At 37.6% G+C, this 144,179-nt stretch overlaps 1 protein-coding gene across 1 annotated transcript; it reads left to right on the forward strand.

The window, feature by feature from the left end:
- The first annotated feature begins 25,458 nt into the window (after positions 1-25,458).
- On the forward strand, positions 25,459-25,965 carry LOC122031413 (mannose-specific lectin-like). The gene has a single exon (XM_042590532.1). It carries the CDS (start codon positions 25,459-25,461, stop codon positions 25,963-25,965), a length of 507 nt encoding a protein of 168 aa, XP_042446466.1.
- The last annotated feature ends 118,214 nt before the right edge of the window (positions 25,966-144,179 follow it).

The following is a 144,179-nucleotide window of genomic DNA, read 5'->3' on the forward strand; positions in this document are numbered from 1 at the left end:
ATCGTGGGTAGGGTACTGCCCCTAACCCCGCAAGGGAAGATTTTCCGAAACGGCAATGTCTCGCCCAAATCGCTTTGGGACAGCGGGTTTAGGCGCTGTTGGATCGCAAAGGAACTCTCGCGATGGTTAGATCGCGGGTAGGGGCGCTGCCCCTGGCCCGCGATGGATCCGCTCGATTAACTAAACGGACCGCGAAATTTTATTAAAATTTTAAAAATTAATTTTAAAATTATAGAAAATTATGAAAATATATAATTTTGGATTATATATTAAATTTGTGATAGTCATGGCCCAAAGACCCAATTTGATTGGACAATGTGTTGTAATTCATAATACGGTATGCGTGCCGTTATGTGATGTGCGTGCTTGTAATTTTATTTTATTTTCGCGACCTGCGTGTCATGCCTCTCTCTTATAATCTTGTTGTAAATTAGATTTAGACTCGAATGTAACTCGAGTTTCAAATTGTAATGTACAAATTGGAGCAGTGGAGGGTCCACACGAGACGGAGTTCCGAGGCGGGCACGAACAACACAAGGTGGTCAAAGGGAGGAGCTTGGAGAAGCTGTTGACCCTAGGTTGACCATTCGATCTTCTCATTGGCTTGAGAAGATCGTAGTAGGGCCATGACTAAATCACAAATAAATTAATTAATTAATTGTTATGTATTTGATGCATGTTTAATAATTAATTAATTAATTAGTGCCTTAACGATTAGATTAGATCTAAGTCGTGCACATGATGCACCCTTGCGATTAGATTAGATCTAAGTCGTGCACAAGATGCATCCTTCTCAATTAGATTATATCTAGATCGAACCAACTCTAAAATGCCTAGCCGTGCCGTGATACCTATCACTACCTCGATCACATGTATTGTTGAATCTACCAAAGCAGAGCAATACATATTATCTTGGTAGGGTACGGAGGGACAATCTTGGTCCCGCCTATCAACGCATGGGTGAATACAAACTCGATTAGATTGAGTATTCATAGTTACTCGGTTGGATCGAGTTAACTATAGGCATTTTTCCAATAGTTGGAAAGATAGGTCAAAATCACATCTATATTAACTCTCGGGCGTATTAGCCAAAGCTAACTTGAGTTTTAATATAAATGCGGATTTTATTCTATAAACAAGAGTTACATAGAGATGTAATTGGTAATCGTTACCTACCGATCATACTAAGCCTTGGGCGTATTAGCCAAAGCTAACTCAAGGGTTAGTATGATGTGGATCTTGTCCCACAAGAATTATAAAGTTCAGTGGGAGCATCATTTAATTAAAGGCCTAATTAAATGTTTTAAAGAATATGATATTTATTTCTGCAAATTTTCTGTTGTAGATAACCATGACGTCGAACACGAATTCCTTCTCCTGCGATCTGTCCTTGAGAAGGACAAGCACAACGGACTGGTGCAGGAACTTGAGAATAGTTCTCACCCGGGAGCGTAACTGTACGTCGCTGGAGCAGCCCATTCCGAGGCTCCTCCCGCCAATGCCCCATGAGTCGACAAAGATGCTTACAAGAAGCATCAAGACGACCATTAGATGTGTCATGTCTAATGCTCATGAACTCAGAGCTTCGTAAGCAACATGAGTTGATGGGCGCTTTTGATATGGTTGAGCATCTTCGCCAACTATATCGAGGACAAGCGAGGCATGAGAGATTTGAGATCTCAAGGCACTGTTTCAATGCAAGATGTCGGACGGGGCTCTGTAGGTCCTTATGTACTCAAGATGATTGGGTACATAGAGAACCTACAAGGCCTGCTTGGCCAAGAGCTGGCCACCGACTTGATCTTGCAGTCCTTGCCGGATAGCTATAGTCAATTCGTTCTCAACTATAACATGAGCGAGATTGATAAGCCACTGCCCGAGTTACTTAGTACTGATGAGATTAACCTTAAGAAGGTTAAGCCCATTCGATGGTCCCAAAGCATAAGGGCAAGGGCAAGCCCAAAGGTAAGGAAAGTCCCAAACCAAGGGCAAAGGCAAGGCACCGAAGCCTAAAGGAGGGTCGGATGCTACCGCTCACTGGTCCGATCCAACCTGGAAGAGGACCGCAAGGTATACTTGGAGGATCTTAAGAAGCGGCAGTGAGACTTCCACTTCAGGTATATATGTTATAGAAGTCAATCTATCTATTTCTACATCATGGGTATTAGAATCTGGATGTGCTTCTCACATTTGACTCTTGATGAAATGACAGAAATAGCAGAGCATTGGCAAAGGCGAGGTGGACCTACGAGTAGGCAATGGAGCACTCGCTCACGGCTTAGGAACTTATCATATCTATGCCTCAGGCTTGTACTAAATTTAGATGATTGTTGTTATGTGCCTGCTCTTACTAAGAACATAGTTTCAGTTTCTTGTTTAGACAAGAAAAGATACTCTTTTATAATAAAAGACAAATGTTGTTCTATTTATTTAAAAGATATGTTCTATTGTAGTGCACCACTAATAAACGGACTCTATATTCTAGACCTTGAGAGCCCTATCTATAACATTAATACCAAAAGGTTCAAGTCAAATGACATGAACCAAACTTATCTCTGGCACTGTCGCTTAGGTCATATAAATGACAAGTGCTTATCCCAGCTCCATAAGGATGGTTTGCTGGACTCATTTGATTTTGAATCATATGAGATATGTGAGTCATGCCTACGAGGCAAGATGACCAAGACTCCCTTTAGTGGGCACAGCGAGAGAGCGACTGATTTGTTAGGACTCATACATAGTGATGTATGTGGCCCTTTCAATGTCGCTGCTAGAGGCGGTTATAGATACTTCATCACATTTACTGATGACTTCAGTAGATATGGTTATGTGTATTGATGACACATAAGTCAATCCTTTGAAAAGTTCAAAGAATTCAAGAATGGAACTAGCTTGGCAAGAGTATTAAGATACTTGATCGATCGAGGTGGAGAATACCTTAGCCATGAGTTTCGTGACTACTTAGCCGAGTGTGGGATTTTATCTCAACTCACTCCTCCGGAACACCACAGGAATGGTGTATCCGAAAGGAGGAATCGTATCTTATTAGATATGGTACGATCTATGATGAGTCACACAGATCTTCCGACATATCTATGGGGATATGCTCTAGACACGGCAGCTTTCATACTCAACCGAGTTCCATCAAAGGCCGTGATAAAGACACCATATAGGATATGGATGGGAGAGATGCCCAGTGTCTTTCATGAGGATTTGGGGTTGTGAGGCTTACGTACGACGTCAAGTCTCAGACAAATTAGGACCCAAATCGACAAGTGTTATTTCATTGGATATCCCAAGGAAACTAAGGGATATTACTTCTACATTCCCGTCAACACAAGATAGTTGTGGCAAAGGCTGGGGTCTTTCTAGAAAGGGACTTTGTTTCTAGAAAGACTAGTGGGAGATGTTCGATCTTGAAGAAGTTCAAGATGCGAACAATAGCACTAATGCCTCGATGGAAATTGAACTGGAACCACAAAGTGTTGTGGATGATGTTGTTCCACAAGGAGTTGAGGAACAACAACCGGTTCAAGTAGACATACCTCTTCACAGGTCTGATAGGGTGCGTCGTCACCTGAGAGATATTCATTTCTCTTGTCCGACCATGATGACGTTATGCTCATAGAGGATGAGCCTACCACCTATCGAAGCGTGATGAGACCAGATTCAGATAAATGGCTAGAGGCCATGAGATCCGAAATGGAGTCCATGTACACCAACCAAGTATGGACTTTGGTTGATCCACGAAGGGTAAAACCCATTGGGTGTAAGTGGGTCTTTAAGAGAAAGCGACATGGATGGACTTATCTATAAGGGTCGCTTGGTAGCTAAAGGTTTTAAGCGATTCATGGTATTGACTATGATGAAACCTTTTCTCCGATGCGATGTTTAAGTCTATTCGGATCATGCTTGCTCTTGCACCTACCATGACTATGAGATATGACGAGATGGATGTCAAAAGCTGCGTTTCTGAATGAAACCTACTCGAGGATATGTACATGACACAACTCGAGGGTTTTGTAGATCCACAGCATACTAGCAGAGTATGCAAGTTGTATAGGTCCATTTATGGACTAAAGCAAGCTTCTTGGAGCTGGAATCTTCGATTCGATGATGCAATCAAACAGTTTGGTTTCATCAAGAACGAAGATGAGCCTTGTGTCTACAAGAACGTTGTAGGGGATATAGTTGTCTTCCTCATATTGTATGTGGATGACATACTACTCATTGAGAAGGGCATCCCTATGCTTCAGTCTGTCAAGACCTGGCTAGGGAGTTGCTTCTCAATGAAGGACTTAGGTGAGGCATCCCGTATTCTAGGGATACAGATCTATAGAGATAGATCTAAGAGATTGCTTCGCCTAAGTCAGTACATATATTGACAAGGTACTCCTTCGGTTTGCCATGCAGAACTCCAAGAAGGGATTTCTGCCGATGTCACATGTCTTTCGAAGACTCAAAGTCCCTCTTCTAGAGAGAGAGACCGCATGGATCAGATCCCTTATGCCTCAGCCATAGGATCGATCATGTACGCCATGCTATGTACTCGACCTGATGTCTCGTATGCTTTGAGCATGACGAGCAGATACCAGTCAGATCCAGGTGAAAGTCACTGGATAGCGGTCAAGAATATTCTTAAGTACTTACGAAAGACTAAAGAATATTTCTTGATATATGGAGGCAATGATGAGCTAACTGTAAAGGGTTACAGCGATGCTTCCAGACCGATCGGGATGATTACCGATCGCGATCGTGGTTCGTATTTTGCATTAATGGTGATGTGTCACCGGAAGAGTTCGAGCGAGGTGATCGTTGATTTTACAAATGTAGGTATATTATTCGCATCGAGGCAAGGAGGGATCCAAGTTCACTTGAACTTGGGGTGGTTTCTAACATCCGACCAGCTTGAGCTCTATTGTGACAACAATGGAGCTATAGCACAGGCGAAGGAACCTCGCTCACACCAGCGGACCAAGCATATACTACGGCGCTTCCATCTCATTCGAGAGATTATCGATAGAGGAGAAGTGAAGATTTGTAGAGTACCTACAGAGGCTAACATCGCAGATCCCTTGACCAAGGCTTTGGCACAGTGGAAGCATGATGGTCACACTAGGTCTTTAGGCCTTAGAGCCTATACTGATTGGCACTAGTGCTAGTGGGAGATTGTTAGTTAGAGCCCTAGAGCCAATCATTTGATGATTGTATGGACTCATGTATATCATATTCTTTTATATTAATAAAGGCATTTGTTTGGTTATTATACTTATTTATATTTGTGTCAAATAGACTAAGTATAATAGCGTCCTTGGGTAGAAGGTTCATACCTATATCAATCGATTAATTGAATCGATAGTGAGATGATATAGGGAACACTACTCTAAATCATTCCTAGTCGAGTATTAGCATTCAGGGACAATGTTAATACAATAAGACTAGCATGTAGGTCAGCTCGATAACTTGATCTCACAAGTCATGGATATAGAGATATCAAGCTGACACATGGGTATGCATTAGAGAATGTATACTGAATGACCCACCATGAGAAAGTATCATGGATCGTTATATGAGTGTCATATACATTCTCATGTGGCTATTAGTATGACTATTAGTCCTTAGACCTGAAGTCACCATGGATCCCTACATAAGGAGTTATGTACTTTAGTTTCGTCAAACGTCACCCGTAACTGGGTAAAGGCGATTACTGGGTATATAACAAATTATGTGGAGGGATGTGAGTGATGTAGATGGAATCTATCCCTCCCATATGACGGGAGCGACATCAGTATTCTTGATAGAGTGAGACCACTAAGTGCATGGCCATGCCCAAATGAGTCAACATTAGATGTTGAGCTCATTTGATCGAGTGAGTCTACTTGGAGTTCAAGATTTAGATTGATTAGAGGATGACACGGTCTATGCCTCATATTGATCAATCTAGATGTCTAGGATAGAAGGACACTTGTCATTATTTTGTGAGTAGTCACAATTGGTAGTCACAAGGTGATGTCGGATCTCGACATTCTTGTAACTTGGGTAGTAATGATGTGTTGCTAGATACCGCTCATTACTTATGCTCCTAAATGGGTTTAGGGCATTGCCAACGTTACAAGAACCTATAGGGTCACACACTTAGGACAATTAGATGGAGATTAGGTTCATATGATGAACCAAGAGGATTAGATTCATTTAATGAATCAAATTGGATTAAGAGTAATCCTAATTGGGCTAACTTGAGTTCGACTCAAGTTGATTCATGTATTTAATGAGTCTAATTTAGATTATGACTTATTAAATCAATTTAATTTAATGAATTAGATTCATTATATTAAGTTGGCTCGAATCAAATGGTTGGATTAGATCAACCATGGTAGAGATTGAGTCAAGTTTGACTTGACTAGAGAAGGAAGACCAAAGGTCAATTTTGACTTGATCTTTTGCCACCTCATTAGTGAGTTGGCATTAGGTGGACCAATGATGATATTCCACATCATCATGGATGCCACCTCATGGAAGTTACAAAGCCATTTTCTTATTAACTTCACATTAATTGCATTTAATGGGGAGTTACACTAGAGAAGAAAAGTGGCCGGCCACTTTGTGAATGGGTGTGAATTCATTTTCATTCAAGTGTGGTTTTTCTTCCTCCTTCTTCCTCTCAAGCTCTCCCTCTCCCTCTCCTCTTTGCTTGGCCGAATCTCACCAAGGTGCTAGCACACCTTTGTGTGAGGTTTTCTCCACCTACGTGTCCGTGTGGATACTTCTAGAGGACCGACACTTGACGGTCTAGAGATCCGGGAACGCGAAGGGCTTCGCTTCGAAGGTATAACTCTCATCTAGTGTAGATCTAAAGTTTTACAAACTCGTACAAGAAAAGGTTTTTTGAAAAGTTTTTGTTTACAAATCTTTGCACAGATCTACGGCTTTGGGTGACTCGGGGTTTCCGCGACGCGAAAAAGCGGTTTTCGCGGCCCGAAGAACCCAACAGATATGCCATGATTTGATATGCTTAGGTTATGTTTCATGCTATGCTTAAGAACTTGATATGCTACGCTACCTTAAGATGATACTATGATATGCCATGATTAGATATGATTATGTTATGTTTCATGCTATGCTGTAAGAGATAATATGCCATGACTAGTTATGATGTTGCTATGTTGCATGATATGCTTAAAGAGTATGATATGTTATGTCATGACTAGTTGAGATTATGTTATGCTGAGACATTCTTTGATTATGTGATGATTTTTGGTTTTAGTGAGTAGGAAAGGAACTTACTGAGCCATGAGTGCTCATAGCTTACTTTCCTTGTGTTGGGACCTAAGATGGCTAGAGGGGGGTGAATAGCCTCTTTGAAAAACACTAAACACAAATTTCTTCAAGAACTTTGTTAGCACAACGGAATTAGAAAACTAAAACAAGAAAGCACAGCACACTAACTCAGAGATTTACGAGGTTCGGGGATAACTTGCCCCTACTCCTCGGCGTGTCCGTAAGGTGGACGAATCCTCTTGATCTTTCGGTAGATCACACCCCGGAAGCTATCCGGCTAAAGGATTCTCCTTCTCGGTGGAGTAACCTCTCCACAAAGTCTTTAACAGCAGTAAGAAATTAAGCACAAGACTTACAGTAGTGGCTCAAGTGAAATGATCAAAGGAAGCTCACACCACAATCCAAGAACAAGCACCCTGCTTCAATCTTCCAGAGTTTTCTCCACGGTGTTTTCACAAAGAGCACAAAAGCATTGTTGCGAGCCTCCTCTCCACCTTCATATGTCCTCTCGTGAACGGATCTCCATGAACGAAGCGAAATCCCTCGAAATAACCTTGCCAGACCTCACGTGCACGCCAATCACGCTTCTTCCTTGTCGGATTGTCTCGGCTCCACCAATGGCATCCTCGTTTCCACCGTACCTCGAGCTTGAACCTATCGGCCAAGTCAAGTTGATTTCGAACCAAAACGGTACTGCCGATCAGCAGACGACGTTGCTACCAAAAGGTTTGTCCGCATGAGACACGAAAAGCTTTTCGTCTTCTACTAATGATCCTTAATTTGAATTCACCCAACATCAAGTAATCTGTAACCTGTAACTCGAGAAAGCTTGCAGCAGATGGTTAGAAACGAAATAGGTAAAAGCAATTGCGAATCGAAACAATAAGAGAAAGCGCATGCAAAACAAGCCATACTGTAGCAGACCGATCCACGCTTCTATTTATCGTCACCGATCGGTCCGGTGACCGATCAGTGCTTGTCTGATCGGTCCCAAGACCGATCCACCCTTGCGACCGGTATCGAAGCGACTGACGCGTGGGACCGATCGACATCGGACTCGATCGGTCCGTAAGACCGATCATCCACCCGCCGATGCGATGATCTCGATCGGCCCCTATCGACGTCGACATCCAGTGCCTTGAAGTTATCGATCGTCCGGACGATCGGTCCACTCGATGTTCATCTTGAAGTTGCCTGATCGGTCCCGGACCGATCGATACACTCGTTAGCAGCAGTCGATCGGCCGGTCGATCGATCGGACTGGACGGCCTGAATGCCCCCGCGGTGATCAGTCTGCCGTTACATGCGATCGGGCCGGGACCGATCCAAAGCTGAGTCTCGAGTCAAGCTTCCAAGCTTGCTGCCCTCACCCCTGACGGTCCAGAGAGCGAACCCTCTCCGACCATACATGCCAAGCTTCCACACTTGGACTTCCCAATTGCTGGTTTCACTCACAAGGACTTTCCAATTGCCTCGCTTCACTCACGGGACTTTCCAAGCGCCTAACATCGCTTAGGACTTTCCCACTCCGGCTTCACTCACGGGACTTTCCAACCCTAACATCCCGGTTAGGACTTTCCCACTTGGCTTCACTCACCGGGACTTTTCCGTGCCAAGCTCCTCGCTTGGACTTTTCCTAATCAGGTCAATCAGTTAACCAAGTCAACCTTGATTAGTAATTAATCTGAGTTAATTTAATATCTGATTCAAACTTAAATCGGTGTCAACATCAAAACAACATCCAGTCGGATTGTATCAACAATCTCCCCCTTTTTGTTGTTTGACAACACAATTTAAGTTTAGATCAGAAAAACTCTCATATCCATAATTTCAGGGAAATTAAGATCTCCCCCTAAGATGGATATAACTCAGTTACCTTCTCCTCTTTTTTTTATATTGATTCAAAGAGGTCAAATCGTCTCTAAACTTAATTATTCTCTCCCCCTTTGTCAAACACCGAAAAGGTGTAAAATAATGAATAAGACTGACAAGCACCTCCCCCTTTTAACCAATAACGCCTCAATCTTAATCCACATAAAAAAAATACGGTATATGAAAAACAATGGCATATGAAACATCATAAGTGTATCATGAATAGTGAAACATCATAAATAGCATGAATATAAGAAACACAGCTAACATCCAGTTCAGATAAATGTATCAAAGACATAGTATCAACAAAACAATCAAAACATAGAGAATGTCAGCCAACATCCTCATCAAGAGGATCATCCGCAGCATCAGCTGGAAGAGTGGAATCCTGAAGAGGCATGCTGCTGCCTGAGGGTAGCTCGCCCGCGGAGTGCTGAGGAGGTGGATGGCCGGCCATCCATCCTAGAAATGTCTGATGTGTCGCCAACTGCTGTCTCTGTAGAGTATCGAAGCGCTGATCAATCTGGAGGCGCAGGCCATCGAACTCTGCAGCCACCATCTCCTCGTGGCGGTCAAACCGGCTCTCCAGCTCAGCGATCTGCCAGCGCAGATCTGGATCCTCCTCGCCATATGCAGCAGCAGCAGGAGGACGAGCAACCTGTCGTGGAAGTGGTAGCTCACCCAGTGCCCTCCCATCCTTCCACCTAACCGACCCATCCTGACTTAGGATTCCGGACTTGGAAAACGCACGTTTCCCAAGTCGACAATCCTGCCTGACCATCTTCACTATCCTCCCCCTAGAGACGTCAATACCCATGGACTCGAGCCAATCAGTAATTATATGCCCAAAAGGCATATAGATGTTGTCGCCGCTCGGTTCGCTATGGGATATGATAGACATATAGACACTCGACATAATATCAAAATCTAGACGTCGACGTAACCCATAAAGCATCAGATAGTGATATGGTCGAATTTCTGCCAACGGTTTAGAGGTGATAGGTAGAAGACATTGTGTGACAACTTTGAAAAGGATGTAGTCAGGAGCAGAGAGTCTAAGGGCTGCAAATGTAGGAAAGTCGTCATCTAACTCATCTAAACCATCCAGTCTCGGATGACCAAAGAAGTACTCATGGATTGAGTCAGAAGAGACATTAAGAGGATGAGGTACGGGTTCAGGCAAAACAGGATAGATGGAGAACACCGTCCCCGAACACAAACGACAACCTAAATACTCAAAGAAGGCAATTATGTTGAGATCAACGTTTTGCTTAGCCACTCTTGTTCTATAACTACCATCAGGAGTCTGATGAAGGTTGTTATAGAATTCAGATACTAGATCAAAGTTGATGTCCCTTTCTAGAAAAACCAAAGAATCGAGCTTGTAGTAGGCAATGGTTTCTAAAATAGAGGGACAAGATTCCTGCATGAACTTCTTATCAACAGATCGACAAGGGAGTAATTTGAAAGTCCTCTCCTTAAATGATTTTTCAAATTGTTGGTTGGGGAATCTCCCCGAACTAGCCGGTTGAGGTCGGGAGGTAGCAGGAGCTTTGGACTTGGATTTGGATTTCTCGGTTGGTTCCTTAGAGGTACCCTCACCACTAGTGGGTTTCTTCCTAACCATTTGGACAATGGGAAACAAAAAGAGAGCACCGGCCATGGGCAAACCACCAAACACAAACCACAGTCACCGTAAGAAACATGATAACGTGAACTGCCAAAGACAATAACAGTAGAGATTAGAGATCGAGAGATTACCTCGGTGCCATTTTGACCTTCGGCTTTTAGAAGACGATGGGTCAAGAATACGGGAGGAAGAAAAGGGCGTCGGGGCGTCGGTCGGCTAGGGTTGTGAGAAAGAAGAAGATCGAGAAGAGAGGAGGTCAGGAGGATTTAATGAGGGTAGCGCACAGTGTAATCTGATCGGACGGCTGTCCGATCAGAGAATCTTTAACGCTCACAAAAGGTCTGATCGGTCCCCTTGACCGATCAAGAAACCCTCTGATCGGTGCTCGGATCGATCAGGGGCCTTCCTGCGAACCATAGAGAGCTGATCGGTCCTTGGACCGATCAGAGATCGAACAGAGAGGTTGAAGAGGTTGAGACTCTCCTGATCGGTCCCTGGACCGATCAGATGTGAATCGTCGCGTGAGATCCTCCTGATCGGTCCCTGGACCGATCATTTGTGATTGTCGCGTGCCAGAACCTCCTGATCGGTCCCTGGACCGATCAGTGAGCCAACAGAAAGCACGAAGATATCTGGAGGACCCCTGATCGGACTGTGGACCGATCAGAGAGTCTCCTGATCGGTCGTGAGACCGATCAGTGTCTGATAATTCAGATTTCTGATATCTGAATTCGAGCAACTGATTTCGCAGTCGTTTCTCTCGAGAATTCTGAAAATTCAGAACTTCTCAAATTCAGAACACAGAACTTAAACATCTACGAACAAGAACATTTTCTAATTGCAAGCTCTGAAAGTCCTAACATTCTAGGTTTTTTTTTTTATTAAGTTACAAGTTAGTTTCAGACATTTCAGAGTTTCAAAACCTGAAATATCCAACCCTGTCATGTTTAGTTTCAAATTTGTCAAAATATATCCTAAATTACTATTCTTACATTATCAACTCATCTTATCATTAAAGATACCAATCCAAAGTATCAATCAACACATCAATCATGATTAGATAATTTCTAGACAAAAGTCCAACCAAGATTCCTGGTTGGAATATATGAGTAAGATCTAGGAGTCAAATACACATGAATTATGTAATGACCTTCCCCATACTCAATTTATGTCTCTTCAACCTACTTATTCAAGGGATGCATAGTACATTTTGAATAAATTGGTTGTTCCTAGCATCTCACCCCATTTCTAGCAAACAAAAACAATTTGTTAAACCTTATCGTTTGTGTGAGATGTCCCCAAATTGCCCAAATCAGTTTCCCAATTACTCTTGTCATTTTAATAGTCCTTATTGATCATGGTGAAGTTCTAATGACCTAAGGAGCCAAACACATTCCCAACTCCCTCCTTAAATGACTAAATTCATTCTCCGGAAGGGGTTTTGTGAAGATATCGGCTAGGTTTGACTTTGACTCCACATATGTGAGCACAATGTCACCCCTAGCTACGTGATCTCTAATGAAGTGATGACGCACTTCAATGTGCTTGGTCCTAGAATGATGGACTGGATTTTTAGTTAGGTTGATCGTGCTAATGTTGTCACATAGCACTTGTACACCCTTATAAGAAAGTCCATAATCCTCTAGGGTGTGTATCATCCACAACAATTGTGATACACTCTCTCCCATGGCAATATATTCAGCCTCGGTCGTGGAGAGAGCAACACAATGTTGCTTCCGACTTGACCAACTAACTAAACATGAACCTAAAAATTGGCAACCCCCACTCGTACTTTTCCGATCCAATTTGCACCCAGCATAATCGGAGTCGGTATAACCTATCAAGTCAAATGATTCAGTACGAGGGTACCAAAGACCTACTCTAATTGTGCCTTTAAGGTATCTCAGAATTCTCTTAACTGCAATTAAGTGAGATTCCTTGGCACAGACTTGATACCTAGCGCACATGCCCACAGCAAAGAGTATGTCCGGTCGACTAGCTGTGAGATATAGAAGACTACCGATCATGCTTCTATATTGCGTTAGATCAACTGATTTTCCACTCTCATCATTGTCAAGACGAGTGCTCGTCGCCATAGGAGTGGATACTTCCTTAGAATCACTCATTTTGAATTTCTTAAGCATCTCTTGAGTGTATTTTGCTTGATGGACATAAATGCCATCTTTAGTTTGTTTGATTTCTAGTCCAAGGAAGAATGTCAATTCTCCCACAAGACTCATTTCAAACTCACTTTCCATGTGAGTGATAAATTCATTTAAATAGCCCTTGTTATTTGAGCCACAAATTATGTCATCGACATATACTTGGGCTACAAAAATATTTTCACCATCTCGACGAAGAAATAGTGTTGGGTCTATTTGGCCTCTTACAAAACCCTTCTCTAGTAAATATGTTGACAACCTCTCGTACCAAGCTCGTGGTGCTTGTTTAAGCCCATAAAGTGCTTTCTTGAGCTTATATACGTGGTTTGGAGCTTCGGTACTCACAAACCCCGGTGGTTGTTCAACATATACCTCTTCTTTGATGAGACCGTTTAAGAAAGCCGATTTAACGTCCATTTGATAGAGCTTGAAACCTCTATGTGCAGCAAAAGCTAGCATCAAACGAATGGACTCTAATCGTGCCACGGGAGCATAAGTCTCATCATAATCGAGACCTTCGACTTGACTATAGCCCTTGGCTACAAGTCTTGCCTTGTTTCTTACAACTTCTCCCTTTTGATTTAACTTATTTTTGAAGACCCATTTAGTTCCAATAATGGTGGTCTTCTTAGGTCTAGGAACTAAGTCCCACACTTGGCTCCTTTCAAATTGACCTAATTCGTCTTGCATAGCTATGATCCAATCAGGATCGTGCAATGCCTCATCAACTAATTTTGGTTCAATCTCTGAAATCAATGCGACTTCATTAGACTCATTTCTGAAGAATGATCTAGTCCTAACCCCTTGTTGAATGTCTCCCACAATTTGGTCTTGGGGATGACTAGAGGCTATCCTAGATTGCCTTGGAGTTGGCGGTGCCTCATGAGTGGTCTCACTCGGCACAGGCAAGAGATCAGATTGAGCCCTTTCTTGCCTTTGCTCATCATCTTCAGAGTCAACTTCGACTCTTCCAATGTTTTGATCATTCAAACTTAGATTTCTAAGTTCGAATTGAATTTCTCCTACATCCTTGATTGATCATTTGATTTAGGGATTTCTTCAAATGCTACGTCTGAGGACTCTTCAATCAATTTAGTCCTCTCATTGTAGACTCGATAGGCTTTGCTGGTAAGAGAGTACCCGACCAGTATCCCTTGATCAGCCTTAGCCGTGAACTTCCCAAGATGGTCCTTGGTGTTTAAGATAAACACTTTACAACCAAACACCCTAAGATGTTTAATTGTAGGCGGTTTCCCAAACCAAAGTTCATGGGGAGTCTTTCCTAAAAACCTATGTATTAAAACTCGATTTTGCACATAGCAAGCTGTATTCACAGCTTCAGCCCATAAGTAGCTCGGTAGTGAGTACTCATGAAGCATGCTTCGTGCAGCCTCTTGTAGGACTCGGTTCTTTCTCTCCACAACCCCATTTTGCTGTGGGGTCCTTGGAGTAGAGAACTCATGCCTATATCTCTTTTCTTGACAAAACTCTAAAAACCTATGATTTTGAAATTCCCCACCATGATCACTTCTAATGGTTTTAATTGTTGTCGATTTTTCATTTTCAGTTCTTCTACAAAAGGAAATAAAAATATCTATAGTTTGGTCCTTATGTTTCAAGAAGAAAGTCCATGTGTATCTAGTAAAATCATCAACGATTACCAAACAATATCTACTTCCATTCAATGATATTACACTACTGCAATCAAATAGGTCCATGTGCAATAAATCTAAAGCAATAGATGTACTTACATTGCTTTTACCTTTATGGACAGCTTTTGTTTGCTTACCCTTTTGACATGCATCACATAGTTTGGTCTTGTGGAACTTGATGCTTGGTAAGCCTCGCACTAATCCTTGGTTGGCCAACTTCCAGATGTTCTTCATGTTTACATGTGACAATCTTCTATGCCATAACCAAGACTCTTCTTCTTTCGACATGAAACACTTAATCAAAGCATTAGTAGCACTTTTAAATGATACTTGATAAATATTGTCAACCCTTGTGCCTACTAGTACCGTGTCAAGTGTGTCAATGTGTTTAACCAAACATTGACTTGAATGAAATTCAATTGTGTAACCCGTATCACACAATTGACTGACACTTAGGAGATTAAAAGTCATCCCCTTGACTAGAAGAACATTCTTGATGTGGAGACATTCGGATATATGAATGTCTCCAACCCCTATAACCTTAAGACTACCATTATTGCCAAAAGACACATTACCTCTATTTTTATTTTGTATGGTAGAGAATAGTGACTTGTCCCCTGTCATGTGCTTGGAGCATCCACTATCAACAAACCAAGTTGATAGACACTCCCCCTCGACCAATGCCTACAAGACACGAAAGACGGATGTTTTAGGTACCCAAATTCTGGGACCTAATGCATCTACAATGAGAGACTTAGGCACCCATGCCTTAGTCACCTTCTTCCTAGTCTCATGAACCCTAGAAACATGTGTTCTATGAAATTGGGTTCTTGACACTAAAGAAATAAAACTAGACTCCTTAGGTTGGTATCCTAATCCAGCCTTGTTGTAAACCGCCCTTTGGGCATTTAGAATTATGTCTAAGGTCTTAGAGCTGGTTGAGAATTTCTCAAGCATTTTCTTGAGCTTCTCAATTTCACCCTTCAAGGTTTTGTTTTCATCCTCTAGGGCCTCTTGATAAAGGTCATCGACCTCATCTTCCCTAAGGGCCCTTAATTTCTCTATTTCATCTTTTAGCAGTTTAGTTTCTATTTTTGATTTTTTAAGGGAAGTAGACAAATGTGCAATTGTTTTATAACACTTTTCTAAATGGGGAGATGTTACCTCTTCATCATCCGAAGATGATGAAGTCGCGGCTGAAGAGCTTGAGTCCTCACTCTCGGACTCGGACTCCTCTCTTGCCATGAGGGCTAACTGCCATGTACTCTTCTCCCTCTTCTCCTCCTCAGATGAACTTGAAGAAGACTCATCCCATGTAGCTTTTAGAGCCTTCTTCTTCTTGACTCTTTCCTCCTTCTTTTTGGCTCGTTCCTCCTTCCTTTTTAATTTCGGACACTCGCTCCGATAGTGTCCCTTTTTGCTGCACTCATAACATGTAACATTAGTTTTGTCAATATTTTGTTCACTAGGTTTACCTTTCCCTTTGTATCTTCTGCTTCTTCTCATGATTCTTCTCACGAAGTTGGCCATCTCGCTTGATGATGATTCACCTTCATCATCGGACTCAGAGGAGGATGAAGATGAAACAATTTCTTTCTCCTTTTTCTTTTCTTTCTTCCTTCTTCCCTCCTTGCTCTTTTCTTCTGCAACCAAAGCAATACATTTCTCTTTTTGCCCTTTGTTAGCAAATTCATGTAATTCCATTTCACAAAAAAATTCATCTAACTTAACAATGGAAAGATCCTTGGATACCTTGTAGGCATCCACCATGGATGACCACAAGGCATTCCTAGGAAAAGCTTTTAGAGCATACCTTACGAGGTCACGGTTTTCTACTCGTTCATCCACCGAATGGAGACCATTGATGATCTCCTTGAACCTTCCATGTATCTCACTTACAGTTTCATTTTCCTTCATGACAAGGTTCTGTAGTTGGTTTAGGAACAAATCCCTCTTGGCGATCCGAGAGTCTCGAGTCCCTTCTTGGAGCTCGATGAGCTTGTTCCATAGATCCTTCGCACTTGTGAAAGGACCAACCTTGACAAGTTGATCCTTGGCTATCCCACATTGCAAAGTGACAACCGCCTTGGCATCGGCTTGTCCCTTGCGAGTTTGCTCGGTTGACCATCTCGATGAGTCAAGTTCCTTACCTTCTTCGTCCTTTGGAGGTGAGAATCCCTCCTTGACCGAGAACCACATGGAGATATCAGTCTTGAGGTAATACTCCATGCGACTCTTCCAATACTGGAAATCTGCTCCATCGAAGAACGGTGGTCTGTTGGTGCTGAATCCTTCCTTCATGGCCATCTTGTTGCTCCTTGGAATGTTAGTCCAGATGAAGAGCACCAGGCTCTGATACCACTTGTTGGGACCTTAGATGGCTAGAGGGGGGTGAATAGCCTCTTTGAAAAACACTAAACACAAATTTCTTCAAGAACTTTGTTAGCACAGCGGAATTAGAAAACTAAAACAAGAAAGCACAGCACACTAACTCAGAGATTTACGAGGTTCGGGGATAACTTGCCCCTACTCCTCGGCGTGTCCGTAAGGTGGACGAATCCTCTTGATCTTTCGGTAGATCACACCCCGGAAGCTATCCGGCTAAAGGATTCTCCTTCTCGGTGGAGTAACCTCTCCACAAAGTCTTTAACAGCAGTAAGAAATTAAGCACAAGACTTACAGTAGTGGCTCAAGTGAAATGATCAAAGGAAGCTCACAGCCACAATCAGCGAAGAACAAGCACACTGCTTCAATCTTCCAGAGAGTTTTTCTCCACAGTGTTTTTCACAGCAAGAGCACAAAAAGCATTGTTGCGAGAGCCTCTCCTCTCCACCTTCATATGCCTCTCTGCTCTGTAACGGATCTCTGCCAAACCTGCAGCAAATCCCTGCAACCGTCCACGACGTCGCCAATCACGCTTCTTCCTTGTCTGATTGTCTCAGCTCCCACCAATGGCATCCTCGTTTCCACTGGTACCTCTGAGCTTGAACCTATCAGCACAAGTCAAGCTGATTTCGACCAAACGGCTGCCAGCAGATCGCAAACGAGACGTTGCTACCAAAACTGGTTTGTCCGCAGCGAGACACAGCAAAAGCTTTTTCGTCGCCTTCTACTAATGATCCTTAATTTGAATTCACCCAACATCAAGTAATCTGTAACCTGTAACTTCGAGAAAGCTTACAGCAGATGGTTAGAAACGAAATAGGTAAAAGCAATTGCGAATCAGAAACAATAAGAGAAAGCGCATGCAAAACAAGCCATCGTGGATCGGTCGCTGCCGATCCACGCCTATTTATCGTCACCGATCGGTTGCGGTGACCGATCGGTGCTGTTCTGATCGGTCCCAAGACCGATCCACCCCTTCACGCGAATCGGCAGCGAAGCCGATCTGTGGACCGATCAAGACTCAGCCGGATCGGTCCGTAAGACCGATCAAGATCCACCAGAATGCGAGGATCATCCGATCGGTCCGGACGATCATCAGTATCCTCATGTGCTTGATGTTATCGATCGGTCCCGGCGCTATACTGGCATACCCTGTGTTAGAGTTTTGCAGATCGGTGCGGTCCGATCGATCAGCAGGATCGATCAACCGATCGGTGGCCCACCGGACACACTCAGGATCGGCCAGACCGATCCAAAGCCGTGAGTCTCGAGTCAAGCTTCCAAGCTTGCTGCCCTCACCCCTGACGGTCCGAGAGCGTGCTACCGAACCCTCTCCGACCATACATGCCAAGCTTCCACACTTGGACTTCCCAATTGCTGGTTTCACTCACAAGGACTTTCCAATTGCCTCACTCCCAGGGACTTTCCAACTGCCTAACATCCCAGTTAGGACTTTCCCACTGCCTGGCTTCACTCACCAGGACTTTCCAACTGCCTAACATCCCAGTTAGGACTTTCCCACTGCCTGGCTTCACTCACCAGGACTTTCCCGTGCCAAGCTCCTCGCTTGGACTTTTCCCAATCAGGTCAATCAGGTTAACCAAGTCAACCTTGATTAGTAATTAATCTGAGTTAATTTAATATCTGATTCAAACTTAAATCAGTGTCAACATCAAAACAACATCCAGGTCAGACTGTATCAACACCTTGTACCACAGATAAAGGAAAAAGCTGGATGAGCTAAAGGAGCAGCAGGAGAGGCAAGGAGATGTGTGTGGCGGTGGCTAGGCAACCAAATAAGAACCTGCTTTAAGAACTTTTAAGAATTACACTGTGGTTTAGTAAACTGTAGTACTATATGGTTGACTTGATGTTATGTTTTATTTATCTTGTTCTCATGTTATGGAAACCATATTAGTGTAGTCCGGCTTTTATTAAACCAAGAAAAATGATTTTAAGTCTTCCGCTGTAGTATGTACGTAGAGTATCGTAGCCCCGTCCCTTAGGGTTAGCAGGGAGGGCGGGCGTTACACCATGTAAGTCCAGCCGGGTAAAGACCAGGCGGGGTTAACGACACTTGGCCCTATAAAATTGTTAGTATAAGACTGGTCGGACAAAGGCTAGTCAAGCATAAGGCTCTTCATGTACGCTAGGCCAAGTAGACACTAGGCAAACTTGAGGACACTTGGCCTTATAAAACTGTTAGTATTTGACTGGTCGGATAAAGATCAATCGAGCATAAGGATCTTGTTGTATGCCTGGTCGGGTAAAGACTGGATGAGCTTAAGGACACTTATCCTTAAAATACTCTACATATCCGCTCGGTCAGGCATAGGTCGATCAAGTTTAAGTTATCTAATGTCACATTTGATGGTTGCTACTCAGAATATCGTGCTGGTTTCCCTGTACAAAAATTTTGTACAAGTCCCGAACCTTTCCTAACAACCTATTATGTTCTTTAGAAATTAAATTTGGAATCGCAAACAGAACTTAACATTATTGATTCCAAATTCAACTTATCTGTTCTTAGAGGTTTAGACTTGGATCGCAAACGATGCTTAACATTATTAATCCAAATCCACCTATGTTACAAATTTGATTAAATATTTATTTCAGAGATCGACTTCCAGGTTAAACATGGCGAGGCACTAGGCCTTCTTGGGTATGAGATCATCCACCACTTCCTAGACAAAGTCTTTCAACGAAATTCAATATTTAATCTCCTTACAGTAATCCTAGGTTTAACCATTAAGAACAATCGAATCACAAGATCGAAAAATAGAAGAAACACAAAATCGAATCATAAATCCGAAACATAGAATCGTGATGTGCGTAGATTTTATATACTTTTATGCATGTTTTGACGCACATTTACATACTTTGAGCATGCTTAATCTATGCATTTTTGTACTTCCAGCTTTCCTTTTAGCATATTTACTCTTTTTGTTCGGAGATCTGCTTTTGTGCATTTTCTGTACACAGGAGTCGAATTTGGTGATGATTCTGCATTCTTGGACAAAACTTATGAGCAAAGCAAGCGAGAAGGCACCTAGCCGTGTACCAGACATGGCCCTGCATTGGTAGGGAGCTCTGGCCGTGTGGAGTTCAGAGGCCGTGTGGCAGCAACAACAAAGGAACTTGGCCTGGCCGTGTGAACCTCACACGGCCATGCCAAGTTTTGAAGCAAATCAGAGTTCAATCCTTACATGGTCGTGTGGATCTACATGGCCGTGTAAGGTTTCCAAAGACAAAGAAGGCCCTGGCCGTGTGCATCACACGGTCGTGCAGGGTTCCCAGCGCTTAAAAGTGTTCTGGTCGTGTGCACCACACGGTCGTGACAGGTTTCCAGAAGCTGGGGCAGTCCAGGCCGTGTGGATCTACACGACCGTGCTTGGAGGTCTTGATGGGAGTTGTCCACGGCCGTGTACACCACACGACCGTGTATGGATGGTAGAGAGGTGAAAGGCTCTGGCCGTGTGAACCTCACATAGCCATGCCTCGGGGTCGTGTGGCACCCGAAAGCCCGCCTCTATTTAATGCCTCTTTGAAGATTTGAAAGGGGATCTTCTCCCCTTTGGGAGAAAGCAAGATTTGGTGGATTCCTCCCATTCTTGGGAGGATTTTTGGGCGATCTAAAGGGAGATCTTGGCGAATTTGACTCCGGGAGCGAGGATTGGATCCGAAGATGGAGCTATATTATAGATAAGTTTTCTTTCTCTCCTCTTCTTGGATTGGGATTGAAGAAATGCTTGTAATCTTCTTATCTTTGGTTTTCTTTCTTCGTTTTATGAAGTAGATCTTTTTGTTCTAGGATGGAGGGAGTATTTGTGAGATAAATTGATGTAAACTCTTGTGGATTTGTCATTTCTTTGTTTCTATGATGTTGCCTAGTTTGTATTGATTGGATCTTGAATGATTAATTATGATTAGGGCTTAATTCTCATTCTTGATTAATTGTTTGGATATCTTATATACTTTGTAGAGATTAACTCTTACTCGATTTTCCGAGGGATCCACGTGACAAGTGCAAGCCCGTGTAAGGACGTTTGAGGGATAACCTTGAAGGGGAAATGAGAATATTCAAAAGGGTAGGATAGATTTTGTGATTCAATCCTTGTATCTTTATGAGTTAAGAAGATATGAACTTCTATGTTGATATCCGAGGGAAGCATAGTAATAGGTGCAATCCTGTGTAAGGACAACGTAGGTTCATATCTAATTGATCACATTTAGGTACATTTTTCCGTCCTAAGCCGGTTATCTATTGCAAGAGAGAGCCGGCAACCTTCTACAAATATAAGACAATTGAGAAATAAGAATTGGTAAACCATATACATTCAAGAGATCTTACAAAGAAACCAAAACTCCTAGAACCTCCCTTTATCATAACTCAAACCCCAAACTCTTGTTTGTTAATCTTTCATTTTAGATTTGTTTTTTTCATCCTTAGCATTTGAAACCAATTGATTAGTTGTTTAGCTAATTCGCTTTGAGATATTTCTAGTGCTTATTCCAGTCCTTGTGGATACGATAATCTTTTATATTACTTGCGACATTTCCGTACACATGCGGAACGTGACAAATCGTTAGCATCTTGTGTTTGGTATTTCAAAATCCATACAAAAGATAAACTAGTTATGATGCGGAAACTAATAACTAGTTATACCTTTTGTAGCTTATAGACCTCATGATCTTCTGTCGTATTCCTCTTCTTATCTGGGGCGTTGTGTGGGCGACGATCTACCAAGATGAGAATCTACCCAAGCCTCCTTCTTCTCCTTGCAAGTTTCGACCACCAACTATTCTTCGAGGGAAGCTTTCTTTCTCTTCTTCTTCTCCACAAGCAACCGCCCACCAAGATGAAACAAGACCTCCAAGTGCCACCGGCCTCAACAAAAGGAGAAGAGAGAAAGAAGAGAGGAGAGGGCCAGCCACCAAGGAATTAGAAGAGAGAAATAATAGATGTGTGTTATGAGGTGAGGCACCTCTACCCTCTCTTTTATATTTCTTGGTCTTGGCAAATAAGGAAAGTTTTAAACATAATTAAAACTTCCTTATTTTCCTTGCCAATGTCTAAAACGGAAAATTTAATTAAAACTTCCTTTTAATATTTCAATGGCCGCAAACAACGAAAGTTTTAAAAATGAAAATAAAACTTCCTTATTTTTTCCGGTAAGAAATTTTAAAAAATTTCTTCCTTTAAATCCCTTTATGGTTGGAAACTTTTATAAATTAAAATCTTTCTTTTAAAACATGTGGATGGTTACAAAAAAGGAAAATTTTCTAAAAATTAAAATCTTCCTTTTCAACTACAAATAAGGAAAGATATCAAATCTTTCTTTTAATCTTTTGTAAAAAGCTATAAGAGGAAAGATTTAAACTTTAAACTATTTTTTAAAATCATGGCTTCCACATAAGGAAATATTTTAAAAATGAAAATCCCCTTTTAATTTATTGTGGCCGGCCACCTAACCTTGGGCTCCAAGCTAGGGCCGGCCACCACTTGAACCCATCAAGCCTTGGTTTGGCCGGCCCTAGCTTGGGCTCCAAACTAGGCTTGGACAACCACCTTAAGGTGGGTAAGAAGTTGTGTTTGGGTGGGTATAAGACTTTATAAATAAGAGGCTACGACAGGGACCGAGAGGAAAAATTAGTTTTGGTCTCCCAATGAACTTAAGCTTCCCGTGTTCACCCCGAACACCCAACTCGAGTTCATCAATAATAACTCATACCACTAAAAAGTTATTATTGAACTACCACACCAATCATATATTACTATATGGGCTCATTCTTATCATGAGTGTTCTCCCAGTATTTAAGATATCGAATGTCCACTAATTAAATATGTTACTGACAACTCACTTAATTAATATCTAACTCCAAGAGTAATACCACTCAACCTTATTGTCATGTTGGATTAAGTCCACCTGTAGGGTTTACTTTACAATCCTGATGAGTTCCTCTTGGGGACATTATCAACCTAGATTGCTAGGACACAGTTTCCTTCTATAATCAACAACACACACTATAAATAATATTATTTCCCAACTTATCGGGCTTATTGATTTATCGAACTAAATCTCACCCACTGATAAATTAAAGAAATAAATACTAAATATATGTGCTTGTTATTATATTGGGATTAAGAGCACACACATTCATAATAACAGAGGTCTTGTTCTTTTATGCAGTCAGTATAAAAAGAAACTATCTCAAATGGTCCTACTCAATATACTCAGAGTGTACTAGTGTAATTTTATAGTAAAGATAAACTAATACCAAATTACACTACGACTATTCCAATGGTTTGTTCCTATCCATCTTAGTCGTGAGCTACTATTTATAACTTATAAGGAACTGATATCATGATCTTCTGTGTGTGACACCACATACCATGTTATCTACAATATAAATTAATTGAACAACTACACTTAGCATATAAATGTAGACATATGACCAATGTGATTCTTTATTTCAAAATAAATATTTACAAAAAGCTAGACTTTTAGTGTACATTCTAACAATCTCCCACTTATACTAAAAGACTATGATGTCATAAACGCTGCCATACATCTGATTCTCATTTCTTCAACATATCGATCAAAACCTTTCGCCGGAAGGGCCTTAGTAAAAGGATCTGCCAGGTTATCTGCTGATACAATCTTGGTGACAACAACTTCTCCTCGCTTTACGATGTCTCGTATCAGGTGGTACTTGCGCTCTATGTGTTTACTTGCCTTATGGACTCATGATTCCTTCGAGTTTGCTACTGCACCGTTATTACCAATTTATGTTGAAACTTGTTTCGTTGCCAATTTGTCACAAAATGTGCTGGATTGGTGCAAACTTTTGAGACGTTTTTTTTTTGTCACAAATTTTGTAAATATGACAACAAATTTTATATTTTAACACTAATTAGCAACGAATTATGTGATAAAAATTTATTTATTGCTATTTTACAATAATTTATTTTCATTGCTAATTTCGTAGCTAATTGGCTATGAATTTTGTTTTCGTCGTGAAATTCATAACAAATTTGTGACGAATTTTTTTGTCCCAAAAATTCTTCCCTAAATATCTACTTTTTTTAGTGGAAGGAGAACATATTAGCGGTGATAGTACACTAGGATTAGGTCTTGGATATAGCAGCCTTAGGATGCTATGAATCAAGTAAATTTTGATATTGTGTTTATGTTATCGATTCACTTCAAGTTTTTACTGTGCAATCTAATCGACGTGAAAAGAGTTATTCACCCCCTTTGTCTTGTACCGGTCCCAACAATTTTTTTGTGTCATTATAGACGATTGATTTTCATTTTATGGTCGATACGCTCTCGTATGTATTTACTATGCAAACAGTTCAAAAGTAGACACTTCAACTTGTCTCCAATACAATACTACATAAATCAAAATCATCAATTTTCAATAAAATTTGTTGTCTTTTGTTAATAACTTTTTTATATGTGGTATCGATGTGAATGGTTAGAAATATGTTAGTCCCATTTGGACTGATCAGAAAAATATATTGTAGATTGCACAACTTTGTTGCAATAAAATCGGAAAAATATTTGAAAATTTAAGCATGATTATGACTTATTGCCAAACAAATAATGTGGATGAGTTGGCATCAGTTGGAAGGATAAACCTTCCGTGCAAATTAGCTTAATATTTTAAGTGCGTGCTTCAATAATTAGGTTAATATTATAAGTACGTGACTCAATATTTTAAGCAATAATATTCCAATGAACACTATGTTTTAAGATAATACTCCACAGGAGTATACTCAATAGGCTTTTTTTTTTCTATGCACCACATTTAATTCGTGCTTAAACTAAACAATGAAATGACCATATAAATAGTGGTATATATAATAAAAATATTATTTTCTAATATTTGCGCATTACAATTGTAGAGAACCTAAAGTGAAGAGGCATTTATCTGGCTAGTTTGTCCTACTCTACAAATCAATGATACGTTATTTACTTTGTTTATCGCCGACACAACCACTTCATATGAATTTTATTGCAGTGATGGAGATCGCGAGTGTTTTTTAATTTATTCTGATAATTTATAAAAAAATTTCATAAGAACAGACTGGTTAACACAGAAAATATTGGTAAATAAGACTAACTAACTTTATTATATTATAGTGACGGAGACTATTTTTTAGTAATTTCAAATGAAGCAATTTTAATAAATAAATTAAAGGAAAATAATTCTGATAATTATTTAACCAGTGATATATATATATATATATATATATATTACTCAGATCCAAATTAAATGCTTAGATCCGATGATTGTGACTTTGTATGCAATGTTTCTTGATACTGTTTTTTTCCCAATAATTAACATTGTTTTTGAGTTTGAAATCCCATAAATTTACCTTCTCCGCATCTATAAATAGATGGGTCTTGCATGATACTCTGAACAAGCAATTACTTGACTGAAGCGAGTGATATATATCCGTAGCTTAGTCATGGCTGCCCTTGTTATGCTCTCTGCTATCCTCCTCTTCCTGCCTTCCTCCATGGCCAAAAACATTCTCTATGAAGGCGAATCGCTGAAGACCGGCGAATCCCTCACAGAAGGGGTCTATACACTCACCATGCAGACCAACTGCAACCTCGTGCTGTCAGACAACGGCAACGTCTTGTGGTCCACTAATACCGGCGGCAAAGGCACCAACTGCTACCTCAGCGTCCAGACCGACGGCAACGTCGTCATCTACGACAAGGCCGGCAATGTTATTTGGTCGAGCGACACCTGGTCCCGTTGGGGGGGCCCCTACCTCTTTGTCCTGCAGCGCAACCGCAACGTCGTCTTGTACGACTCCAAGTGGGCCACCAACACCTACACCGCCAATTCCGAAGGGTTTGTGGTCGCCAAAAGGGACCACAACGATACTAGCATCATGACGGAGGTGGTCGTGCCGGCTGCGGATGAACCCGCGAACAGAAAGATCGCCATGGCGACTAATAATTAGTTGGCTTCACCACGAACCATGCATGGATCACTTTTAAATAAAATGAATGAGAGACGAGGCATAAATAATTATCTACGTGTGTGATAGCCTCCAGCACCTATGCCTGAACGAGAGGCTAGGTATAAATAATTATTTACGTGTGTGGTAGCCTCCCTCGTTTGTATGTTGTGCCTAGTGTTAAGTAATGTGAGTTGATCGATCACCTTAATTATCTTGTTTTCTGTCACCGCGTGGATGATGCAAAACTGGAACACTACACTGGGGCAATTTCCGACATTAAAGCCATCAATGACAGGATTAAATATTATAGAAAATTATATATAAAAGTATTTATCAGCAATTGATTAACAACAGAAAATAAAATACAAAGTGTTTAACTGCAGTATTCACTACCGTCGTTAGTAATAGTAACGACAGATTTAGATATCGTCGTTAATAGTAAAAACGACGGTCATAAGTACCATTATATCAATGACAATAACGACAGGTAACGATTGTTAAAGCAATAACGACATTTAGAAATACTATCATTATAGGTATTTATTGCATCGTTATAAACTATACCTAATATATTATTTTGAATATGTCAAAATATTAATTATATATAGAAAGAGAATTGATATGCTAAGCGACTTTTCATGCAAGATCGTGAACGAAATCCGATGTACACTGTTTGATGCAGCCAAAATCTAATTTTTTTTTTAATCCCTCTCTCTCTCATCTGTATGCAACAACTTTTCTCTTAAATTAAAATAAACAATGTTTCTATCTCATATGATTGCATACAATAATCACTGTAATGCTGATTTTTAAAAGTGGTGTAGCTGCTACAACGTTGTAGCAGTTACTACACAATAACTGCTACACGTTGTAGCAAGTAATATATAGTAGTTGCTATGTGTAGCAGTTATTGTATAGCTATTGCGTTGTAACAACTATTCTATTATAGCTGCAATAACGTGCAACAGTTATTATGTAGATACTATTTTGTAGCAACTACTGTACCATTGTAGTAGTTACTGTACTATTGTTGGAGCTACTGCACAGTTTGAACAGCTACAATACAATTGTTGATGTATGGACAAGGGCTGAAGATAGGAGAGATTAGTTATCACTTCCGGAAGGCCCAATTACAAGACTACGGGCAAAGCGTTTCAAGGAAGCACTAAATGGGCTAATCAAAAAACATTGGGAGGACTATGAGTAAGGAGAAACCAAGATAATCGCAACTGCTAGTCGTGGCCTAATCCACGTAATCGGGCACAACCATCCATGACTGGCCGCGCTTAACGAAAGAACGCTAATAAGCATGCAAAGCATGAGAATTCGTTCATGCATGAAGACTTAAGTATTTTAGATTGTTTAATGAAGCATGCAACTTGGGACTCTAATTGTGCATGCATTTATTTTGTTTTGGGTTTCTAGATATCTTGCATGAGACATGCAATATTGGGACTCTAATTGTGCATGTACTTATCTTGTATTTTCCTTGTTCACTCCCATTATATAAGGGAGGGACATCTTAGTATGAAGCAACGTAGTTTTTGGTGAGATTGTGTGCTCTCTTAGTTCTTGAAAGAACTTGTTGAACTTATCGAGTCTACACTCGTGGCGTTCAACCCATCGAAACTTATCACCCCTAGGTGTGGCGTTTATTTCCTTCGTAGGCTTGGTTCGTGCCAATTCTTGGTTACGGGTCAAGGCTCACACTCTTGTCGTTTATTTCTTGGGGTTCTATCTACCTTTGTTTCGGGTTCCATCACATTTATTGGTGGGGTTCGTATCATCTGGTATCAGAGCTTTGGTTCAAAGGCAAGTGCAAATCTATCTTTACTTGTTGTTCAGCCAAAAGCAAAAAAAAAAAAATCGTGGGAAAAAAAAAAGAAAAAAAAAGAGCGCAACGAAAAGACAAAAAAAGAAGAAGAAGAAGAAGGAAGCGCAAAAAAAAAACTGCTTGTGTGAATCGAAGTAAATTGTCTTCAACAATTCTTTTCTTATTTTCCTTATTCTCAAACTTCTACTCTTTCATTTTCTCTTAAAATTCTGCCATCATAAGTTTCGGTGGTATCTTTTGAATTGCTACATGATATTCTGATTTGTTCTAGAGTTTGATCAAGAATTGAGAGATATCATCAATTGAGAGCTACCACCCAAACGTGAGTTGAGTGCTTGTGAGGTTTTCTTTCATTTTGCAGCCATGCCCAACAACCAGGAGGATGGGTCAAATGAGGGGGTTAGGACACTTTCGAACTTGCAATTACAAGCATTGATGGGGGAGATGCAGCGGATGATGAGGGCGGAATTAGAATCTATCCATGAGAAGTTGGATCGGGTGGAGGATGGGACACCAAGAAGACATCAACAAAACCGTATTACTAGACCACAACGAAGACATGCCCAAGGGATTGATGTCGAAGAAGATGAAGAGGTTATTGTGGAAGACTTCGATGAGCAAAACTACAATCGGGGCAGGATTGGACATCGAGGAGATAGAAACGGAACTAGAAGAAATAATGATTTAGGAGGGATTAAGATGAAAATTCCAACCTTCCAAGGAAGAAATGACTCAGAAGCTTACTTGGAATGGGAAACTAAGATGGAAATGGTGTTTGACTGTCATGAATTCTCAGAGTTTAAAAAGGTGAAGTTAGCTGCCATTGAATTCACTGATTATGCTATTGTTTGGTGGGATCAAGTGGTGATGACTCGGAGAAGGAATAGAGAGCAACCTGTGTCCACTTGGGAAGAGATGAAAGTGCTCATGAGAAGGAGGTTTGTACCCAACCATTATTATAGAAGCTTATATCAGCGGCTTCAAAGGTTATCTCAAGGCTCCAAAAGTGTGGATGAATATTTCAAGGAGATGGAGTTGTCCATGATCCGAGCTAATATCGATGAAGATCGGGAAGCCACCATGGCCAAGTTTTTACATGGTTTAAACCCAAAAATTGTTGATATTGTTGATTTGCAACATTATGTTGAGTTGTCAGACATGGTCCACCAAGCACAAAAAGTGGAAAAACAACTCAAGAGGAGAGGATTGGCTAGGAGGGGACAACCAATGACTACTCATGGCACATGGCGGACAGCTCCAAGAAAGGAGGAACAACCTCAAAATAAGCCAAAGTTTGAACCCTTCAAGAAGCCCAAACCTACACCATCTACTACTCAAGGTAATCGCGAGCCCATTTCCTCCAAAACTTGTGATATCAAGTGTTTTAAATGTCAAGGGCATGGTCATATGGCTAGTCAATGTGTGAACAAAAGGGTGATGGTAATAAACGCTCACGGTGAACTTGAATCGGAAGATGAGGATGAAATAGTTGAAGAAGTGCCACAAAAAGAGGACAGTGATGATGAACAACATGCTATTATCGGAGACTTATTGGTGGCCCAACGAGTTCTAAATCTACAAGCTAAGGAGGAAGAAGGTAATCAAAGGGAGAATTTGTTTCATACCCGTTGCTTTGTCAATAACAAGGTTTGTAGTGTTATTATTGATAGGGGGAGTTGCACCAATGTGGCAAGTACTGATTTGGTGGAGAAATTATCACTACCAACTCAGAAACATTCACGACCTTATCGACTGCAGTGGCTAAACGATTGCGGAGAAATCAAGGTAACAAAACAAGTCTTGGTAGCAATCTCCATTGGCAAATATGAAGATGAGCTGTTGTATGATGTGGTTCCCATGCATGCATGCCATATATTGTTGGGAAGACCTTGGCAATTCGATCGAAAGGTAACACATGATGGCCTCACAAATAAGTATAGTTTTACTTTGAAAGAGCAACCTATTATTCTTGTACCGTTGACTCCAAGACAAGTTATGGAGGACCAGTTGAGACTACAAAAAGCAAATGAAAAGAAGAAAGAAAAAGAAATTGAGAGAAAAAAAATTGAGAAAAAAGAAGAAGAGGGAAAGAAAAATGAGAGGAAAGAAGATGAGAGGAAAGAGACAAAAGGAGTGGGCAAGGAAAAAAAGGAGAGAGAAAGAAAAATATTTTTTATGAAAAAAAAAGTGAGATTAAGCGAGCTTTGTTTTCAAATCAGCTGCCCCTTATCCTTTTATATAAGGAGGCACTCTTGAGCACTAACGACCTTAACAATTCTTTGCCTAGTGTTATTGTTTCTCTCTTACAGGAATTCAAGGAGGTCTTTCCTAAAGAGGTTCCACATGGTTTACCTCCCATTAGAGGAATTGAGCACCCAATTGACTTCATACCTGGTGCCTCCATTCCGAATCGACCTGCCTATAGAAGCAATTCGGAGGAAGCAAAGGAACTTCAAAGGCAAGTTAATGAATTATTAGAAAAGGGGTATGTTCGAGAAAGCATGAGTCCTTGCGCCGTGCCTGTGTTACTAGTTCCCAAGAAGGACGGAACATGGAGGATGTGTGTAGATTGTCGAGCCATCAACAACATCACGGTAAAGTATCACCATCCAATTCCTAGGATTGATGATATACTTGATGAATTGCATGGTTCTTGTGTGTTCACAAAATTTGATCTTAGGAGTGGATATCATCAGATTAGGATGAAGGAAGGTGATGAATGGAAAACTGGTTTTAAAACTAAGCATGACTTATATGAATGATTAGTAATGTCTTTTGGCTTAACTAATGCTCCTAGCACTTTTATGCGTTTGATGAACCATGTTTTGCGTGCTTTCTTAGGGAAATTTGTAGTTGTGTATTTTGATGATATTTTGATTTTTAGCAGAAGCTTAGAAGAGCCTGTTACACATTTAAGGTTAGTTTTGAGTATGCTAAAAGATGAAAAGCTTTTTGCTAACCTCGATAAATGCACCTTTTGTACGGAGAAAGTCGTGTTTCTTGGTTTTGTTGTTAGTACTAAAGGCGTTGAGATGGATGAGGAAAAGGTGAAAGCAATCCAAGAGTGGCCAACACCGACAACAATTAGCCAAGTGAGGAGTTTCCATGGTTTGGCCATCTTCTATCGACGGTTTGTTCGTGATTTTAGCAATATTGCAGCTCCTCTTACTAAAGTCATCAAGAAAAATGAGTCATTCAAGTGAGGAGAGGAGCAAGAGAGGGCCTTCAACACTTTGAAAGAAAAGCTAAGTTCTGCTCCTTTACTAATCCTACCAGATTTTTCTAAAACATTTGAAATCGAATGTGATGCTTTTGGTGTTGGTATAGGTGCTGTGCTTTTGTAGGAAATGAGACCCATTGCTTATTTCAGTGAGAAGTTGAGTGGAGCCACTCTCAACTATCCCACATATGACAAGGAAATGTATGCTTTGGTGAGAGCATTGGAGACATGGCAACATTACCTATGGCCAAAAGAATTCATGATTCACACATATCATCAATCTCTAAAGCATTTGAAGAGTCAACATAAGTTGAACCGACGCCATGCTAAATGGGTAGAATTCATTGAGACATTTCCTTATGTGATCAAATACAAGCAAGGAAAGGAGAACGTAGTTGCTGATGCACTATCTCGAAAATATGCTTTACTATCCACTTTAGATACGAAGTTACTTGGACTTGAATATATCAAGGATTTATATACTAGCGATACTGAGTTTTCTGAGGTGTTCAAAGCATGCGATAAGGTTGCATTTGGTAAGTTCTATAGGCATGATGGGTTTTTATTTCGTGAAAATAGATTGTGTATGCCTATGTGTTCGTTACGTGAATTATTCACTAGGGAAGCCCATGGTGGTGGATTGATGGGTTATTTTGGTGTTACTAAGACTTTAGGGGTTTTACAGGATCATTTCTTTTGGCCTCATATGAAACGCGACGTGGAAAGAATTTGTGAGAAGTGTATCACTTGCAAACAAGCTAAATCTAAATTGAAACCCCATGGCTTGTATACTCCTTTACCTATACCTAGTGAACCTTGGACTGATATTTCAATGGACTTTGTTTTAGGATTACCCCGGACCAAGAGAGGGAGAGATTCAATTTTTGTTGTGGTAGACAGATTCTCTAAAATGACGCATTTCATTCCATGTCATAAAACCGATGATGCATCGCATATAGCTGAATTATTCTTTAAAGAGGTTATTAGGTTGCATGGCATGCCTAGGACCATTGCCTCTAATAGAGATGCAAAATTTTTGAGTTATTTTTGGAAGACTTTGTGGGGAAAATTAGGAACTAAATTATTGTTCTCTACTACTTGTCACCCCCAAACTGATGGGCAAACTGAAGTGGTCAATCGAACCTTGTCCTTTTTACTTCGTGCGGTCATTAACAAGAATTTGAGAATATGGGAAAATTGTCTACCTCATGTTGAATTTGCTTACAATAGGAGCATACATTCTGCGACTAAATTTTCTCCATTTAAAATTGTTTATGGTTTCAATCCCTTGTCACCATTAGATTTGATTCCTTTAGCTGTAAGTGAGCATATAAACTTAGATGGTAAGCAGAAGACCGAATTCGTAAAGAAGATTCATGAACAAGCACGACTGAATATTGAGAAAAGAACTCAGCAATACATGCAACAAACTAACAAGGGGCGCAAGAAAATTGTGTTTGAACCAGGAGAATGGGTTTGGTTACACCTCCGAAAGGAGCGATTTCCGGACAAACGTCATTCTAAACTTTTACCTCGAGGGGATGTCCCATTTCAAGTATTAGAGCGCATCAATGATAATGCCTACAAACTTGAACTACCAGGTGAGTATGGCGTACATTCTACTTTTAATGTTGCTGACTTATCCCCGTTTGATGCAGGTGATGATTTGAGGACAAATCCTTTTCAAGAAGGGGAGAATGATGTATGCCCAAGGGCTGAAGATAGGAGAGATCAGTTATCACTTCTGGAAGACCCAATTACAAGACTACGGGCAAAGCGTTTCAAGGAAGCACTAAATGGGCTAATAAAAAACATTGGGAGGACTATGAGCAAGGAGAAACCAAGATAATCGTAACTTCTAGTCGTTGCCTAATCCACGTAATCGGGCACAACCATCCATGATTGGCCGCGCTTAACGGAAGAACGCTAATAAACATGCAAAGCATGGGAATTCGTTCATGCATGAAGACCTAAGTATTTTAGATTGTTTAATGAAACATGCAACTTAGGACTCTAATTGTGCATGAATTTATTTTGTTTTGGATTTCTAGATAGCTTGCATGAGGCATGCAACATTGATACTCTAATTGTGCATGTACTTATCTTGTATTTTCCTTGTCCACTCCCATTATATAAGGGAGAGACATCTTAGTATGAAGCAACTTAGTTTTTGGTGAAATTGTGTGCTCTCTTAGTTCTTGAAAGAACTTGCTGAACTTATCGAGTCTACTCTCGTGGTGTTCAACCCATCAAAACTTATCACCCCTAGGTGTGGCGTTTCTTTCCTTCGTAGACTTGGTTCGTGCCAATTCTTGGTTATGGGTCAAGGCTCACACTCTTGTCGTTTAGTTCTTGGGGTTCTATCCACCTTTGTTTCGGGTTCCATCATATTTATTGGTGGGGTTCGTATCAATTGTAGCAGTTACTATATAGTAATTGTTACAAGTTATAGTAACTATTATTGCATAGTAGCTATTGCTACAACTTGTAGCAGTTACTGCACAGTTATAGCAGATACAAGTTGTAGTAGTTACTGCATATATAGTAACTACTACAAGTTGTAGCAGTTATTGCACAGTTGTAGTAGTTACTGTATAGTAATTGCTACAAGTTGTAGCAGCTATTGCATAGTAGCTACTACAACGTTGTTATATCAGTACCACAATGATTGTTGCATAAACTAATAGGAGAGAAGACAAAATTTTATTTTAATTTAAGAAGAAAGAGATAAAAGTTATTACATACAAATGAAAGAGAGATTAAAAAATAGATTTTATCCGCATCAGATAACCCACGTCAGATTTACTTATGGTTATATATATATATATATATATATATATATATATATATATATATATATATATATATATATATAAACATAATATATTAAAAATAAAAACATCATATACTAGCTAGTATATTTTAAGAAGTCACTGCTTGCTCTGCTTTGTTTTTTATAGTTGAATTACGTTGAAAAGAGAAAAACAATTAATTAAAGAAATCGAATAGCACATATAATTTGTAAAATAAAATTAATACAAGGTGGAATCTAATTAACCTTCCAGCATTGATAATATATATAGGAAACATTATTATTGGCTATTGTTTGACATTTTGGAGGAGAATGTTTTTTAAAATTTTAGAGGCCATCTAATACAGAATACGTTAAAATAGTGGATAGTTATTCAAATATAATAAATAATAATTATTTATTGGAACGATATAATAATTATTTATGGTCATCGAAATAGTGTGTCATCCTTTCGATAATAGTTTTATTTTTTTCTTTAATTAATAATTATTGTCACTCACATAACTTTAATAAAAATATTTTAACTATATCATAAATTATTTTATATAAAATCAATTTTAATTTAACTATAATCTGACACATCATGATCTAAAATAGAAAGTCCAATTTAACAAATAATTAAACCTTTTCACTGTTTAGAGCTAGATAAATATTTTAGGACAAGTGGTCATTATAAAAATATCCTAATTTACTAACAAAAAATTCCATCAAAACTATGTCGATATATTTGATTATCGATAGAGTTTTGATGGAATAATATTTATCGGGAAAAGATTTATCAGAAATAGTTTTCCCGATGAAATACAAACTTCCGTCGTTAATATTACTGATGAAATACATATTTCGTCGATAAATTTCAAAAATATTTATCGATAGAAACAGTAATTTTTATCAGTATATACTGCTGGATATACTATTTCAGTAGCTAGTATTTACCAACAGGAATAACTATTGCCATCAGTTAATACCGACGGAAATAGTTATTTTCGTCGTTAATCACCAATGGAAAACATTTTTCCATTGGTGACTACCGACGGAAACAACTATTGGTCCCCGTAGGTATTTTGATATGATCAACCAAGTTGGTTAGGTCCTGCTTTGTTTGATCCATGTGTCTGAGTGTGCAGGATCTTAGGAGCGTAGGAAAGTCGAGCGGAAGACGAAGCTAGCGAGAAGGACGATACGGGAAGGGAACCTATGGGCTCGATGCGTCCGAAGGACGAGAGAGCTGCGCAAGAGTACTCCGGTGGATGAGAAGAACGTGCGCGACATTCGAGGGATGAGAAACCGGACGGAAGCCTGCTCGAGGAGAAGGCCGGAAATTGGGTTCGGGTGAGCCCTATTTTGGTTGACCGGAATCACCCAAAAGAACGAGACTTCGGAAGACGAAACGAAGAAGCATTCAAGCTGGAAAATGCTGCCAGCCAGCTTGGAGGCACCTCCATCAGGCTTGGAGGTGCCTCCAGCTTGAGGGCGCCTTCAACCCCTGTTGAAGGCGCCTCGGACCCGACAGAAATGAACGTTTAGCTATTTGGATAAAGTTTTATCCCCTCTCTCGTAGGAGGCGCCTTGGACCTTGTTGGAGGCGCCTTGGACCCTCGGGATAGACTTTCCAGGAGCTATATAAAGGCCCCTGGAGCTAGGAAAGAAACAACAACTCAAGCAATCAATTCTGTAGTCTTTTCTAACAACTAGTGAGCGTTTTAAGTGTGTAAAATGCTTCTCCGCCTTCAGCAAAGGAGATCTTCTACTGCGCTTTTCTTACTGCCCTCGATTAACAACCCTCTTGGTTGTAACCAGGTTAAATTTCTGTCTCCTTTTATTTCTGCTCTTAATTTTATTATAGTTGCTTTATTTTTGAGTTGAAAAATCCGAGGAGGGTAGTTTTAATTTTTCAGAAGCAATTCACCCCCCTCTTGTCGACCTCCGCTGCACCTACAATTGGTATCAGAGCCAGATCACCTCAGAAGGACTAACCGTCGACTGAAGCACAACGATCAAGACGATGGTCGGAGCGAATATTCATCCCCCGAAGTTCGACGGAGACTTCGCGACGTGGAAACGCCGGATGGAGTTATTCTTTAAAACCGACTTCGATATTTTACTAACTATGAAATATGGTTTTGAAGTTCCGAAAGACAAAGAAGAGCATTAGTGGAGCAACAAGGAGTAGGCCGAGTTTATAGCCAATGGAAAGGCAGAATTCCAACTGCTGAGCGTGCTGCCACCACAAGAGGTAAGTCGAATCGGAAGCTACTCCTCCGTGAAAGACCTCTAGTAAAAATTCCTGGAGCTTCACGAAGGTACCTCGGAAGGCAAGCTAGCGAGGCGCGACATCCTCCGGACCCAATTGACGAACCTCCGGATGAACCAAGGCGAGAAGGTAGCGCAACTCCAAGCGAGGATCAAAGAGATGATCACACAACTAACCAATCTTGGAGAAGAAGTAACGAACCGGGACAAGATCCGATACGCGCTCAACACCTTCCCGAGAACTCAAGAATACACATCCTTAGTAGATGCGTACTACATTTCTAAGGACTTCGAGGTAAGTACTCTAGAAAATCTATTTTTAACTTTTGAACTTCACGAATCTCGAATTGCAGAGACCATTGGAGTAGAAAAGATAAGTCAGAACATTGCTTTGAAGACAAGAGCACATGGTTCTGACTTCGAAGCCTCGATCGACGAAAACGAGGCTGCTTTAATGGTAAGACGATTTAATAAGTTTTTTAAATCTAACAAATTTAGATCGCAGAAGCATGAGCGAAAAAGGAGAATGATTCATTGCTACAACTGCAACGAAGAAGGGCACATCAAGGATGATTGCTCGAAATTGAAGAGCAAGCAGAAAGAAAAGGTCAAGTACAAAAAGCCAGAATCCTCCAAGCACAAGAACCTGAAGGCCACTTCGTCAGATTCGTCGTCTTCTGAATCAAACATCGAAGCCTTCTCGGGGTTAGCGCTAATGGCTAACCATCAGATAGAAGAAGAGTCAAGCTCAAAGATGAGCATAGATGAAGGGGGAGGAACATCATCAGTAGAAAGCGACGATGAATGGGGAGCGTCACCGAGTCAGGTAAGTCAGGTACGCAATCTAACCCCAACTCAATCTTTTCGCTTTATTAAGTCTCTTTCTAAAGACCTATTCAAATTAGAAAAAGAAAATGCTGAATTGAAATTGAAATTAGCAAAAGCATGTCCACTTGAGATGTACGATAATCTAAAATTAGAAAATGATAATCTAAAATTAGAAATTAAGAATTTAAAAACTGATGCATGCTTAAATAGATTTCCAAAATTAAAAGTTAGAATTTATGGAAAATTGAATTGGTACATTAGAAATCATCAGGGTCAACTTAGAAGAGTGCCTAAAAACTATGTACCCTCGAAATTTTTGAATAACCCTGTAGGAAGGAACCTCTATTGGGTTCTGAAATCTGTGCTAAATTAATTTATTTAATTAAAAGCTTATAGTAAGAAAATTAAACTTTGAATTTCTTTATAGAAACTTTGTCTAAGGAAGTGGTTGTTGCTCCAATAACCAAGAAGGCCTAGTGCCTCACCACGACCTGGAAGCCGAAATATTGAAATAAAAATGTTTAATTAACTTTCTGATAAAAGCATTAAAATTAGAATTAAATAATGTTTTGAAAATTTTTGAAACATTTCCTTAGAAATATATTTTTTTAATTATCTAGAAAAATGTCTCTTGAAAGTTTTGCTTAGAAATTTCTTTTTCTAAAAATCAATTTTTTGACTTAGATTTTATTTTAAAAATTCAAACAAATTATTTTAGTTAGAATTCTTTTGTCACTTAGAAATTTTACTTAGATTTTTTTTTAATTCCAAAAAATTTCATGTTACTTAGAAATTCTTTTTTAAATTTCTATTTTTGAAAATTCAATAAATATAGTTTACTTAGACATTTTTCCATCTTATATTAGAAATATTTTTCTAACTTAAAAATTTTTGCTAAAATTTTTTCTGCTACCCCATTTTTGCTGTGATCAAAGGGGGAGAGAAAGGTACAAGTTTAAAGAAGTACATGTTTAGGGGGAGAGAGTTTTTTAAAAAAAACAAAAAAAAATTAATTTCTCTGATTAACTCTTACTTTAGTAGTTGTAATTTGATTTATTGAAAATTGATGCTTAATATGTTAGTTTAGTAATTTTCTTTTAAAATTACTTTTCTGTCTATTTTAACCCTAACTTAAACTTTGGTTAATTTACATCAAAAAGGGGGAGATTGTTGGTCCCCGTAGGTGTTTTGATGTGATCAACCAAGTTGGTTAGGTCCTGCTTTGTTTGATCCCTGTGTCTGAGTGTGAAGGAGCTTAGGAGCGCAGGAAGTCGAGCGGAAGATGCTGCTAGCGAGAAGGACGACACAGGAAGGGAGCCGACGGGCTCGGTGCGTTCGAAGGATGAGAGAGCTGCGGAAGAGTACTCCGGTGGATGAGAAGAACGTGCGCATCATTCGAGGGACGAGAAGCCGGATGGAAGCCTGCTCGAGGAGAAGGCCAGAAATTGGGTTCGGGTGAGCCCTATTTCGGTTGGTCGGAATCACCCAAAAGAACGAGACTTCGGAAGACGAAGCGAAGAAGCATTCAAGATGGAAAATGCTGCCAGCCAGCTTGGAGGCGCCTCTAGCTTGAGGGCGCCTTCAACCCCTGTTGAAGGCGCCTCGGACCCGACAGAAATGAACGTTTAGCTATTTGGATAAAGTTTTATCCCCTCTCTCGTAGGAGGCGCCTTGGACCTTGTTGGAGGCGCCTTGGACCCTCGGGATAGACTTTCTAGGAACTATATAAAGGCCCCTGGAGCTAGGAAAAAAACAACAACTCAAGCAATCAATTCTGTAGTCTTTTCTAACAACTAGTGAGCGTTTTAAGTGTGTAAAAGGCTTCTCCGCCTTCAGCAAAGGAGATCTTCTACTACGCTTTTCTTACTGTCCTGGATTAACAACCCTCTTGATTGTAACCAGGTTAAATTTATGTCTCCTTTTATTTCTGCTCTTAATTTTATTATAGTTGCTTTATTTTTGAGTTGAAAGATTCGAGGAGGGTAGTTTTAATTTTTCAAAGGCAATTCACCCCCCTCTTGCCGGCTTCCGCTGCACCTACAACAACTATTTCCATCGGTGAATATCGACACAGTTACAATAAAAAATAGGGAATACCGTTAGAAACAATGTTTCCGTTGGTAAAAAAATAAATGTTTTTTATTCGAGATCTTCTCTGTATACAATTTACATATCTATATAAAATCATCATAAGTGATGACATTTTATACATACAAAGATCACTTTTTACAATCCATACAAATAATCACATTTTACATACAATCACATTTTACACATCCTACAATTCATACATACAAACAAACACAATTCTAACAATTCATACATCCTAACAAATCATATATCACAAATACAAATAAACTTGTAAAAACAAATAGTCTTGTGGATAGAAACAAATAAAAACAAAGACAATCTAAATAATACACAAACACAATTGATCATGTCTGAAGGCTATGAGATGGTGCATTTTGGCTCTAATGATTGAAGAATAATGAGCTTCTCGAGATTTGAATGAACTCCTCAACGATCGTGCGCACAATTAGATGAGCCAACAAAGCGTTAGTGATATAAGATCGGGATGGGAATCCCTGGCCAGGTTCTCCGACACTCAAGTTAGTCTCCTTTCTTGAAAGTGGAAGAAGAACAATAGCGCACTACTAGAAAACTAGGCTTTTGTGATAAATATTTTAAGACAATGACAAAATTCATCTCAAATACTACGTAATTAAGACAGTAATAATAGATGTCTCAAAATTTTACATGGAGACATTAAATTTAAGACAGTATTTAAGATTTTGTCTCAAATTTAACTAAATAAGACACTTAATAAAGATGATTAAAAATATAATTATGTAAGACATTCAAATAAGATTGTAAAAAAAAATATTTGTCTCAAATTATCTTGATTAAATTTCGTTGGAACGGTCGCAGTATCTATCACGAACTCTATTGTTCTTGGTCCAATATCATTTCATGGAATGGTCGTAGCTTGGATTTATATATATACATTATATAATTATTATACAATAATAACATAGAAAACTATATTTTCAAATTTAACTTAATTAATGAAATTTTATAATTTATAATTTGTGTTTAGGTACTATTGATAATTTATGAATTATGAAAATAAAACATATTAAATATTTAATTTATCACTTAATGATATAATAAAACATATTGATAATTTAAGAATTATGAGGATATGTCTAAACACTAAATAACATAATAATAAGAATAAATAATAAATTTACTATATATATATATATATATATATATAGAGGATGATATTAATTAAAACTAATTAAAATTTAATTTAATTAAATTTATTTAGGAAAATAAAAATAATAAAATTAATAGTTAATATGAAAATAAATTTATATGATTATATAGATTTTTTTTAGATTTTTAAAAATTTAAAATGAATTTTTATTATATTTAATTATATTATATATTTAAATCCGTATATTTTATAAATTAATTTTATTATCAAAACTAAGTTATAAGTTCTAAATTTGTATAAATTTAATTTAATTTAATTTATTTTATTAAAATAAAAATAATATAATTAATAGTTAATAAGAAAATAAATTTATATGATTATATAGAATTTTTTAGATTTTTTTTTTAAATTTAAAATGAATTTTTATTATATTATATATTTAAATCAGTATATGTTAGAAAATTAATTTTATTTATCAAAGCTAAGTTATAAATTCCAAATTTGTATAAATTTAATTAAATTAAATTTATTTAGGAAAATAAAAATAATATAATTATTAGTTAACATGAAAATAAATTTATATGATTATATAGAACTTTTTTGAGTTTTTTAAAATTTTAAAATGAATTTTTATTATATTTTATTATATTATATATTTAAATTAGTATATTTTAGAAAATTGATTTTATTTATAAACTAAGTTATAAGTTGTAAATTTTTATTAAAGTTGTTTTCTAATTTCTCTTCTCTTCTCAACTTCACTTCTCACGAGCCTGAGCCCTAAATCACTTCGTTGCTGCCATCACCCCTGCTGTTGCCGCCGCCGCTTCTGCTGCCGCCGCCGCCGCTTCTGCCGCCGCCGCCGTCGATTTCGCCGCCGCCACCACTTCCACCACTGCTGTCGCTTCTGCCTTCTTCATCTTCTTCTCACCCTGCCGTGCCCGCCTGTGATCTGCCCGATTAGGCTACGCCGGTAAATCAATTTACATGGTATATTTCTTATTGTCTTTGATTTGATTTTAGTAGTATTTTGTTGCGGCGCTGGTTACAAAAATTTCTGGATGCAGTGGCGAAATTAGCCTAATTTTAATTGTGATAAATTACAAGTCAAAAAGAGGAAATTGTTTGTTGGTGATGTTGGGAGTAATAGGAAATTAATCACACCACTCCAAAATTTGACAAGTTTTAGCATGTTGTTCGAGTTTTGCTTCTATTTTGGGTTCTCCGTCCTATTGAAATTAAGATGTTCAATAAAAGATTAATATAATTACTTTTGAGAACCCAACCATTTTAAGATTATTACTTACTATATACCAAACAAAGCAAGCATACTTTTATAAGATTGACTCATACACTCACTTCTATAATCCATTCATAAGGTTTTAGATCTAGTGATGATTTTTTGCATTATAATCGAAGATGGGTGGACAATCCTTTGATGCCATGATGCACATTTAATTTTTTTTACAATTTTGTTTGTAGGCATTGAATACCGACAGTTCTGAAGTTAGAGCTTTATCACATTGGAGAGAACTTGTAGAAAAAGTGTTGTTCTTTTATAAATGATTGTCAAATAGATTATTTTTCATAAATGTATAAATCTGACGAACTACTTTTTCTTTTATAAATGATTATTTTTATCAATAAAATGTTCCTCGATAAACACCAGTGATATTGAAAAAAGTTTGATTAGTTTATATAATTGGAATTAGATGAATATAGCAGTGATCCCTTAACAATGTACATTGAGGCTTGTTGCAAAAATGGGGTTTCAGTTGATGTCGAGGCTACAAATTTAATAGTAAACACATGAATTTATAATTCTTATATTGTTAAGATCTTATCATTATGTTTATTTGTGAAAGATCTATATTTATTGATGTTAATAAACATCTAGGGTCAAATGCAAGATAAATTATTAGCGATACCTGTTGAGGATCAAACACCTAAGTTGAGACAAAAGATTTTCAATAACTTCATAGGAAATGAAAGGCGTGGTTATGTTCGCACTATGGGTTTAGGTCCTAGTCCTTCTGACATGCGTACTCACCCCTTGTCATCCAATGAACATTCAAATGCGTTAATCAAAATGGCACTACAAGAAAAACCCTCATAGACATCGGTTTTCCACCGCTATCTATTACAAAATCGACCGATGTCTATGAAGGCGATGTAAAAGATCTGCCATTTTAGACATCGGGCTATAATCGGTGTAGTATCACTTAACGACACTGTTTCAGCAACGGTGTAAAACCGATGTAATATTAGTTAATGACACCGGTTTTAGTAGGGGTGGAAAACAGATGTAATATCAGTATTGTTTAATGACACGGATTCAATTTCCGAAACAGTGAAAAATCGATATTATACAAACAAGTCAATATCCATGTAACCAACACATAAATATTATTCTTACAACATAAAAAGATAATAGATATTGTACACATCAAATCCGTATCCACAAATTACACAAATATTCTTCTTACAATAGTATCCATAAAATACACAAATATTCTTTTTACAACATCAAAAGGTAATAGATATTGTACACATCAAGGTAGTATCCACAATTTACATTCCATGCAAATGCATCCCTCATCCAAAGTTTTCAAAAATCAAATACCTTTCCTACAGCAAGCCCTTGATCTCAGTATCCAGTTTAATTTGTCTCGTTGACAAGGTCGACAGCCGTGTGGACGAAGTTGAGACAACAAGCTTATCTACATACAAACATTAAATAATATCAGCTGCATTTTGAAGAAAAACAAGAATTAGAAAGAAAGAAAAGACATTACACCAATATGACCTTTTCCAACAATGGCCTCGAGACTCGCAAGTGTGCTGAGAGAGGATGCAAAATCATTTGCCCGAATGTTCCTTCCATCAACAACTCCGGCAACAAGATATTTGCCAGCGGGGAAACTACTAGATTACAAAGTGGAACAAACAATCATAAAGATGTACTTTTTATTATTTATATAAATATCAATTACAAGTGATAGACTCCACTGGATTACACACTTAAAAGATATATTTCACAGATAAAAACTTATAGACTGAAGAGTTTGTGATCTCAAATCCTTCTTTGGTAAAGTGGCTTGCCAAAAAAAATGATATATTTCACCATGCAAGTATATCTCATTTGCTGACCTGGAAAATATAGAAAGTTTTGACATTCTAGGACCAAACAAGTAGATACCTCTATAGATCGATCTTAATGTTAAATTAGCACTAGCACAGTGAGAGCTATTAATTGACCTGACCCCCGCGAAATGTAGAAAGCTAGTAAGAAAATTGAATTTCCCCACAATCACCAAGATATCTCATTTCCAACACATGTTTACTCAAAATAGAATGCAAAGAAATTACTAGTACACAAGCAAAATAATGACACAGTAAACACATTTGATGGATGAAAGTGTGAATCTGACACCTCAGATTTTTCTATCACTCCATTTTAATGATAAGATGCATGGTAAGAAATAGCTAGTTGATTCACTCAAAATCTACGAGAGTCACTTCATGGCTAGAAATTCCACTGGACCAAAACTAAGCAACAATCAACTCCATTACAAAACCACCTTTAACAAGAAAAGTAAATGATTTAACTGAAGGAGATACTCCCCATTTCCTAGGCCTGTCCAAAGGGCATATCTGTTAAGGAGTATATTACATAAAGTGCAAGTTCACAATTTCATAATATGTTAGCAAAGCATTGTGCTGGAATTGTATCAAATCCTGAAGTTCGCATTATTCCCTGAACCCATGTAGCTCCAAGAGGCACCTCAATGGAACTTCTTTTGATATGACCTATCATTTTAAGAGTAAAATAGAGAGACATATGAATCAAAAGAATTGACACTCATTTAGCAACTACTCATGAGCTGAAACTAATATAAACTAAACTTACATTCTAACAATAAAGAGAATGAAAATTGGTGAACAAGTTGTAAAGAATAAATATGTTGGGGGAAAATATGGTAACAACTAACTAATACTAGAAAATAGGTTAGAAGTGTTTGTCATATTACAAATTCCCAGGTATAGTAGCCATGGAGGCTCAGAAGTACAAAGTGCTATCATTTTGTGAAGTGTATGCAATCTTCTTGGGAGAAAAATATGCTTTATTATTAAGTATAAATGAAGCAATTAAAAAGAATAGCTAAAAAACAAGTAAAATTAGATTATAACTAAATTTAGATAGAAATATACCGGAAATATAAAGGTAAACAAATCTATTGGAAGTGACCCAACTTTACATGCAGTAAAAGACCATTCATTAACTATTTGCTCAAAATACCCAATGAAGGGCCAAGCATGTACATCTTTTTCAAAAATAATATGCAAAGCAGTAGCTATCTCATGTGCCCAACTAGAAAGAGGCTATACAATGAGCAAGATTTAGCATAGTCTCAAATGCTGCATCTCTAACAATTGATGAGTGTAGTAATGGGTCAACATATTTCACCTACAGCAGATTGTTTGAGGATGAGAAATAAAATGGCCAAACTAAATCTTTTGTTGCAACAAATGTTTAGCTAGTAACTAAAAAATACAGTTACTAATGACCATTAATTCAATCAATAGATTTTGAAAAAAAAAGTAGGAAGGCAAAAAAAAAAAAGTAAGACATATTCAATGACTTACCCGTGGAGGTAGCTGACCATGAGTAAATATTGGATTAGCAATAGCCATCTGACCGAGAGTCCTAAGCATAACTGGGATATTTTTCTGAATAAGCTTAACCCTATGACAGAGAGTTGTTTCCTACTTTCCTCCTTCGGCAACAATTAACTTAGTATGACAAACAAAATTTGCACTTCATCATTATACCAATAAATAAACTATGAGTCATTCATGAATCATCACCTAAACCCTAAACCGTATTAGGAACTATTCAGATGGATTCAGAAATTCACAAAATCATAAATTACTTGGTCATGAATCGATTTAACAAGAAGGTCAAAAGAAAATACTCACTTAATGATCAAAGCCTTTAAGTTGTATATGTAGCGCGTCTAAGAAGCCCAACACACAAATCCTATAGAAACAACAACAACAAAAAAAGGTAAATTTATAAACCAGAAAACATGGCATATCACTGAAAAGAATTAACATAGACATAAAAGAAACTTGATAGTTCAAGGAATACATAAAACCAACTTAGCAACAAGCAATAACAACTCCTCAATCTAGCAAACAAAAATGATAAAATCAACTCAGGATAGTGTTTGAGGAAATTCATCAAACACATTGCATGCATCAATCAATTAATACTTGCAATCAAGAGATCAAGAAGATGAAATTGTCGAAGATGAGGAAGGACTTTAGTAGCGATGATGGATAAAATAAGGCACACATCACATAGTGGTTGTGCCCTGTCAATACTGAAATGCAGGTCTGAGATTGCCAATTCCATATCCTAATAGTTTGGTCATCACTTGCGCTAACAATCCATGGATGCTCATCATGGAACTGCACAGTGTGAATGTAATCAAGATGACCAAGGAGGGTAAACAAGCACCGATGTGTCTTGTAATTCTAGACCTTAATCTTATAGTCATCTCCTGCAAATACAACATCCTTGTCAGAAATAAGTGTAACCGAATTGGACCCTTGAGATTATTGGAGCAGATCTAAAGCTAGCATGCTTTAAAACATCAAAGAAAAGCAAATACAGCATATTCCAATATCATCGCCAAGAAGATTTGAATCTTTAATTCAAAAAACGTACATTGTTAGCAATTTCATCTAATCTCAGGATCATGAAAGCAAACCAGCCACAATTTGTGAAGGGCGTCGGGAATCTAATCTTAGACTTAACGAGCAAAATAGAATGCAACGCCAGGGTAACTAGATCAAAGAAGGCTGAGCAAGATCTGAACTCGTACTTGATGAACAAAAAGGAATGCAACGCTAGGGAAATAAGATCAGAAGCAGTCTAAGCATTATTAGGACAAGCCAACAATCACCTTCGGATACAAAAAGGGGCTGGGACTTGTGGAAGTGGACGCCGTGTACGGGTCCATCGTGCTCGTCGAAGCGGTCGATGAGAGTGCCCATGCGGTAATCCCATAGCTAGATAACACCACTGTGAAGGCTGGCAAGGACCCAGGGACGTTTGTTGTGGAAGCTCACACCCTTCACCTGGTTGCTCTTCATCTCGAATTTGGTCAGCATATCTGCCAGATCAAATACATACCAGACAAACACAAATCAGAACGGAGGAAGAGGGGGTGCACACTGGAAAACAGATCTAGGGCTCGAATCCGAAGCAGGATCTATAGAAGCTTCTTCTGACCAGAAATTTAAGAACTGGATCTCGATACTAGATCACTGTTGACGTGGATCTGGAGGGGAGATGACAAAATTAAAGGGGTAGCCCGACGACCGGAGACGGACACGGAGACGGAGAGAGGAAGCAAGGACGTCGTGTGTTGATCCTAATCGGGAGAGGAAGGGGCGTCGATCTAAGAAGGGGAAGAGGGAGATGAGGCTGAGAGAGATGGTCGGGCGGCCAGCGGCGAGGAGGAAAGTGGTGGTGGTGTTGCGACGGTATACGGTGGACGGTGCGATATAAGTTTAGATTTGGAGGGAAGAGTGAAGTGTTGTAAATTTCGGCTAAGTATTGGTGGGAAAATTAAATTATTTTATTTTATCATAGTCATCGAGTTTTAAAAATCGCTGTTAAAATCGGTGTCTATTAATGAAAAAAAGGCGCTCATAGACATCGGCTTAAAAAACCGATGTCTATGAGCGAAAATCTGTGCTTATAGACATCGATTTTTCCAAAAACCGGTGTAAAATACTCAAAGACATCGGTTTTTTACTTAAAACCGCTGTTGTTCCACCGATGTCTATGAGGGTTTTTCTTGTAGTATGACTATGGAGAAAGTTGTAGCAGAGTGTATGAAAGTAGTGACTCCTATTCTAAATCAAATGAAATCTCAAATAGATGCAGTTCAATCAAAGTTAGAGAATCATGAATCCCCATTGACTTATCTTCGCATGGAATCTAGTGACTTTAATAATCAAAAGGTATCTTGACTTTATTTAAATAACTAATTTTTTGATGAATTTTGATAGTTTTGTGATACATACACTATTTTTTAGTTAGACTGTAGATAATACTATTTCACATGTACAAGGATTGGGTAACCAACATGTACAAATATCTGAAATTATTCATGTTACTTCATTCTATTCCTCCATCGTTCTTTTTGTGCATGTACAACCTTAACATCTAGTAGTATAATACGTTTTCAGTTAGCTCTTTTTGACTTCTTAATTGTAAAGATTAAAAAAAAAACTCAGTTCAACTTATATTAGATGGTTAACATGTAATACATGTAATATTAATGCTTAGAAATTAGTGTTAATTTTTCAACTTTTAAAGTTTGTTTGGTGTTTTCTAAAATGAAATATGAGCAATCATGCATAATTCTGTCATGCTTCATATTTCCTTTTCTTCCTCCCGTCTTAAATTTTTGTGCATTCCAGGACTAGACTACTTCATGCAAACTTGTTGTAACCTCTGAAAGATGTTGAAATTATAAATGCTCGATTAGATTGTTTGGGTTATTTGCTTTATTTATATACATAGTTACAAGAAATAGGATTACGTATTAGATGAAGAGATTTCTTATTGAAAAGTTTTGTTTATTGATTTTTTTGAACAGTGTATATTATAAATCATCTTTATGATCTCTAATAAGAGTTTTTTTATGTTTAGGATTCTGATGAAGAAGGATTATAGAAGTTATCTCCAGATCACGAGGAATTGTTCTTTAGGCTTTCTCTTGTGTAACTTTCATGAGAATAGTAGTTTTTTTCTTATAAAATTAATGATGAATATGTAGATATTTCTATTATTGGATGAATGTTGGCATGAAACTTATGTACTAACTAGCTTGTAAGTTAAAAAATATTTGAATTTTATAATATGTATATCACTTTTAATTTATAAAGAGAGTTTTTCCTTTTGTTTTGAAATGACAATTCAATTAATCTGATCTAGATTAATTTGTATAGTAAATGTTCTTTTAAGTTTATTAATTTTTGTCACAAATGGTGCATTAACAAATCAAAGCATTAGGGACAGTAATTTACTGTCTTCACTTCTATTTGAGACGACACATTACTATCTCAATTTCGTGTCTCTAGTTTTTTTTCACAAGATAAGACATAACATTTGAGACAAAAAAATAATTGTCTTAAATATTTTTGTGACAATTGAACAACCGTATCATCACCGTCTTAAATAGCATTTGAGACAGTACAACTGTCTCAATATTTTTTTGAGACCCTTGTATTGGGGACGGCTACATTACCGTCTCATCGTCGTCTTAAAAATATTTTGTGACACCAAATTTACAATTTAAGACATATTTTGTTGTGTCTCAAAAAGTATTTTTTCTAGTAGTGGTGAAAGTGTAAGAAAATAGAACTTCAGATGTAAATATTTGCATATCTTGCCAGTGGAGAGGATTCCCCTTTTATACCACCTCACATAACCTCCGCGATCATGAGGTGACCCCCAGCTTGTTAGAGTTTTTTAGGTGATGGAAGAAAGTACAACCTGGGCATCATGCAATAATCCTTTGAGGAATATTTTTTCTACCCCATATGTACATCCTTTGTCGTTTATGATTTGAGCCCTTGATGAAATACCCGATGGAGTGTATCATTGTAACTGATTAATTAATTAAGAAGCTTCAAGGGAATATTCCCCAACCAGTTTGCTCGACTATTCTAATGTTGTCGACTATTTGTCTGCTGAATAAATCTCGATCAATCACTAAGCCAGTCATATATTGAGAATACCTTCTGTTTAATATATCTCGGTGAGTCATTAAGTCGGTCGTGTATTAAGCATACCTTCTATTGAATATATCTCAGCCAGTCATTAAGCTAGTCGTATATTGAGAATACCTTCTGTTGAATATATCTCAACCAATAATTAAGTCGGTCATATATTGAGAATACCTTCTACTGAATATGTCTCGGTCAGTCATTAAGCTAGTCGTATATTGAGAATACCTATTGTTGAATATATCTCGACCTATCATTAAGCTGGTCGTATGCTGAGAGTTTTATAAGACTAAGTACCTTTAATCTAGCTCAGGCTTTACTCGGTCGAGCGCACACAGAAAGCCTTATGTTCAATCGGCCTTCGCTCGATCGATCGTATGCTAAGATTTTAATAAGGCATAGTACCCTTAAGTTCACCCGGGCTTTGCTCAATCGAACAAACACAGGTAGCTTTATGTTCACTCAGCCATCACCCGACCGATCATATGCTAAGTATTTTATAAGGTTGAGTACCCTTAAGTTCGCCCGGGCTTTGCCCGGTTGAGCGCACACAAGTAGCCTTATGTTCTCTCAGTCTTGCCCGATCGATTGTATGCTAAGAGTTTTATAAGGCTAAGTATCCTTAAGTTTACCTGGGCTTTGCTAGTCGAATGCACACAAGAAGCCTTATGTTCGATCGGTCTTCGCCCGACCAATCGTATGCTAAGAGTTTTATAGGCTGAGTACCCTTAAGCTCGCTCGGTCGATCTAACACAGGAAACCTTATGTTCACTGGCCTTCACCTGACTAATCATAGGCTAAGAGTTTTATAAGGTTGAGTACCCTTAAGCTCACCGAGACTTTGCCCGTTCGAGCGCACACAGGAAACCTTATATTCGATCGACTTTCACCTAACCAATCGTATGCTAAGAGTCTTATAAGGCTTAATACCCTTAAGTTCGCCCGGGCTTTGCTTGGTCGAACACACAAAGGCAGCCTTATGTTGGCTCGGGTTTATAATCAGTCGCCCCCATCCGAGCATCCTCCTCAGGAAACACTCAGGCATACTTCCAGGATTTTGATGCGGGGCGATCAACAGAACCATGTAATAAACATTAACCTATCCTAACTTTGACCGCCGCCTCACCTAAACTTTAATATCTATGTCATCTCCTGAACCCGCTCGCCATAACCTGTATCACTAGCCTCACCTTTAGATCTAGTCGAAGGAGATGTAGCAGACTAACTGGACTTAAGTTCTAGTCTCGCTCACTCCTCCATTGTGGCTATAAATGCTACATCTTTTTCAAGACCATCGGAAGTGTAGCCGATTCATTCATCATTTACTCTATCAACCGCGAGAAAGGGGTGGCTTAATTTTTCACAAGAGTTCACTTTCCAATTCTCTCTTTAAAAGAGGATGACCCAACACTCGTAGCTATATATCTTCATCCCCTTTATTTGACTACAATCCATTGTTCATGGCGTCAAACTCCGAGGTTGATGAACTACAACAACTTCATCAGTGGTTGGATCATATGGATCAACTGCTCGCTCAGAAGGAGATAGACCTCGTAGAGGCATTGTAGGAGAAGGACTTTCAATTCGAAGGGAAATTGAAGAATGTTGGGTGGCCGCTAATTCTCGGGTTCGCCCTAAGACAACACTGAAGATAACAACCTATTCGGATATAGAGAACCAGACCCAAGCCATGATCTTTTTAAAAGGGAAATACAAATCTTCCCTATCCCTCGCAATCAAAGAAGTGAAGGTTAAGGATCAGTTGATCATGCAACAGCAATGAAACCTGAAGTTAACCCAAGATGAATTGGCACAAGCTCAGATCATGATTGTGAAAGAAAAGGAGAAAATGAAGCATACAAAACATTGTTACCCTGGGTACCGAGCTCGTGGTGGGAATTAGAAAAGAAGATCACCCTGTTGGAGTAATCCCAATGGTCCATGCGACCATGTGTTTTGGTGTTTGGGCAAAGGGGTTAAGTTAGGTTCATCCTTGTATTTGATATGTGTATATGAGTGTGTAGGTTTGCAGGATACACATATGACTCAGGTTGATGGCTTTGCGTCCGATGAAGGATGGAGCATCCGAGGGACTGTGGACAAGGCAGCAAGGACAAGGACCGAGGGAAGGGACTTCGAGGCATACGCGAAGGATGACATTGGGGTGAGCCGCGGGCTTGGATCCATCTGAGGGACGAGAGACAAAGGAAGTAGACTTGAAAGCTAGAGGTCAAGGTTGCAAGGAAGGGTCAAGTGAGTCGTAAGGGTATGAGTGCATGAGAGATTATACTCAGGGTAAAATTCTAGGTTTAGGGGCTTACTGTAGCAGTTACTATAGTAGCACTGTAGCAATTACTGTAGCAGTATTGTAGCAGTTACTGTAACAGTCGACTGGTATTTTCATCAGTCGACTGGGTAGTCGACTGGGAGTGAACAAAATAATTTTGTTCGTTTGATTAGTGTGAAACAGTCGACTGATGGAAGTATCAGTCGACTGGTATCGAGTTATTGGGTTGTAACGGTTGAATCTCTACAGCGGGCAGTCGACTGATGGGTTTGGCAGTCGACTGGTAAGCGATATTTTCTAACCCATGGCATATATTACCAAGGCTTGGGAGCTTGGTTGAGGTTGATGAAATAGAGATGGTTAACCCCTATTAGTAGTCTACTAGTGCCCTAGCTTCTCAAGAGTTCTTGTGAGAGTTGTGGTGCGGTTTCTCTACCCACAAAGAGCTACGTGAGCTAGCTAGAGGTATTTTGGGGAGTAATCCACCGACGGATAGGGGTTGTCCACCTTACAGATAGCCGTGGAGTAGGAGCTTCATCTTCGAACTACATAAATCAGCATGTCGGTTTGTTTGCTTGTTCTTTCCTTTAGTCTTTAGCTTTCATATTTAGTATTAGATTTCCGCTGCGCAACTAACAAATACGTAGGAAGAGATTATTTGGGGATGCTGTCTATCCAACCCCCTATTGGTTGGTCCTAGGAAGATCGTACCGATTCCACTGTACAAAAATTTTGTACAAGTGTCGAACCTTTCCAAAATAACCTATTGTGTTCTTTAGAAGTTAAATTAGGAATCGCAAACGGAACTTAACATTATTGATTCCAATTTAACTTATCTGTTCTTAATGGTTTAGACTTGGATCGCAAGCGGAACTTAACACTATTAATCCAAATCCACCTATGTTATAAATTTAATTAAATATTAATTTCCAAAATTGGCTTTCAGGACTACATGGTGAGGCACTAGTCCTTCTTGGATATGGGATCATCCACCACCGCCTAAACAAAGCCTTCTAAGGAAAGCTAATATTTAATTTCCTTATATAATTCTAGGTTTAACCAAAAGGAACAATCGAATCACAAATTCGAAAAACAAATAAAAAAACACAAACTCGAATTACAAATTCGAAAAACTAGAATCTAATGCCTCTTGTGTTTGGAATTCTTACAAAGAAAAATAACTAGCATGATGCGGAAAATAATTACTAGTTATACCTTTTCTTTGTATGCTAATAACCTCGAGATCTTCTGCCGTATTCCTCGCCTTCTGACTTGGCGGCAGATGTAGGCTTGATGTCTCTCTCAAGATGAAACCCAAACCTTCTCTGATACCAAAGTGTAATGCCCACCCTCCCACTGCTCAGGAGGGACGGGGTTACTTACAGTCATACGTGCATGCATACATATAAAATCATGGCAGTGGAAACAGTTATTTTTTTTTCTACACTAATCATCATGTTTATCATACTGAACATGTAAACACACTAGTATTCATGCATACAACTTAATTAATACCAACTACTTGAAACATGATTCATGATATCATAAGCATACTAGCATGAAACATGAAGAACATAAGTGCATAACTATCCATACTAGTTCAAGTACTATCAAAGGATAAAGACAACACATGGTTCATATGCAAACTTAGAACATAAAAGCCTAAAGCAGTTTTCTTCCACCGTGCCACTGCCACACACACTCTTGCCCTTCCTGCTGCTCCTCTTAGTATAGCCATTCCTTTCCTTTTTCTACAGTACAAGGAAACATAAAAACTATAAGCCCACAGGCTTAGTAAGTCCCTTTCCTACTCACAAAAACCATGAATCATGCATGAACATAAAGTGGTAACTGTTAGTTAGAGCCCTAGAGCCAATCATTTGATGGTTGTATCATGGACTTATTGTATCATATTCTTATATAAATAAAGGCATTTGTTTTGGTTATTATACTCACTTGTATTGGTGCCAAATAAACTAAGTATAATAGCGTCCTTGAGTAGAAGGTTCTCACCTATATCAATCGGTTAGTTGAACCGATAGTGAGATGATATAGGGAACACTACTCTTAATCATTCCTAGTCGAGTATTAAAATTCAGGGACAATGTTAATGCAATAAGACTAGCATGTAGGTCAACTCGATGACTTGATCTCACAAGTCATGGATATAGAGATATCAAGTTGACACATGAGTTTGCATTGGAGAATGTATACTGAATGACCCGCCATGAGAAAGTATCATGGATCGTTATATGAGTGTCATATACTTTCTCATGTGACTATTAGTATGACTACTAGTCCTTAGACCTGAAGTCACCATGGTTCCTATATGAGTTATGTACTTGGTTTCATCAAACGTCCCGTAACTAGGTGGACTATAAATGGTATGTAGTAATTATGCAGAGGGATGTGAGTGATGTAGATGGGATCTATCCCTCCTATATGATGGGAGCGACATCAATATTCTTGATAGAGTGAGACCACGAAGTGCATGACCATGCCCAAATGAGTCCATATGAGATATTGAGCTCATTTGATCGAGTGAGTCTACTTGGAGTTCAAGATTTAGATTGATTAGAGGATGACACGGTCTATGCCTCACATTGATCAATCTAGATGCCTAGTATAGAAGGGCACTTGTCATATATTGTGTGGAGTCACAATTAGTAGTCACAAGGTGATGTTGGATCTCGACATTCTTGTAACTTGGGTAGTAATGATGTGTTGCTAGATACCGCTCATTACTTATGCTCCTAAATGGGTTTAGGGGCATTACCAACGTTATAAGAACCTATAGGGTCACACACTAAGGACAATTAGATGGAGATTAGGTTCATATGATGAACCAAGAGGATTAGATTCATTTGATGAATCAAATTGGATTAAGAGTGATCCTAATTGGGTTAATTGAGTTGGACTCAAGTTGATTCATGTGTTCAATGAGTCTAATTTAGATTATGACTCATTGAATCAATTTAATTAAATGAATTAGATTCATTATATTAAATTGACTTGAATTAAATGGTTAGATTAGATCAACCATGATAGAGATTAAGTCAAGTTTGACTTGACCTGAGAGGAAGAGGAAGAGTCAAGTTTGACTTGACTTTATGCCACATCATTTGTGACTTGGGATTAAGTGGCCAATGATGAGATGCCACATCATCATGTTTAGCACATGTGTGTGCCACCTCATGGATGTTACAAATCTCTTTAATGACCACACTTAATGCAAAATGGGGGTTACTCTTTTGTGAAAGTGGCCGGCCACTTTTGTGAAGGGAATGAATTCATTTTTTCATTCAAGTGTCATTTACATCTTCTTCTTCCTCAAGTGCTCTCTCTTCTTGCTCTTCCTCTCCTCTCTTGGCCGAACACCATCTAGGTGCTAGCACACCTACTGTTTGGTCTTCTCCACCTAATTAGTTCGTGTGGATACTTCTAGAGAGTTGTCTACTTTGACAACTTGAGATCCGGCATCTCCTTGGACGAGCGGGATACGAAAAGGGCACGCATCGAAGGTATAAAGGGTTTCCTCTTTGTAAATCTAGTGTAGATCTAGATTAGAAACTCGTACTCGTATTTTTTTTGTTTTATTTCTACTTCGCACGGATCCGGTGGCTTGGGGCTTCGGGGTTTCTGCGACGCGAAAAAGCGGTTTTCGCGGCCCGAAAGACCCAACAGTGGTATCAGAGCCATGTGCGAAGTCTTGTACGAGTTTAGTTTGTAGTTTTATGAAAAATGTAGGTTCTGTGATTTTCTGTAAATTTAAGTTTTTAATTGTTTTTATGAGTAATTTTCTCGTAGAAGCGAAGCACAAGTGTTTAGTCACTTGTAGGCTTCGACTACCGAGAAGTTTTCTCCAAAACGGCAAGGTTTCACCCCAAATTCTTTTGGGACAGCGGGCTAAGATTTAAATTTAATTTAACTTTACTTTGAATATTGTCCTAAATCTAATTCTTAAAATTTGATATTTTGATTTCAAGATAAATTTTACGAAAAAATTAGTATTAAAATTACAGAAAATTATAGAAATTACATAATTTAGAATTATGTATAATTTGTGATAGTCATGGCCCAAAAAGACCCAATCTTATTGGATTTGTGTTGTAATTCATATTACGGCCTGCGCGCAGTCATTTGTGTTGTGCGTGTTGTACATTTGATTAGCGAGACGACTCTTCTCTATTATCTATTCATGTTGTAAATGAGTTTAGACTCGAATGTAACTCGAGTTTCAAAATTGTAATGTACAAAATTGGAGCGGTGGAAGGTCCACTCGAGACGGAGTTACGAGGAGGGCGCGAGCAACACAAGGTGGTCAAAGGGAGGAGTTTGAGAAGCTGTTGACCCTAGGTTGACCATCCGATCTTCTCATTGGCTTGAGAAGATCGTAGTAGGGCCATGACTAATCACGAATTAATTTAATTAATTGCTTGTGTATATGTGATGCATGATTAAGTAATTAATTAGTGCCTAACGATTAGATTAGATCTAAGTCGTGCACATGATGCACTCCTCGATTAGATTAGATCTATCGCGTATTTGATACACATCGACGATTAGATTAGATCTAAATCGCGTCAACTCTAATGCCTATCGTGCCGTGATACCTATCACTACCTCGATCACATGTGTTGTTGAATCTGCCAAAGCAGAGCAACACATATTATCTTGGTAGGGTACGGAGGGACAATTTTCATGGGCGAGTACAAACTCAATTAGATTGAGTATTCCTAGTTAACTCGGTTGGATCGAGTATAACTATAGGCATTCTTCCAATGGTTGGAAAGATAGGACATAAATCACATTTATATTAATTCTTGGACGTATTAGCCAAAGCTAACTCAAGTTTTAATATAACTGTGGATAATGATCCTATAAACAAGAGTTGCATAGAAATGTAATTGGTAAATCGTTACCTACCGATCATGGGCGATTAGCCAAAGCTAACTCAAGGGTTAGTATGATGTGGATCTCACATGAATTATAGAATTTAGTGGGAGCATCATTTAGTTAAAGGCCTAATTAAATGATTTAAAGAATATGATATTTATTTTACGCATTTGTTGTATATAACCATGCGAATATGAACACCTCTCTTGTCCTGAGAAGGACAAGCTCAACGGACCCAATTTCCTCACGTACTTGAGGAAGAATAGTTGAGCGCCGTAATCATCGGAGCAGGCCCATTACGGATGCGAGCCTCCTACCAATGCTTAGGTGACAAGATGCTTATAGAAGCTAACTCGAAGATGAACTACTCTTTAGAAGCAACACGATGCTTGTCAGTCTATATGGTTGAATATCTTAAGGATCAAGAGCACATGAGGTTTTGAGATGTGGGGGGTCCATATGTACTCAAAATGATTGGGTAGAAAACCGTTGTATTAGCAGCGGTGTCAGGCCGGCCAACTTGATCTTGCAATCCTGGATATAGCTATACTGATTGGTTCAAAACTACAATATGACAAAATTGACAAGCATGCTAGCAGCTTCGGCTGGTGACAAGACTAAGCCCCACTCTGCTTCGATGGTTCGAACAAAGGGCAAGGGCAAGCAAGCCCAAAAGGAAAGTCCCAAGCCAAGGGCAAAGGCAAGAACCTGAATCCTAAAGGAGGGGTGCCATGAGGATGCTTCTACCGGGGGATGTGAAGAGAAGAGGAAGGCAAGGTGCCTAGAAGATCTTAAGTGAAGTGAGACTTCCACTTCAGGTATATATATTATAAAAGTCAATCTATCTATTTCTTCATCATGGGTATTAGATACCGGATGTGCTTCTCACATTTGTACTAATGTGCAAGCGCTGAGAAATAGCAGGGCATTAGCGAAGGGCGAGGTGGACCTATGATAAAGCCTAAAATCTATATTAAATGTCACAAATAGGCTTATCAAATTAACAAAAGTTAAGGACTCAATTAACTTTAGTAAATCTCGTGTAATATGGAGTCCCAAGTCGAATCTCACAAGGAAACTAATAGTAGAATGTTTGAAATTAGACTAGCATTATTCTCCTTTTGAGGTTTTCTTCTGATAAAATGGGAATGATCAGTTTTGCTTCACATCCTAGATTGCGAATTAAAATGCAACTAATAAATCTGATCTTGATCAGTAATCAAATCCTAACTAAGGAAAAAATAACATAATCTATGACTAAGAAGCTAAAAGGGATATATCAGAAGTGAGATTTCAGAAATGACATGTGCAGCAATTTGATACTAAACTGGAATTGCAGAAATTAAAACTTAAACTATAACAATAAAAGAGAAAATGGAATTGAATTGCAAAAAAGCAATCTAAAGTAACAAAATCAGAACTACACAATTCAGATTTAGAAAACAAGAAGGTTAATAGCAAAATCTAAGAAAGCAATAATGCAGGAATTCATAAATTGCAGGATATGAATCTAAACCATTTCTAATCAAAGAAACAGATGCAACAGAATTTATTGCAGAAACGAAATTGAATGATTCAAAGAAAAGGAATTCAAAAAAATGAAAACAATATCTCATGAAAACAGAATTTGCAGAAACAATAAACTGTAAAATCTAAATCTAAACCATCTCTATCCAAATCTACTCTTCCAACAAGTCTTTCCTTGCCGTCACACAAGGAACCTGAATGAAAAAGGAACTCTCGACCACCAACTCAGTACAATCTCATCCAGCACCAAAGAAATCCTTCCCGGAAAAGATGGAAAAGATTAACACTGCCAAGCTTGAAATTCTGCAGATCTGGGATCTAAATTCTCTGGATCGATGCTCTCTGATGGAGGGCAAGCCACTGTCACTAAGGAAATCCTCCGATGATGGCTGAAACAGAGGAATCGCTCACAGATCTAAGCTCCGGGTGGACAAGTGCCGGCGCGTGCAGACAATCAAATCTTGGAAGCCAACAGATGGGAGCTTCAACGCCAACAAGACTCACCGAAGAGTAAATCTGGAAGAAGATGGGGCGATGTAGCTTCTCATTTAAACAGATCTCAGATTTGAACCGACGGCTGAGATTGATTTGGAGCTAAATCAACGGTGAAAGTTTGCCTAAAATATGATCCGAAGGTGCTGATGTTGATCTAGGGTCTGGATCTACTCTCCTGTAGGTCGGATCGATCAGATCATCACTAGATGGCCCAGATCCGCCCAGTCTTAAATGAACGGTCCAAATTTATTCGGCTGGATCAATGGCTGGATGAACTCAGATCTGGATTAAAACTTCTGAATCTTCATAAATGGCTCCGATCTGCTCCCCATTAAGTTGGATCGGCCAGATCTTCAATGGATGATCCAGATCTCTCCTATTCTTGATGAACGGCCCAAATCAACCCAAAGCTTGATCTTCTCGTTTAAATTCCGATCCGAGCCCAATTTCAGTCCAAATAGATCCTTTGATGCCTACAAAATAAGAGTTAAATATTAGCATCAAATAACACCAAAAATAATATGATTTACAATTAAATCCAAAATCTATGCAATGCACAAAAAATGTAATGTAACCATGATTTAAACTATGAAACCAACATCAAAACCATGCATAAATGAATCAAAATAATATAGTAAAATCATGGTTATCAACCTACGCGTAGGCAATGGAGCACGGGTTGTTGCTATTGCTGTAGGAACTTATCATCTATCTCTGCCCTCTGGGCTTGTATTAAAATTAGATGAATGTTGTTATGTGCCTACATTAACTAAGAACATAATTTCAGTTTCTTGTTTGGACAAGAAAGGCTTCTCTTTTATTATAAAGGACAAATGTTGTTCTATTTATTTAAAAGACATGTTCTATTGTAGTGCGCCTCTGATGAACGGACTCTACATTCTAGACCTTGAAAGCCCTATCTATAACATAAATACCAAGAGGTTCAAGTCAAATGACATGAACCAAACCTATCTCTGGCACTGTCGCTTAGGTCATATAAATGACAAACGCTTATCCCATAAGGATGGTTTTGGACTCATTTGATTTTGAATCTTATGAGACGTGCGAGTCATGCCTACTAGGCAAGATGACCAAGACTCCCTTTAGTGGACACGAGTGAGAGAGCGACTGACTTGTTAGGTCTTATACATAGTGATGTGTGACCCTTTCAATGCTTGCTAGAGGCGGTTATAGGTACTTCATCACATTGATGACTTGAGTAGATATGGTTATGTGTACTTGATGACACATAAGTGAGAATCCTTTGAAAAGTTCAAAGAATTCAGAATTCAAGAACTGTGCGAGCAAGCAGTATTAAGATACATCGATCGGATCGGTGGAGAGTACCTTAGCCATGAGTTTCGTGACTACCTGAGTGTAAGATTCTATTCAACTCACTCCTCCCGGAACACCATGGTGGAATGGTGTATCCGAAAGGAGAACTATTAGATATATGTACGATCTGATGATCACACACGATCTTCCGACATTCCTTTGGGCTGCTCTGACACCGGCTTTTATACTCAACCGAGTTCCATCCAAGGCCGTGATAAAGACACCATATAGGATATGGACTAGGAGAGATGCCGGTGTTTTCATGAGGATTTGGGGTTGTGAGGCTTCGTTCGACGTCAAGTCTCAAGTTAGGACCCAAATCGACAAGTGCTATTTCATTGGATATCCCAAGGAAACTAAAGGGATATTATTCTACATTCCCATCCACAAGGTAGTTGTGGAAAAGGCTGAGTCTTTCTAGAAAGGGACTGAAAGACTAGTGAATACGCTTCGATCTTGAAGAAATTCAAGATGCCAATAACTGAAGCCTCAATGGAAGTAGACCGGACCCAAAGTGTTGTGGATGATGTTGTTCCACGGAGTGAGGAACAACAACTAGTTCAAGACATACCTCTTCGCAGGATGCAGGGCATGCGTCGTCGGCTGAGATACTCATTTCTCTTGTTTGATCATGATGACGTTGTGCTCAGAGGATGAGTCTACCATCGATGAAGGCGTGATGAGACCATTCCGAAATGGTTAGAGGCTGAGATCGAGATGGAATCCATGTACATCAACCAAGTATGGACTTTGGTTGATTCACCAGAGGGGTAAAACCCATTGGGTGTAAGTGGGTCTTTAAGAGAAAGACCGACATGGATGGAATTATCTATAAGAGTCTCTTGGTAAATGTTTCAAGCAGATTCATGGTATTAACTATGATGAAACCTTTCCGTAGCGATGTTTAAGTCCATTTGGATCATGCTTGTTATGCGACACCATGACTATGAGATATGGCGATGGATGTCAAAACCGCGTTTGAATGGAAACCTCGATGTGTATGACACAACCGAGGGTTTTGTAGATCCTGACACACTAGCATAGTATCAACGCATATATTATGACTAGCAAACTTCTCAATGGAATCTTCAATTCGATGATGCAATCAAATAGTTTGGTTTCATCAAAATGAAGATGAGTCTTGTGTCTACAAGAAGGTTGTAGATATTTGTCTTCCTCATATTGTATGTGGATGATATACTACTCATTGGGAAGGACATCCCTTTGCTTGTACATCAAGACTGGTAGTGAGTTGCTTCTCAATGAAGGACTTGGTGAGGCATCCCATTCTAGGGATACATATCCATAGAGATAGATCTAAGAGATTGCTTGGACTAAGTCAGTGTATATTGACAAGGCTTCCTTTTGTCATGCAGAACTCAAGAAGGGATTTCATGCCGATGTCACATAGTGTGAGTCTTTAGAGACTCAAGGTCCCTCTTCTAGAGAGGAGAGAGACCGCATGGATCAGATCCCTTATGCCTCGACACCAGGATCATCTACGTGCTCGCCTCGACGATGTCTCGTATGCTTTAAGCATGCACGATGACGGATCGGATCCGTGTCAAAGTTTGGATGGCGGTCAAAATATTCTTAAGTACTTGAAGGACTAAAGAATATTTCTTGATATATGGAGACAATGATGAGCTAGATGTAAAGGTTCACGGTGATGTGACTTCGGACCAATCGGGATGATTATCGATCGCGATCGAGGGGTCAGTATTTTTCATAAATGGTGGTGCCGTGAGCTAGAAGAGTTGAGATACAATAGGTGATTCTACGACAAAGGTGAAGTACATCTTTCATGCGGCGCGGAAAAGTTGGATCATAGTTCATCACCGAACTTGGGGTGGTTCAGTATCGCTGACTATTGAGCTCTACTCTATTGTGACAACAATGGAGCTATAACGATAAGTAACCTCACACCGCTGACCAAACATATACTACGGCTTCCATCATTGAGAGATTATCGAGGAGGAGATGTGAAGATATGGTGAGGCTAACGCATCATCCTGACCAAGGCTTTGGCACAGAGGAAGCATGATGGTCACACTATGTCATTGGGGCTTAGAGCCTACACTGATTGGCACTAGTGCTAGTGGGAGATTGTTAGTTAGAGCCCTAGGGCCAATCATTTGATGATTGTATTATGGACTTGTTGTATCATATTCTTATATAAATAAAGGCATTTGTTTTGGTTTTTATACTTACTTGTATTGGTGCCAAATAAACTAAGTATAATAGCGTCATTGAGTAGAAGGTTCCTATAAGTTAGAGCCCTAGAGCCAATCATTTGATGATTGTATGGACACATGTATATCATATTCATGTATATATATTAAGGCATTTGGTTTTTGGTTATTATGCTTATTTGTATTAGTGCCAGATAAAATAAGTATAGTAACATCCTAGAGTAGAAGGTTCTTACCTATATCAATCGATTGGTTGAATCGATAGTGAGATGATATAGGAAACACTACTCTAAATCATTCCTCATTTAGTAGTAACATTCAGACAATGTAATAAGACAACAAGTGAGTCAACTCGATGACTTGATCTCACAAGTCATGGATATAGAGATATCAAGTTGACACATGGGTATGCATTAGAGAATGTATCTGAATGACCCACCATGAGAAAGTATCATGGATCGTTATCTGAGTGTCATATCTCATGTGGCTATTAGTATGACTATTAGTCCTTTGACCGAAGTCACCATGGATCCTACATAGGGGTTAACTTTGGTTTGGTCATCCCACCGGGTATATAAAGGCGATTATGTAACATGATGATGATATGTAGATGGGATCTATCCCTTGCGCATAACAGGCAGGGTATTCTTGATAGAGTGAGACCACTAAGTGCATGGCCATGCCCAAATGAGTCAACATGAGATACTTGAGTTCAAGATTTAGATTGATTAGAGGATGACACGGTCATGCCTCATATTGATCAATCTAGATGTCTAGGATAGAAGGACAATGTCACATATTTTGTGGTCTAAGTCACAAGTCAGTTCGACATTCTTGTAACTAGGTAATGATGTGTTGCTAGATACGCTCATTACTTATGCTCCTAAATGGGTTTAGGCATTGCCAACGTTACAAGAACCTATAGGTCACACACTAAGGACAATTAGATGGAGATTTGGTTCATATGATGAACCAAGAGGATTAGATTCATTTGATGAATCATATTGGATTAAGAGTAATCCAAATTGGGCTAATTGAGTTGGACTCAAGTTGATTCATGTATTCAATTAGTCTAATTTAGATTATGACTCATTAAATCAACTTAATTTAATGAATTAGATTCATTATATTAAGTTGGCTTGAATCATATGGTTGGATTAGATCAACCATAGAGAGAGATTTGATCAAGTTTGACTTGATTTGAGAGGAAGAGAAAAAGTCATGTTTGACTTGACTTTTGCCACATCACTAGTGAGTTGGCAAGATGTGGACCAATAGGATTGCTCCACATCATCAATGTGCCACCTCATGGAGGTTAAGCCTCCATAGCATTTAATGTGGCCCCACATTAAATGAGGAGGTTAGCACTTGCCATGTCATTTAGTGAGGTGGAGATGTGGACCAATAGTGTTGATCCACATCATCCTAGAGTGCCACCTCATGGGGTTACAACTCTTAATGGTCTCCACATTAATTGAAATTAATGTGGGGTTACACCTCCTAGAGTGGGCGGCCACTTGATGGCTAAGGGTTGTTTGAATTTCCTCTCATTGATTTCATTCACTCTTCTTCTCCCTTGGGTGCTCTCTCTTCTCCTTCTCCCATTCCTTGGCCGAACACTCCATAGGTGTTAGCACACCTTGTGTTTTGGTCATCTCCTTCTACTTGTGTTTGTGTGGATACATATAGAGGTTGTCTACTTTGACAACTAGAGATCCGGCGACATCTTGGACGAAGAAGGGTGGACAAGCGGTAAGATCTTAACTTTATCTTAAGTGTAGATCTAAAGTTTTACAAACATACAGAAAAAGGTTTTCGAAAAATTTTGTTTATGAATCTTCCACGAGATCCATGGCTTTGGGTGACTCGGCCGCGCGTAAAAAGCTGACTTCCCGGCGTGAAAAGGCCGCGGCGAACCCACGTGGTATCGAGCCACGTGCAAAGACTTGAGTTCGTTTGTATTTTTATGAAAATATACCTTCTGTGATTTTCTGTAAAATTGAGTTTTAGAGTTTTATGAGTAATTTTTCCGTGAAGAAGCGCAGCTGATGTCTCAGAGGCTTCGGAATGCTACCGAAGTTTTTCAACGGTTTTGCCCCAAATCCGTTTGGGACAGTGGGGTCGGGTGCCATTAGATATCGCGAGCAACTCACAATTGTTAGATCATGGGTAGGGCATTGCCCTAACCCATAAGGATTGCTTGCGATGTTGCATCGCTAAAGCGCATGGCCAGAAGATTTTTCCGAACGGCAATGTCTCCACCCAATTTTGGGACAGCGGGTTTAGGCGCTGAGGAACTCGCGATGGTTAGATCGCGGGTGGGGCGCTGCCCTGGCCCCGCAAGGGATCATTATAGCAGAAAGCGCTAAGCTAGGACAAATTTTACTCATAAAAATTGTTAAAATTATTTTTAAAATTACAGAAAATTATGAAAAATATATAATTTTGAATTATATATTAATTTGTGATAGTCATGCCAAAATACCCAATAAGATTGATTTGTGTTGTAATTCATAATACGGCTGCGTGAGTCGATGATTGTGTGTTTGTATTTTTTTTTTTCACGGAGTTGCCTTTCTCTTTCTCTTATTCTGGTTGTAAATTAGATTTAGACTCGAATGTAACTCAAGTTTCAAATTGTAATGTACAAATTGGATGGAGGTCTGCGAGACGGAGTTCCGAAGGCAGCAAAGCAACAACACAAGGTGGTCAAGGAGGAGATGAGAGGTCGTGACCCTCTGGGTTGACCATTCGATCTTCTCATTGGCTTGAGAAGATCGGTAGGAGCATGACTAAATCACAAATAGATTAATTAATTATATTCCGATGCATGTTTAATAATTAATTAATTAATTGCTAAACCATTAGATTAGATCTAAGTCGTGCACATGATGCACCCTTGTGATTAGATTAGATCTAAGTCGGTACAAGATGCATCCTTCTCGATTAGATTAGATCTAGATCGAACCAACTCTAAATGCCTACCGTGCCGTGATACCTATCACTACCTCGATCACATGTGTTGTTGAATCTGCCAGGTTAGTAGACAATCTTGGTCCCGCCTATCAACGCATGGGTGAATACAAACTCAATTAGATTGAGTATTCCTAGTTACTCGGTTGGATCGAGTCAACTAGGCATTCTTCCAATAGTTGGAAAGGTAGGACAAAATCACGTTTATATTAACTCTCGGTATTAGCCAAAGCTAACTCGAGTTTTAATATAAATGCGGATATTGATTGTAAACAAGAGTTGCATAGAGATGTAATTGGTAATCGTTACCTACCGGGGCGTATTAGCCAAAGCTATCAAGGGTTAGTATGATGTGGATCTTGTCCCACAAGAATTATAGTATTCAGGGGAGCATCATTTAGTTAAAGGCCTAATTAAATGATTTTAAAGAATATGATATTTATTTACGCAAACCATGACCATGACGTCGAACTTTTCGTACGTCCTGGTCACGCTCAAATTTCTGGTGAGTGAGGAAAGTTCTCAGAAGGCTACGCAGCCTGCGTGCAGACTCTCCTCAACGCTACAGTGCGGACGCCCTGGCAAGTCCAAGCGCATTAGATGTGTCCTATCTTATGCTCGCGACCATGAACTCGACCTGCTTGAAGCAACATGAGTTGATGGGTGCTTCGACATGGTTGCTCGTCAACTATATCAAGGACAAAGGGAACCGGAAGAGGAACTACGGTGATACTTGGAAGATCTTAAGAAGAGAAATAAGATTTCTACTTTAGGTATAAATGTTATAGAAGTCAACCTCTCTATTTCTTCGTCGTGGTATTAGATCTGGATGTGTTTGCTTTGTATTATGTGACATACAAGAGCAGGAGAATAAAGGGCGAGATAGACCTACGAGTAGGCAATGTAGGCAATGGAGCACGGGTTGCTTCTGTTGCTTAGGGACTTATTTTCTATCTACTCCGGCTTATACTAGAGTTAGACGATTGTTGTTATGTGCTGCATTGACTAAGAACATTATATCGCTTGTTTGGACAAGAAGGAATTTATAATAAAGAACAAATGTTGTTCTTATTTAAACGATATGTTCTATTATAGTGCACCTCCGATGAACGGACTCTATATTCTAGACCTTGAGAGCCCTATCTATAACATTAATACCAAGAGGTTCAAATCGAACGATATGAACCACACCTATCTCCATTCTTAGCATCGCGTCATATAAATGACAAGCGACACCTCCATAAGGATAGTTTTGGACTCATTTGATTTTGAATCATATGAGATATGCGAGTCATGCCCTACAGGCAAGATGACCAAGACTCCTTTTAGTGGGCGGGCGCGGTTGTTAGACCTCATATAGTGATGTATTTGGCCCTTTCAATATTCTTCTAGGGTTATAGATATCATCACATTTCTTGATGACTTCAGAGATATGGTTATGTGTATGTGATGATACATAAGTGCAAAAGTTCAAAAATTCAAGAATGAATGCAGAACACTGAGAGTATTAAAATACTTTGATCGGATCGAGGTGGTGAATACTTAAGCCATGAGTTTCGTGACTATTTAGGCGAGTGTGGGAATTCTATCAACTCACTCCTCTGGAACACCGGTGGAATGGTGTGTCCAGGAGGAATCGTACCTTATTAGATATGGTACGGTCTATGATGAGTCACACGATCTTACTGCATACCGGTTATGCTCTAGCCACCTGCCTTTCATTCTCAACCGAGTTCCATCCAAGGTCGTGATAAAGACACCATATAGGATATGGACCGGAGAGATGCCAGTGTCTTTCATGAGGATTGGAGTTATGAGGCTTACGTGACGTTAAGTCTCTCGGACAAATGGACCAATCAGGCTTATTTCACCCGGATATCCCAAAAACTAAGGGATATCTTCTATTCCAGTCTGCCTAAGGTAGTTGTGGCGAGGCGGGTCTTTCTAGAAGGGACTTTGTTTCTAGAAAGACTAGTGGGGGCGCGTTCGATCTTGAACGAACAATAGCACTGAAGCCTCGATGGAAGTTGAGAACCACAAAGTGTTGTGGATGATGTTGTTCCACAAAGTTGAGGAACAACAACCAGTAGACATATATCTCTTCGTGTCGCATAGAGTGCACGTCGTCGGCAGAGATACTCATTTCTGTCCCGACCATGATGACATTGCCATAGAGATGAGCCTACCCCGTACAGATGAGACCAGTTCGAGAAATGGCTAGAAGCCATGAGATCCGAGATGGAATCCATGTACACCAACCAAGTATGGACTTTGGTTGATCCACCAAGGGTAAAACCCATTGGGTGCAAGTGGGCCTTTAGACATGGATGGACTTATCTATAAAGGTCGCTGGTTTCAAGCGATTCATGGTATTGACTATGATGAAACCTTTTCTCGATAGCGATGTTTAAGTCCATTCGGATCATGCTTGATGCTACCCAGATCCTGGACAAGCAAGCATGAAACCTACGAGGATGTGTACATGACACAACCCGAGGGTTTTGTAGATCCAAAGCATACTAGCATGTATGCAAGGCGTTTATTTATGGACTAAAGCAAGCTTCTGGGCTGGAATCTCGATTCAATGATGCAATCTTTGGTTTCATCAAGATCTGAAATGAACCTTGTGTCTACAAGAAGGTTGGGGATATAGTTGTCTCTCATATTGTATGTGGATGACATACTAGGGACATCCCTTTGCTTCATCTGTCAAGACTGGCTAGGGAGTTGCTTCTCAATGAAGGACTTAGGTGAGGCATCCAAGATTCTAGGATATAGATCTATAGAGATAGATCTGAGAGCTTGGCCCTAGTCGTCGTACATCATTCAAGGCACAGCCGAGTGCGGTTTGCCAGAACTCCAGAAGGATTTCTGCCGATGTCACATGGCGTGAGTCTTTCGAAGACTCAAGGTCCCTCTTCTAGAGAGGAGAGAGACCGCATGGATCAGATCCCTTATGCCTCAACCATAGGATCGATCATGTACGCCATGCTATGTACTGACCGTATGCTCTTGAGCATGACGGAGCGTATACCACTAGGTGAAAGTCAAGAGCGGTCAAGACTATTCTAGTAGAAGGACTAAAGAATTTCTTGATATATGGAGGCAACCGAGCTAGGCATGGGTTCCAGCTTCAATGATCGATGATTACCGATCGCATGATGTCGTGTTTTGCTGCTTGTGGTGGCCGTGAGTTCAGTTGGCAGACACGAGGCCGATACAACAGAGAGTATATTCGCATCGGAGGCAACAGAGGTAGTTTGGATCGATAAGTTCATCAACTGAACTTGGGGTGGTTCCTAAGCTCTATCATGACAACATTGAGATTGCTATCAGCAATGGACGAAGGAACCTCGCCTCACCAGGACCAAGCACATACGCCATGCTTCTTCTATCATTCGAGATTATCGATAGAGGAGATGTGAAGATTTGCGATACCTACGGCTAACATCGCAGATCCCTTGACCAAAGCTTTTGCACATGATGGTCATGAGCAGGTCATTAGCCTTAGATAATCGATTGGCACTAGTGCTAGTGGGAGATTGTTAGTTAGGCCCTAGAGCCAATCATTTGTTGATTGTATGGACTCATGTATATCATATTCATGTATATATATTATGGCATTTGGTTTTTGTTATTATTTATTTGTGTTAGTGTCGATAAAATAAGTATAGTAACGTCCTAGAGTAGGTTCTTACCTATATCATGGTTGAATCCGAGTGAGATGATATAGGAACACTACTCTAAATCATTCCTAGTCGGTCGAGTATTAACAGGACAATGTTAATACAATAAGACTAGCACGTTTGTCAGTCAGCTCGATGACTTGATCTCACAAGTCATGGATATAGAGATATCAGGTCGACACATGGAGAAATGTATACTGAATGACCCGCCATGAGAAAGTATCATGGATCGTTATATGAGTGTCATATATTTCTCGCTATTAGTATGACTATTAGTGACCAAGTCACATGGATCCCTCTACATAAAGTTATATACTTTGATTGTCACAACGTCACCCTAATCGTGGACATATAAAGGCGATTACTAGGTATAATTAATTATGTAGGGATGATGATGTAGATGGGATCTATCCCTCTCCATATACCATGGGTATTCTTGATAGAGTGAGACCACTAGTATGGTGCATACGCCCAAATGAGTCAACATGAGATGTTGAGCTCATTTGAGTGTCTACTCAAGATTTAAGATTGATGATATGACACGGTCTATGCCTCATATTGATCAATCTAGATGTCTAGGATAGAAGGACAATGTCACATTTTTGTGAGGAGTCACATTGGTGATGGTGATGTCGGATCTCGACATTCTTGTAACTTGGGTAGTAATGATGTGTTGCTAGATCGCCATTACTTATGCTCCTAAATGGGTTTAGGGTATTGCCAACATTACAAGAACCTATAGGGTCACACACACTAAGGACAATTAGATGGAGATTTGGTTCATATGAAAGAGGATTAGATTCATTTGATGAATCATATTGGATTAAGAGTAATCCAAATTAGGAGTTGGACTCAAGTTGATTCATGTATTCAATGAGTCTAATTTAGATTATGACTCATTAAATCAACTTAATTTAATGAATTAGATTCATTATATTAAGTTGGCTTGAATCATATGGTTGGATTAGATCAACTATGAGATCAAGTTTGACTTGATTTGAGAGGAAGAAAAAGTCATGTTTGACTTGACTTTTCACATCACTAGTGAGTTGGCAAGATGTGGACCAATAGGATTGCTCCACATCATCAATGTGTGCCACCTCATGGAGGTTACAAGCCTCCATAGCATTTAATGTGGCGGCCACATTAAATGAGGTTACTTGTTGCCATGTCATTTAGTGAGGTGGCAACCAATATTGTTGATCCACATCATCCTAGAGTGCCACCTCATGGGGTTACAACTCTTAATGGTCTCCACATTAATTGGAATTAATGAGTGGGCGGCCACTTGATGGCTAAGGGTTGTTTGAATTCCCTCTCATTGATTTCATTCACTCTTCTCCCTTGGGTGCTCTCTCTTCTCCTTCTCCCATTCCTTGGCGAACACTCCATAGCACACCTTGTGTTTTGGTCATCTCCTTCTACTTGTGTCCGTGGATACATATAGAGGTTGTCTACTTTGACAACTAGCGACATCTTGGACAAGCGGAACGCGAAGGGCTTTGCTACAAGGGTAATGATCTTAACTTTAGTGTAGATCTAAAGTTTTACAAACTCGTACAAGAAAAAGGTTTTTCAAAAATTTTGTTTACTAATCTTTGCACGAGATCCATGGCTTTGGGTGACTCGGCGTTTGTTTTCGCCAAAGAACCGCCGACCGCAGCTCCCACATCACATTGAACACATGAGATGATATAGGGAACATTACTCTTAATCATTCCTAGTCGAGTATTAACATTCAGGGACAATGTTAATGCAATAAGACTAGCATGTAGTTCAACTCGATGACTTGATCTCACAATATATGGATATAGAGATATCAAGTTGACACATGGGTATGCATTGGAGAATGTATACTAAATGACCCGCCATGGGAAAGTATCATGGATTGTTATATGAGTGTCATATACTTTCTCATGTAACTATTAGTATGACTACTAGTCCTTAGACCTGAAGTCACCCTACATAAGGAGTTATGTACTTTGGTTTCACAAACGTCACCATATGGTGGACTATAAAGGTAATTCGGGTATAGTAACGGAGGGATGTGAGTGATGTAGATGGGATCTATCTCTCCTATATGGCGGAGCGACATCAATATTCTTGATAGAGTGAGACCACAAGTGCATGACCGCCCAAATGAGTCAATATGAGATATTGAGCTCATTTGAGTGAGAGTCTACTTGGAGTTCAAGATTTAGATTGATTAGAGGATGACACGGTCTATGCCTCACATTGATCAATCTAGATGTCTAGGATAGAAGGACACTTGTCATATATTGTGAGGAGTCACAATTAGTAGTCACAAGGTGATGTTGGATCTCGACATTCTTGTAACTTGGGTAGTGTTGATGTGTTGCTAGATACTGCACATTACTTATGCTCCTAAATGGGTTTAGGGGCCTTGCCAACGTTATAAGAACCTATAGGGTCACACACTAAGGAAAATTAGATGGAGATTAGGTTCATATGATGAACCAAGAGGATTAGATTCATTTGATGAATCAAATTGGATTAAGAGTAATCCTAATTGGGTTAATTTAGTTAGACTCAAGTTGATTCATGTGTTCAATGAGTCTAATTTAGATTATGACTCATTGAATCAATTTAATTAATTGAATTAGATTCATTATATTAAATTGACTTAAATTAAATGGTCGGATTAGATCAACCATGAGAGAGATTAAGTCAAGTTTGACTTGACTTGAAAGGAAGAGGAAGAGTCAAGTTTGACTTGACTTTATGCCACATTATTTGTGACTTGACATTAAGTGGCCAATGATGAGGTGCCACATCATCATGTTTAGCACATGTGTGTGCCACCTCATGGAGGTTACAAATCTCTTTAATGGCCACACACTTTTGTGAAGGAATGAATTCATTTTTCATTCGAGTGTCATTTACATCTTCTTCTTCCTCAAGCTCTCTCTCTCCTCCTCTCTTGGTCGAACAATCTAGGTGCTAGCACACCTATTGTTTGGTCTTCTCCACCTAATTAGTTCGTGTGGATACTTCTAGAGAGTTGTCTACTTTGACAACTTGAGATCCAGCATCTCCTTGGACGAGCGGGATACGAAAAGAGCACGCATCGAAGGTATAAAGGGTTTCCTCTTTGTAAATTTAGTGTAGATCTAGATTAGAAACTCGTACTCGTATTTTTTTGCTTTATTTCTACTTCGTACGGATCCGGTGGCTTGGGGCTTTTGGGTTTTCGCGACCCAAAAACATAATGTTCATATAATAACATAACATGTGAGAGCATAAGCATGAATTCATATCATATCATGAGAGAGCATAAACATAAAGTCATATCATATCATGTGAGAGCATAAGATCATATCATAGCATGTGAGAGCATAAACTTAAAGTAGTAACATGATCATATAAGCATCATAGTCATATTTTCAAGAGCATCTTAAGTAAGCATAAAGGAAACCATATAACATGAACTTGTAGATGCAAGATGTTCTTTTGAAAACATGTATCATGAAATGAGTATATGCAAGATGTCCTTTTGAAAACATATATCATATACATACTTAAACATAATCTCAATATGAGGGCCCAGCTTGTACCACATACATACATAAATTCACGCATCCTAAATAGATCAAAGATAGCAAATCTTGAACCTACTAGGAACTAGGCCCGTTTCATAGACCATCGACCTAGGGGCAACTTAGGAGTCCATCCCTTTTACCTAGGGGCGCTTATGGAGCTCACCCTTGGTACAAGCCATACAAAAGTAAAATAGCATATCATGTTTCTTATCATATCATAGCGTATCATATTTTTGTCATATCGTGAAGAGAGCTTTTAATCCCAACTTAAGGGAATCATCTCCTTGTCATATCATGAAGAGTGCTCTTGATCCCAACTTAAGGGAAGCATCTCTTAGGCTTTTCATCTTACATAAGCCTTTCATAAACATATCATGATAGCATGAGGTGCACATAACATAAGCATATCATAAGGAATCATAACATGATGGCATAAGTGCACATAACATAAGCATATCATAAGGAATCATAACATGATGGCATAAGTGTACATAACATTAGCATATAACATACAACATGGTGACCTAAAGCCCATAGCGCATCATAAGGAGTCATTATCATGCATGGTTTGGGTTTTGATCTTCCTACAAACCCTAACTCATTCTTGGCTGAAACATAAAGGTGAGGTTCCAACTTTTCAATACAACATGTAGCATGGAAACTTAAACTAACAACATGTAAGAGATCATACATCATGAAGAAGCATAAACAAGCATGGTTAGATTTCAAAACTTTGCTCTAAGTCTCAAATTCAACCTTGGCCGAAACCTAAAGGTGAGGTTTTAAACTTTTAAATACAACATGAAGCATGAAACTTAAACCAACCATATATTAAAGATCATACATCATAAGGAAGCATATACAAGCATGATTAGATTTCAAAACCTTGCCCTAGACCTTGTATCTCAACTTGGCCGAAACATCAAGGTAGGGTTTCTAAACTTTTAATACCACATGAAGCATAAAACTTTTAACTAACAACATATGATCATGAAGGAGCATAAGACATAATGTTCATTTAAAAATTTTGCCCTTTACCTTGTATCTTAACTTTTTAAACTTTACACATAAAAACTCTTAACTAACAACATGTATCATGAAGGAGCATAAACAAGCATGTTTTCATTTCAAAACTTGCCCTAGACCTTGTATCTCAACTTGGCTGAAACATTAATACCACATGAAGCGTAAAACTCTTAACTAACAACATATAAGAGATCATGTATCATGAAGGAGCATAAACAAGCATGTTTTCATTTCAAAACTTTACCCTAGACCTTGTATCTTAACTTGGACGAAACTTTTTAAGGTAGTTTCTAAATTTTTTCTTGCAACTAAGATATGGAAATTCAATCTATAGAAAATCATACATCATGAGGAAGCATAAAACAAATATAGTTTAGGTCTACAACTTTCTCTAAACCCCTTTTCTTTCCTTGGCCGAAACCTAAAGGTAAGGTTTCTAGGTTTTGTTTACACAACATGTAGCATGAAAATTTAACTAACAACATATAATAGATCGTATATCATGAAGGAGCATAAACAAGCATGATTAGATTTCAAAACCTTGCTCTAAACCTTATGTTCATCCTTGGTCGATACCTAAGGTAAGATTCTAGGTTTTGTTTATACAACATGTAGCATGAAAAATTAACTAACAACATGTAATAGATCATGTATCATGAAGCTGCATAAACAAACATGATTAGATTTCAAAACCTTGCTCTAAACCTTATGTTCATCCTTGGCCGAAACCTAAGGTAAAATTCTATGTTTTGTTTATACAACAAGTAGCATGAAAACTTAACTAACAACATGTAATAGATCATGTATCATGAAGGAGCATAAACAAGCATGTTTTCCTTTCAAAAACTTATCATGGTCGAACCCTAAGTCTCTTTTCAAAACATTTTAAGTATAGAAGCTACTTGTCACTTGCAGCAGTGAGGGGAATACTTACTTCCTCCAATTCTCTAAGAGAAGACCTTGCTTGTGAAGCTTTCATGAGAAGAATCCTTTTAGCTTGGTAAACGATGGTGAGAAGAGGGAGCTTGGTTTCGGTGGAGAGGAGGAGGGAGGAGGAAGAGAAGAAAATGAAATTTTTGTTAGTTAGAGCCCTAGAACCAATCATTTAATGATTGTATTATGGAATTGTTGTATCATATTCTTATATATATAAAGGCATTTTTTTTGGTTATTATACTTACTTGTATTGGTGACAAATAAACTAAGTATAATAGCGTCCTTGAGTAGAAGGTTCTCACCCATATCAATCGGTTAGTTGAACCGATAGTGAGATGATATAGGTAACACTATTCTTAATCATCCTAAGTATTAACATTCGGATAATGTTAATGCAATAAGACTAGCATGTAGGTCAACTCGATGACTTGATCTCACAAGTCATGGATATAGAATATCAAGTTGACGCATGGGATGGAGAATGTATACTGAATGACCCGCCATGAGAAAATATCATGGATCGTTACATGAGTGTCATATACTTTCTCATGTGGCAATTAGTATGACTACTAGTCCTTAGACCTGAAGTCACCATGGTTCCCTACATAAGGAGTTATGTACTTTGGTTTCGTTAAACGTCACTGGTGGACTATAAAGGCGTATGTAGCTGCGAGAGGGATGTGAGAGATGTAGATGGGATCTATCCCTCCTATATGACGGGAGAGACATCGATATTCTTGATAGAGTGAGACCACGAAGTGCATGGCCATGCCCAAATGAGTCAATATGAGATATTGAGCTCATTTGATTTAGTGAGTCTACTTGGAGTTCAAGATTTAGATTGGTTAGAGGATGACACTGTCTATACCTCACATTGATCAATCTAGATGTCTAGGATAGAAGGACACTTGTCATATATTGTGAGGAGTCACAATTAGTAATCACAAGGTGATGTTGGATCTCAACATTCTTGTAACTTGGGTAGTAATGATGTGTTGCTAGATACCGCTCATTACTTATGCTCCTAAATAGGTTTAGGGGCATTGCTAACGTTACAAGAACCTATAGGGTCACACACTAAGGACAATTAGATGGAGATTAGGTTCATATGATGAACCAAGAGGATTAGATTCATATGATGAATCAAATTGGATTAAGAGTAATCCTAATTAGGCTAATTGAATTGGACTCAAGTTGATTCATGTGTTCAATAAGTCTAATTTAGATTATGACTCATTGAATCAATTTAATTAAATGAATTAGATTCATTATATTAAATTGGGTTGAATTAAATGGTTGGATTAGATCAACCATGAGAGAGATTAAGTCAAGTTTGACTTGACTTTATGCCACCTCATTAGTGACTTGACATTAAGTGGCCAATGATGATGTGCCACATCATCATGTTTAGCACATGTGTGTGCCACCTTATGGAGGTTACAAATCTATTCTCTTTAATGGCCACATTTAATGAGAATGAGAGTTACACTTGTGCTTGTGGCCGACCACTTTTGGTTGTGAATAAGAATTCATTTTTCATTCAAGGCAATTCACATCATCTTCTTCTTCTTGATCTCCCTCTCCTCTCTTGGCCGAACACCATCTAGGTGCTAGCACACCTATTTTTTGGTCTTCTCCACCTAATTAGTTCGTGTGGATACTTCTAGAGAGTTGTCTACCTTGACAACTTGAGATCCGACAAGCCGTTGGACTAGCGGGATAGTGAAGGGCATCACATCAAGGGTAATACTCTTATCTAGTGTAGATCTAGAGTAAGTAAACTTGTACTCATATTTTATTTTATTTTTCTTTGCACGGATCCAAGAGTCTGGTTTCGACGCGATAGCGATTGAAAAACCAACATAGGGTATCGAGCCACATGAAAAGACTTGTATTGAGTTTATTTTTGATTTTATGAAAATATAGCTTCTGTGATTTTCTGTAAATTTATGTTTTTATGGTTTTATTTATGGGTAATTAGCTGAGTGTTTCAGCATAGCCAAGTGTTTCTAAGATGGGTAAGATTTTTCCACGGAAGATTTTCAAAACTTTGGTTTCCCCAAAACTTTTGGGAACCCTCGATGGTTAGAGCGCTAAGGAAGCATCGGCCTGGCCCGGGGATTAAGTTCACATGATCGCGATGCGATGATCGCTAAGCAATCCGTCGGGAATGTTAATAAAAATTGTAAAATATAAAATATTAATTATAGAAAATAGAAAATACATAGAATTATGTATAATTTGTGATAGTCATAAAATACCCAATGATTGGAATAAATGTGTTGTAATTCATAATATCATTGTGTGCGTCATGATTAATCAGATTATTTTTGACAGCATGCGCATCGTGCTTCTCTATTTATTCTTGTTGTAAATTAGTTTAGACCGAATGTAACTCGAGTTTCAAATTGTAATGTACAAAATTGGAGCCGTGGAAGGTCCACTCCAGACGGAGTTACGAGGAGAGGCGCGAGCAACACAAGGTGGTCAAAGGGAGGAGCTTGAGAAGGCGGACCCTAGGTTGACCATCCGATCTTCTCATTGGCTTGAGAAGATCATAGTAGGGCCATAATTAATCACAAATTAATTTAATTAATTGCTTGTGTGTATGTGATGCATGATTAGTAATTAATTAGTGATTAGATTAGATCTAAATCGTGTACAAGATGCACCCTTTCAATTAGATTAGATCTATCGCGTATTTGATACACATGACGATTAGATTAGATCTAACTCTAATGCCTACCATGCCGGATATTTATCACTACCTCGATCACATGTGTTGAATCACAGCAAGGCAGCAACACATATTATTGAGGTGCGGAGAGACTCAATTAGATTGAGTATACCTAGTTAAATCGAGTATAACTATAGGCATTCTTCCAACGGTTGGAAAGATAGGACATAAATCACGTTTATATTAATTCTTGGGCGTATTAGCCAAAGCTAACTCAAGTTTTAATATATGCGGATAATGATCCTATAAACAAGAGTTGCATAGAGATGTAATTGGTAATTACTAAGTCTTGGGCGTATGACGCCAAAGCTAACTCAAGGGTTAGTATGATGTGGATCTTGTCCCACATGAATTATAGAATGGGTGGGAGCATTTAAAGGCCTAATTAAATGATTTAAAAGAATATGATATTTATTTTTTGTATTGTTTACTCTAGCTGGCTCAGTCCTTGAGAAGGATGGCAAGCAAATTTCTGGTGGTATAGGAACTTGAGAATAGTTCACACGAGGTACACGTTCTAGAGCAGCCCATTGAGGCTCCTCCAATGCCACCTGGCGTATAAAGATGCTTACAAGAAGCATCAAGCGCGATTAGATGTGTCTCTAATGACCGTGAACTTGAACTTGAGTTACATGGGCGCTACGGTTGAACATCTTTAGCCAATCGTATGTCAAGAACAAGGGCATGAGAGATTTGAGATCTCAAGGGCATTGTTTCTGCAGGTATGATGGGACTCAGGCCATATACTCAAAATGATTGGGTATAAAAACCTCTGAGGTTGGGATTCCCTTAGCCACAGGCGGCCGACACTATAATCTTGCAATCCTTGCAGATAGCTATAGTCATTTATTCTAAACTATAATATGACGAAATGCACAAGCCCGTAGCGTTAGAATCACTGCTGTAGTTGAAAGGCTTCAGAATTGGTCGATGGTTCAAACACAAGGGAAAGAGCCCAAGGCAAAGGAAAGTCCCAGGGCCAAACCTTTGGCAAGGAGTCTGGAGGGGATGCTGCTTCCTCGCTCCCTCTGAGTGGGAGGAAGAGGAACCTGCGAGGTCACGGAAGATCTTAAGAAGGCTGAGAGACTTCCACTTTAGGTATATATGTTATGTTATAGTCAATCTATCTATTTCTTCATCATGGTATTAGATCGGATGTGCATCTCACATTTATACTAATGTGCTTGAGAAATAGTAGGGCATTGTGAGGTGGACCTGGACCTAAGGCAATGGAGCAGGGGTGCGACTATTCTTTGTCAGGGACTTATTTTCATCTCTTCCTCTCACGGGTTATAGAGTTGGATGATTGTTGTTATGTGTCTGCATTAACTAAGAACATAATTTACATTTCTTGTTTGGACAGAAAGGTTTCTCTTTTATAATTATGGACAAATATTGTTACATTTATTAAAAGTTATGTTCTATTGTAGTGCACCTCACGATGGTCACATTCTAGACCTTGAAAGCCTATCTATAACATAAATACCAAGAGGTTGAGTCGAATGACTGAGCGAACCTATCTCGCCTTTGTGGCTTGGAGTGCAAGTATAAATGACAAGCTCTTATCGACTCCATAAGGATGGTTTCTTTGAACTCATTTGATGCATGAACTGACAGGCAAGATGAGAACTCTGGGCGAAGTGTGGAGAAGGACTTGTTGATCTTGTTATATGATGTGATGTGGCCCTTTACGCGTCATTGCCCTGTTCATACTTGCGTTATAGATTAGTATTCACATTTCTTGGTAGGATGACTGATGAATATGGTTATGTTGACGTGAAGCCTTTGAAAGTTCAATTTAAATAGCACTACTTGCAGTAGATGACTTGATACCTTCATCAAATCGGTGGAAAATACCTTATGCCATGAGTGTGATCAAGTCTCTAGGTGCGGTGGATTCTCGACTTACTCCACCAGCAGTGATAGTGGAATGGTGTTATCCAGGAGGAGAGTCGACTAGATAATTATGGTCGGATACTAGTACTAGTGGAGCACGGACATTACCTTTGAGCTGGGCTACGCCTGGACTACAACTCGAGCATACTCAGGGAAGAGATCGAGATAGCATGCAATGGTGAGGGAGCTCGGATTTGGGGCTGTCTCTCATTTGGGGTTGTCTTGTTCGTTAGGTCTCAAAGTGACGTTGATTGATTGATATCAATCAAATCACCGTGATTACTTCAGAGGCTCGTAAGGCAGTTGTACTGAGAGTCGGAACATGGCCCGCGGGCAGAGAGTGGAACGCTGATCGGGTCTAGTGAGTTCTATGTGGTAGTGAGTACGTTACGATCAGTGCGTTGGACCATCTATTACTGTTCTGCAAGATGATCAGCTGATGGCATATGCAAATACCAAAGTAGTTTAGAATACCTGTTCCAAGGGGAACCATAGCCTACCGAGTATACTCGTGGTCATCTAGGATCTCGCTAGATCGACGAGATCGTCGTACCCATTTCTCGTAAATTTCTAGGATGACGACTCACCACCAATCATGTGAGGATGTTTACAAGGACGAGAGAGCATTATGAATTGACCTTTTCTCGACCTGGACCACTTATTCGGACTTTGGTTGATCTTGCTATTGCGACATAACCATGATATGACGGATGGATGGACTAATCTGATGGCTCGGGACTAGGTTTTAGGGTGTGTACATGACACAACTTCTGGATGATCCTGACATACTAGCGGTCCATTGGCTGCGCTATCCTGCTGCTATTGACCGTAAAGAACTCGGGCCTGGAACTTTAATGATGCTCAAGGAGGTCATCGAGAATGAAGATGAGCGCACGTCAGAAGTTATAGGGGATATAGTTGTGAGTTGTTAGTATTCGACATACAATACTCGTGGGACATACATCTACACTTGTGCTGGGAGTTAGGTCGTGAAGACTAAAATCTACATATGAGGGCAATTCCTGAGTGAATAGAGTCTAAGGGACCAAGAGAGGTCATAGGATTCACTGTCCATGATATACATGTACTTGATCTCAGGTCCCTCTAGAGATAAGAACAGATCGATTTATACGGACTCGCATTACGCCATGTATATCGGAGGTCGGACCATATTGTCTTGATTTATAGACTGTTTAGGGATGCCGCCGATCACCGGGAGAAGCGGACAAGTGACCGCCTTACTCTAGGGAAGGATCCTTGCTAGCCCTCGAATCATTCTTGCACGCCATGTTATGTGACCCAACGTATCAGGTGGCAAAGGTAATGCACAAGCTCGGGATTGGTCATCGTAGAGGTCGAGATTCTGTCCTTAAGACCAAGCTGTGTGCTAATTGATTTCGGTCAAAGAATATTATACTAGTGTAAAGGGTTTGATGCAACCAGGGCTCTCGTCTGGCTGTCGTGAAGAGGTTGTTGAAGTTGATCGACAGATTCTACAATAAGGTTAATCATCATCGTGAATGACCGGTCTCGTCCTCATAGTTCATAACTTGGGTGGTTCCCGAATCGTCGGCAGATCATCATCGAGCTCTCTACTGAATGGGCAAGGTAACTGCTGAGAGAAGTACAGCTCTCAGCTCAGATGTCGTATCACCAGACTTCATCTTCCGTTTCGCTAAAGGGCCATTAGAACATCAGGGAGATGAGAATATCTGAAGATACGTACAGAGTACACTTGACTCCTATCCCCGACCTTCAGGCTTCTGCCTTTGTACTGAGGCACAGGCTTTGCATGCATGGTTCATTGGGGCTTAGAGCCTACAGCAGTTGGCACTAGTGCTAGTGGAGATTGTTAGTTAGAGCCCTAGAGCTAATCATTCATGATTGTATTTGGACCTGTTGTATCATATTCTTATATAAATAAAGGCATTTGTTTTGGTTATTATACTTACTTGTATTGGTGCCAAATAAACTAAATATAATAGCGCCCCTTGGAAGGTTCTCACTCATATCAATCGGTTAGTTGAACCGAGTGATGCTATACGAACACTATTCTTAATCATTCCTATCGAATATTAACATTCGAGACAATGTTAATGCAATAAGACTAGCATGTAGGTCAACTCGATAACTTGATCTCACAAGTCATGGATATAGAGATATCAGTTGACACATGGGTACGCATCGAGAATGTCTAACGAATGCCATGAGAAAGTATCATGGATCATTATATGAGTGTCATATACTTTCTTATGTGACTACTAGTCCTTAGACCTGAAGTCACCATGGTTCTCCTTACATAAGGAGTTATGTACTTTGGTTATAAACGTCACCCGTGTGGACTAGACTATAAAGGATTAGGTATAACCGAGAGAGGGATGTGAGATGTGGATGGGATCTATCCTCTTATATGAGAGACATAGATATTCTTGATAGAGTGAGACCACGGCGCATGGCCTTGCCCAAATGAGTCAATATGATTAGAGCTCATTTGAGTCTACTTGGAGTTCAAGATTTAGATTGGTCAGAGGCTGACACGGTCTATGCCTCACATTGATCAATCTAGATGTTTAGGATAGAAGGACACTTGTCATATATTGTGAGGAGTCTCAATTAGTAGTCACAAGGTGATGTTGGATCTCAACATTCTTGTAACTTGGGTAGTAATGATGTGTTGCTAGATACCGCTCATTACTTATGCTCCTAAATGGGTTTAAGGGCATTGCCAACGTTACAAGAACCTGTAGGGTCACACACTAAGGACAATTAGATGGAGATTAGGTTCATATGATGAACCAAGAGGATTAGATTCATATGATGAATCAAATTGAATTAAGAGTAATCCTAATTGGGCTAATTGAGTTGGACTCAAGTTGATTCATGTGTTCAATGAGTCTAATTTAGATTATGACTCATTGAATCAATTTAATTAAATGAATTAGATTCATTATATTAAATTGGGTTGAATTAAATGGTTGGATTAGATCAACCATGAGAGAGATTAAGTCAAGTTTGACTTAACTTGCGAGGAAGATGAAGAGTCAAGTTTAACTTGACTTTATGCCACCTCATTGGTGACTTGGCATTAGGAGAACTAATGATGATGTGCCACATCATCACATGTGCCACCTCATGGAGGTTACAACTATTCTCTTTAATGACCACATTTAATGAGAATGGGAGTTACACTGCTTGATCACTTTTGGTTGTGAATGAGAATTCATTTTTCATTCAAGGCAATTCATCATCTTCTTCCTCATGCTCTCTTCTCTCCCTCTCTTCCTCTCTTGGCCGAACATCTAGGTGCTAGCACACCTATTGTTTGGTCTTCTCCACCCAATTAGTTCTGTGGATACTTCTAGAGAGTCTACCTTGACAACTTGAGATCCGACATCTCATTGAATGACGAGGACTTGGGCACGCAACAAGGCTAATATTCTTCTCCTTCCTGTAGATTTAGTGTAAATCTAAGTTAGAACCAGTAATATTTAAAGTCTTCAACGGATGGCTTGGGGTTACCACGCAAAAGAGGTTTCATGTCCGAAAACCCAATTTTCTCTTTCCTTTTCTCCTTTTATTCCAAATGAAAGGAAGAAGGAAAAATGAATTTTCCCTTCCCTTTTCTTTTACTCATCCTAAATGAAGGGAGAAAGCAAAACTATCTTTCATTGTAAGAAGAAGAAGGAAACTTGGACTTCTCCTTCTTAGTGAAGAGAGCCTTCACTTTCCTTACCTTTAACCATAATTTCCCTCTTTTCATATCAGCACACCCCTGTTGGGGCTACTGGTTATAACATGGAACCACTTACTAAGAGGTCCAAGGTTCAATCCTTGGTTATGCATCTTTTTGGTTCTTTTTATTTTATTTTTTTAAAGAAGAATCCACATGAAACCTATTTAATCATGCATAAATTCATGTAAAATTTCTAGGGATCCTATGGGTGTTACAAAAAGAATAGGGAGAGGGGAGAGGTCCGGCCACAATGGAGAGCACCAACAAGAGAATAAGAATTGATACACCATGAGACCTCTCCTCTCCTTCTTTTATATTACTTGCCCAAGGCAAATAAGGAAAAGATTTTTACAAAAATTAAAATCTTCCTCTTGTTTTTCCTTTTTCCCTTTTATTTTTCCTTTTCTTTCCTCTTGATTGATTCAATCATCAATCATTGATTCAATCATCAATCATTGATTCAATTGATTGTATCATGGATGATTGGATGCTTTTAATGGCCGGCCCCTTGCTTGGACACCAAGTAAGGGTGGTCGGCCACATTATCATCAAGAGAAATAATTTTTTATAAAATTTTATAAAATAAGAAATACTCTTATAAAATTTTACAAGCTCTCTTTCCTTATGTGGATGTTAAAAAAAGGAAAGTTTTAAAAAATTAAAACCAAGTTTTAAAATTTAAAACTTCTCTTCTAAAATTTCCTTTTTAAACATGGTTACAAAAATAGAAAGTTTCAAATTTAAAACATCTCTTCCTTTTTTTTCTAAAACCATGAGGATGGTTAAAAAAGGAAAGTTTTAAAACTTTTAAACTTTCTTTTAAACCATGTGGCCTAATTCAAATAAGGAAAGTTTTATATTTTAAAATCTCTCTTTTAAAATCTTATCTACAAAGAGAAGATTTTAAAAATTCAAAACACCCCTCCTTATTTAGACCCTCTTTGAGGAGATAGCGGTCGACCCTTGGCTTGGTCACCAAGCCTTGGGCCGGCCCCCTCTTGGACACCAAGATGGGCTTTATATGGATAGATTTGAGGCTTCATTGAGGCTACGACAGGGACCTAGAGGAGAAATTGGTTTTGGCCTTCCGATGAGCTTAAGTATCCCGTGTTTGCCCCGAACACACAACTCAAGTTCATCAATAATAACTCATTCCACTAGAGAGTTATTATTACACTACCGCACCAATCCCAAATTAAATTATGGGTTCCTTCTTATCATGAGTGTATTAGTCTCCCTGTGTTTAAGATATCAAATGTCCATTGATTTAATTGAGTTACTGACAACTCTCTTTAATTAATATCTTAGTCCAAGAGTAGGACCACTCAACCTTATTGTCATGTTGGACTAAGTCCACCTGCAAGGTTTAACATGACAATCCTTATGAGCTATTCTTGGGGACATTATTAACCAAGATTACTAGGACACAGTTTTCTTCTATAATCAACAACACACACTATAAGTAATATCATTTCACAACTTATCAGGTCTTTTGATTTATCAAGCGAAATCTCACCCTTTGATAAGTTAAAGAAATGAATAATAAATATATATGCTTGTTATTATATTAAGATTAAGAGCACACACTTCCATAATAACTAAGGTCTTGTTCTTTTATTAAGTCAGTATAAAAAGAACTTACCTAAAATGGTCCTACTGTTAGTTAGCCATAAAGTTATCATATGATGATGTGGACTTGATGTATCTATGTTTATAAGCGATGTTTAGTTATTTATGTATAGTTGTGCCGCAAATATAAGCAGAAGTGTTCAAGGTTCTTATCCATATCAATCGATTGAATCGAAAGTATGACATGAACACTATTTTCCATCATTCGTCAAGTTAGTCATTAAGATTATTAACGCGCAAGACGGTAATTCGATGATTCCGATCGAGAGTCAATCGATATCTCGACGCGATGGACGCATCGAGAACGACGACATAGTGGATGCAGAGTAGCTCATTGACCAACTGTATACGTATGACATGATACTTTCTCATCCATGATGTCATTCAAGATAAATATCCATATGATACATGTCAATTCGATATCTTATCCATGATTGCTTTCATACTCCGATGCGATCAGTTCTCGCAGCTATGTCCCGAATGTTAATACTTCTAGAATGATTAAGAGTAGTGTTCTCCTATATCTCACCAATCGACCCAATCTTGACTAGACTTCACTCAAGGACACTATTATACTTACTTTCGGATTTAACACCAATACAAGTAAATACATAACCATAAATGCCTTTATAAACATAGTATGATACATCAAGTTCATATAATCATCACATGATTGACTCTAAGGCTCTAAACCAATCTCCACTAGCACTAGTGTCAATCGATGTATGCTCTAGGCCCAATGACCTAGTGTGACCATCATGCTTTTGCCAAAGCCTTGGTCATGGGATCAACGATGGTACTCTGCAAATCTTCACATCTCCTCTATCGATAATCTCTTGAATGAGATGGAGCCTATAGTATGTGTTTGGTCCCTGTGTGAGCGAGGTTCCTTAGCAGCTCTAATTGCTCCATTGTTGTGACAATAGAGCTCTATAGGATCTGCTAGGAACCACCCCAAGCTCAATAATAAACTTGGATCCACCTCACTTCTTTTCTGCCTCTGACGACAATATACTCCCTCGTTGTAGAATTAGTTGTGTCCACCGAACTCCTCACGGCACCATTCAAGCAAAATAAGAACCCCATCTATAATCATCTGTCAGGTTTGGAAGTTGGCATCACAGTAACCTCTAGCTCATCATCGCCTATATTAAAATACTTTAGTCCTTCTCAAGTACTTAAGAATATTCTTACCAATCACACTGGATCCGACACAGCCGTCAATGCTCAAAGCATATGAAACATTAGACGAGTACATAGCATGGCGCATATGATAGATCCTATGGGTGAAGCATAAGGGATCTTATCCATGCGGTCTCTCTCTCTAGAAAGGGACTTTGAGTCTTCGAAGACTCACACCATGTGACATCGAAAACCTTTCTTAGATTCGCATGGCAAACCATAGTAATACCTTGTCAATGTATGTACTTTGACTTAGGCCAAGCAATCTTTAGATCTATCTCTATAGATCTTTATGCTTAGTTTGCTTCACCTAAGTCCTTCATTGAGAAACAATTCCCCCTAGCCAAGTCATGCAAGCGGAAGGGATGTCATCCTCAATGAGTAGTATGTCATCCACATACAATACAAGGAAGACAATTGTGTTCTCAACAACCTTCTTGTTAGACACGGGGTTCATCTTCATTCTTGATGAAACCAAACTGTTTGATCGCATCATCGAATCAAAGATTCCAGCTACGAGAAGCTTGCTTTAGTCCATAAATGGACTTATGTAGTGTACTCTACCAAGATGTTGTGGATCTACAAAACCCTCGGTTGTGTCATGTACATCCTCGAAATTTCCATATGTGGTTTTGACATCCATCTCGATCTCATAATCGTGGTATCTGTAATAGCAAGCATGATCGAATGGACTTAAACATCGCTTGGAGAAAATTTTCATCATAGTCAATACCATGAATTTGCTTGAAACCTTTAGCTACCAGACCCTTATAGATAAGTCCATCCACGTCAGTCTTTCTTTTAAAGACCCATTTACATGGGTTGACCCCTTCGTGGATCAACCAAAGTCCATACTTGATTGGTGTACATGGATTCCATCTCGGATCTTATGGCCTCTAGCCATTTTCTGGGCTCATCACGGCTTCACGATGGGAGGTAGGCTCATTCTCAATGAGCATAACATCATCATGGTCGACAAGAAATGAGTATCTCTCGGTGACGCACTATCGAGACACGTGAAGAGGTATGTCTACTTGAGCGGTTGTTGTTCCTCAACTCCTTGTGGAACAATCTCATCATCCACAACACTTTGTGGTTCCAGTTCAACTTTCATCAAGGCTTCAGTGCTATAGTCCATATCCTGAACTTCTTCATGATTGAACGTACTCCCACTAGTTTTTCTATAAATAAAATCCCTTTCTAGAAATATCCTAGTCTTCGCCACAACTACTTTGTGTTGACTGAGAATGTAGAAGTAATATCCCTTCGTTTCCTTGGGATATCCTATAAAATAGCACTTATCAGATTTGGGTCCCAATTTGTCCGAGACTTGTCGTCGAACGTAAGCCTCACAATCCCAAATCCTCATAAAAGACACCTGGGCATCTCCCCCAGTCCATATCCTATATGGTGTCTTTATCACAACATTGGATGGAACACGGTTAAGTAGAAGGTTCCGTGTATACCCCAATGAGATATAAAAGATTCTGTGACTCATCATAGACCATACCATATCTAATAGAGTACGATTCCTCCTTTCGACACCATTGGTGTTCCAGGAGAAGTGAGTTGGGATAAAATCCCACACTCAGCTAGATAGTCATGAAATTCATGGCTAAGGTATTCACCACCTCGATCTGATCGAAGTATCTTAATACGTTTCCCAAGCTAGTTTTGTACTTCATTCTTGAATGCTTTGAACTTTTCAAAAGATTCAAACTTATGTGTCATTAAATACACATAACTATATCTACTAAAGTCATCAGTAAATGTAATGAAGTACTTATAACCACTTCTGGCTGCGACATTGAAAGGGCCACATACATCACTATGTATTAGTCCTAGCAAGTTAGTCGCTCTCTCGCTGTGTCTACTAAAGGGAGTCTTGGTCATCTTGCCTAGTAGGCATGACTCGCATGTCTCATATGATTCAAAATCAAATGAGTCCATCAAACCATCTTTATGGAGTTGAGATAAGCGTTTGTCATTTATATGACCTAAGCGACAATGTCAGAGATAGGTTTGGTTCATTTCATTTGATTTGAACCTTTTGGTATTTATGTTATAGATGGGGTTCTATAAGTCTAGAATATAGAGTCCGTTCATCAGAGGTGCGCTACAATAGAACATATCATTTAAATAGATGGAACAATATTTGTTCTTTATTATAAACGAAAAGCCTTTCTTGTCCAAACAAGAAAGTGAAATGATGGTCTTAGTAAGAGCAAGCACATAACAACATTCATCTCATTCTAGTACAAGCCTAGAGGGCAAAAATAAATAGTAAGTTTCTATAACAACAGCAGTAACCCGTGCTCCATTGCCTACTCGTAGGTCCACCTTGCCCTTCGTCAATGCCTTGCTATTTCTCAGCGCCTGCACATTAGTACAAATATGAGAAGCACATCCGGTATCCAATGCCCATGATGCAGAAATAGATGGATTGACTTCTGTAACATATATACCTGAAGTACAAGTCTCACTTCTCTTCTTCTTGAGATCTTCCAGATATACTTTGCATTTCCTCTTCCAGTGCCTGGTCTGACTGCAGTGGAAGCAGGTAGCATCCTTAGCAACCCCTCCTTTAGGTTTCAGTGTCTTGCCTTTGCCCTTGGCTTGGGACTTTCCCTTACCTTTAGGCTTGCCCTTGCCTTTTCCCTTTTGCACCATAAAAATGGAGTTGGGCTTTACCTTCTTAAGGTTTAGCTCAGCAGTTCTCAACATGCTTAGCAGCTCGGGCAGTGGCTTGTCAATATCGTTCATGTTGTAATTCATGACAAATTGACTGTAGCTCTCTGGCAAGGATTGCAAGATCAAGTCTGTGGCCAGCTCTTAGCCAAGTGGGAATCCCAACCCCTGTAGGTTTTCTATGTACCCAATCATCTTGAGCACATATGGACCTACGAGAGTCCCATCTTGCATCTTGCACTGAAATAGTGCCTTGGAGATCTCGAATCTCTCGTTCCTTGCTTGTCCTTGATATAGTTGATGAAGATGTTCAACCATATCATAAGCTGGTATCAACTCATGTTGCTTCTGAAGCTCAGAGATAATGGTTGCGAGCATGAGGCATAACATATCTAATGCGTCATCTTGATGCTTCTTGTAAGCATCTCGGTCAGCTTGCGTGGCAGTGGCAGGAGGTGCCTCGAGAATGGGCTGCTCCAGGACGTACAGTTTTCTTTCTTGAGTGAGAACAATTCTCAGATTCTTGTACCAGTCCAGGAAATTAGCTCCATTGAGCTTGTCCTTGTCAAGGACAAAACGCAGGGAGAAGGTGTTCATGTTTGTCGACATGGCAATCTAGAATAGAAATAATGCAGAAATAAATATCATATTCCAACTAGCATTTAATTAGGCCTTTAATTAAATGATGCTCCCACTGAATTATAGAACCTTTTATACAATCAAGTCATGGATGTGGTCAAACCACACTTACTAGATTCTTCCAACTACCTATAATTCTTGTGGGACAAGATCCACATCATACTACACCTTGAGTTAGCGTTGGCTAAATCACTTAAGACTTAGTATGATCGGTAAGTAACTAATTACCAATTACATCTCTATGCAACTCTTGTTTATAGGATCAAGATCCTCACTTATATTAAAACTTGAGTTAGCTTTGGCTAAATCACCCAAAATTTAATATATATGTGATTTTATCCTATCTTCCAACCATTGAAAAATGCTTATAGTTATGCCCAATCCAATTGAGTTAACTAGTTATACTAAATCTAATTAAGTTTGTACTCACCCAAGCTTTGATAGGCGGGACCAAGATTGCCCCTCCTCACCCTACCAAGATAATATGTGTTGCTCTACTTTGTTAGATTCAACAACAACAAATGATCGAGGTAGTGATAGGTATCAGAACTTGGTAGGCATTTCGAGTTGATTTGATTAAGATCTAATCTAATCGTTGATTACATCTTATACGCATCATGGCACTAATTATCCTATACTAGCATACATCACATACACACAAGCAATGAATAATTAAATTTTGATTAGGTCATGACCCTACTACGATCTTCTCAAGCCAATGAGAAGATCGGGCGGTCAACCTAGGGTCAACAGCTTCTTCAAGCTCCTCCCTTTGACCACCATGTGTTGTTCGCACACTCCTCGTCGTTCCTTCTCGAGTGGACCTTCCACCGCTCCAATTTTTTTGTACATTACAAATATGAAACTCGAGTTACATTCAAGTCCAAAACTATTTTACAATAGGAATATAAAATGAGGAAGGTACGACACGCAAGTCGCATAATATATACAACACGCACATCACACAAAATGGCGTGCAGGCCATATTATGAATTACAACACAAATTTGTCCAATCAAATTGGGTTTTTGGGCCATGACCATCACAAAATCATACATAATTCTAAATTATGTATTTTACATAAATTTCTATAATTTTACTACTATTTTTACAATTTTATGAGTAACAATTTCCTAGTGATCTCTTTTAGCGATTTTCGGGTGCGATCGCGGGACAATACCCCTTGTGGGGTTAGGGGAAACACCCCTTCTCGTGAAATGAGTCTCACGAGTGTCCTACTACGATATTACTGTTAGGATGTATACTAAAAGCCTAGCTTTTGGTATAAACATTTATCCAGAAATAAGAATCACATTGGTCAAATGTCTACATTTATGATAAATCTAATTGTTCAATTAATTTATATTGTAGATAACATGGTGTGTGGTGTCACACACAGAAGATCATGTTATCAGTTCCTTATAAATTATAAACAGTAGCTCATGACCAAGATGGAAAGGAACAAACCATTGGAAGGTCGTAGTGTAATTAGGTATTAGTTTATCTTAACTATATAATTACACAAGTACACTTAGAGTGTATTCAGTAGGACCATTTGAGGTCGTTCCTTTTATACTGACTTTATGAAGGAACAAAGACCTCAGTTATTATGGAAGTGTGTGCTCTTAATCCTAATATAATAACAAGCACATATATTTAATATTTATTTCTTTAATTTATCAATGGGTGAGATTTAGTTCGATAAATCAATAAGCCCGATAAGTTGGGAAATGATATCACTTATAGTGTGTGTTGTTGATTATAGAAGGAAACTGTGTCCTAGTGATCTAGGTTGAGAATGTCCCCAAGAGGAGCTCATAAGGATTGTCATGTTAAACCCTGCAGGTGGACTTAGTCCGACATGACGATGAAGTTGAGTGGTACTACTCTTGGAGCTAGATATTAATTAAGTGAGTTGTCAGTAACTTACTTAATTAGTGGACATTTGTTATCTTAAACACAGGGAGACTAACACACTCATAATAAGAAGGAGCCCAAAATGTAATTTGGGATTCGTGCGGTAGTTCAATAATAGTTCTCTAGTGGAATGAATTATTATTGATAAAATTAAGTTGTGTGTTCGGGGCGAGCACGGGATGCTTAATTTTATCGGGAGACCAAAACCAATTTCTCCTCTCGGTCCCTATCGTAGCCTCTTAATTATAGAGTACTATACCCACCTATATCCACCTTCTTACCCATCCCATAGGGGCCGGCCAAGCTAGCTTGAAGACCAAGCAAGGGCAGGCCAAAGTTTGGTTCATGGGTGAATTTAGGTGGGGCCGGCCTAAATTAAAATAAAAGGATTTTATTTTTTAAATTTTTCTTATGTGGATAACATGATTTAAAAGAGAGTTTAAAATTTAAATCTTTCCTTTTATAAGATTCTACAAAAGATTAAGAGAAGAGCTAAATCTTTTTCCTTATTTGTAGATTAAAAGGTTGATTTTAATTTTGGTAAAAACTTTCCTTTTAACCATGTTCATAATTTAAAAGTTTAAAAATTAATAATTCTCTTTTATTAGTTTCTACAAAAGATTATGAAAAGATTTAATATCTTTCCTTATTTGTAGATTGAAAGGAGATTTTAATTTTTAAAGATAACTTTCCAGAAATTATCCACATGTTTAAAGAAAGATTTAATTTATAAAATTTCCTTTTAACCAATCATGAAGGGATAAAAATTATTGGAGAAATTTTTTATAAAATTTCCGGAAGCAAATAAAGAAGTTTTAATTTGTGTTTAAAATTTTTATTTGCTTGGAGTTTTGGTGTGGTCGGCCATTATAATAATGAGAAGAAAAATTATTTTTAATTAAATAAATTTTTTCTTTTCATGGTAAAAGAATTAAGGAAGTTTTTATTAAAATTTCCTTATTTGCTAAGACCAAGGATTATAAAAGAGGAGGTAGAGGAGCCTTCATGAAAAAAAACAACCTCTATTCTTTTCCTCCCTCTCTTCCTTGGTTTTGGTGGCCGCTCCTCTCCTCTTGTTGGCCGAAACCTATCTTCTTGGTGGAGCTCTTGTTTGTGGCCGGATCAAGGAAGGAGAAGAAGAAGAGAAAGTAAGCCTCGTCTCTAGCATCCCTTGGAGCATTGGTGGTGGCCGAAATTCTTCATCCTTTAAGAAATTTATTATGGCCGAAATCTAGAACAAAGAAGGAATGTGGAAACGTGGTTCTCATCTCAGAAGATTGTTGCCCACACAACGTCCGAGGTTAGAAGAGGAATACGGTAGAAGATCAAGAGGTCTTTGTCTTCAAAAGAAAGGTATAACTAGTAATGTTTTTCCGTATCATGATAGTTTTATTTCTTTGTAAAAATACCAAATACAAGAGGCATGCGATTCTAGTATTTCGAATTTATTTTTGATGTTGTGTTCTTTTGTTTTTCTTTTTCCTTGTGATTTGATTGTTCTTTTCGGTTGACCTAAAGTTATTTAAGAAAATTAAATATTAGCTTTCCTTAAAAGGCTTTGTCTAGTCGGTGGTGGTTGCTCCCATATCCAAGAAGGTCATGTGCCTCGCCACGTCAGTACTGGAAGCCAATTTTGGAAATTAATATTTAATAGAATTAATAACCTAGGTGATTTGGATCGAAAGTGTTAAGTTTCGCAGGAGATCCAAGTCTAAACCTAAAAGAACAAATAGATTAAACTTTGGATCAAACGTGTTAAGTTCCGCAGGCGATCCAAGTTTAATTTAAAAGAACACATGGTAGCTAGGAAAAGGTTCAGATCTTTGTACAAAATTTTTGTACAGTGGAACCATTAGGTTTTCCGAGTAGCAACCAACAATTGGATTAAGAGCTAGGGTTTTGCCTCTGTGTCTTTGGTATTAGTTTAATTATGCACATGGTCATACATAATTTAGGCAGGTTAATAGTAGGATGTGCTAACTTTGTGGATGCAGGATCCAACTATTATGGCTTATAGTTTTTATGTGTGTGATTGGACCCTTGGACATGTCAAGGGCATTTATGTGTGTGCATGATTGTATTATAAAATACAGCAGGAGCTGTATTTAGTTTTATTAGGGTTTTATTTTTGATCTAGTTACATGTACATTCCTTTTATGGAATATAGGATCGATGGATGTAAATTTTTATGTTCGATCTAGTTTACATTCCTTCGAGGAATATAGGATCGAAAAATGTAATATTATATTTATGTCGCGGATCGAATCTTGCAAGGCGTGGAACCTTTTGAGGATCAGAGGCGCAGCGGAACAAGGAGCAAGATGGATGCGACAATTAGACCCGGTGGCAGTGGCCAAAGATGGCAGCAGCTAGGGTTGGCGACACACGGAGGACAGCAATAGATAAAAGCCATAATAGTTGAAAATTAGTTTTTCTATTTATTGCTTTTTATGTTGTGCTGTGTGTGCTTGTTAGTATGCATGCTAAGTAAGCTAGCATAGTCAAAATTCCTCACTTTAAATAACTAAGTGGGAGAGGGATTTATTTTTAAATAAATTCCACGGTCTCTATTACTTGTTTATAAGTGATGCAATAAGCTTGCGCGTTGGCTCTGAGTGCCTTCCTCCATATCGGATGAGCTTGTTTGCGGATCACTAGATTAAACTTCCAATTTGGATGACTATAGGAAGTTAATTAAGAGCGTGTGATCTTCCCCATCGGAAGGGGCACAATCTTATTAATGGACTTAGTGTCAAGTAATGGTATACACTTAGGCACGTCTAATAGTATCCTCCCCATCGGAGTCATTGCTATTATTTGTGTGACCGAAGAAAACCAACTATTAATTTGTCAAATAAATAGGTTGACAAGATAATAAAATTTAAAACCCCTCTTACAAATGTTTGATTTTGTATACGTCCACACTATCGTGGCACACAAAATTCACGGTGTTTGAGGTAATTTTATTTGTCATAAAGATTTATTGACAAGATAATTAATGGGTAAACCCCTCCTCTTACAAATGTTTAATTTTGTATACGTCCACACTATCGTGGCATGCAAAATTCACGGTATTTGAGGTGTTGGTAAATTTAAATAATATTGTTTGAGGAATCAATGTTATTCTAAATTCAAAAGTTTTGACCAAATATTTGATCAAAGACAGATCAACTATTAATTTTATTCGTCATAAAGTAAAGTTGACGAGATAATAAAATTAATGGATAAAATCTCTTCTTTGATTTTGTATACGTCCACACTGTCGTGGCATACAAAATTCATGGGGATTTTAAGGAATTGATCTTGACCAAATATTTTTGTGATTCTTAGAATTTAAAATGTTTGTCAATTCCCTAGTTGTTATACTATAAAAAAGACTTAGTAGTCCCGATTGTAATGATTGGAAATAGGACTTGGACATTAAGGTAGTCTGTATTTTTAGAACTAAAGAACAATATAGGTGTATTTAATTCATTAGTTGAAACATGTTTAGTGGTGTTATCTACCAGAACCTGGAGTGTAGATACAGATGTCATTAATCATGTCCGCAATTCATTGCAGGGTTCCAGGAAACCCGACAACTAAATGAAAATAAAAACACCGTCCACATGGGCACTACTATAAAATGGCAGCTGTTGCAGTGGGAGATGTTTATCCTTTGATAAAATATGGATTTTAAGTAATTGTCTTTACGTACCAAGTTTAGAAAGAACTAGTTTTCAATTTCTAAACTATTCAAAGAACTTGATATTCTGCCTCTTTTAATATCAAAGTTGTTATTAAGAAAAAGAGGGAAGTAATTTGTTCTGGTATGTTGGTTGGCAATTTATAAATCCAATAACTCCCACGATGCAACAAATGAAAATTAGTAACACATCTTCTAACTTTAAGAGAAAGCAACCTTCAAAAACGAACCAATTATATCTTTGGCATCTAAGGCTAGGTTATATTAACTTGAGTAGGATTCATTGGTAGCTAATGAACTTTTGGGTTCATTGGTAGTGGAAATCTTTCCAACCGGCGAGTCTTACTTAGAAGACAAAATAACCAAGAAGCTTTTAAGTATAAGGGGTATGGAGCCAAAGATACATTGGAATAGGTTCATTCTGATTTATGTGATCCTATGACAAGAGTTAGTATCGAATATTTCGTCTATTTTATAGACAACTATTCAAGATACGGATACATTTACTTGATGTGTCGCAAGTCTAAGTGCTTTGATTAGTTCAAAGAGTACGAGGCTAATGTGGAGAAACGTCAAAGTAAAAGTATCAAGACACTACGGTGAGATCGTAGTGGCAAGTACCTCTTGGGAGAATTTAGGAGTTACTTATCAGAAGTAGGGATTCAATCCCAACTAACTGCACCTGGTACACCCCTACAGAATGGTGTAGAAAAAGGAAGGTATAGGACTCTTATGGAAATAAGTAGATTGATGATGAGTTATTTGGAAAATTATCAAATTCATTTTAAGGATATACTCTGGAAACGGAAGTGAATATAGTACCTTCCAAAGTCAGAACTCTCTACTCATATAGAATTGCTAAATAGGCATAAGCCTATTTTTTAAGCATATTCGGATTCGGGTAATCCAACACATATGCTGAAGAGAGACAATGATAAGTTGGACAGAAATTCACTTGTTTGTAAGTTATCCTAGAGAAATGAAAGTAGGTTTATAGTCTTAAAAATCAGAAGGTCATTGTTAGCATCAATGATCGATTTTTAGAAAAGGACTATGTAATAAATCACAAGCCCATAAGTAAATTTGTTCTTAAAGAAATTATAAAGGACATGTCTAATCTAGTACCAACTGTACAAAATAAAATATCACAAGAAACTGTAACACGTATCACAATTGATACACAATTATAGACAGTACATCATCGTAGTGGGAGGGTTGTCAAACAACCAAAAGGATTCACGTTTTGGGAGAGTTTTTGGACTTGATCCCAAGTAAACATGAGTTTGATCCCGGAAATATGATGAAGCACACCAAAATAAAGATGCAGCATCTTGGCAAAGAGCAATGAATATAGAATTAGAATATATGTATTCTAATCAAATCTGGAAGCTTGCAGAACCACCAGATGGTGTAAAAGCCATTGGGTAAAAATAGGTCTACAATAGGAAAAGATGGATAGACAGGAAGGTGGAAACTTTCAAAGCAAGGCTTGGTGAAAAAGGAAACTTTTTCACTGGTAGTCATGCTTAAGTCTATCTATATTCTTTTATCTATTTGATAAGTGGATGTCAAGACAGCATTCCTTAATGAAAGTCTTGAAGAAAGCATCCATATAAAGTAACCAGAAGAGTTCATTGCAAAGGGCAAAGAGCATCTTGTGTGCAAGCTCAATCAGTCTATGGACTGAGGTAAAGCTTCAAGGTTTTGGAACATCCGGTTTGTCAAAATAATCCAGACCTATGGATTTATTTAGTAATCGGATAAGTCTTGTGTATACAAAAAGTGTGATGGAAACGTGGTGGTATTTCTTGTACTATACGTAGATAACATTTTTGGTAGTTGGAAACAATATCAAAATGTTGTCAGAAGTAAGGGTATGGTTGTCCAAACAATTCGATATGAAGGACTTGGGAGAATGTATATATTCTTGGGATCAAAGTAATAAGGGATCGCAAGAAAAGAATATTTTACTTATCTAAAGCTTCATATATCGAAAAAAAATCCTTGCTCGTTTTAAGCATGCAACACTCCAAGAAAGGTTTCTTACCTTTTTAGCATGGAGTAACTTTATCTAAAGAAATGTCTCTGTAGACATCAAAGGAGATAGAGGAAATGAAGGCGATTCTTTATGCTTCGGCTGTTGGAAGCCTAATGTATGCTATGCACGAGATCAGAAATCTATTTTTCCAAGGGCATAGTTAGCAGATATCAAAGTAACCCTGGACAAGGACATTAGACTGCAGTAAAGCATATATTGAAGTACCTTAGAAGCACTAGAGATTATATGCTAGCTTACAAGGCAGTTAATTTGGTCCCTGTGAGTTGCACGGATTTTGACTTCCAATCGGATAGGGACAATAGTAAGTCAACCTCGGGGTTTTGTGTTTACTTTAAGAGGTAAAGTCATAACTATGGAAGAGTGATAAGCATAGGTGTTTTTTTGGACTCTACCATAGAAGTTTAGTATATGGCAAGCCTTTGAGGTAGCCATAAAAGCTGAATGACTCAATAACCTCAAGATAGACTTAGATATGATTTCTGGTTTGTCCAAAGATTATTACAATTTATTGTAATAATATTGGTGCAGTAGCAAACTCGAAGAAACCATAAGTCTATAAGGCAAGTAAACACAATAGAGTGCAAGTACCACCCAATGCGAGAAATCATATAAACGAGGAGAAGTTGTTGCTGCCTAGATTACATTAGATGATGACCTATAGATCTTTTCACTAAGGCCTTTAAAGCAAGAGCTTTTGATGGGCATGTTGAAGAGTTGGGAATCAGATGTATGGCAGCAGATATAGCAGCTTAGTCTTTTAGTATAAGTGGGAGATTGTTAGGATGTATACTAAAAGCCTAGCTTTTGGTATAAACATTTATCCAGAAATAAGAATCACATTGGTCAAATGTCTACATTTATGATAAATATAATTGTTAAATTAATTTATATTGTAAATAACATGGTGTGTGGTGTCACACATAGAAGATCATGTTATCGGTTCTTTATAAATTATAAACAGTAGCTCACGACCAAGATGGAAAGGAACAAACCATTGGAAGGTCGTAGTGTAATTAGGTATTAGTTTATCTTAACTATATAATTACACTAGTACACTTAGAGTGTATTGAGTAGGACCATTTGAGGTCGTTCCTTTTATACTGACTTTATGAAGGAACAAAGACCTCAGTTATTATGGAAGTGTGTGCTCTTAATCCTAATATAATAACAAGCACATATATTTGATATTTATTTCTTTAATTTATCAATGGGTGGGGTGAGATTTAGTTCGATAAATCAATAATCCCGATAAGTTGGGAAATGATATCAATTATAGTGTGTGTTGTTGATTATAGAAGGAAACTGTGTCCTAATGATCTAGGTTGAGAATGTCCTCAAGAGGAGCTCATAAGGATTGTCATGTTAAACCCTGCAGGTGGACTTAGTCCGACATGACGATGAAGTTGAGTGGTACTACTCTTGGAGCTAGATATTAATTAAGTGAGTTGTCAGTAACTTACTTAATTAGTGGACATTTGTTATCTTAAACACAGGGAGACTAACACACTCATAATAAGAAGGAGCCCAAAATGTAATTTGGGATTGGTGCGGTAGTTCAATAATAGTTCTCGAATTATTATTGATAAAATTAAGTTGTGTATTCGGGGTGAACACGGGATGCTTAATTTTATCGGGAGACCAAAACCAATTCCTCCTCTCGGTCCCTATCGTAGCCTCTTAATTATAGAGTACTATACCCACCTATACCCACCTTCTTACCCATCTCATAGGGGCCGGCCAAGCTAGCTTGAAGACCAAGCAAGGGCCGGCCAAAGTTTGGTTCATGGTGCTTCAAGGTGGCCGACCCTAGCTTGGGTTCAAGCTTGGTGTGGCCGGCCCAAATTAAAATAAAAGGATTTTTATTTTTTAAATTTTTCTTATGTGGATAACATGATTTAAAAGAGAGTTTAAAATTTAAATATTTCCTTTTTTAAGATTCTACAAAAGATTAAGAGAAGAGCTAAATCTTTTTCCTTATTTGTAGATTAAAAGGTTGATTTTAATTTTGGTAAAAACTTTCCTTTTAACCATGTTCATAATTTAAAAGTTTAAAAATTAATAATTCTCTTTTATTAGTTTCTACAAAAGATTAAGAAAAGATTTGATATCTTTTCTTATTTGTAGATAGAAAGGAGATTTTAATTTTTAGAGATAACTTTCCTAAAATTATCCACATGTTTAAAGAAATATTTAATTTATAAAATTTTCTTTTAACCAATCATGAAGGGATAAAAATTATTGGAGAAACTTTTTATAAAATTTCCGGAAGCCAATAAAGAAGTTTTAATTTGTGCTTAAAATTTTTATTTGCTTGGAGTTTTGGTGTGGCCGGCCATTATAATAATGAGAAGAAAATTTATTTTTAATTAAATAAATTTTTCCTTTTCATGGAAAAAGAATTAAGGAAGTTTTTATTAAAATTTCCTTATTTGCTAAGACCAAGGATTATAAAAGAGGAGGTAGAGGAGCCTTCATGAAAAAAAAACAACCTCTATTCTTTTCCTCCCTCTCTTCCTTGGTTTTGGTGGCCGGCCCTATTTCTCTCCTCTCCTCTTGTTGGCCGAAACCTATCTTCTTGGTGGAGCTCTTGTTTGTGGCCGGATCAAGGAAGGAGAAGAAGAAGAGAAAGTAAGCCTCGTCTCTAGCATCCCTTGGAGCATTGGTGGTGGCCAAAATTCTTCATCCTTGAAGAAATTTATTGTGGCCGAAATCTAGAAGAAAGAAGGAAGGTGGAAAGGTGGTTCTCATCTCGAAAGATCGTTGCCCACACAATGTCCGAGGTTAGAAGAGGAATACGGTAGAAGATCAAGAGGTCTTTGTCTTCAAAAGAAAGGTATAACTAGTAATGTTTTTCCGTATCATGCTAGTTTTATTTATTTGTAAAAATACCAAATACAAGAGGCATGCGATTCTAGTATTTTGAATTTATTTTCGATGTTGTGTTCTTTTATTTTCTTTTTCCTTGTGATTTGATTGTTCTTTTCGGTTGACCTAAAGTTATTTAAGAAAATTAAATATTAGTTTTCCTTAAAAGGCTTTGTCTAGTCGGTGGTGGTTGCTCCCATATCCAAGAAGGTCATGTGCCTCGCCACGTCAGTACTGGAAGCCAATTTTGGAAATTAATATTTAATAGAATTAATAACCTAGGTGATTTGGATCGAAAGTGTTAAGTTCCGTAGTGTAACACCCCAAATTGCCTCAATTAGAGTCCTAAAAGAAATTTAAAAATATTTAAAAATGCAATAGAAATATTCTAGGGATTTTTAGAAATTTTTAGAGTATTTTTATGTAATTTTTGGAGGTCGTTTGGTATTTTTACTAAACGAAGGAAGTGTCGACAAAAAAAGTCCAAGCCGAGAATTGAACCCACGACCTTTGACTCGGTCAAAACCCAACTAACCAGGTGGGCAAACGGATTTTTCTGTTTTGGAAAGGTAGCGAATTTATTTAAGATAGTTAACAGAATATTGGATTATAAAAGAGATAAGTTGATCTTGGATTTGTCTGTTTAGAAAAGGTAGCGAAGTTATTTAAGATAGTTAACAGAATATTATAAAAGGGATAAATTGATGTTGGATTTGTCTGTTTAGAAAAGGTAGCAAATTTATTTACGATAGTTAGCAGAATATTGGATTATAAAAGGGATAAGTTGATGTTGGATTTGTCTGTTTAGAAAAGGTAACGAATTTATTTAAGATAATTAACAAAATATTGAATTATAAAAGGGATAAGTTGATGTTGGATTTGTCTGTTTAGAAAAGATAGTGAATTTACTTAAGGAGTTAACAGAAATATTAAGTTATAAAAAGGGATAAGTTGATGCTCTGTTTTCCCGTGACTTAAACCATTCTCTCCTTCTCTTCTGCGTACGATGGCGGAGCTCGGGCAGAAAACGAAAGGGAGTTAGGGCATCATCTCCGGCGGCCGACCAAGGTCCTAGAAGCCCTTTTTGTTCGGTTGTGAGTCCAAGAATCAAGGTAAGTGCTTCTCACCTGCAGTAAGAGTAGTTTCGGACCTTTGTTCTTCTTGAATTCGAAGCATAAGAAGCGTTTATAGTGCAGATTTTTAATTAAGCCTATAGTGTAGATTTTAATTAAGCTTATAATGCAGATTTTTATGTAGAGCTTATATTGCAGATTTTAATTAAGCGCTTATAGTACAGATTTTTAATTAAGCCTATAGTACAAATTTTAATGAAGCTTATAGTGCAGATTTTTATGTAGGCTTATAGTGCATATTTTAATTAAGCTTATAGTGCAGATTTTTAATTAAGCCTACAGTGCAGATTTTAATTAAGCTTATAATGCAGATTTTTATGTAAGCTTATAGTGCAGATTTTAATTAAGCTTATATTGCAGATTTTAATTAAGCTTAATTATAGTGCAGATTTTTAATTAAGCTTATAGTGCATATTTTAATTAAGTTTATAGGTGCAGATTTTAATTAAGCCTATAGTGCAGATTTCAATCAAGCTTATAGTGCAGATTTTTATGTAAGCTTATAGTGCAGATTTTAATTAAGCTTGTAGTGCAGATTTCTTAGAGCTTAAAATGTAGATTTCTTTAGAGCAGATTTCTTTAGAGCTTGTAGTGCAGATTTCTTAAGAGTTTATGGTGCAGATTTCTTTAAAGTTTATAGTGCAGATTTTTGGTGGAACTTGTAGTGCAGATTTTTGGTGGAACTTGTAGTGCAGATTTTTGGTGAAACGTATAATGCAGTTTTTAAAGAAAAAGATTATAGTGCAGTTTGGTTAGGTATTATAGTATAGAATTTATGTTTGCATAGTATGCAGAAATAGTGTAGCATAGAATGCAGAATCTTGATTAGAATAGTATGCAGAATTTTGATTAGCATAGTAAGCAGATTTTTGTTTATGCATTTCAAAGCTAGAATTTGTTTAAACATTTCAGTTTTTAAAGAAGCATTCTTTTATTAGAGGTATTAACAAGTATAAGAAAGATAAAGAAAAGAAACAAAAAGGCCAAGGCCTTAAGTAGATCCCAAAGTCAAGACTTTAGGGATTTTGACACACAAGGTGCTCGTTAAAATGCCAAGGCATTTAAAGAAGAAGTAATTAAGATAAATCATCTTATAAATCAGTATTTTACTTTTATCAGTGGCACTGTGTTGGACTCTCAGTTGTCCTTGGGTTGGGCTCCCATAGTCGTCCCTAGGTTTAGATAACCTAGTAAACCCTACTAGATTCGGGACCAGCTATCTCGGGTCTAGTTAGGGATGCGTACATAGCAAGTACAGTTGTCGGGCCCAAGAAGAAAGTTGATTATTATTTTGAAGTATTATAAGTATAAGTTTTTGAACAAGTAAAATAAGTTTTACATAAGTATAAAAGTATTAAAGTATAAGTTTTCAAACAAAAGAAATAAGATTCAGAAGGTGTTTAAAATCCAGCAAGTTTAGTTTTGTTTTATGCTAGAATGTTTGTTTAGATTTGCTTACATGTTTAGTATTTCAGTATGTTATGTTTCGTTTACTATTAGATGAGCATTCAGTTTCTAGATTTCTTTCAACTTACATGCATACTCGAGTTTTGTGAGTTAGATAGCGCTTACTAAGCAATTTTGCTTATAGATGCATTTCCTCTTACTGCAGATAAAGGAAAGGAAAAGCTATAGTAAAGGAAGGTGACAAGGAGGTGCGGATGGATGTGTGATGCCTGGACTATTGAAGCCTTGGGATTTAGCATGAGAATTTATTAACAAAGAGTTGAGTAGAATGTATTAGATGAGTCATTTAGTCTTCCGCTGCTAGTTAATTGTATGTTTTGAGTTTTTTAGAGTTTATGTATTGATCTTTACATGTGAACAACTCTAATTAAGTAAAGTTAGTAGTCCAGTAGCGCTCCGCTCTCACTGTCTAGTAGTGAGGAGGGTGGGGTGTTACACGCAGGAGATCCAAGTCTAAACCTAAAAGAACAAATAGATTAAACTTTGGATCAAACGTGTTAAGTTCCGCAGGCGATCCAAGTTTAATTTAAAAGAACACATGGTAGCTTGGAAAGGTTCAGATCTTTGTACAAAATTTTTGTACAGTGGAACCATTAGGTTTTCCGAGTAGCAACCAACACTTACAGCGCCTTAAGTCGCTGTCCCAAAATAATTTGGGCGAGAACTTGCCGTTTCAGAAAAATTTTCTAGGTAGTCGAAGCCTACAAGTGTCCTAGCACTCGTTGCTTCGCCTCTACGAGAAAAATACTCATTGGTGGTCGGATACTTGGAGGTGAAGAAGAAGAGAAAGGAGGTTCCCTAGTTGTGATATCCTTTTGGTGGCCGAAAGCTTGAAAGGAAGTAGAAGGTTTGGGTGGATTTCATCTTGGTAGATCATCGCCCACACGACGTCCAAGAGGAGGAGAGAAATACAATAGAAGATCAAGAAGTTATTAAATCTTCAAAGAAAGGTATAACTAATTATTAGTTTCTGCTTCATGATTAGTTCATATTCTTTGAATGGATCCTGAAATGTCAATACAAGAGGCTATCGATTTTAGGCTATCAGTTTTGTATTATCAATTTTGTGTTTCGAATTCATGTTTTGATCTTATGCTTCTATTGAGGTCTCTTTAATTAAACCGAGAGTTTCTGTAAAAATTTTAAACATTGAATTTCTTTGAAAGGCTTTGTCTAGGAAGTGGTGGATAATCCCATACCCAAGAAGGCCTAGTGTCTCGCCATGTTTAACCAGGAAGCCAATCTTTAAAATAAATGTTTAATCATCTTCTGTAATATGGTTTAACTTCTGAAGAACACATCGGTTGAACTTGGAGTAAAAATGTTAAATTTCATTTCTAATCCAAGTTTAACTTCTGAAGAGCAACTTGGATTAATAATGTTAATCATCATTTGTAATCCAAATTTAACTTCAATAGAGCACATGGGCAGATAGGAAAAGTTCTGTGCTGTACAAAATTTTTGTACAGGGGAACAGAATGAAATCTAGGTGTAGCAACTAACAATTGGTATCAGAGCTAGTTTTCTGCCTCTGTGTGTTTGGTTTTCAGTTTAATTATGCACAAGTCATACATAATTTGGGCAAGATAATAGTTAGATGTGTAAATAGACTAACTCTGTGGTTGTAGCCATCCTAGATCCAACTATTATGGCCCTATTTTGTTTTGCGTGTGATTGGACCCTCGGACATGTCAAGGGCATTTTATGTGTGTGCATGATTGTGTTTATTAAATACAGCAGGAGCTGTATTAGTTTTAGGATTTTACATTTTATTCGACATAGATTATATGTACATTCCCTTGTGGAATATAGGATCGATAAATGTAAAATTTTATTTTTGTCGCGGATCGTATCCTTGTAAGGCGTGGTACTAGTTGAGGACCAAAGGCGTAGTGGAGAAGGAATCACGATAGATGCGATGATATAAACCCTAGGGCTGGTGGTTAGGGTTGGCGACACATGGAGGATAGCTATGGACAAGGTCATAATAGTTGGAAAATATTTTTTATATTTATTGCTTTTTATGCTGTGCATGTGTGATGAGTTTGCATGTTAAAATTCCTTGTCTTAAATAACTAAGTGGGAGAGGAATTTAATCAAATTCCACGGTCTCCATTACTAGTTCGTAAGTGATGCATTCAAACTTACGTGTTGGCTCTGAGTGCCTTCCTCCACATCGGATGAGTTTATTTGCGGATCACTAGATCAAACTTCCTTTATAGATGATTATAGGAAGTTATTTAGGTGCGTGTGATCTTCTCCATCTGAAGGGGCACAATCCTATTTAATGGACTAAGTATCAAGTAATGGTATACACTTAGGCACATTTAACAGTATCCTCCTCATCGGAGTCACTGCTATTATTTGTGTGACCGAAGAAAACCAACTATTAATTTTATTTGTCATAAAGTTAGCATGACAAGATAATAAAATTAATGGGTAAAACCTCCTTTTACAAATGTTCGAACTTGTATACGTCCACATTATCATGGCATACAAAATTCATGGTGCTTTGAGGTGTTGGTGAGTTTAAATGATATTGTTTGAGGAATCAATATTATTTTAAATTCTTAAGTTTTGACCAAAATTTATTTTGTGATTTTTAGGATGGCCTTCAATCCACTTACTGTTATATTAAAAGAGAACAAACTTACTGGTCCTAATTACATTGATTGGAAACAAAACCTGGACATTGTCCTAACTGCTAAAGGCTATAAGTTTGTACTTCTAGAGGTCTGCCCTAATGTGCCTAATAGTGATTCTAGTGAAGAGGAGATTGAGAGTCATAGAAAATGAGTCAAGGCAGATGAGATGGTGCGGTGTTACATTTTGGCTTCTATGTCAAATGTGTTGTAACATCAGCATCAAGCCATGCCTATTGCCTTTGACATAATGTACAATCTCAAGGAACTCTTCGAACACTAGAATCGGGCTGCTAAGCAACAGACTATGAGAAACTTAATGACAACCACCATAACTGAGGGGACACCCGTAAAGGATTATATCATCAAAATGATGGCTTACTTGAACGAGATACAAATCCTTGGAGCTGAAATCGATGGGGAAACCCAGGTTGATATTATTCTCCAAACGCTATCTAAAAGTTTTAAGCAGTTCCGCCTGAACTATAACATGAACAAAATGGTTTATTCGTTGGTGGAACTTCTGACAGAACTTCAAGCAGCAGAAGGGTTATTTCATCAAAGTTCTCAAACTCATTTTGCTTAAAACGGTTCTACTTCTAAGTCGAAAGGCAAGAAGAAGAAGAAGAAACAAGTTGGTTCAGCAAAGCAAGTGAATCGATCTATAGGGACTCGACCGAAAGCAGGTGTGAAGAAGCCGAAGGGTAAGTGCTTCACATGCAAGCAGTCTGGACATTGGAAGGCGGACTGCCCTCGTAGGAAGGAGAACAATAAAGGTATATCTTATTCTCCAGTAGTTGAAACATGTTTAGCGGTGTTATCTACCGGTACCTAGTGTGTAGATACGGGAGCCACTGATCATGTCTGTAATTCATTGTAAGGGTTCCAGGAAACCCGACGACTATATGAAAGAGAGATAACCATCTTCATGGGCAATGCTACGAAAGTGGCAGTTGTTTTAGTGGGAGATGTTTACTTATCTTTTTGATAGGAATAAAATTTTGATTTTGAGAAATTATCTTTATGTACCAAGTTTTAGAAAGAATTTAATTTCAGTTTCTAAACTGTTTATGAATGGATATTCTATTTCTTTTGATGACAAAGTGGTTGTCAAGAAAAATAGGGTAGTTATCTATTCTGGTACGATGGTTGGCAATTTGTATACTCTAAATCCAATAACTCCCACATTGCAACAAACAGAAATTAATAACACATCTTCTAATTCTAATAAGAGAAAGCAACCTTCGGAAATGAACTAAACATATCTTTGGCATATAAGGTTTGGTCATATTAATTTAAGTAGGATTCAAAGGCTAATAGCTGATGGACTTTTGGGTTCATTGGTGGTGGAAAATTTTCCAACCTGTAGTCTTGCTTGGAAGGGAAAATGACCAAGAGACCTTTTAAGGCAAAGGGGTATAGAGCCAAAGATTTGTTGGAATTGATTAATTCTAATTTGTGTGGACCTATAACAATCCAAGCGAGAGGTGGTTTCGAATATTTTGTTTCTTTTATAAACGACTATTCGAGATATGGGAACATTTACTTGATGCGCCGCAAGCCTGAGTGCTTTTATAAGTTAAAAGAATACAAGGCTGATGTGGAGAAGCGTCATGGAAAAAGTATCAAGACACTACGGTCTGATCGTGGTGGCGAGTACCTCTCAGGAGAGTTTAGAAATTACTTATCAGAGGCTGAGATTCAATCCCAATTATCTACACCTGGTACACCCCAACAGAATGGTGTGGCGGAACTAAGGAATAGGACTCTTATGGAAATGGTTAGATCGATGATGAGTTATTCTGAAGTACCAAATTCATTTTGGGGATATGCTCTAGAAACGATAGCATACATTCTGAACTTGGTACCTTCTAAATCAGTATCCTCTACTCCCACAAAATTATGGAATGAGCGTAAGCCTAGTCTAAGACATATTGGGATTTGGGGAAGTCCAACACATGTGCTGAAGGGAGACGCTGATAAGTTGGAATCTCGTACAGAAGTCCGCTTGTTTGTGGGATATCCTAAAGGAACGAAAGGTGGTTTGTTTTATAGTTCTAAAGATCAGAAGGTTATTGTTAGCACTAATGCCTGATTTTTAGAAGAGGACTATATAATGAACCACAAGCCCATGAGTAAAATTATTTTTGAAGAGATAAGAGAAGACACATCTACCTTAGTACCAACGGTACAAGATGAATTACCACAAGAAACTACAACACGTGTCACAAATGATGCACAATTGCAAGCAGTGTCACGTCGTAGTGGGAGGGTTATTCATCAACCTGATAGATTCATGTTTTTGGGGGAGTCTTCGGACTTGATCCCTAGTAACATGAACCTGATCCCTGCACATATGATGAAGCACTTCAAGATAAAGAAGCAGCATCTTGGCAAAGTGCAATGAACTCAGAAATAGAATCTATGTATTCTAATAAAGACTGGGAGCTAGTAGAACCACTAAATGGTATAAAAGCCATTGGAATTAAGTGAATCTACAAAAGGAAAAGAGGGGCAGATGGGAAGGTGGGAACATTTAAAGCGAGGCTTGTTGTAAAAGGGTATACTCAAAAAGAGGGAATCGATTATGAGGAAACCTTTACACCGGTAGTCATGCTTAAGTCTATCCAAATTCTTTTATCTATTGCTGCTCATATGGATTATGAGATTTGGCAAATGGATGTTAAGATAGCTTTCCTTAATGGAAGTCTTGAAGAAAACATTCGTATGAAGCAACCAGAGGGATTCATTACAAAGGGCAAAGAGCATCTCGTATGTAAGCTCAATCGATCTATTTATGGACTAAAGCAAGCTTCAAGATCTTGGAACATCTGGTTTAATGAAGTGATCCAATCTTATGGATTTATTCTGTGTTCGGATGAGTCTTGTATATACAAGAAGAGTGAAGGAAACGTGGTGGTAATTCTTGTACTATACGTAGATGATATTTTGCTCATTGGCAACAATATCAAAGTATTATCAGACGTAAGGGTATGGTTGTCCAAACAATTTAATATGAAGGACTTGGGAGAATGTGGACATATTCTTGGGATCAAAGTAATAAGGGATTGCAAGAAAAAAATGTTATGCTTATCCCAAGCTTCATACATCGATACTATCAATGCTCATTTTAGTATGCAAAACTCCAAGAAAGGTTTCTTACCTTTTCGATATGGGGTACCTTTATCTAAAGAGATGCCTCCTAAGACACCTAAGGAAATAGAGGAGATGAAGGCAGTTCCTTATGCTTCGGCTGTAGGAAGCCTAATGTATGCAATGCTATATACGAGATCGGATATCTATTTTATCATCGGCATGGTTAACAGATATCAAAGTAATCCAAGACAGGGGCATTGGACTGCCGTAAACCATATATTGAAGTACCTGAAAAGGACTAGGGATTATATGTTGGTTTACTAGGCAGATGACTTGCTCCCTGTAGGTTACATGGATTCTAACTTCCAATCAAATAAGGACAATAGTAAGTCAACCTCAAGTTATGTGTTTACTTTGGGAGGTGGAGTCATAGCATGGAGGAGTGTTAAGCAGAAGTGTGTTTCAGACTCCATCATGGAAGCTAAATATGTAGCAGCTTCTGAGGTAGCCAAAGAAGCTGTATGGCTCAGAAACTTTTTGATGGACTTAGATGTGATTCCTGGTTTGCCCAAAATTATCACAGTTTATTGTGATAATAGTGGTGCAGTAGCAAACTCGAAGGAACCATGAGCCCATAAGGCAAGTAAACACATTGAGTGCAAGTACCACCTGATACGAGACATCGTAAAGCAAGGAGAAGTTGTTGTCACCAAGATTACATCAGCAGATAACCTGACAGACCCTTTCACTAAGGCCCTTCCGACGAGAGCTTTTGATGGGCATGTGGAGGGGATGGGAATTAGATGTATGACAGCATATATGGCAGCATAGTCTTTTAGTATAAGTGGGAGATTGTTAGAATATATACTAAAAGCCTAGCTTTTGTATAAACATTTATTTTGAAATAAGATTCATGATTGGTCAAAATCTTCATTTATGATAAATATAGTTGTTCATTTAATTTATATTGTAGATAACATGGTGTGTGGTGTCACACAGAAGATCATGTTATCAGTTCCATATAAATTATAAATAATAGCTCATGACCGAAATGGATAGGGGCAAATCATTGGAACGGTCGTAGTGTGATTTAGTATTAGTTTATCTTGACTATAAAATTACACTAGTACACTCTGAGTGTATTGAGAAGGACCATTTGAGGTTGTTCTTTTTATACTAATTGCATAAAAGAACAGGACCTCTGTTATTATGGAAGTGTGTACTCTTAATCCTGATATAATGACAAACACATATATTTAGTATTTATTTCTTTAATTTATCAATGGGTGAGATTTTGTTCATTAAATCAATAGGCCCGATAAGTTGAAGAATAATATTATTTATATGGTGTGTTATTAATTATAAAAGGAAACTGTGTCCTAGTTATCTAGGTTGATGATGTCCCCTTGAGGAGCTTATAAGGATTTTCAAGTAAACCCTGCAGGTGGACTTAGTCCGGCATGACAATAAAGTTGAGTGGTACTACTCTTTGAGCCAGATGTTAATTAAGTGAGTGTCAGTAACTCATTTAATTAATGGACATTCAATATCTTAAATATAGGGAGATTAATGCATTCATGATAAGAAGGAGCCCATAATATAATTTGGGAATGGTGTGGTAGTTCAATAATAATTCTTTAGTGGTATGAGTTATTATTGATGAACTTGAGTTGGATGATCGGAGCGAAGACAGGAAGCTCGAGCTCATCGGGAGACCAAAGTCAATTCCTCCTCTAGGTCCCTATTGTAGCCTCTTATATAATGTCTTATATCCACCCAAAGCCCAGCTTCTTAAGCCTAAGCTAGGGTCGGCCAAGCCTTGCTTGGTGTCCAAGCAAGGGGCCGACCAAGCCAAGCATGGAGCCCAAGCTAGGGTCGGCCAAGCCTTGCTTGGTGCCCAAGCAAGGGGCCGACCACACATAAACTAGAAAAGGACATTTTATTTTTTGTTAAAATATTTCCTTTATAGAGATCCATAAAAAGGATTTAAAAGAATGATTTTAATTATAAAATTTTTCTTTTTTAGATAGGTCACAAAAGGAAATAAAAGGAGTTTTTATCTTGTTAAATCTTTCCTTTTATAGAGATCCATAAAAGGAATTTAAAAGAGAGATTTTAATTATTGAAATCTTTTCTTTTATAGACATCCACAAAAGGATTTAAAAGAGAGATTTTAATTTTATAAAATATTCCTTTTATAGCTATCCACAAAAGGGATTTTAAAAGAGAGATTTTAATTTTTGATTAAAATCTTTCCTTGTTTGATGAAAGGGGTTTGACCGGACATGATAGAGAATTAAAAGGAAGTTATAATTTTGTTTTAAAACTTTCCTTTTTTGAATTCACCAAGGATTATAAAAGAAGAGGATGTGGTGCCTTATGGTTAAACACATCTTCTATTCTCCTCTTCCCTTCCTTGGTGGCTAACCCTTCATCATCTTCTTTTCTTCTTCTTCTTTATGGCCGGTGACATCAACCTTGGAGTTCAATTAGTGGCTGGATACTTGGAGGTGAAGAAGAAGAGAAAGGAGGTTCCCTAGTTGTGATATCCTTTTGGTGGCCGAAAGCTTAAAAGGAAGAAGAAGGTTTGGGTGGATTTCATCTTGGTAGATTGTCACCCACATGACGTCCAAGAGGAGGAGAGGAATACAATAGAAGATCAAGTGGTTATTAAATCTTCAAAGAAAGGTATAACTAATTATGAAGCGGAAAGTATAACTAATTATTAGTTCCCGCTTCATAATTAGTTCATATTCTTTGAATGGATCCTGAAATACCAACACAAGAGGCTATCGATTTTAGGCTATCGATTTTGTGTTATCGATTTTGTGTTTTGATTTCATGTTTCGATCTTGTGTTTCTATTGAGGTCTCTTTAGTTAAATCGAGAGTTACTGTAAAAAGTTTAAATATTGAATTTCTTTGAAATGTTTTGTCTAAGAAGTAGTGGATGATCTCATACCCAAGAAGGCCTAGTGCCTCGCCATGTTTAACCTGGAAGCCAATCTTTGAAATAAATGTTTAATCATCTTCTGTAATATGGTTTAACTTCTGAAGAACACATCGGTTGAACTTGGAGTAAAAATGTTAAGTTTCATTTCCAATCCAAGTTTAACTTCTGAAGAGCAACTTAGATTAATAATGTTAAGCATCGTTTGCAATCCAAGTTTAACTTCAGTAGAGCACATGGGTAGCTAGGAAAAGTTCTGTTCTTATACAAAAATTTTGTACAGGGGAACAGAATGGAATCCAGGTATAGCAACCAACAGTACCTATGTTCTATGTATATGTGTCTAGTGGGATTATTGGAGATTTTTGTTTGATTATACATGTGTAGTTGTGTACATGTGTTTGGTGGAATATATGGATATATCATGACAATTATACTCATGTTGTGCGGTTGCATTGATGATGACGGTGTTTGTATCATGATTATATATATATATCATGTCCATCATTCATTGCATGTTGTCAACCATTGTCTCCGTTATGGTGTGAGAGAGTCATGAGTTAATTTGGTTTAGCGCCGCACACTCGGCCACTCATGGGTAGTGGTAGCAGAAGTAGTTGCCGCTTGTCTTGTCGTGCCATCCGGCCACGAGGCTTGTGATATCCAGCGTTGTGAGCAGTCAGGGACCCTGATGCTATGTAGTTAGATAACTACTAGCGGATTGTCCGCCTCGAGCACTCTATAGTGGGCTGGAGGGTAGTACAGTCGTCACAGACCCAAGCCTCTTGGCCATACAGGGGTTGTAGTGTCTGGAGAGGTGGCGGGGGTGACCATGGAGCATGCATGCACATTTGTATATGATGCACGGTGCATCTGTGGAGTTATATTTGCATACATGCCTAGTAGATACTAGTTGCATGTGATTATGATATGTTGCACTTGATTGAGCTATGTTTGTTGCATTTGGTTGTCATGTTGCATACATGTCATTTATTATACATGTATATGTTGTCGTATATATTGCACAGGTGTTGCGAGCAGATCTGTTACTGAACTGGTGAGTACTGTTCATTATTATCATGTGTCGGATCTAGATTGGGCATGTATTTATCATTATATTAGTTGTAGTTTTATGCAGTTTGTATGTCAGCTATGATCATTATACCATGTGGGGTAGACTGGTACAGGTAGTTGTGTTTTTTTGGCTATGTCAGTATGATCATGTTCTTTATTCTCTATTGAGACTGTATACCTTTGATCTCCATGTTTATTTATAGACCATGCACTATTCTATCTATTCCCTGCTGAGTGTCCCGCATTCACCACCGCATTTATACCTTTATGTTTTCAGGTAGTAGGTAGATGGTTGGTGTGTCGCTTGGAGTATCATGTCTGGCGGGTCATACGTCACATCCGAAAATGGACTTTGGGTTTTGTTTTCTTTTTGTATCTATTTTAGAAATTTATGAGCTTGACATTGTATTATTTCGATGTCGTTTTGGAGTTCCGTTGTGTTGGTATCTTGTATTTGTGGTGGTGGTTGTTGTATAAAGCCTAGCTGGCTAGTAGTGTGTTGATTTGGTTTGTATGGGCTTTTCTTTATCGTTTTTCCACTGTGTCAATTTTTAGTACAACCAAGTGGGTTGTTTAATATATATATATATATATATATATATATATATATATATATATATATATATATATATATATATATATACATGTGCTTGGTATTTGTTTTATCTAGCTGAGTGGGCTGAATATATAACTGTGTGGTTGTGTATATATTCCAGCCGTCTGTGGCTGATGTATTTTATATATATATATATATATATATATATATATATATATATATGCTTCAGATTGTCACCGGTACAGGGGAGATGTTGCCAGATTTTTGTCTGGTAGGGATTTTTGTCTTCAGATTGTCCCATATAGATTTTTCGGTAGGGATTTTTGTCGTGCTACTACTCTACTACTCATCTTCATAGGCAACATACTGCTCTAAGAAGTGCTGACGAGCTTCATCCTTATTCTTCTGTTGGTATCCTTTAATTAAATCTTGCATTGTATTTAATTTCAAAGAAGACAGTAGTTTGTTATTATCTTCTATTTTCATTTGTATGCATTGCTTCTTTCTAAAGATTTCGAAAAGAAGAATTATAGTGGATTTCCCATCAGTGTGGTCAATGATCGTGGGTCTTCGAGTCAACATAGGCTCCGAACCAAGGAACTAAACGAGTTCATCTTACTATGATTTAATTTCTGCTACATTTTGATACTCTTTTAAAAATACAAAAGAAAAGTTTTTTAAAATGAGCGATATTCACCTAACTCTATCACTTTATTTTAATCTATCAATTGATATCAGAGCATGTCGCTCTAAATTTAATTAACAGTTTTTTGAGCAATTTAAAAAAAACATTTTTTAAAAATATTTTCTTTAGCTATACACTTATTTCTTTTTATCTCACACTACTAATCCCAAGACGAGAGTCTTAAAATTTTTTCTTCTGTTAATTCTTTGATTGCAAGAATGTCGAACTCATACCAAGAGGGCTATAGTATTGTCCATCCCCCACTATCTAAAGGAGAAAACTTCAGCTATTGAAAAACTAGAATGGGGTGCTATGTCAAGTCCGACATTGAGCTCTGGTTCACTATACTAAAAGGATACACCTCTAATGTAAAACAGAAAGTCATTTGAACCAGCAGACTAAACTCCCCCAATGATCAAGAAGACACAACTAAATTACAAGGTGATTAACACCATCCAGTATGGGCTAACTATGGAGAAACTGGACTGAGTTGGGCCCTACGAGAATGCAAAAGAACTTTGGGATCACCTAGTGAAACTACACGAGAGAACTGATGAGTCAAAGGTAAATAAGAAAGATCTTTTATTAAATAATTTATTTAATATTAAAATGCTTCTTGGAGAGATTACCACCCAACTGCATGCATGACTCAAAGACATCCTCAACTACTTCCACCTGATTGGACACCACTTAGAGAACCATGACATAATAAGGTACACTCTAAACACTTCCCTCGGAACGCTTTGTGAGCATTGATAGTAGGTGCTCACAAAGTTTCTAAGAATCTTTTGATTCTTAAATTAGATGAATTATTTTGTAAATTAAAATTACATGAGTAGTCTAACTTAAGCCAAGTCAAGAAAGGGATTGCCTTGTATACAGGACTAAGCAAGGAGACAAAGTCCAGAACCAAGAGTGAACAAGAAAGTGAGACAGACTCAGACTCAACAAATGAAGAAGAGCTGGTTAACATGGTTCGAAGATTACTGACAAAGTAAAAGTTCAAGAGAAACACCAAGAAGGTACAAGTAAAAAAACTCATAACAAATCATAAATGATTTGTTATAGATGCAACAAGAAGGGACATTTCAAACACGAATGGCCAAACCAGAAGGAAAAAAATCCTAAGTAGACAAGAAGGAAGAAAGCTCTCCAAGCGACATGGGACAAGTCATCTTCCAAGGAATCCAACGTGGAAGAACCGAAGCACTCGAGTCATCTTGCCTTTATGGAAAGAAAAAATAAGAGTATGAGTCTAAGACCGACACTGAGTCCAAGAGAAGACATGAATCTGTATCTGTATCTATTTCTGAAGGTCTCGATATGGTAACCAAGTTAAATTTACTTAAAGTAGTAAAATGTTTGTTTAAAAAATTGACAAAGTTTGAGAAACAAAATAACTTACTATTTAAGAATATTGACCACCTTAAGGAGCAAGTTAGCATGAGTCACTCGACTAACTAAGTTCAAGTTGAAACTTAAACTCAAGTTGCAAAACTTGAGGAAGAAAATTTCAACTTGAAAGGTCAAGTGGAGAGACTCAAGAAAATGTTAGGAAAGTTTGAATTGGGATCCAAGTGTCTAAATATAATACTTGGATCACAACGAGCCATGTACAATAAATCCAGACTTGGCTATAACCCAAACAAAACCAACAAACCATATCTATCATTAATTAGCCAAAATGTTAGAAATCAATTCTAAGAATGGGTTCTAAAATCATGCTTAACCAAACCAATTAAATCGAACCAATATTTGGTGTCTAAGAGTCAAATTCATTTCTTAGATAGACCATATATAAGCTATAACTCAGGGGAAAGAAAATAGAAAAATTGTTCAACCTACTTGATTGACAAAATATGCATGCTTAGGTTTAAGTTTACTTTTCTGCTTAGTTTAGAATGGTTAGTTAAAAAGGTTTACCAAACCCTAATAACATAGCATTAGAATAGATTGGGATAATAATACACTAAGAAATCTTTATCGAAGGCATATTTAGATTGAATCATGTGTATTCTGTTCGACAAAACAATCTGTCATCGGAGATTTTTGGAGACTTAGCTAAATTTAAAATTACAGAATCTAAATTCAACTTACAATCGAGATGACCTGAGCGGATAATCTCAAGCTGCCAACATGGGCTAATTTATGCTACGTGTCGAAGAGCGGCTGATCAGACTCAGTCGCCGAGCGGGCAGATCTGCTGAGCAGCAAGTCTATATTTCCGAGCTGAGTAGTCAAGAGACAGGAAGGCTGATCAGACAAATCAGCTGTCCAACCAGAATGACCAAACAATACGGTCAAGAGGGCATAAAGGTCTAGCTAGAGGCAAGTCGGGCGAGCTGACAAGCAAACAAGCCGGTCGGGTGAAGCAGTCAAGCCGAGCGCGGATAGACCAGTCTAAGCAGACAAGTCGAGCGTCAATCAAGGTGGTCAAAGCAGTCAGGTCGATCGAGCGAAGTAGACAGGCAGGGCGTAGCGGCAGGTCGAGCGCAGACTGGCCGATCGGGCGAAGCAGACAGGCCGGGTGTAGCGACAGGTCAAGTGCAAACTGGTCGATCGGGCAAAGCAGACAAGCCGGGGGTAGCGGCTGGTCCAGCGTAGACCGGCCGATCGGGCAAAGCAGATAGGCCCGATCGGGCGAAGCAGACGGGTCGGGCGAACAGTCAAGCCGACCTGGTGAAGCAGGCAGACAGGTCGGGTGAATAGAGAGGTCGACCGAGCGGATGAAGAGACAGATCGGGAAAACTGACCGAGGCCTGCGACTAATGCAATTTCCTTGAAACAAATTCCCCCCACCTCCGGTAGTGCTTCGAGGTTTACTCGAGCCGTTTGTTTCTCAGGATACAATGGTTGACCGTGATTCCACTAAGCACTAGTGGTCATGGCGAACTGAGTGGCACCCGAATGCTATCACGGGCACTCTACCGGGTAGAAGTTGCACGACAGAGGATGAGGGAATGAAGGTGGAGAGAAGCTTGTGTTGCTATATCTTCTACCTGTGATCGCAGCCTCCTTATATAGGAGCTCAAATCAGCGGTAGCGTTAATGGTTGATTAATGACCATTACTTACCCAGCAATGAAACGCTCATCGTTTCACTCATTATCGCTCGACTGTTTTGATTCTACATTAATCTCGACTTTAATGCATTAGTTACACAGCGGCAAAAGGTTGGTTGTTCCCCTTGACCAAATTTTGCCTTGACCAGTCTGGCATTCGGTGCACGCAGGTCATGCCCACACACGAGTCAACATGGTTTAGTGCAATTCAGGCCCTGAATTTACACCCCCCGTGCACACCCACGTGTGAGAGAGAGTCTCTCCCCATGCATTTGTTTACATCCTCAATACATGTGAATCAATATAAACCAACCATCATGACATGAAACTCCCATTGTGGGACTAAAGTCTCATTCACAATGAAGCATGTTTCCTCTTCCACCTCTTCTCCATTCACTTTTATTCAACATATTCTACCTGGTGCACTAGACCTAATGAATCTGGCCGAAGCTATTCCAATCAAACATGAGTTAGTTAGACCACAAACTAGTATTAAATTCTTTGGGTATAACTATTTTGGAAAGTATTTAAAAAGTTGGCCACTCTTGATACATAAGAAGACCATATGTCTCACCATTCACTGAAAACTTTTTCTTAGGAAGCTTGCTTGATTATCCCAAAGCTAAGTTTGAATTAACATGGGTTGAACAACCTTTTCAAAATTTTTAATAATTTAAACCAAATTAAAACTTAATTTAAATTTAGTTATATTAATTTTAACTAAACTAATTTAAAACCAAAATCAAAAACAATTTGAAACTTAATCAAAAAATTAATTCAAAACTTAAAACTTAAAAAATTTATACTTAAGTAGAAATTAATTAAAAATTTTAAACAATACAAATTAAATTAAAACTTAATTATTTTAAAATTAAACTCAGTTAATTAAAAGTTAAATTAATTTTAAATAAACTAATTTAAAACTAAAATCAAGAATTAAACGTAACTATAAATTAAATTTAAATTATTTTAAAATAAATAAAAAATTATTAAAAAATTTAAAACTTAAATAAAAATTAAAATTAAATTAAATTAAATTAGTACTTAATTATCTTAAAATTAAACTCAAATTTAATTAAATTTAAAACTAAATTATTAAATTAGACATAAATAAATTAAAATTAATACTTAATTAAAAACTTAAAACTTAATTTAATACTTAAACTTAACTTTACAAAACTAATTTAATTCTATTAATTAACTCTTAATTAATCAAATTATTTAAAACTAAAATTAGCAATTAAAGTTAAATTAATCAACTTAATCAATTAATTTATTTTAAATAATTCAAATTAATTAATTTGTTTTAAATAATTAACTTAAAAGATTAACTTTAAATTAATCCTTAATTAATTCTAAATTAATTAATCATAAATTATATAAAAATTAGAAGCTAAATAAATCAATAAACAATTTTAATATCAAACGTAATTTATTCAAACAATAATTAAATCATTTAAAATCAATTAATTTAACTTTATGAATCTAATTAACCCAAGATTGAAACTAATCCAAATTTAATTCTTAAACTTAACTTTAAATTAATCCTTAATTAAATTAACTTTAAACTTTAACTACAAATTAAACTTTAATAATTAATCAAGTACTAATTTAACCTAGTTGCCAAAAAAATTTGAATCATCTCATAGAACTATAGGTTTATTTAGTTTGATAACTTAGAAATGGTGAGATAAATTAAGTAAATTAAAAATAATTCCAAAACTTTGGTCTAACCTATACATATCATATCCCACTTGGACTTTAGGTTATTCTTTAATTAAGGGGAGCATCAACTTCATTTTGAATCTATTTCAAAACTAATCTTTCCTAGAATTTTTCAAAATTCATGTTTTTAAAACTTATTAGTTCATAATTTTTTGAGACTTATGGATTGAAATTCTTAAAATTTTAAAATTTCATATTTTCAAAACTTAGAAACTTTGAGAATATCTTTTCAAACTAAATCTTTTGGCTGTATATATTCCTTGAAATTTTCAAATCTTATGTTTAGAAAAGTATGCTTTCAAAATTTTTCCATATCCAAAGCTTAATTTTACTCTTGGAAACTTCATACATGTTTATTGAAATTACCCCTATTTTTTATGTATGTGAAAGGTAAAGATAATTAATTCAAGGGGAGAATTATAAAATTCAGGGAGAGAATTATAAAATTTAGGGGGAGAGGAGAGTTAGTATAAAATGCTTATTTAACTCTGTATACTTTTAATTTAACTGTAAACATTGGTTACCTAACATCAAAAAGGAAGAGATTGTTGGTGTATGATACACCAGAATCAAACATGAGTTTTGATGTTGTCAAAGGTTCAAGTTAAGTCTTGTTATGATTTGATTAGTTAACTAAGTGTGTAGGATATTTACTAAACCGGAAAAATCTTAGTAGATTATGGAAGTCAGGCAGGAAGTCCAAGTGGGTCGAGAGGATCCGACACTTAGCAAGGAAGCTCAATCGGTTTGGAGGACCTAATATCAAGTGGAAGCCCTAGTGAGTCGATCCATTACTAAGCGGTAAAGTCGAAATAGGTCTGAAAGACCAATGTTTGGCAGGTAGGTTGAGGTAAGCAACTAGAGTGGAGTGACGGTGAGGTCGTATTCTGAATAGTAACAACCATAGATCACTGATCCAACTGAATAAATCGGTAGATTTCTAAGTTGAGATTAAGATAAGTTTACTGTCCATTATTACCCATGCATCTTACTTTACTACTCATGCATCATAAATTACTTTGCTAACTTTATTTTACAGGAGTATTTGTTTAACTCCATTTTGTAGGAACCGATCTAATCTGTCAATCGAACCCATGAATCAGTATCTTTAATGTTTAATCAATAGTCCCTATGGATTCAACAAACTTTTATACTAGTGATAATGTTTTCATGCACTTGCAGATTCGTAACACCAGTGGAATCCGACCATATCGAATCGCCACAAGAACATCCTTTAAGTCAGTTGACCGCCATCATAAGTCAACCGCCATCATAAGTCAACTACCATCCAAGTTAAGGGTATGTGTTTCAGTTATTATTTTTCTTTAGTAATTTTTCACACTAATGTTGTTTTAGGTGAGGAGGAATGTGAGGTTTGATGTCAAGACCGTCGCAGGAAATGTGGCAAAGAAATCAAATATCTATCATGGCAATAGTGATGTAAGCTAATGCTTTATTTTGTGCTTAGTAGTGTATTTTTCTATATAAATTTTTTATTTTATATTTTATCTAAAAAGATCACCTGTCACAAGGGAAAGACAACAATGTGTCTCAACCAATGGCTCAACAAACTACACCAATGCCCTCATCGAGGTCTATGGCTCCCTTATCCATGTATGAGCAGTTTAAATAATGTCAAATTCCCTCATATATGGCCAATATAAGGGCACCTGCATCATTTTTTGGATGAACCTACATACAAAGTGTTGAACAATGCATCAATCGTTCACACATGATTCCAAAGTCAATTATACATGAAGGAGGGCAGAAATTCATGACAATCTCCAGCATAAATACTTCAGTATCTAAAAATGAATGTGGGTTGGGAGCTAAAAAGAAGAAAAGATAGGATCCTCATAAGTAAAGGCGAATGAAGTGTGAACTTTTTGGTGACTTTTTATATTGCAGCCCCATGAAGAATACTAGATAGTTTTTGGAAATTTGAACTCATTTTATGTGTCATTTAATTGGAGGCTGTTTTCGTCATTAAAGAAAGTGATTGCTTTTTGGCAAAATTTGTTTAGTACATGAATTATGAAATGAAACATTGGCATTGAATGAACATTGTCTATTGGTCTTCTTTTCACAAATATATAAATATAATAATAATATCCAGTCCAGCTTCTACTTACCATTCTTCTTTTAATTTTATTCTTCTCTGTCTTTCCTGACAATATTTATTCAAATCGTTTATGTTGTTTTTTTTTTAATTTTTTGCTCATGTGTATGGTGATTCGGATGCAGTTGAATGGATTAAACAGATGATAAAAGTTTGAATTGTGTGCAGGATTTGTGATTGATTTCTTGTTTTGGTGAGAAAAATTTGTGGCCGGGTGCAAAAGTTCAGTTTTTTTGGCCTTCTTTGATTAGATCGATCACTCTGTTCTTTCATAGACCAATGATTCCATTTGGATTGTATTTATATGGTCTATTGTTTAATATTTCACACAACTGAAAAAAAGATCGAGTTGATTGAATTTGTTTCCTTGTCATTAGATTGTCTTTAGCTTTTTTTTTCTTTGAAAAAAATAGATTTTATTAGTTTGGTTACGTGAATTTGTCTTGAATTTGTTTCAAGACTGAGCATTTGGTTGCAACTTAATAGATTTGCAATCGTCTGATTAATATACTAATATATTTGTAAATTTAAATTTTTGGTGAGAGTTTTGTTTTTAGATTTCATGTAGGCATCAACTTTGGAGGATCATGTCACATTGTTAATATCTTGTTTGTTGTCTGAGGTTCTTGGTTGAATCTTCTACCGAAGATAGTTCACTTGATCAGCGTTAATTTAAGTCCAGAAATTATGGAATTATTTCTGCTGCATTATCTGAAAGCATATTTCTTTCATTATGTACTTTCCACTGCTTTCTTCTGCATAATCACCTTCGATTAGAGCTGGAGCCAAATTTTTGGTATTCATGAATATGGAGCACGGTTTAAGACAAACATTGGAGAGGTGCAGCTCTTATCAAGACACAATAAAAACTTGTATAAAACATTGGAGAGGTGCAACTCCTAAATACACTGATGCACTTGCAGAAACAATCTCGAATCCCACAAGATGAGATCTCTACAAGTGTCAATCTCAATGCATAATACACTAGCTAAAAGCTTCAGAAACTCAGCATTTATCCACATTTCCAACTTCATAAAACAGAACACCGAAAGTTGAATGAACAAAATATGTTAACCATAACACCAAGTATGAAAAGTTCGAGAAAGAAAAAACGACATCTGAAATACATAGAATGATAATACATTGATTCATACTTTAATACATTAATCACAAGTTCACCTTGACAACAGAAATATAGATTAGAACACTGCCCTAAATTTTAAAAAGCTTCATATCGTCACATGGAAGTTTGCAAAGTGATAATAGAACACTGTCCCAAATTCTAAAAAGTTTCAAATCTTCATCTTCAAAATATTGTAGATGAAACTGCGGAATGTGGGTTAGAGCCTGGATTGAGGTTGAACTCAGATAACCATTTCAGCTTCCTTGTTTTCAATCCAAATCCTGGAAATTATGAAGAAGATGGTAATAACATGAGGAAATCCCAAAAATAGCAGCCTTTCGCTTTCCAAGCAAGGATTAGATGCCCTGTCGAGCCGAAACTTTTACTCACCAAGCGAAGCGAGCGTTGAGTGGAGTGTGTCACTGCCAGTGCGGTGAACTTCTCCAACCTATCAGATTCCGATGATGCAAAATCCACCACGAGTGCAAATTGTAAACCTAGCAAGAAAGTGAAAAATTCATCGTCCAACATCGATATGCCTTAAGCTAGATCCATTTTTCTGTTGTGGTATAAGAATCAGAAAAGCTGTTAGAGAGGTTGAAGACATCTTCTTATTTCAAATTAAGTTGGGACTGATGTGATCTTCAAAATTTTACGAGAAATCTAGATTCAAAGGTCTGGGAGGATTTGTTTAATGGTATAGAACTGCATCGCGATTTGGAGCAAAATATTTTGCTAGGGTTTGATATTTGATGTTGGGGAAAACTCTCGTAGCTTTTTTAGGATATATTCTCATTTTTGGAATATATGTTTTTGGATTTATTTTTTAAAGTGTTGTGGATTTGATTTTTATATTTCTATTATATTATTTCATACTTGGATTTTAAAAAAGCCACATGGGTTATTAAAAATCAAAATCCTCAAATTTAATTTACAACTAACATTCAAACCACCAATTAGGTATTTTTCCGATGAAAATTTTTAATTTTGGAGAAAAAGATTAAAATTAGAAAAATATTACAAGTTACTGGGCTAAGAATGTAAATTGACTCGAACAAGACTAAAATTAGAAAAAAAGTGCAAGTTGTAGGACCAAAAACATAATTTTCTCATTTTTTTTCAACAAATCTATTTATTTTTTCAATTTTGTATTTTCATTTTTAATTTTTTCAAAAAGTTATAATGGAGATACATTAGCTAAGTTTATTTTAACTCAGGTTAGAGTCGTACCTTATTTACCGTGGCGGACTCGTAATTCGCAGCTCCCCCTTCATCGATGTTGTAGTGTCCAAAACTAATTATTTTAATTAAAAAGATTATGTGATTAATTCAAATTTAAATACAAATTGATTAATTTAAATAGATATATTTAGTTAGATTTAATTAATTTATCTTATATTTATAGAATTCAGATTTATTAATTATATTAAGTAAATTATTAGATATAAAATTTACTAAAGATACAAGAAATCTAAATTATATATAATAAATTTATATAATTTAATATGTATAAAAATTTATATGACTTAGCATATATAAAAATTTATATGACTTAGCATGTATAAAAATTTAGTAATTATGGATGAAACATTCAAAGTATGGCCTTGACATGGGAAAACCTATATAATATATATCTTGGATTTTCACCACCTCCCAAACCTTAATCCCCACCTTAAAACCTTAGCTGACCCTCAGGTTCTTCCTCACCTTGGATTTTTTTTGTCGGCTCATGCTCTAAGAGGAGGAGAAGAAGGAGAGGGTTGGTAGCAAGGAAATCAAAGGCATATTCTATATCCCACATCATGTATTAATTAGTCCATATAAACTATGGAGGTTTGGATACCATGGTAGATTAGATAAGGTTCGGATTAGGACTAGTATGTTTATGCTTCTTCTCACTTCTTATCAAGATAATCTTACATGTTATAGGTTAAATTCACATTTTATTATAAAATGTGTGTTTTTTCTATCTACGTACCTTAATGTCATTAAAGATGGCCACCATGTTACTTTGGTTTTTGGTTTCGGTTTGGACACCTATGGCTTTTGGATTTTGTTGTAACATATGTGATACATCCATTCATGCACCTTAATGTATGGAGAAGATAACTACCATGTTCTTTAATAAAAGGTTTTGGTTTGGACCCATAAGGGACTTTTGGATTTTGTTGTAACCTATGTGATTCATTTATTTGTGTACCTTGATGTATGTAGAAGACAACTACCATGTTCTTTAATATAGGTTTCAATTTGGACTCATAAGGGACTTTTGGAGTTTTGTTGTAACCTATGTGACTCATTCATTTATGTACCTTAATGTATTTAGAAGATAACTACCATGGTTTTTAATATAGGTTTCAATTTGAATTCATAGGGGACCTTCATATTTTTGGTGTAACATATGTGATACATCCATTTATGCACTTAAATGTATTTAGAAGATAACTACTATGATTCATAAATATATGTTTCAGTTTGGACTCATAAGGTTTAACATGCTATGAAAGCAATTATGCTTGATAACCTTCTAGTATATATTATACTCAGATTTTAGGTTTAATATGCTATGACATTAATCATGCTTTTGATAACTTTACAATACATGTTAGTTTCATATTTTAGGATTTAACATGCTATGAAAGTAATCATGTTTGATAACCTTGTGGTACATGTTAGTTTCGGATTTTAAACTCAATCTTGTGTTTTGACAACCTTGTAAGATATGTTAGTTTTGGATTTAAGGGTTTAGGTCATTATGGATTCAACAGTGGTTTTGATAATTTGTAATATAGGATTTGATATATATATATATATATATATATATAGGTTTTGAATTTTTAAGGTTATTAGGAAGTAGATACCTCATGTCATTATTTAAGAGTATGTTTGTTACAGATTCCATGTCGAGATGCCTTATGTGTTTATGAACTAGAGAGCAACCTTCATAAGTTTCAAAATTTTATAGCTTATGCATGTTTGGAGTTAAGATCTGGGCAAACCTAGGGAGCTTATCAAGTTATGATACGAGCAAGCCTAAGGAGCTTTACCAAGTTATGATCTGGACAAGCCCGGGGAGCATATCAAATAATGATCTGGGCAAGCCCGAGGAGCTTACAAGCTTCTATCTGAGGACTCACGCCTAGGGAGTTTACAGAATGGGTAAAACATATCCCGAGAACCTAGCCCCGGGAAGCTTGCCAAAGATATTAGTACAGTATATGTGGGTAGGAGTTTCTGCTCCAAGGTTCAGATCCCTACCAATTACGTTAAAGGACAATAACAGGAAAGTAAGCCATAGAGTAGTTATGTTCATGTTTATGTTCTATAGGTAGTTGGTTCATAATTATGTTTTGTGTGTAATGTGTCCACAATCATGCTTTAGCTAAGCACATGTTTATGCTCTAGCTAGGGTTAAGAATAATGCTTCAGTTATGCTTATGATTATACTCTGGTATGCTCATATTTATGCATTAATTATGCAATTATTTATACTCTGTGAAATGTATGTTTACGTTCATGCTATAATTATGTTCTTGGAACATAAGTAGCTAAGGGTTAAATTTAGTTAGTGTAGTGTTCTGTTAGAATCCATGGTTATAAGAATTAATTAATACATATTATGGTTTGAACATGCTAAGTCTTTAGACTCATAGTGTTGATTGTTGCAGGAGAAGAGACACATGAGACAGGAGGCTTCGACCAGTGAGAAGCTCAGGACAGAGGCAGTACAACTCGAAGACCTTCCCGTTTATGTTCCTTAGATGTTTTCTTTAGGAAGTATAAATTATAGAACTTGGTGACTAATTCTTAATGTTTACAAGTGGATACTATTTTTTAGAACTATTAGAGTACTTTCGATAAATTCAGAATTACGTATGGATTTAATTGCTTCTATGTTCAAAAAAAAAACATGACTCATTTAAGATAGCTTAGCAGACGTTTCAGATGCTCTTGATGCTTATCTCGGACAAAGTTTTGTTGTCTTCTTCTTCTTGATGATTTTCCATTAGTGCAAGTCTGGTGTAAGCTTCGACGCTAGATTCTAATGATGTTTCATCCCATGTGCCTTTCAGATTTTTATGCTTCGATTGTCTTGGCCCTTTGTCGTTTTTCTTGCTTTTTAGATTCGGACAGTTATCCTTGATGTACCATTCTTCTTGGCAATTGTAGTATCTAACTTTCCTCTTTCCCAAAAGAAATTTCTTGGCTTTCGGATTATTAAATCTATTAGTTTTAAAAAAATTATTTAGCTGTCTTACCATAAATGCTTCTTCATCTTCGTCAATTGAAGAATTTAACTCTGGTTCATTCTTCTTGTTGGATTTTAACACTAAGTTTTGACTTGTCTCCTTTTCATTTCTTATACCTGCACATCTAAACTCGTGTAATTCTAATATAGAAAATAAATCTTTTAAAGTACTTACCTCCAGTTCTTTTGAGATGTAATAGGCATCTACTATTGATGTTCACTATAGAGTTCTCAGAAAAGCAATAAGTACATAATGAACTGAGTCTTGATTTGTTACCAATTCACCACGGTTTAAGTCTGGTGATTAGCTCCTTGACCATCATGTGTAGTTGAGCCACTGTCTTTCCTTTTTCCATTCCTATGTTTGTTAAATTACTTCGAAGGATGTCTCATCTTGCTAGCTTTGCTTCTGATATACTATCATAAAGCTCCAAGAACTTCTCCCGTGTTTATACTTAAGTATATATCAAATTGCCTTCTTTGGATACATAGAAGAATTGTTACATTTTGTTAGTCTAAAATTTATCTTGTGGACATTGTTGCAAGCTAAGTCTACCACCCTTTGATATAGGAGTGTCACTAGGAACACAATTCTACATGTTATATCGAATGACCTTTTCTATATAGTTCTTTTTATGATAGTCCAACTGTGGACCTTGAACGTTCATGCTCAATATATCTCCTAGTTCCTTCATTTTAAATGCACTCGATAGTAATTGTTGGTCCCAGTGAGGCCATCTAGAGAGGAGGGGTTGAATAGATTACAAGTTAGAATTAAAAATAATCTCTTTCTTTCTTCATAGAAAAGACAACACACGTTAGTTAATAACAAACAAATGCATAAAAATGAAATAAGAGACTAGAGATTACTTGGTTTGCAACTAGATAGTTGCTAGTCCTAGAATTATGTAAAATCACTAAACACCAACTAGATTTGTCACGCCCCGAGGAAGTCCCTGTCCGAAAAAATTTTGGCAGCACCTCCCCTGTACGGGTGATAATCTGAAATATTTATACAAAGCCCTCAGGGCCACATATACCTCGGCCAACACGGCCGGAACAATAACAATAATAAAAATATAACACAAATTCATCCACGCAGTTTATATCATCAGCCCACTCGGCTGGAACAAAAATCCAAAACACAGCAAAAAACGATAGAAAACCAAAATATATGACATGCTAGCCGGCTAGGCTTACACCACACCACAACACAATACTCCGGAAACAAAATCCGGAACACAAAGACAAATACACACATACCATATACCACAATAAACATAAATAAAATGCGAAGACTGGTCTTCTAATGTGACGTGGGGACCGGCAGTCAGGATACTCCAAGCGACTCCATAAACAACCTGATACTTGAAAAAAAATAGTGTCCACGGGGGTGAGTTCAACAACTCAGTGAATACCAATAGACATGCCTAGTAAGATATATCTAATAGCAATAAACATGGAATACAGTTTCCTAAATATATATAGGAAAAATGCAAGACTGAAAGGTAACTGAGAAAACTGTACTCACCAGGAACTCCTATCCAGAAACAAAAGGGTCATCAAACCAGATACCCAATATGTCTCCTGTATACATGTCAAACAAATGCATCCACCAAAATGCAGCATATAAGTGCAGCAAACACAAGCAAATAAATGCAATAAATGCATATGGTGCCAATGACATGGTCACCCCTGACGCCATTCAGTCATCTCACACACAATGGTGAGATTGAGTGGGTAGGGCTGTGACAACCGTGCACTCTGACGTCACTGCTCCTGATGAGTGACCGAGTGGACGGGATGCTGTCGGAGTATACACATACTCTTACCCCAAATCATAAGTGGGGGAGCGCAATGCTCTCATCTCCCGGTACACCATGACGGAGAGGGATCCCTGACGTGCTACCACGCTGCATCACACTACCCATAAGCGGACCAACGGAGCACCAAACAGAGCAAAACTGATGTGCTACCATGCTGCGTCACGCTACCCATGAGCGGACCAACGGAGCACCGAACAGTGATGAAACTGGCGATATGCTCTACAATAATGGAGCAGCCTATCACGCAGCATGCAATCATGTGAATGGTGCATGAAACTAAGCATGACAATAACCTGAACCAAATCCATATATATATATATATAAATGTGTACCCTAGTACAAGTAAGTCAAATCCACAGATCTAGGGTATACAGACCCTCTATGGTCTAACAACCTAGGTCCTGGACATATCCACCTCCATATAATATGTACCAATAATATACATGGATCAAAGCAAAAGGTCTAGTTACACAGATCAGGTATGATAGAAAAACATAGGTATCAGATAATCTAGATACACATGCCAGAAAATAAAATCCAGAACCTAGTCCTAACCTCAGTAAGGTATGGTATGTCACTTACTCTATGAACTAAGGTACTCATGGCAATAATCACGAAACGTAAATATGGATACATAACAAACACCCAACAGAACATGCTATGGGTAACAAACAGTGACATACCAAAGGCAAACATGATTATTGCTTGTAGCTATAAAATACTATGCATATCCAATTGACAATATCATAAAAGATAAGTTAAGAGGTACCCGCCTTTATACATAGGCTGTATCGCAATAAATCTCGTATCCAGACATTTGTCTCCAAACCAAGTCCTGCAACACATGATATACAGGTTTAGCTAACTACATAAATTTATTATCTAAATCAAATCCCAAACTAAATATTGATCAGTTATGGTTAGCTCCATTAACTCTAATCCTTCCACCATTCGGACCAATCCCAACTATCTTTTGATTCAATTTGCAACAGTATGATAAAACAATGAATTGACCTCCAACAACTCATTAATATCTAGAAGATTACCTGCTTGATCAGTGTTAGAGGGTGTTCACTGCGGTAATGGTGTCCGAACTAGTGCAATACCACTGTCCAACATGAGTAGATGCCTGAACTTAGCAATCTATCAATTAACCTTGTAATCTAATCAAGCTCAATCCAACAACCTTACCCCAGACTTCTCTCCTGCAGATGTGCACTGCCCAGGCAGCGGCTCTTGGCGTCGAGCGTCCAAATCGAAAGAACAGTAGAGAAAATGGCGATGGTTAGGGCACAGATCCGTGGTGGTGGCTACCGGCGAGATCGACGGCGGTAATCCAGTAGCGGTGGCGCAGCGTGAGGGAGAGGTGCGAGGAATCTCAGTGGCTGGCATAGAGGTAGAGGGCAGAGGCGAAGGAGAGGTGCTCGAATCCCTGGACAAGGTGCAGAGAGGAGAAGAATGGGAGGAATCGTGGAGGCGGCCTTCGGCTCGTCGGTTGGGGAAGGGAAGAAGAAACGGCGCCGCGAAGAAGAAGGGTCTGCGGCGCGAGTCAAGGAAGAAACGACGTGTAGCGAAGGAAATAAAAGAAAAAGGAAAAAGAAATAAAATAAATAAACTTTTCCTCATTAAAATGGGGTAGCCTAAACAGGCTTTCCCGGGCCTCGTTTTCATCCCCGTAAACTCGTCCTTACGAAAAATTTCCAAAAAAATTCTGAAAAATTTCTAAAAATTCCGAAAAATTCACTTATCCATATTCGACATTTTTCCGGTATTTTACAAGATTACTTGGTGTGCACCTAGACTTGGTCGCCTCAATTCATTTTGCAATGGCTCTTTATCAATGCTTATTGGTTCTCAAGTGATTGTACCGAGTTTGGGCCATTAGAGTCTTGCTGACACAAACTCCAATATAATCCTCGCTGTAACACTTCCCTGACGTAGCTCATACTGCTCTGGGTGTTTGGACTTGGTTTGGACACCAAGAGTCTGGGTGCCTAGATCTGGTCCAAGCACCTGGACTCAATCAGCTCAATGTTGACTTGTTTGATCACTTGGGTGATCCTCCAGTCGTCCAGAGTTGAGCTCAATCAAATACAAGTTTGGTCTTCTCTTCGAGCAGTCTTCCTCCTCGGCTTTTCATCCCTAAGAAGTTCTAAACGTGTCCTTCTCATTTGTCGGTGTACTCTTCTACAACACCTCATCCCTCAGATGCACCGAGCCTGTTGACTCACTTGTTGTGCCATCTTTCTAGATAGTTGCATCTTCTGCTCAACTTTTTATATTCTTATGTCCCTGTACACTTAGACACACGACATCAAAATCACATAGCCTAACTTAACATGGTTTATCACATCAAAACTTACTCAGGGTGCTAATAGTTTATAGCTGACATAATCTGAATTAAAGAATCCTAAAAGTTTAAAGTTTGTTGTCCAAGAGTACCTAATTTTCACACTGATTGTGCCTTTTAAGTATCCAAAAATTCTCTTAACATTAGTTAAGTGCGACTCATTAGCACAAGCTTGGTATCTTACACACATGATATCTACAAATAAAATGTTGGGTCGGATTTAGATATAAGAGACTACCTATGGTACTTTTGTAATATATAAGGTCAACTGGTTTTCTATTTGGACCACTCTCTAATGTTATGTTAGTTTCCATTGTTGGTGCATTCGACCTTCAGTGTTTTAATGTTTGGTAATATGTTTAATGAAGCTTGGTCAAGGTTGACCTAATCAAGTGAGAAGACTAGTTAGATCTGACTAGATGATTGGTAAGTGGTTATAGTCTACTGAGTGACTAGCAAGTCCAAGGAGGTCAAGGTGACTTGATGTTTGGCAAGAGAAAAAACCCTAAAGGGAGGTAATCCTAGGTAAAGAGGAAAACCCTAGGGGGAGGTACCTAGGGGGAGGTAACCCTAGGTACCTAGGAGGAGGTAGCCCTAGGTACCTAGGGGGAGGTTACCCTAGGTTCCTAGTGTTGGAACTTCGAAGTGTTTTGATGTGATCAAACAAGTTAAGTTAGGTCCTGCGTTGTTGAACCCTTGTGTCTAAGTGTGCAGGAACTTAGGAACACAGGAAGTCGAGCGGAAGACGCGGCTAGCGAGAAGGACGGCACGGGAGAGAGCCGACGGGCTCGGTGCGTCCGAGGGACGAGGTATCCGCGGAAGAGTACACCGGTGGACGAGAAGAACGTGCGCGGCATTCGAGGGACGAGAAACCGGGAAGGAAGGCTGCTCGAGGAGAAGGCCGGAACATGGGTTCGGGTGAGCCCTATTCCGGATGGCCGAGATCACCCAAGCTAGTGGAGCCGGAACAGAAGACCCGGACCGAGACGAGCTGAACCGGGGCAGAGGTCAGACGAAAAGTCAACCGAGTTGACTTTTGGGGTCCGGGCGCCGGCCATCCGGGCGCCCGGATTCCGGGCGCCCGGAATGAGATTTTGACCGGATCGAGTCAAACTCGATCTGAACGCTGGGGATAAAGTTTTATCTCTCAGGGCGCCCCTTCCAGGCGCCCCACCAAGGCTATAAATATAGCCTTGGTGTACAGAAATCAATTGATCGTAACACGAACTTGCAATCAACTTGTGCTTTACTTTTTTCTCAACGCTCAAGAAGAGGCTACTCCGCCGCGAGGAGAATCGATAGTGCGCTACATTCCTTGGATTAGCAATCCCCGATTAAAAACCAAGTAAAACTCGTGTTTTCTTTACTTAGTCTCTTTTATTTATTTATTACAAGTGTTCATTATATAGTTGAAATCCGAGAAAGGTTCGTGTTTTAATTTGTAGGGCAATTCACCCTCCGGCCTACAAAGGGGCCTACAATTGGTATCAGAACAAGGACGCTTCAGGAGGACTAACCGCCGATCGAAGCAAGAAAGATGGCCGGACCAAGCATCGTTCCACCAAAATTCGAGGGGAACTTCACAGACTGGAAGCGTCGTATGGAGGTATTTCTAAAAACCGAGATTGAAATTTATTTTATTATGAAATACGGTTTTGTAGCTCCAACAAATCAGAACGGTGAAGAAAAAGAAGAAAGCAATTGGACAAAAAAAGAGCAGAATGAGTTCGTAGCAAACAGCCGTGCGGAACATCACCTGCTAAGCGTATTACCGCCTCAGGAAGTAAACCGCATCGGAAGCTACTCATCAGCTAAAGAACTTTGGAATAAGTTTCTAGAACTCCACGAAGGCACATCCGAAGCGAAGCTCGCTAGAAGGGACATCCTCCGAAACAAACTAATGAACATCCGCTTGGAGAAAGGTGAGAAAGTAGCCGGTCTACATGCAAAGGTAAAAGAACTAGTTACTGGTCTCGAGAACCTCGGTGAAAAGGTAACAAATCGGGACGCTTTACGCCACGCACTCAACGCCTTTCCCGAACTCCAGTGGACGCCAATCATCGACGCCTACTACATCTCAAAGGACCTGGAGGTAAGTACATTAGAGGAATGTTTTTCTACTCTTGAATTACACGAAACTAGATGTGCAGGAACGACAAAGGATACAACCTGGACTATAGCGCCGAACACAACTCTGAAGGATGAACTCGAGTCAGACTCCGAAGACGAAGAAGCGCACATGGTAAGAAATTTTAAAAAATTCTTTAGGTCTAATAAATTTAAAATGCAGAATAAAAAGAATCAAAAAGGAGGAAGAAAGGTGCGATGCTACCAGTGTCAGAAGGAGGGACACATAAGAGAAGACTGCCCAGAACTCAAAAAGGACAAAAGGAAGTCTCCCAAGAAACACAACCTAAAAGCAACTTGGGATGACACTTCTTCATCTGAATCAGAAGCTCAAGAATACGCCGGGATAGCACTGATGGCAAGCTACGATGGACAAAGTATATCAGAATCGAGCAACGATGAAGAGGGAGCGACCTCGGATGAAGGCAGCGAAGCAGGGGGAGATTCAGGCTTTAAGTCTGACATGGTAAGTGAGGTATGCCTCTTACCCCTGATCAACTTTACTCTGGCATTAAGGCAATGACTAAATCCATGTATAAATTAGAAAAAGAAAATGCCAAATTAAAAAATGAAATTTTGGAAACAAAAGGAATTTTAGCAAAATCATGTCTAATAGAGGATTTTGATAAATTGAAAATTCACAATGAAAAACTAAAAGAAGAAATAGAAAGATTGAAAAAATATAAAAGTTCAAATATTTCTACTTTTAGAAATTATAGAGGTTTAAATTGGTATTATAGATTTCATCAAAGTCAAATTAGAAATATATCAAAAATCTATGTACCTAGGAAATACTTGGTTAACCCTGTAGGTAGGAACCTCTACTGGGTTCCAAAACCCTGTTTAATTTAACTTAGCATTTTCAGCAAGGAAATTAAACGACTAATTTCATTATGAGGCTTTGTCTAAGGAAGTGGTTGTTGCTCCAATAACCAAGAAGGCCTAGTGCCTCGCCACGACCTGGAAGCCAAGTATCGAAATGAAAAGTTTAATTGACTAACTGAAAAAACATTAATTTAATTTACCTAATGCTTTAAAAGAGTTATTCAATTTATATAATTTATAATAATTTTTTTTTAAATTAATTTTTTTTTTATTTTCTGAAAATTATTGACTTAGAAATTTTCTGAAAATTGACTTAGAAATTCTTTTTGGAAATCGACTTAAATCTTTTTAAATTAACTTAGATATTTTTTTTAGGAATTTTTCTATGAATACTGTCTTAGACATTTTCCTTTGAAAATTACCTTAGAAATCTTTTATAAAAATTCACGTTAAAATTGTCTGAATATTGACTTAGAATTTTTTTTACTAAATATTCTCTTTTGAAACATTGTCTTAGAAATTAATATTAATTGCCTTAGAAAGTTTTTATGAAAATTCACTTAAATTTTTTTTACCTTAGACTTGTTTAAAGAACCCCTATTTTTAATGTGATCAAAGGGGGAGAAGAATGTTAAGTCTAGGGGGAGGTATATAAACTTTTTTATGAAATATCTTTGGACTTAATTACAAATAAATTGTTTTTATTGCATCTGTTTTTCCCTAGCTTAATTTGGGTTGCTCACATCAAAAAGGGGGAGATTGTTGGAACCCCGAAGTGTTTTGATGTGATCAAACAAGTTAAGTTAGGTCCTGCGTTGTTGAACCCTTGTGTCTAAGTGTGAAGGAACTTAGGAACACAGGAAGTCGAGTGGAAGACGCGGCTAGCGAGAAGGACGGCACTGGAGAGAGCCGACGGGCTCGGTGCGTCCGAGGGACGAGGTGTCCGCGGAAGAGTACACCGGTGGACGAGAAGAACGTGAGCGGCGTTCGAGGGACGAGAAACCGGGAAGGAAGGCTGCTCGAGGAGAAGGCCGGAACATGGGTTCGGGTGAGCCCTATTCCGGATGGCCGAGATCACCCAAGCTAGTGGAGCCGGAACAGAAGACCCGGACCGAGACGAGCTGAACCGAAGCGGAGCGACCAGACGAAAAAAGTCAACCAGAGTTGACTTTTGGGGTCCGGGGCGCCCGGAACCATCCGGGGCGCCCGGAACCATCCGGGGCGCCCGGACCCCTCCGGGGCGCCCGGAACCATCCGGGGCGCCCGGAATGAGGATTTTGACCAGATCGAGTCAAACTCGATCTGAACGTTGGGGATAAAGTTTTATCCCCCCAGGGCGCTCGAAACCCTTCCAGGCGCCCCGACCAAGGCTATAAATATAGCCTTGGTACAGAAGCAAATCAATTGATCAGAACGACGAACTTGCAATCAACTTCTGTGTGCTTTACTTTTCTTCTTGTACGTTCAACGCTGTAAGAGGCTATTCCGCCCAGAGGAGAATCAGATAGTGCGCTTACATTCCTTGGATTAGCAATCCCCTGATTGCAAACCAAGTAAAACTCTGGTGTCTGTTTTCTTTACTTAGTCTCTTTTATTTATTTATTACAAGTGTTCATTATATAGTTGAAATCCGAGAAAGGTTCGTGTTTTAATTTGTAGGGCAATTCACCCCTCCCCTCTTGCCGGCCTACAAAGGGGCCTACACCTAGGAGGAGGTAACCTAAGTAGTGAGAAGTCTTAGAGGAGTCACTCTAAGCAAAGTGAAAGTCCTAGTGAGTGAAGTTAGGTTATGACAATCCTAGTGAGTGAAACCAAGTAATGGAACCCTACGGAGCGGTAACCCTAGGTAGTGAAAATTCTCAAAGGATTAAACTCCAAGTATGTGTAACCGAATGGTTTTTGATAGACCACATACTGTCGAACAAACCACCGATTTAGTTAAACCTAAGTATAGTTTTACTAACACTATTTTAGATTACTATTGTTGTTGTTATGATAATTTAGTATTGTAGAAAAAGTTTTAGTGGATCAGGTGATGAAACACTGAGCAAAGAAAGTCCAAATAGATCGGGAGAACCAAATGCTTGGCAAGTGAGTGAGGTAAACTACTAGAGGTAGTGAAGTGAGGTTTTGTCTCATTATGGACAAACCTTAGGTACCGATCCAACTAAAGAGACCAAAGGAGATTTCTAAGTTGAGATCAAGATAGTCATTACTGTCTCATTTATGCATAGTATATTTGCACTAATCTTGCTCTACAGGTTTATGCTTTAACTCTATTTTGTAGGGTAATTATTGTTTATGTTACTAACACTATTTTGCAGAAAGTGAGGTTCTATCGACAGAACAAATGTGTTTAGTCAACGGATCAATGAAATACCAAATTAGTGAAATTTGAATCAGAGCATAAAAAGGAAAAGTTGTTTAGTCGACGGATAAAGTATGATCAGTCGATGCAACAACATGATCTTAGGGATTGAGCAAATCAAATCTAAGAAAATAGGGAAAACAAGGTTCAGTTGATGGATAAAGCTGATCAGTCGATGGAACAACATGATCTCAGGGATTGGGCAAATTAGATCTAGGAAAATAGGGAAAGTAAGGTTCAGTCGATGGAAATACCTTGTTCCATCGACAGAACAATGAGATTTCCATAATCAAATGGATCATATCACTATAAACAAGGAAGGAACAGAGGATTCGTCGATGAATAGAAGGATTAGTCGACGAATAGGTTCAGTCGATGGAACCCTTTATCAGTTGACAGAACGAGACCTATAAAAGAAGCCCTTTAGCTCTGAGCCATGTACAACTTATGCTTTTCAATTTTCTACTATGCTCATTCTCTGCTCGTGCAAGCTGCAACTACTACAACGCCGAGAGGCTTCCGACAATCTATGCTTCTTCTTATATTCATTGTTGTCGGTATATTTATTTTACTTGCACATTGTATTCATATTTGTAATATCACTTTATCATTTAGCGGATTGGGCAATGAAAACGATCGATGATCGGGGCCTTGGAGTAGGATTCGTCAAAGGTTCCGAACCAAGTAAAAAATATACTTGTCTTTTGTCTTTATCATTTTCACATTATTCTGCTACGTACTCTATGTTTTTACCAAAGAAAAAGAAAAGATTTTAAAGCTACGAGATTTACCCTCCCTCTCTCGTTCTCTGATGATCCAACAGCCATTGGTGTTTTTATTTCCTTAGTATTTTCCATTCCAAATCTTTTAAGTAATTCTTTTGTATATTTTTGTTGACATACATAATTATCCTCTTTAGTTCGTTAATTTGTAATCATAAGAAAAATGTTAATTCACCTACTAGACTCATTTCAAATTTTTGCTTCATTAATGTTATAAATTCTTATAAAAATTTTAAATTTGTTGATCTAAAAATTATATCATCTACATATACTTAGGCTATAAAAATGTCTGGGTCAAGATTTTTTACAAAGTGGTTTGAGTCGACTCATCCTTGGTTGAATCCATTGTTAATTAAATATGTAGATAATTTTTCATACTAGATCCTAGGTTCTTGTTTTAGACCATATAAGACTTTCTTTAATTTGAATACATGGTCATGGTGATCTATATTTACAAATCTAGGTGGTTGACTTACATAGACTTCTTCGTTGATTAATTTGTTCAAGAAAGAGGATTTGACATTCATTTGATACAGTTTAAATCCTTTATTGGTTGAATAAATTAGTAGCATTCTAATAGATTCAAGTCTAGCTACTGGGAATATATTTTATCATAGCCAAGTCCCTTTACTTGCCTGAACCCTTTAGCTACTAACTTGGCTTTATTTCTTATAGTTTCCTCTTTTTCATTGAGTTTGTTTCTAAATACTCATTTTATTTCTATGATTTTTTTTATTTTTAGGTAAAGGTTCTAACTCCCAGACCTCATTTTTTTTTTTTCAAATTGAGTCCATTCTTCTTGTATGACTATAATCTAATCTGGGTCAAGTAGAGACTTTTCTATCATTTTGGGTTCAAGTTTAGAAATCAATGCAATTTGACTTAGGTTTCTAAAGACTGATCTAGTTTGAACCTTTATCTGGTCACCTAGTATTTGGTTAACTCGATGGTATTACCTAGCTCTTATTATTCTGAAATCAGTTTATTCTTGTTCATTTTCTTATGGTTGATTTTGTTCATCTTCTTGCTCTTCTATTTGGTTTAGATTTTCACTCGCTCCTCCTTGATTAGTGCTTGCCCTAACAAAGTCAATTGGCTAAGGTTGAGTTTGATTTACGTTAGGTTCCTTAGAGTTAGATTTTTCATCCAATTTTACATTTATTGTTTCTTCAATTCTTAGTATAATTTTATTATAGACTTTGTAGCCTCTACTTTTTAGTTAGTATCATATAAAAATTTTATCTTCAACTTTTGAGGTAAACTTTCCTAAGTGTCCTCTTATATTTAATATATAAACTGAACATCGAAATACTTTAAAATATTTAATATTAGGTATTTTATTATAGTAGATGTCAAATGGGGTTTTATTATATTTTTCTTTATAGTTGTTCTGTATTATACATAGCAAACTGTATTAATAACTTCTGCCTAAAAATATTTAGGTAGTTAGTATTCATTAAGTATTGTCCTAGTGACTTTTTGTGAGGTTCTATTTTTTCTTTCTACTATTGTATTTTATTGAGGTGTTTTGAGACATGAAAATTCATGGTGATAACTATTTTCTAAGTAGAATTTGTTAAATCTATAATTTTTAAATTCACCACTAATATCACTCCTATTTTTTATATTATTTTTAGGTCATTTTCATTTTTTATTTGTTTATAAAAATTACAAAATATTTCAAATGTTTCATCTTACCCAAGTGAATCTTAAATAATCATCGATGATTACAAGATAATATAAGCTTCTATTAATTGATTTAATTCCATGTGAGTCAAATAAGTCTAAGTGTAATAATTCAAGTATTGAGTTAGTTTAAGTTTGATTAGTTAGTTTGTGGGTTGATTTGGTATGTTTTCCTTATTAACAAGCATTATAAATTATTGAGTCTAAGTTAGGTAATTTTGATAATTTTCTAGCTAGTCCATTTAGTTTAGTGAGGTTTCTAAAGTGTGTGGGACAAGCTTCTATGTCATAGCTAGGTTTTCTCTTTTTGTGTCAAGTGACACTTAAGTGAGAAGCTAGTTAGGTTAATTGAATCGATATTGTCCCTTCTAAATCCTTTAAAAAATGATTAACTAGGTAAGGTAACGTCAAACCTGGGGTGACCTATTTAATCCCAAGTCTTTATACTAGCTAGTTAAATTGAGTGCATATGGAGACCCTTCTAAACCCTTTAAGTCTTATGTTAGGTATGTCTATGTGCTTAATCAAATATCCAGAGGATAAAAACTTAACATTATAACTATAATCACACAATTGACTAATGCTAAGTAAAGTAAATTTAAAATTATAGACAAATAATATTTTTTAAATAACAAAATCATATTTGGGTTCAATATTGCCTATCGAAATTACCTTCAGTTTGTCATTGTTTCTAAAGGTAACAATTCCTAAGCTCTTATGTTTTAGTATGGTGAATTTGGTGTGATCCCAATCATATGTTTGGAATAACCAATAACTAATATCCACTTGGATTCCTAACAAAAAGTAGGAGTTGTTATTAATTTTGATAACATGATTAAGCTTAGGTTAGGTTTAAAGTTTTTAATTAACTTTTAATTTAATTTTAAAATTTAATTTAATTTTAATTTAATTTATGGTTTTAATTTTAATTTAATTTATGGTTTTAATTTTAATTTATGCTTTTAATTTAAGTTAATTTTAATTTAATTTAAGTTAATTTTAATTTAATTTAAGTTAATTTTAATTTAATTTAATTTAATGTATTGATTTTAAAGTTGGATCCCTTAATCATCTCACGCTGTCTAATTTTTTAACCAAGATATTCCTATAGTTTTGTGAGATGTTTAGTTAAACAATTTTATTTTGTAGATAATTTGACATCGTGTCAAATTTAGGTTTAACTTTCTGTTATATAAATAGATATTTCAAAAATTGTCTTTCAGGTTATGGTGAGGCATAGCGGTCTTCTTGAGTATCAGAGCAATGACCACTTCTAGATAAAGCCTTTTTAAGAAATTGTATATTTAACCTTCCTATTGAGAAACCTTGTTCTAACTATTCTAGAATGTGCAAGGTAGATTAGGTTAGTTTTGCTTAGCTTAGTAGACTAAGTAGGGTACACCTTACCCTACTTGACTTCCTAGACCAAACTTCCCTAATGTACTATCATCTCGTTCCACCCTAATATTATGTTGGACAAGAATCAAATTATCTTTCTAATCTAGTCCTAATTATCCAAATGGATATATTATATTTTTGAGATGCTAACTAATTTGGTACCTCCCCTAAATTAGATTCTATATTTTAAATTTATGTAATGAATTTTATTTTTTAGTACATAAAATTTATTTTGTCCTAATGGCTTTGTTAGAAAAGCATTCATAATCTAGGCTTTTGTTTGTTTCTTATTTTAACTAATTAGTGAAATAAAAGGCAAGTTGATTTTGGTTTCCATTTTGAATTTTTTAAGTTGTAAAGGTTAAGTTAAGTTGTTCCTTAAGGTCTTGATTTTCCTTAAGGAGCAATTTAACTTGTACTTCAGATTTAGTGAACTTTTTATTTAGACATGCAATAATTTTAAAAAACTTTACAGTTAAAATAGTTTGTACCTCGTTAGAACATTCAGAAATGGATATGAACTTATGGCTTGATTCGTATTTGGATTCACTTTCTTGATCTATGCCACTTTCTGACTTGAGTCCAGTTGCCATGAGTGTGAGATAGCTCATTTGCTTTTGATCTTACGTGTCCGACTCTTCTATGGAAGATTCGTCCCAAGTGGCTTAGAGTGCCTTCTTCTTCTTCATCTTCTTAGATTTGTCTTCTTTTTGATTCGAACATTCATGCTTGAAATGACCCTTTTTATTACATCTGAAGCATGTAATTTTTGACTTTGCATCATTGGATATTGATTTGATCATTTTTTGTAGGTCATTTTTTATAAAGTTGTTCTTTCTTCTAGTGAATATTTTTCTGACCATGTTCAGAAGTTTCTTTTCTTCATCTGATTTTGAATCAGATTCATCTTTTGACTCAGGCTTAGCTCGGGTTCTTATTGTAAGGACCCACGAGAAAAATTAAGAAATTTATCTACGAAAATGTCTAAGGTCATACAAGCGCTAATTAAAGGATTAACTTATAGAATATTCTACAAATTTTAAGAATTTTTCAAGATTTAAAATGAATTTGAACGACACATTTCAAGGGGATAGAATTATTAAATTATAGAAACATATGATACTTTATAAGCTGGGAACTAATAAGCCTTAATTACCCTAAGTTAGGCTAAGTAATCTACATATAAAAATTACACACCACCACCCGTCTACTGTTTCCCTAAAACGTCTACTCCACGCCTCTCCTTCTCGCGATCACCAGCACTCCCTGGTGGCAGTCACTCCATCGAATCGGCGAAGCTTCTCACCGAAGACTCGAGCTCGGATCAAGCCTCACATCCTACAGCTGGATCCGTGAAGGGCATCTGGAGTCGGGTGGGAGCGTTGTCGGTGCAGCAACACAAAGCAAGGACTTCCGGCGGAGTCACAAGGACATGAAAGGCAAGTACATTTCCTTATGCATCGGTGAGATCTGTGAGGTAGGGAATTGGAACACAGGAGATGTTGGAATGTCTTTCTATGAGCTCGGATTGTTTCGTTTTGTCATGTCTTTGAGTGATTTAGGGTTTTCGTGATGATCTCCGTAAGGTTTCGATCCAGGTTGTAAGGTTACCTTTCGATTTTCCGCGTAAGATGATTAGTTGCTTTTTGTTCGAGTTCTTGAGAAATCGGGTCTTGGTTTTATAGTTTGATGGAATCTGTTTGCGTGATGGGGTCGGATTAGGGAAGACGACGCTTTAAATTCTTTTGTCGCCGATTGATTTGGTTTTAGAATTGGTGATAGTCTGTGGATCTGGGGTCGAATCTGAAGGGGATTCACTGCTTCCGTTCTTTGTTCGGATTTCTTGCCAGAGTCAGAGGTTTGTGGTTGGTTACTATATACGTTTATGTTACTCCATGCGTCTTTTCGGATTTTGGAATGGAATTTTGGCGAACGAGAGTGGATTTACGGTGTAGTTTAGTGTTTCCTACTGTTGCATAAAGTCTGGTAGCTTGGAAAGGTTTGGAATTTAGTTCTTTTGTAGCTTGTGTTCTCTGCTGTTGACAGAAGGTCAGGGATGGGTTTAGGTGAGTATTTCTTCGCTGTTGTTTGAATGAAATGGACGACAATGTGTTCCGATCCAATTCCAATGTGTGCTTGTTCCCGTCGGGTTGATAAGATGATTCTAGAGTTTGTTTTCTTACGGCTTATAACGCGTTTATGGAAATCTTTATAATGGATTGTGAGTTGGTTATGATGTTGTAGTGGCTGTCCAGGTTCTGGATAAGTATAGAGTGTGATGAGTCGATTTTAAGTTGTTCTTATGTGTTTCCGATGACTTGGAGTTCTATATTGGATTGATTCGGTTTCCTTCTAATTATTGTAGTTTGCTGTAGTTCGAGCTTTCTATGCCAGTTTTAATACTTCTGAGCTATTCTCTAGTTTTGTTATGCAAGAGTTGAATTCTTTTTTTTCCATAGCTTATTTTCTTTATGCATGAAATTGGCTCTGATAGGTTTTCTGTGAACTGATAAGTCTAAGGAATGAATGAAGTAACAACTGTTATATGGACGAATATGGAAAGAATGATGGGAATATGCTATGAAATGAATGACTGGAATTTATTATGATTATATAAACCTATGTAGCTAATTAGATGGGTATGAATATATGTGGTGACAGTACGGGTTGGGTGACCCGGGATGAGCTTCGGGGAGGGCCCTTCCAAACATGACTGATACTGTAATTTATGACTGAAACTATAATTTATTGTTAGCTTCGGCTATATGACTGCATGTTCTCTAGGAGGTACCTCTAGGATCATGGGACTGTTGACTAGTTCTAATTGTGGTTACCGGATATGTGACATATTCACCTAATTAGATATATAGGATCACTGGTGTATTGTATGTTTTTCTTCGTTGTACTGTATGTGGGTTATGATTTCTATTAGCTTCTAGTTGCTATTCCTACTACTTCATGGATGTCGTGTTATTCATAATGGATTATACTTGCTGGGTTTGTAGACTCATGATGCCTACGTTACAAGTGAGGACGCCTCCCAAGATATGTGACGCTACCATTTCGAGGGGATGGATGATTGTCGTGACGTCTTTGCTACTATTGTTGTACTATACTAGTATTAGAGGCATATCCTTTGTTGATCATGGGTCTGATAAAGAAAAAACCGAAAGTCTAGGGATGTTTCACTTATTTTCATCTCCTTTGATGAACTTGCAAAAGTCACACCTTTCTCGACCTATTTTAAGTTAGTCTATTTATGAAGTTCTAATTTAAAAAAAAAAAATTTATCTAATTTTAAATTAGATAAATTCTTCAAAACTTTAAAGGAATTTGCTATAGATGCTCATAGTACATTTCGAGGAAAAGAATTAAGTGCATACATAATTGCATCCCTATTTTTCATTTGGTGGTTGATTAGATGCAGTATGTTAAGGATGTTCTTAATCCTCGCAAGTAGTTGACTCACTATTTCACCATCTTGTATTTTTATATTATATAAACTATTTAACAATAAGTCACGTTTTGTTACCTTCGAATCGCTTGTGCCTTCGTGTAGCTCAATCAATTTATCCTAGAGTTCTTTTGCATTCTCAAAAGGTCTGACCCGATTGAGTTCATCCTTGGTCAGTCCACAATGAAGAGTATTCAATGCCTTTGAATTGACTTGGGTCTTCTTCTTGTCTTCTGGATTCCACTTATCTAGGTCGAGAGGTACTTTTGTTGCTTCATTTATTGGCAGCTTGTATCCTCGTTGGATGCTGAACCATTAATCAATATCTATCTTTAGGTACACTCCTGTTATTCTCTTCTAGTCAGGAAAGTCATTTCCATTGAAGAGTGAAGGGTGAACAATGTTATAACCTTCATTGTGAGTCATTTGGATCAACACTTGCACAAAAGAGAATGAAAGAGAAGAGTTGTCAAGATTAGGTATTATATTAGTAGTGTGCGAGGAATGTAATGCAAAATCAAAATTAGCTCAAGTAATGTTGCATCAATTTTGAGAAAAATAAAGTTATATATATATATATATATATATATACACACACACATACACATACACACACACAAAGAAATGAAATGCTCTTATGGTTACTCTAATACCAATTGAAAGATCATAATGCACTAGAGAGGGGGGATAGGGTGAATAACACTAGTCGCTTTTTCAATTTTTCATAAAATTAAGAGAATGTGCGGTAGAAAATAAAGAGAGAAAAAGAAAAGCAAACGTTAACACAAGTTGATTTTACTTGGTTCGGAGTCTTCGACGAGTCCTACTCCAAGACCCACACTTGGTGAGTGCTTTCATAGGGCAATCACTATAAGCTCGAAAATATATAAAGATATTAAGTACAAAGCAATAACTAAAATCTACCGACAACAAGTAGAGTAGTAGATTGAGTATTGGTTGTCGAAATAGCTTTTTGGTTGGTGATTGGTCTTAGGCCTATCCGATCCTACTTCTGTTGGTTGCTACGCGGAAAACCTAATGGTTCTACTGTACAAAAATTTTGTACAAAGGTTTGAACCTTTTCCTAGCTACCATGTGTTCTTTTAAATTAAATTTGGATCGCCTGCGGAACTTAACACGTTTGATCCAAAATTTAATCTATTTGTTCTTTTAGGTTTTTGACTTGGATCTCCTGCGGAACTTAACACGTTTGATCCAAATCACCTAAGTTATTAATTCCATTAAATATTAATTTCTATAATTGGTTTCCAGTACTGACGTGGCGAGGCACATGACCTTCTTGGATATGAGAGCAACCACCACCGACTAGACAAAACCTTTTAAGGAAAGTTAATATTTAATTTCCTAAAATAACTTTAGGTTAACCGAAAAGAACAATCAAATCACAAGGAAAAGAAGAAAACATAAGAACACTACATCAAAAATAAATTCGAAAGACTAGAATAGTAAGCCTCTTGTATTTGGTATTATTTCCAAAAATAACTAGTATGATGCGGAAAGGAAAAATTACTAGTTATACATTTTAGAAAGACCTCTTGATCTTCTACCGTATTCCTCTTCTAACCTCGGACGTTGTGTGGGCAACGATCTTCCGAGATGAGAAACCACCAAAGCACCTTCTTCTCCTCCTAGCTAGGTTCGTCCAAAACAAAAGCTTTACCAAGGATGAAGAAAAAAAAAACACCAACCAAGCTCCAAGGGATGCAAGCTTCATCTCCTTCTTCTTCTTCTTCTCCAAGTAGTATCCGGCCACCACAAGAGCTCCAAGCCAAGAAGGGTTTTGGCCACCACAAAGAGGAAGAGAGGGAGAAAGGATGATCGGCCACAACACCAAGGAAAAGAGGGAGAGAATAATAGAGGTTGTAACCCATGAAGGCACCCTAACCCCTTCTTTTATATTCCTTGGCTTTGACAAATAAGGAAATTTATTTATAATAAAATTTTCTTAACTTTCCTGGACAACAATTAATTAAGAAAATTTAAATAAAATTTCTTAATCAATTAATCATGGCCGGCCACCTTAAATAGATAAATTAGGAGAGTTTCAATCAACAAAATAAAACTTCCTAATTTGTTTCCGGAAATTTTAAAATAAAATTTCTCTTCAAAAATCCCTTCATGGTTGATAAAAAAAATTTCTATAATTTTATTTTTCAACATGTGAATAATTTTACAAAGAGAAAAAATAAAATATATTTCCAATCTACAAATAAGGAAAGAGATCTAATCTCTTTCTTTAATCTTTAGATCATTTTAAGAGATATTTTAATTTTAATTCTCTAATAAATTATATCTTACATAAGAAAAATTAAAATTAAAATTTATTTTTAAAGGGCCCCCTTTAGCCTGGGTTAGCTAGTTAGACCACCCATAACAATTACTAGCCTACGTAGCTGATCCCTAGCTAGCTTGGCCCCTTTAGGTATGGGTATAGGTGGGTAAGACTTATAATTAAGAGGCTACGATAGGGACCAGAGGAGAAATTTGTTTGGTCTCCGATAAAATTAACATCCGTGTTCGAACATACAACTTAATTTTATTAATAATTCATTCCACTAGAGAACTATTATTGAACTAC

The sequence above is a fragment of the Zingiber officinale genome, chromosome 11A, assembly GCF_018446385.1.
Source record: "Zingiber officinale cultivar Zhangliang chromosome 11A, Zo_v1.1, whole genome shotgun sequence".
In the NCBI taxonomy this organism is placed as follows: domain Eukaryota; kingdom Viridiplantae; phylum Streptophyta; class Magnoliopsida; order Zingiberales; family Zingiberaceae; genus Zingiber; species Zingiber officinale.

Excerpts from the sequence above, each read along its gene's own strand:
- LOC122031413 (XM_042590532.1), top strand. The coding sequence starts at position 25,459 with ATGGCTGCCCTTGTTATGCTCTCTGCTATCCTCCTCTTCCTGCCTTCC.